General features: G+C 52.6%; 10 protein-coding genes across 12 annotated transcripts; 4 read left to right on the forward strand and 6 right to left on the reverse strand.

The window, feature by feature from the left end:
* Nucleotides 1–7,730: 7,730 nt before the first annotated feature.
* KLC4 (kinesin light chain 4) lies at nt 7,731–21,415 on the reverse strand. The gene is made up of 16 exons (XM_052649398.1): nt 21,303–21,415; nt 20,325–20,606; nt 19,132–19,362; nt 17,513–17,594; nt 16,253–16,463; nt 15,729–15,816; nt 12,216–12,317; nt 11,804–11,977; nt 11,386–11,485; nt 11,129–11,181; nt 10,876–10,946; nt 10,590–10,698; nt 9,861–10,001; nt 9,491–9,606; nt 9,083–9,146; nt 7,731–8,194 (listed from the first exon to the last, which is right to left on the reverse strand). Exons 2-16 carry the CDS (start codon nt 20,580–20,582, stop codon nt 8,144–8,146), a joined length of 1,851 nt encoding a protein of 616 aa, XP_052505358.1. The 5' UTR covers nt 20,583–20,606; nt 21,303–21,415; the 3' UTR covers nt 7,731–8,143.
* A 1,019-nt stretch (nt 21,416–22,434) lies between these two features.
* Nucleotides 22,435–27,245, forward strand: MRPL2 (mitochondrial ribosomal protein L2). The gene is made up of 7 exons (XM_052648931.1): nt 22,435–22,619; nt 24,805–24,973; nt 25,716–25,857; nt 25,967–26,082; nt 26,158–26,268; nt 26,561–26,634; nt 26,998–27,245. Exons 1-7 carry the CDS (start codon nt 22,524–22,526, stop codon nt 27,208–27,210), a joined length of 921 nt encoding a protein of 306 aa, XP_052504891.1. The 5' UTR covers nt 22,435–22,523; the 3' UTR covers nt 27,211–27,245.
* Nucleotides 27,246–27,803: 558 nt separating this feature from the next.
* CUL7 (cullin 7) lies at nt 27,804–43,317 on the forward strand. 2 transcript variants are annotated; one of them, XM_052648308.1, is made up of 26 exons: nt 27,804–27,959; nt 28,809–29,396; nt 29,828–29,979; nt 30,113–30,610; nt 31,316–31,457; nt 31,551–31,747; nt 31,986–32,214; nt 33,005–33,242; nt 33,335–33,440; nt 34,949–35,176; nt 35,448–35,544; nt 35,643–35,814; nt 35,993–36,098; nt 36,403–36,498; nt 36,635–36,810; nt 36,919–37,052; nt 37,378–37,560; nt 37,860–37,966; nt 38,051–38,233; nt 39,426–39,586; nt 39,750–39,966; nt 40,078–40,375; nt 41,068–41,213; nt 41,336–41,462; nt 41,551–41,756; nt 42,042–43,317. In XM_052648308.1, exons 2-26 carry the CDS (start codon nt 28,817–28,819, stop codon nt 42,363–42,365), a joined length of 5,103 nt encoding a protein of 1,700 aa, XP_052504268.1. In that variant the 5' UTR covers nt 27,804–27,959; nt 28,809–28,816; the 3' UTR covers nt 42,366–43,317. The 2 variants fall into 2 exon arrangements, with proteins under 2 accessions (XP_052504268.1, XP_052504269.1); XM_052648309.1 differs by having other exon boundaries at nt 35,448–35,538.
* Nucleotides 43,318–44,571: 1,254 nt separating this feature from the next.
* RRP36 (ribosomal RNA processing 36) lies at nt 44,572–49,331 on the reverse strand. Of its 2 annotated transcripts, XM_052648900.1 has the most exons (7): nt 49,231–49,331; nt 47,264–47,411; nt 47,061–47,127; nt 46,879–46,983; nt 46,523–46,597; nt 46,321–46,438; nt 44,572–45,874 (listed from the first exon to the last, which is right to left on the reverse strand). In XM_052648900.1, exons 1-7 carry the CDS (start codon nt 49,307–49,309, stop codon nt 45,738–45,740), a joined length of 729 nt encoding a protein of 242 aa, XP_052504860.1. In that variant the 5' UTR covers nt 49,310–49,331; the 3' UTR covers nt 44,572–45,737. The 2 variants fall into 2 exon arrangements, with proteins under 2 accessions (XP_052504860.1, XP_052504859.1); XM_052648899.1 differs by having other exon boundaries at nt 46,321–46,597.
* A 333-nt stretch (nt 49,332–49,664) lies between these two features.
* Nucleotides 49,665–80,737, reverse strand: PPP2R5D (protein phosphatase 2 regulatory subunit B'delta). The gene is made up of 19 exons (XM_052648898.1): nt 80,610–80,737; nt 75,593–75,670; nt 62,987–63,197; nt 62,546–62,745; nt 62,347–62,457; nt 62,130–62,222; nt 61,564–61,694; nt 61,367–61,426; nt 61,147–61,255; nt 60,933–60,986; nt 60,474–60,644; nt 60,240–60,367; nt 59,499–59,600; nt 59,333–59,405; nt 59,100–59,216; nt 58,857–58,963; nt 51,595–51,668; nt 51,392–51,470; nt 49,665–50,296 (listed from the first exon to the last, which is right to left on the reverse strand). Exons 1-19 carry the CDS (start codon nt 80,634–80,636, stop codon nt 50,230–50,232), a joined length of 1,992 nt encoding a protein of 663 aa, XP_052504858.1. The 5' UTR covers nt 80,637–80,737; the 3' UTR covers nt 49,665–50,229.
* MEA1 (male-enhanced antigen 1) lies at nt 56,153–57,907 on the forward strand. The gene is made up of 4 exons (XM_052648901.1): nt 56,153–56,250; nt 56,718–56,997; nt 57,083–57,185; nt 57,497–57,907. Exons 2-4 carry the CDS (start codon nt 56,728–56,730, stop codon nt 57,646–57,648), a joined length of 525 nt encoding a protein of 174 aa, XP_052504861.1. The 5' UTR covers nt 56,153–56,250; nt 56,718–56,727; the 3' UTR covers nt 57,649–57,907.
* A 3,932-nt stretch (nt 80,738–84,669) lies between the features above and the next one.
* Nucleotides 84,670–98,193, forward strand: PEX6 (peroxisomal biogenesis factor 6). Its single transcript, XM_052648390.1, has 17 exons — nt 84,670–85,596; nt 87,265–87,428; nt 87,888–87,971; nt 92,200–92,302; nt 92,569–92,702; nt 93,308–93,419; nt 94,212–94,420; nt 94,990–95,185; nt 95,378–95,454; nt 95,596–95,728; nt 95,808–96,013; nt 96,144–96,205; nt 96,411–96,519; nt 96,811–96,927; nt 97,044–97,121; nt 97,276–97,415; nt 97,583–98,193. The coding sequence occupies exons 1-17, from the start codon at nt 84,715–84,717 to the stop codon at nt 97,717–97,719; spliced, it is 2,943 nt and encodes a 980-aa protein (XP_052504350.1). The 5' UTR covers nt 84,670–84,714; the 3' UTR covers nt 97,720–98,193.
* Nucleotides 98,194–98,467: 274 nt separating this feature from the next.
* On the reverse strand, nt 98,468–101,861 carry GNMT (glycine N-methyltransferase). Its single transcript, XM_052648590.1, has 6 exons — nt 101,605–101,861; nt 100,009–100,136; nt 99,257–99,373; nt 98,984–99,126; nt 98,757–98,878; nt 98,468–98,660 (listed from the first exon to the last, which is right to left on the reverse strand). Exons 1-6 carry the CDS (start codon nt 101,859–101,861, stop codon nt 98,489–98,491), a joined length of 939 nt encoding a protein of 312 aa, XP_052504550.1. The 3' UTR covers nt 98,468–98,488.
* A 7,890-nt stretch (nt 101,862–109,751) lies between these two features.
* Nucleotides 109,752–118,294, reverse strand: CNPY3 (canopy FGF signaling regulator 3). The gene is made up of 6 exons (XM_052648591.1): nt 118,090–118,294; nt 114,558–114,681; nt 113,648–113,744; nt 111,047–111,169; nt 110,696–110,813; nt 109,752–110,403 (listed from the first exon to the last, which is right to left on the reverse strand). Exons 1-6 carry the CDS (start codon nt 118,256–118,258, stop codon nt 110,186–110,188), a joined length of 849 nt encoding a protein of 282 aa, XP_052504551.1. The 5' UTR covers nt 118,259–118,294; the 3' UTR covers nt 109,752–110,185.
* A 2,950-nt stretch (nt 118,295–121,244) lies between these two features.
* Nucleotides 121,245–126,187, reverse strand: PTCRA (pre T cell antigen receptor alpha). Its single transcript, XM_052649620.1, has 5 exons — nt 126,130–126,187; nt 124,156–124,188; nt 123,405–123,725; nt 122,271–122,315; nt 121,245–121,726 (listed from the first exon to the last, which is right to left on the reverse strand). Exons 1-5 carry the CDS (start codon nt 126,185–126,187, stop codon nt 121,245–121,247), a joined length of 939 nt encoding a protein of 312 aa, XP_052505580.1.
* Nucleotides 126,188–136,285: the final 10,098 nt, after the last annotated feature.

Consider the following 136,285-nt stretch of genomic DNA (forward strand, 5'->3'; position numbering starts at 1 on the left):
CTTCTCCAGGGGACCTTTCCAACCCAGGGATCGCACCTGAGTCTCTTATGTCTCCTGCACTGGCAGGCAGCAATGGGCCATGGGTGTTACTTCTCTTCCTTTACCACGTGTGATATTAGCAGAGAAGCACCCACGTTTTCAGACGCCTGATCCAATCAATGTCTTTCCATCATTCTGATCGGTCACAGCGGACTACAGCTACCAGCAAAGTCAATCCTCTCTCCTCTCTGAAGCCCTCCCACTCCCCCATTTGCTTCTGCACGGTGAACTCACCTTCCTACACACTCTGGAACATTCTTCCATCTATTGAGCACTTGACCAAGTGTTGTCTCTCATACTTCAACTGATTTTCATCATCTTGTCTCCTTCCTGCCTCCTACCCCACCTGAGACAGCTCCATAGAAGACACCCTGAAACTGAATTTGGCCCATCCTAAGCCCCTCAGCATTAATACCAACCTCTTTTTTATCACCACACCTCTACTTTATTTTGTTTTTAATATTTATTTATTTGGATGCGCCAGGTCTTAGCTGCGCGATCTTTAGTTGTGGCATTCAAACTCTTAGTTGCAGCGTGTGGGATCTAGTTCCCTAACCAAGGCCCCCAGCATCGGGAATGCAGAGTCTTAGCCACTGGACCACCACCAGGGAAGTCCCCCCACCTCCGCTTTAGACTGAAAAATTCTCCTTGTGGCTATGCACTGGTTCTCAAACTTGAGTTTAGGTAAGAATCTCCTGGAAAGCTCTTTTAAAACACAATTTCCTTTTATGGACTGGTCATTCAAAAAACACAATATAGGGGACATCGCTGTTCCCTGAAGGTCCAGTGGTTAAGACCCTGCGGTTCCAATGCAGGGGGGCATGGGTTCGATCCCTGGTCGGGAAATTAGGATTCCATATGTTGCTAAGTGTGGCCAAAATATTTTTTTTTAATGTAATCTAACAAATGAGAAAATAAACTACATGTTCTGGCTCCCCCACCACGATTCTGATGGGCAAACCTGCAGTAAGGCTCAGGCAACTCAAATTCTAACCAGTACCTCTGGTTACCTGCCCTCCCACTATATTCCCCGATGGTCTCTGGACTGCATTTTTGAGAAACACACACAAACGCCTATTTTCTTAACATGTGATTCCCAATCCCTACCCCCATGACTCAGGACCCAGTTATCAGAAGTTACGTGCACACCTAAGCCAGCAGGTGCATGTCCAGTGCATTGGGGTCTAAGCTTCTGGCAGGAGACCTGGAGCCTGCAGGTTGCAGACCTGGGACCTGGTGGACTGCATCCCACTCACCTGTGCGTTCACTAGGAGTTAACGCACACAGGGACACAAGAGCTCGGGGACTCCAAACCGAGCTGCAAGAGGGGAGAAGACACTCGCATAGGTCAGCCCTTTGGACGCGGCTTCCTCCCTGCCCCACAGCTGCCCCACAGTGTAGCATTACTGGGAGGCAAATGGCCTGAACTCCGAGAAGAAAAGAGGATGGAAAAAGTGACATACTACAGAGGGCTTCCTCAAACCACTGATTAGCTGGAGCAGCTCCTGCGCCAGCCAGCTCCACCAAAGTGCCAGGGGGCTCAGCGGGGCTGACTGTGCATTGAGCAGTGAACTCAGAGAACCCCAAGGCAGGACCTGCCCCCAGCCACCATGGCAGAAGCCCCACACCCTCAGGACAAAGGACCAGACAGCTAGGGGGCGGGGGCGTGGCACAGGACTCAAAGAGGGAGAGAGACAAACCGGCAGCTTGTGGGCGAGGCCAGCGCCCGCACCATCACGTGGCTCCACCAGGGCCACAGAGCAGAGAGGTATGTACTGAGGTTAGGGAGAGCCGAGGGAGGCTCGGGGACGCGGGCCAAGGATACCCAACCCGGTTTAATGACCCTTTCTTCCATCAGGGACTCACCAAAGACTGAAGCCCTGGTCCCACACTTCTCTTGGCTCAAATATTAGAGTCTGAACTGGCCACTCTCCTTCACAGAAGCTGCCACTGGCTTAAACACACATACACAACCCACCCAAACCCGCCTCACTCCAAAATATGAAATCCTCCAAAACTTTTAACAACTACAACTGTTACAGACTAGCAGAGACACTGCCTCCCTTTGTGAACCAAACATGTTCCTGAAAAGTCCTCTACGGACCAAACTCCTGACGAACAAATCCGATTTCTCCGCCGGCTCTCATTGTAAAATGTTACACATGCTCCTTTAGGAAAAGTTGAGGCTCCCCGAGGAACTGAACTTCACACTTAGTGTTGCAGACCCTCTGGAGTCACACCTTTAATGGACAAATGTCCTGGCAAAACCTAATTCAAACTCAACCCAAAGGGAGGTCATTCTTAAGTGTACACACTGCGCTGGAGAGTGTTCACATGAACTAAAAGTTACTTAAGGTCAGTCTTTAAATACTGTGCAAGATCTGGGGCCTGTGCTTTGTACTGTTGCAACAGGAAGGCTCTGTCCCTTGAGTTTCTACGCAAGGAGGGATGCTGAGGGTAGACTCCTAGAACCTTTGGTGCGGTCACCAGGAAGCTTGTTAAAATGCAGACTGAGGGGCTTCCCTGTGGTCCAACGGCTAAGACTCCGTGCTCCCAACGCAGGGGGCCCGGGTTCCATCCCTGGGCAGGGAACGAGATCCCACATGCTGCAACTAAGGGTTGGCTTGCTGCAAATGAAAGGCCCCACACATCACAATGAAAGTCAAAGAGTGGCCACAACTGACAGCTTGGCCCAGGTGAATATAAAATAAAATTTTTTTAAAATGCACCTTGGGACTCCAATTCACGCCCCCAGAGAATGCTAATGCCACTTCTCTGTGGACCTTGTTTCGAGTGGCAAAGGTGTAGATAACCCAAGCCCCCACCCAAGGCCCCAAGAGTAGCCTTTCCAAGGCAGGTCAGTTTCCTATGTAGAGGTGGATGCCCAAACCCAGAACTCCTAGAGAAAAATCCTGCCATCAAAACTCATAAAACTGCCACAAAGAACAGACAGCTCAGGGACAGGGAAGGAAGATCTATCAGGTGTCTTAGCTGGGTCACAGTAGAGCAGGCAACTCCTATCCAGGGAAGCGGGGAAAGGGCACAAAGACCGCCCCCCAGCACACAGCCTAGCAGGAAAAGGGGCTGCTTACCTCTGCCAATGGTCACTCTGCCCTGTACCCAAAAGCTTCATTCACTTTTTAATAAACCTAGATAAGGATTTATTATAAATAAGATATGGTAATGAATTCTACAGTAAGTAAATCCCTTCATTAAGTTAAAAACCCAAGGGGGGCAAAAATATGGAAGATGGCTTATGGGTCCAGAGGTTCTCCAAGCATCCATCTTCTAGCAGGAGAGATGGGGGGACAGCTTTGGGGAGGAAGTGGAGATGGGGATGGGCACACACCAGATAGGCCAGAGAGGAGAGAAAGGTCTGAGAACCCCCGGGTGTTTTCGGGGATGGGAAAGAGACTAGCTGGGTTGGAACGGAGAGCTCCGGTAAGTGGAAAATGCTTATTGTTGGGGGTGACTGTAAAGCTGGAAAGGTATGCTGGCAGCACACCACAGGAGAGGGAAGAACAAGAAAGGGGCCCTTTATATACTTCATTACATTTAATCCTCAGCACAACTCCAGGAAGTAAGTCCCTTCAGAGAGGAGGCAAACTGTGAGGTCAAGAAGCCTGCCAGGGCCACAGGGCCTGTCAAAGGATCCGAGCTGCCGTACTGCCAAACACTTCATCCCCACAGCCTGCGCCCTCTCCACCACTCAATCCTGCTCTAAATGCCAGGAGTCTGACTAGATCCTTTGGCAAGCGATGGGCAGAGATTACCCATGCCCGCCCACCATACATCCCAACATCTGAGAAAAGCCCGTCACTGATAAATGGCCTGAATTACAGGCTGCATAATCTCAGGACGGAACAACTCAATCTCTCCAAAGAAACAAGAGCCTGGAGGAAAGAACCCAGAGACCAGGGTGGGAACAGAGATGGGTAATGACCGCAACCGACCATTCCGATGGTGGGGAGAAGCCCAGGTTTCAAACATCAAGCCCTTTCCTCCTCCTCCACCATATTTATCACAATGGGGACCTCAAAGTTCAGAAAGTTCCTCAGCCCTTTACAGCATAATTACCCAAACTTCAAAATGGCCTAATCCACAAACCTAGCCAACCTAGGTCCCTTACTCTTACTTTATTAACAGTGGGGTCTCACTACCTCTCCAGCTAATTACACAATTTAACAATGAGATGGAAAAACCTACTGGAATCTATTTTTTTTTAAATCATTGCCCCCTGAAGTCATGCTGTCCAGGGATAGGTTGAGCCCCCTGGGTTTCACCAGAAGACAGCAGGCGCCTCAGCCTCGGCCGAAACTGTTTACAGCACACGGGCAGGTTCCACACCAAGACACATTTGGTGGAACTGATTTAAGGCTCTCATTAAAATGTTCCTTTGTTGAGCACAAGACATCTCCCCACCCCCAGAGGAGATTCCAGACCTCCAGTCCCCAGCCCGCAGCCTGCCCTAACTCCCTCCAGACCAGGACCCCTCCCTCCGCTAAACACCCGTCACCGGATTAACATTGATTAACATCAGGGTTGTCTTCTCACGGAAGGAATTTAGCATTCGTTGAACGTGAGCCCTGTCTCCACCAGAATCTCCCCCAGAACTCTAGAAACCAGCAGTGGAGGCAGCCCTATCCGGCACCACACACACCAAAACCCCAACAGCCTAGAACACCTAGGAAGCCTGTGAGCTCCGGCTGCCAGCCCATATGGCTGGGCAGCCCCCCTCCCATCCTGGCTGTGCAAAAACTTCCCTACTTCCTCTGGGAGCAGATGTGGGTTCTGCCACGAGCATGACCACCCCACACCGCAGAAGGAACATAGGGCAGCAGGAGGAACACAGGGTGGCTCAGGGAACACCTCCTACTAACTCAGGGGACTTGTTCTTACCTCTCGTTTTACAACCCGGGGTAGGGGAGATGTTAAGTCCATCAACACTAAACCCCCTCAACAGCTGGCAGGCCAGGGAGACCTCAGAAAAGGCAATTCTTTACCCACCCCCCCCCCCACCTCCAGACTCCCAGTGGCCACTCTTCAAAGGAGGAGGAAAGTGAAGCTAGGACCAAGTCTCCTGGGCACAGTCTCCCCAGAGAGGGCTGCTGGGAGGATCATCGCCAAGATTGGGGGTTTTGTGAGGGGGGACGGTGCGGGGCGGGGAGGCATACTTCCCGTCCAGAGTGTTTGGGGGTGTGCGGGTAGCTTGGCGCTTTGCTCCGAAGCACTTCAACACCTCAGTGACGACTCTCAGGTGTGACCAAGTCAGGAAATAAAGGCGGGGGTGGGGACGGGGGAGAAGCGGGTCGGGTCCATTCGGCCCTAGAGATAGGGGCCACACCCTCATCAAAAGCCTGAGGCCCTACAAGAAGCCAGAATGAACTCTTTTTTTGCCTTTCTGTCTGTAGAAAGAAAGTTTCCTTCCTTGTTGGGGAGAGAGAGAATGAGAATTCAGGAAGGAGACAGAACCAACCCCGTCCGCACCTTTGCAGGCCGGCCATGCCCGATTTTGGCAGCGGCCTTCACACATTAGTCACCGCGACAGCCCGGGACTCTCAGCTCCTAGATCCGACTCCAGCCGGGAGTGGGCTCAGGGCTCAGGCCCGGGAGCCGGAGATGGGACGGCCCCTCACTCTTCCCTTCTTCCGCCCTCACCATCCGGGCGGTCCGGGATCCAGCCTGGCCCAGGAACTTGGAGGAGGGAAGCCGGGAGCGTCGGGCCGGCGTAGGTAACAAAGCTCCGTGCGCCCCGCGCATCGCAGGTCGGTCCTGCATCCGACCCCGGGCCGGCCTCCCTCACCTAGGCTCAGCCGGCCGGGGAGACCCCGCCTCCCCCACCGCCAGCCACCGCGCTGCACCCCCTAACTGGGAGGTAGTCGTTTGTCTCCCGCAGAGAAACGCGACACTCGAGCCCGGGAGTCGGCAACTCCCGGCAGTTCCCGAGCAAACTCTCGGCTCAGGCCGGGAAAACTCTGGGGAGGCTAGAGACGCGTCCTCGCGGGCGCGGGGCAAGAGGGGCCCCGGCCGAGTGCGCGAGGGCTTCGCCGCCTCCCGGCGGCCAGGACCTCGCCTTCCCATCCCAGCGAGACCCTGACCCACACACGGTGTCTGCCCCGCCCCAGCCCACCTCCCCGGTGCCCTCTCGGCCCTCGGGGCTCCCGCGCTCCCCCAGCTCGCCGGGACTCACCGCCCAGCAGCGGCAGCAGCAAGACGCTGAGCAGAGGCAGCCGGCAGGGGTTGCTCGGGGCTCCGCGCGCGGTTCCCATCGCGGTGGGGTCGGAGAAGGGAGCGCGCGGGAGCACGGCGGGCTCGCGGTCAGCGATCCCCGGCGGGCCCAGGAGGCCGAGCGCACCGGAGCGCGGGCGCCGCTGCAGCAGCCGCAGCTGGAGCCCGAGCCCGAGCCCGAGGCGTCCTGAGCTAGAGCCGCGCGCGCCCCGTACCTCCGAGTCCTAGCGCGCCGCCGCCGCTGCCGCCGCCAAGCCCCGCCCCACGACGCCCCCTCCCCGCCTGGGCGCCGCGCGGCGCCCCGCCCCCTCGACGCCCCCTCCCCGCCGTGGTGGGGAGGAGCTCGTAGTTGGGGGAGGGGTCTGGAGATGGAGAATGGATGGAGTCGAGGAGGCCCGGGGACTGTGGGGACCTGAGCGAGGTCTGGGAGCGGATGCTGCGCCTACCACCTCGTGTGCAGGGACTCAGGGGACCTAAAGGGACTTTTGTGATTCTGTGGCTCCTGGGGAAGATGGTTGGTTCTAGGCTTTCCTGAGGGCTGTGGCCAGTAGTTCCCCCAAATTCTCTGGTGGGAGGGGAAAGGGTAGGCTCTGGCTCACTTTGCAGCAACCTGATATCTGGAGGAAGATCTAGAACAGAATGGTGTCCTTGGTGTCCCCAAGCAAGGTAACCCTGGAGCTACCGTGGAGCCCCAGGAGAGAGGTAGCCTGGGGTCCAGTGCTGGCGAGGGTCTGGTTTGGCTCTGGACCAGTCGGAACCCAAAGGTAGAGAGAGACTGGGCCCCTGAACAGCGGACTGAAGGCTGTTAAACTGACAAATTCATCCCAAGTCCATCTCCAGCGGTCTGGGCCGTGTCAGGGCATGGCCAAGTCTCCAGCTGTGGGGAGGCCCAGTACCGCCCTTGTTCCAGGAACCCCCCACCCCCCAGCGCCACCACCCCCACATTCTTTCTTTGTTGTGAAAGCAGCAAGGGGTGTAGGAGGCGGGTCAGGAGGAGTCAAGCTTTAGAAGATGGGCCCCAGCTGCTGCTGGGCCTCCAGGATCTGCTGAGAAGGGATGGATAGTAAGTGCCTCATCCCCTTCTGGCTCCGGAGGGCCCCCCAGGCCTTCTTAGACCTCCCTTCCCCCAAGCAGCTGGGAGGAGGAGGGGCCGCCACAGAGGGCCTCACAGGCCGGGAGCAGTGGCGCCAGGACTCCAGGGTCCTGCCACATGGCCGCCACATGTCCCTGACAAGCCAGTCCAGAGCACCTTCTCCTTGGGTTGTGGGCCTCCCCCTTCCCCCAGATGCCTTCCTGCAGGCCCTGCTGGAGAGGATACAAACAGGGGAACGAAGAGAGGAGAGACCCAAGAAGCAACATTCCTCCTGCTGCCCCATCCATCACTACCCTGCGCCCTTCTGTAAAGGGCCCCGACGCAACCCTTGCTTCCTGCCCTCTCCATCAGGACTCAAGTGGCTCAGTGGTTACCTGATTCCTTTATTTAAGAAAAGTGAAATACACGGACCTGAAGTGAGGCAGCAGAGGGAACGAGAGAGGCCAGGGCAAGGCAGGTGGGCTGGCCAGCCCCAAGCCCTCTGACAGAAAAGCCAGCAGGAGGCTGCATCTCTGAGGTGCGTACCCGCTTCTTACCCACTTTGGGGGCCCCAGTAGTAGAGCTAGCTACTCTAGAGGACCACAGGGTGGGGGGAGGATGTCCTGAGGGTCCTTCCTGAAGGGGATTCCTGAGGAGGGGGCTGAGACCCTAAGGGCAGCAGCAATCTTCTGGTTAACTGCTCCCCCTTCACTGTCCCACCTTGGGGCTGGAAGAGCCAGGAGCAACAGGGAATGCTGTGAGGGCTGTGGGGGGACCCAGCAGATGTGGGGCATGAGTTGAATGTCAGCTGCTTGAAGAGAGGTCCATACTGCTGGCACTGAGGCCCCGGGAGACCTGAAACAGACAACACCAAGCCATCAGCCCACAGACCCCAGGTTCCCAAAGACTGTCCCCTGGAGTCTGTCCATCTCACGGCTACGGTCTCTCTGAGGACCTAGGGTGGAATCTGGAACCTCAACCTCAAGCTCTAGGGCTTGTGCTGCCTTTGCTAGGACTTCCCAGAAGGCCAAGATCTGGTGGAGAATATACGTGGAAGAACCACATGAATACAGGGATATACTTTGAAGGTGCTGATACAGGTGGTCATCTCCCATTAAAATATCATTGCTGTGTTTTCTCAAATGGAGATGAGGTAATACTTTTTTTTCCCCCCTTTTCCCTTCTCATCTACTGCTGACTCTACAAGATGAGGAGTATAGGGGCTATAGGGTTAGAGCAGTTAGTATTCCCGAATCATTCCCTGTGTGTGTGCTTGCTCAGTCATTCAGTTGTGTCTGATTCTTTGCAACCCCTTGGACTGTAGCCTGCCAGGGCTCCTCTGTCCATGGAATTTTCCAGGCAAGAATACTGGAGTGGGTTGCCATTTCCTCCTCCAGGGGATCTTCCTGACCCAGGGATCGAACCCACATTTCCTGTGGCTCCGGAACTGCAGGTGGATTCTTTACCACTGAAGCCCCAAATCATTCCTTAATTATTCATAATTCTAAAGTACCCGTTAAGAGAATAGCAATTCCTGTTCCCCTCCTGATTAATTTATTTCTGCTATCTCTGGCCCAAAAGTATCCCTTGGGGGTCACCACCCCCAACAAGTTGTCTGCCTGATTTCTACCTGCCCACCTCCAATTCCCTGACAGAGTCTTCATCCCAGGTGACTCTCCCCTCTTCCCACTGGGGTTGTCCTTTCTTTCTCACCCACAGTGCACTGAATGAGACTGCTCTCACCTGGAGGGGCGCTGCACTGGGTTGGTTCAGATAGTTCAAGGAGGCTGCCCGTTTCATGTTGCTGCTACAAAGGAAAAGAAAGAACTGAGGCCTCTTCTCTTCCCATGGGTGGCCCTGAAGCTTGGGACGCTTGGCCACCACCACACATACTCATGTCACTGCCTCCTCACCATCTGACCTCCCCACCACACACACACACGCACGCGCACACGCACACGCACACGCACGCACACACACACACACACGTCTTCCTCAGTCACCAGCATCTGCTTAGTTATTGTCCCGGCACCGGGGCACTATTTTCCCCACCCTCTCTCCATGGCCATCCTACTGACCTCCTCCCTGTTTCCCTCCCAAGACACTTCTCCAGAGCCCTGCCTACTTTGCTGTATCCCAGTCAGTGCGTACCTGGAAGGCCGGGGCTCGGACCCCTGGAGCTTCCTCACCAGGAGTTCGCTGCTTCTACGAAGCACATCTCGGATCTTGCCCAGAGAGCCGCTCCTCTGCAGCGCCCCACTGCCATCCTGGCAGAGAGGGATGGGGAACAGAGGCTAAGGGATCCCAGGGAGATTGAGCTCTGAGTCTATGATTCCAGACGCCTGCCCCTTCCCCAGAAGCCCAGCCTGGTCAACAGCTGGCTTGCAGAGAGGCCCCCGAGAGGGACAGGCTAACTGGATTGGGATGAGGACAAGGTGTTCTCCTATCCTGTGGGCTCAGAGCCTCTCGTCACTACCAGAAGGAGAAGCAGGAGAGTTCAAGGTGCGATGATCAGACTTACCCCTGACCACTCCACCGCCACCGAGGCATCTTCACCTCCCTCGAATTTCACGCTGCCCGCCAGGCCCTCCTGGGAGGTCCTTCCACTATCACCCTCCCCAAGCAGCTCGGCCACCTTGGTCTGGCTGATTGGGTCAGTGCCCTGGAAGGAAAAGAAGGAACAGGGACTTCCCACTTCTGAACACTTCAGGGTGGGACTTTAAACTTTTTCTCACTACCAGCCACAACAAAGGAAAGAGTTTCCCTTGCAACTTCTTACTACACACATACTGGAAAGGAGACACTCACCTTTTCTTTTTGCAATGTGTTAGAGATCCACATCTATCTTTAGCCAAGGCCCACAACGAATTGATTTCAGGACCCAGTGAGTCAAGACCCGTGATTTGAGAAACTCTTGACTCAGAGCTTCCCTCACCTGCAGCCCTTTCACCCACAGTGCCCCTGCCCCTCCTCACAAGATTCTTCACATTGTCGAAAGGTGGTCTTTCCCTGTTAATACTGCCATTTAGTGAAGTGAACCTTGAACTTGGAGTCCTAACCGCAAAGGGCAGGTGAGGGGTAAGAACACACTTAAAAACAACCACAACCACAAGAGTGTCTCACCAACCTCTCCCTTCTTCCTCCTCACCCTCTCCTCTTACTCTTCAGAGACTCACAAGCAGCCTCAGTGGGCCCCGCTCCTGTCCCCAGGGCCCTACCTCTGGACCTCCTTCCCCTCCTGGTCCCTGACCTGTTTCCGGGAGCGCAGGGCACATTCCTCCAGGGTCTCAGCTGCCTCCAGCTTTCCCTGGCGCCTGTACAGAGCTCCGAGGTTTCTCAAGGTCGTGTTCACTGTGGGGCTGCGGCAGGGGGAGACCAGGGAAGGAAGAGAAGATGGACTCAGGAAACAAGCAGGAGAGAGAGGAAGCGGAGCCAAGGCTAAGGGAAGGTCCCCGGGAAACAGGGGAAGGGGCAGGAGGGGGGATCTGGGGTCGATGGAGGGTGTCGGAGCCCACACACCCATGCCAGCTTCTCACCTGCTCACTTTGCAGGCCTTGTACCAGCCTCCATACTCAGCATAGGGTGTGCTGCCCTCTCGGTGCCGGCTCTGCAGGAGGACAGAGCGGGAGGGAAAGCCAGAGGTGAATGTACAGAGATGCTGGGGTACAAGCTAGCACAGGGCTGGGGTGCAGGCTGGGTCTGGGAAGGTGCCATGCAGCTAGGGCTGGTGCAGGAATAAGTCAGAGGCCCCGAAAGTCCCCGGCTCCCCAGGCTGGGCCCCTAACTCACTTTGCTCATTTCCTCCCGCTCCTCTGCATGCATCCAGATGGGCTTGTGATCATCTGGGGGTGATACACGGGATGGGGTGGTGAGGTTAGAGAACAGAGCTGGACACTAAGTAGGGAGCCAGGACCCAGAGGCCAATAGCGCTGGACTACAGGGGTCTGGCTCCCCCTGGAACCACTGTGGTCAACCCTCCCCCACCAACCTTTGGTCTGCATTTCCCTTCCTCCCTGCAGCGCCCCACCCAGGCCCTCACCACTCACCATCCACAGAGCCAAACTCCTGCACGTGGGCACGCGTCAGGATCTCCTTGTAGAGAGTCTCAGCTTCAGCATACTTGCCTTGTTTCAGGTAACAGGAAGCCTGGGGGCGGGAAGGCAAAAACATGGGAACAAAAGGTGGAGATGAAGTCTCAGCCAGGCCTGGCATTTCCACTTCTTGGTCTCTTTATGACTTTCCGCAGAGATCTTCCTCACCCCCTCCTTGTCCAGCTGCAGGGTCCAGGGTGTTCCCACTCCACTCCTGAGAGGCTACGGAACTTCTGCCTTCCCACAGGAAGGGACCAGACCCCGCAATACCCACAGGCAGCCCCCGAGCTGGGCACAAAGGCGATGAGGCCATGTACCAGACTACGGTGCACCCCCTCCCCTCCTCCCACTGCGTCTGCCCTCCCTCCCTTACCAGGTTGTTCTTGGTCCGGGCCACGTTAGGGTTGTCTGGCCCCAGCTGCCCCTCATAGATGGCCAGTGCCCGCCGGTAATAGCGTTCCACAGCCTCATACTTGCCCTGGTTTTGGCACAACAGGGCCAGGTTGTTTAGCTGCTTTGCCACATCTGGGTGGTTGGTACCCAGGACCTGGAAGGATGCAAAGGAGACACAGATAGCTGTGACTATGCGTGTGTGTGTGTGTGTGTGTGTACGTGCACACGCACGCACACGCCCACACAGGGAGCCGGGGGTAGAGAATGAAGGAACAGGGAATAGGGAGAGACGGAGGGTGAGTCAAAAAGTGAAGGAAAAAGGGTAGATCAGAAGAGAGACGGGGGAGGAGGGGTCACCGCAACAGGGAAGAACAGGCGGAGGGCACGGGCACCTTTTCTCGAATCTCCAGTGCCCGCTGGCACAGCGGCTCCGCCTCCTTGTATTTGCCCCTCTTCCCATAGAGCACAGCCAGGTTGTTGAGTGTGGCCGCCACCTAGGAAGACAGGCCTGTCCCCATCAGACAAAGGACCTGAAACAGCAAGGTCCCATGCTGCCCAACTCCCAGACAAATGGACTCTCCCACCCGAGCCACAGGTGAGCTGGGGGAGGGGAAAGTGCTGACCCCCCCAGGCTCTGAGATTCCCCACGGGGGTGGTCTCACCCTCTAAGGAGATTTTTAGACATTTCTGAAGGTGGCGTTTCCTTTGATTGCCATAAAGACTGTGGGCACTAATACCTTTGGGGGAGCAAGTATGCTACAGATGTGGTACCTGTATGGGACAGCTCAGGCAACTTTTGATTGCCCTGCCAGACACTCAAACACTAAATATAAGCTTTGATACTTGGTGGGATATCAAGACAGGAGTTATGCTTCCTGAGACACATCATCCTTCCCTATCACATGTCATAACACAGGGAATTCTTTTCTTATTCATTTTCAAAAATACCTTATTTCTCACCTTCTTCCCTTTAACACACCTAGCATTTGTTTTATATGCTGACCCTATTTAAAGTTATTTCTCTTTCTCTTATCACAAAGAAACCTGATCTATTACTACTTAATCTAACACTAGGTTTTAATCTTATATATGCCAATATTTCTGCTCTGTCATTTTTAACTTTAAAAATTTATTTATTATTATTGTTGATACTACTATTATTACTACTTTGGCTGCACCATGCAGCTTGTGTGATCTTAGTTCCTTGAACAAGGATTGAACCCAGGCCCTTGGCAGTGAAAGCATGGAGTCCTAACCACTGGACCACCAGGGAACTCCTGCTCTGTCCTTTTCCTAGTACATCAGCTCAGTTCAGTTCAGTTGCTCAGTCGTGTCCGACTCTTTGTGACCCCATGGACTGCAGCACGCCTGACTTCCTTGTCCATCACCAACTCCCAGAGCTTGCTCAAACTCACATCCATCGAGTCGGTGATGCCATCCAACCAGCTCACCCTCTGTCATTCCCTTCTCTTCCTGCCGTCAATCCTTCCCAGCATCAGGGTCTTTTCCAGTGAGTCAGTTCTTCTCATCAGGTGGCCAAAGTATTAGAGTTTCAGCTTCAGCATCAGTCCTTCCAATGAATATTCAGGACTGATTTCCTTTAGGATTGACTGGTTGGATCTCCTTGCAGTCCATGGGACTCTCAAGAGTCTCCTCCAACTCCACAGTTCAAAAGCATCAATTCCTCAGCACTGTTTTCTTTATATTCCAACTCTCACATCCATACATGACCACTGGAAAAACCATAGCTTTGACTAGACGGACCTTTGTTGGCAAAGTAATGTCTCTATTTTTTAACATGCTATCTAGGTTGGTCACAGCTTTTCTTCCAAGGAGTAAGCATCTTTTAATTTCACGGCTGCAGACACCATCTTCAGTGATTTTGCAATCCAAGAAAATAAAGTCTCTCACTGTTTCCATTGTTTCCCTGTCTATTTGCCATGAAGTGATGGGACCAGATGCCACGATCATCGTTTTTTGAATGTTGAATTTTAAGCCAGCTTTTTCACTCTCCTCTTTCACTTTCAAGAGTCTCTTTAGTTCTTCTTCGCTTTCTGCCATAAGGGTGGTGTCATCTGCTATCTGAGGTTATTGATATTTCTCCCGGCAATCTTTTGATTTCAGCTTGTGCTTCATCCAGTCCAGCATTTTGCATGATGTACTCTGCATAGAAGTTAAATAAGCAGGGTGACAATATACAGCCTTGATGTACTCCTTTCCCAATTTGGAACCAGTCCGTTGTTCCATGTCTGGTTCTAACTGTTGCTTCTTGACCTGCATACAGATTTCTCAGGAGGCAGGTAAGGTGGTCTGGTTTTCCCATCCCTTGAAGAATTTTCCACAGTTTGTTGTGATCCACACAGTCAAAAGCTTTGGCATAGTTAATAAAGCAGAAGTAGATGTTTTTCTGGAACTCTCTTGCTTTTTCTATGATCCAGTGGATGTTGGTAATTTGATTTCTGGTTCCTCTGCCTTTTCTAAATCCAGCTTGAACATCTAGAAGTTCTCAGTTCAGATACTGTTGAAGCCTGGCTTGGAGAATTTTGAGCATTACTTTGCTAGCGTGTGAGATGAGTGCAATTGTGCAGTACTCTGAACATTCTTTGACATTGCTTTTTCTTGGGATTGGAATGAAAACTGACCTTTTCCAGTCCTGCGGCCACTGCTGAGTTTTCCAAATTTGCTGGCATATTGAGTGCAGCACTTTAACAGCATCTTCTTTTAGAATTTGAAATAGCTCAACTGGAATTCCATCACCTCCACTGGCTTTGTTCACAGTGATGCTTCCTAAGGCCCACTTGACTTTGCATTCCTGCTGCTGCTGCTGCTGCTAAGTCACTTCAGTCATGTCCGACTCTGTGTGACCCCATAGACAGCAGCCCACCAGGCTCCCCCGTCCCTGGAATTCTCCAGGCAAGAACACTGGAGTGGGTTGCCATTTCCTTCTCCAATGCATGACAGTGAAAAGTGAAAGTAAAGTCGCTCAGTCGTGTCCGACTCTTCACAACGCCATGGACTGTAGCCCACCAGGCTCCTCTGTCCATGGGATTTTCCAGGCAAGAATACTGGAGTGGGGCGCCATTGCCTGCATTCCTAGTACATACTTTTACATAAAAGATTTACTAGTTTTACTTCTTCTACATCTAAAGGGCTTCCCTTGTGGCTCAGCTGGTAAAGAATCCACCTGCAACGCGGGAGAACTGGGTTCGATCCCTGGGTTGGGAAGATCCCCTGGAGAAGGGAAAGGCTACCCACTCCAGTATTCTGGCCTGGAGAATCCCATGGACCGCATAGGCCATGGGATCACAAAGAGTCAGACACGACTGAGCAACTTTCACATCTAAAGTTTTTCATTCATTGTATATCAGACTACTATGTCTTCTAACATTGCTGTACTCAACACAACTGTTACTGTATTTTCGCTTTACTGTAAAGTATTATATATCTTATTATAAATTACTTTCCTTGTTTCTCTCTTACATTAATAGAGTATCATTCAACTTTTGAGGAAATTATATAGGTAGGTAGGTTACATTATATGAGTTAAATTTTAGGAAAATATTCATTATAAAAGGGAGTCATCACAGGGAACTCAGTTGTATATTCTGTGATGACCTAAAGGGGTGGGAAGGAGGCTCAAGAGGGAGGGGGATATATGTATACACATGGCTGATTCATGCCTTTGTACAGCAGAAACTAACAACACTGGAAAGCAATTATTTTGCCATTAAAATTTTTTTAAAAAAAGAAGATATTGGGTCTGAGAGAGCTGAGAACCACTGCGATGAGCACAGCAGGAGAAAGGAGTCCCCACGCCTCGCTCTTGAGACCCCCGGGGAGTGGGCTGAGGGCAGCAGACGGACAAGCGGAGGAAGCACAGGGCAAGGAGGGCAAGGAGTACTGACAGCGGGGTGGTCCCGGCCCAGGGTGCTCTCCCGGATGCTGAGGGCATCATTGAGCAGGAGCGCAGCTTCCTTGTACTTATTCTGGTCCCTGTAAGAGGACAAAAGCGACAAGGGGTTAGCCCAAACTCTGCCGCTCAGCATCTCCTTACTTCCTTCCCTTCGGGACAGCTAAGGTACATTTAGGGGCTGGGCCCTGCCATGACAAGACAGGAAGCCTAGTGGGAGCAGTGAGAGGGGTTCACCACCACCCCCAGAGCGTGGCCGTGCCCGGAGGAGACCAAAGGCACAGGATGCAAGAGACAGGAACAGAGAAAAAGACCCTCTCCAGAGGAGAGACAGGAGAAGCCAAAAACCTGAGGGGTGAGGATTCTGAGGTCAAGCGCTCAGGTGTAAAAGCGTGAGACAAGGAAGCCCCCTGGTGGGGGGAAGAAGAGGTGCCCTGTGGAGAGGAGGAGTGAGAGCCAGAGGCGGGTCAAGGTGGGACCACGCCTGGAGGCAGGCTCCTGAGAGGACACAGCACTCACCGATACACCAGAGCCAGGATGTTGAGCATGGTGGCCACGTCGGGGTGGCCGCGGCCGGATGTGCGCTCCAGGTCCTCCAGCGCCTGCTTGCAGAGCGGCACGGCCACCTCATAGCGACCCTGGGCTGCGTACTGGATCACCAGATTGTGCAGTGTGCGCAACCTCGCTGGGATCTCATAGCCGCTGTGCTGGGCGCCCTGGCCACGGGACACTACCCCGACGCAGAAGACGACAGAGATCCCTCAGATGACACCAGCTCTCCCTCCGCTGTCCGCTCACCCCTCCCCACTCAGGTCTTTCTCCCTGCCTGTGACCAACCCCCACCAGGCTCCCTGCCTGCCGAGAGACCTGCCTCAACTTGCTACTCTTCTTTTCTTAAAATTGTATTGGCTGCACCACAGCTTGCAGGATCTTAGTTCCCCAGCCAGGGATCAAACCTGGGCCCTCAGCAGTGAAAGCTCGGAGTCCTAGCCACTGGACCACTAGGGAAGTCCCTCAACTGCTACTCCTCTGCTCACCTCTTTGCCTCTGTGCCCATCACAATCCCATTTGTTCACTCAGTCATTCACTCATTCAACAAACTACTCAATGGACTTCCCTGGTGGTACAGTGGATGAGAATCTGGCTGCCAGTGCAGGGGACACGTGTTCAGTCCCTGGTTGGGGGAGATTCCACATGCCACAGGGAAACTAAGTCCATGCCCCACAACAACTGGGCCCTCCCTCTAAAGCCCGAGTGCGGCAACCACTGAAGACCATGTGCCTAAAGCCTGTGCCCCGCAGCAAGAGCAGCCACTGCAACGAGAAGTCCAGGCACCGCAACGAAGAGCAGCCCTGACTGGCCACAACTAGGGAAAGCCGGCGCACAGTGACAAGGACCCAGTGCAATGAAAAAAAAAAAAACCACTCAGAAATCCTGAGAAGGGCCTGCACCAGGGATACAAAGATAAGAAAGACCTGGTCCTTTCCCTTGAGGAGCTCATGCTCTTCACTCCAGGGGCACTCTCCCAGTCTCGAGTGAGCTCCTTACCGGCAAGAATCACGACCTTCTCATCTTGGACTCCCTGGTGCGCGGCACAGTGCCTGGCATGGGGTACGTGCTTAATAAATGTTGATGAATAAGGGGGAAGCTAAGGGAATCAAAGTACTGGTCCCTAGCGCATCTCCAGAGGCAGTGGAGAACCCATTCCTGGACGGTGAGCATCCTGTGTTCACCAGCCGCTGCCCCCACTTCACCCTCCAACTCCAGAGGCAGACTCACAGCCATTGCTGGGGTCCTCTTCCTCCTCGTTGGGGAAGAGGTCATCCAGGGAATCCTTGGAGGCATCACCTTCCTTCTCCTCCTGGAAGGGAAGCAGCAGTATGTCTGAGATGAGATAGCCCTGGCAGCCTCTTCAAGCCCCCTCTAAACCGTGACATCATTGACAGGTGGGGTATAGGACAAATCCCCTGTCGCTGTCCTTGCCCCTGGGAAAGTCAGCATCTGTCCTGCCAAGCCTAGGCCTCTCTTGTTCGTAGAAAAACCAAGATGGGTGTCTCTCTGATAGTCCAGTGGTTAAGACTCTGAGTTTCTGCTGGAGGGGGCGCAGGTTGATCCCCGGATGGGGAACTAAAATCCTCCAAACCATGCAGTGCAACCAAAAACAAAACAACAACAAAAAAAACACCCCAAATAAACGAGATGCTTCAGCCAAAATCTCATGACTTTCAGTTCCTTCATATCCAGAGAGTTTCCTTCCTAACTACCCTCACCCGCCATCTCTCTCTCCCTCGACTCTGGTAATTATAGTCCCGCGTTGATCCCCATGTGTTTACACTGATTACATGTCTGTTCGGTCTCCCCTGAAGGCAGGGGTGTGTCCTATCTTATTAACATGTACCCAGAGTGTCTAGCTCTGCCTGGTGTCCATCATCTGCCACCGCTTGTTCTGGACGTAATGCCCAGTTCTCACTGTCAACCTACTTTCATACCAGGCAAAAATGCTTCACCCCAACAAGTACTGTAGCCTTGTACAAACACTTCCAACTCTCCTGCCCAGCTTCACCAGGATGACCCACTATCAAATCATCCCACTGTCCCTGGGTCAGGCCACCTTTCCAGCCCTGGTGCCTTATCACGCACACACACACACATCTGGTCTAGAGAGCTCCCCCTTCTCCCTCATAGACCATCAAAATCCACCTCAATTCCTAATCCAGTTAAATAAAATAATCCAACCTAAATCTTACCCATCCCTGTACCCCGCCCTCCTCTGTGAATCCTTCAGTCCATCCCAGCCCCTATGAACCTATCTCCTTGGGACTCCTCCCACACTGCCTGAACCTCTCCTTCAGCACCGGGCACTGACTGCTTTGTGTTGTCGCATACATGTTCTCACACGTAAGCCTTGTTCCTACAGCTACATTATAAGCTCGAGAAGGCAGGAACTCTTGTTTTGTAGCTTCTCAGATCTACCTGACACACATCTTGCCTTGCCTAAGGCACAGAGAAATATAAATGCGTGTTGCATGAAGGTTAAATTCCACACATTTCAAAAGCAAATTTTAGAAGGACTTGCTCGACTGAGCTGTTTTCCCTACCTACAGCGCTTAGGATTCTGAATTGGAACTGTCCAAATGCCAAAAATCTATTATTATGGGAGCAGGAACTTTGTCCTGTTCACTGTTGCAACCCCAGCAGAGTTCGCCTGACACATAGCAGTCATTTAATCAAATGCTGACTGAACAAGTGACTGGCTTCTTCCTTGCTGTCCAGAACTGGTGTCAGGACCTGAATTCTGCCAGGTCAGGGCAGGTTGGGCAGGGCTGCTGGTCCTCAAGAGGATGACGCAGCCATGCCCTGTGCATGTGGTGATGCCCAGCTGTCCTGCGCATGCTCACCGCTGCGTGCCCGTCCTCGTCGTACTGCCGCAGCTGCCCCAGGAACTCCAGGTGCTTCTTCTCCTCCTCCAGCTGAGCCACGGCCTGTTCGCTGCGCTGGAGCCGCTGCTGGGTGCCGGCCAGCTCGTCCCGGAGCCACTGGTTCTCCTGGCAGAGCCGCCGGACCTGTGCCCGCAGCTTCTGTTTCTCCGACTCCACCGTGCTCAGGTGGTTTGCCAAAGCCAGCATCACCTAGGTGGGCACATTCTGTGAGCGTTGGGATCCGGCTAGGAGAGTTGAGGGGTAGGAGGGAGGGGAGCCAGCAAGACTCGGAGGTAGGGTGGGGTAGTGATGAGTCTACCTTCCAAATATACCCTGAATCAAATTTCTCACCACTTCCAGGGCCAGCCTGGGCCAAGCCACTATCAATTCCCACCTGGATTACGGTAATTGCCTCCTCATTGGTCTCCTTGTTTCTTCCCCTGTCCCCCTAGAGTCTGTTCTCAACCCTGCAGCCAGATGACAATCTTTTCAAAACGTTAGACCACATCACTCCTCCGGTCAACACATTCCAATAGCTTCCATCTCACTCACAGTAAAAGTCGAGTCCTTATGATGGCCTACAGTTCCACGTGATCTGGCCCCACCCCAACTGCCTCTTCATTTTCTATTTTGCTTCCCCATATTCACAGTCCAGCAGCCACGTGGGCCTTTCACTGAACTCACCAGAAAGGCTCCAGGTCGGGGCCTTTGCATGGTGCTTCGGATGTTCTTCTCCCATTTATTGTATGACTCGTTCCTTAGTCTTCAATTCTTTGCTCAAATGACACCTTTCCAGCGAGGCTCCTATTGGCCACCCTATCTAAAACTGCATCCTCTCCCCGTACACCCCAACTCCCTTCCTTGCTTGATTTTTATCCTTTTGTCCTTAATGATTATCACTCTGGCATACTGAATCATTTATTTATTTGTCTAAAGCCTGCCTCTCCCAGCTAGAATATAAGCTCCAAGATGGCCAAGATTTATGGTTGTTCTTGTTCAGTGATGTGTCTGGAGAATAGTGTCTGGCACGTGGTAGAGACTTAATACATATTTATTGGGTGAATGAATCCAAGCCGCTAGGACAAGAGGATCCCAAATGACCCCCAAGCTCCAATCAGACAACTGCTCCTCCATCTACCCGGGGCCACTTGGCACCACCTCCTCCTGCTCACCTGGGCCTCACTCAGCCCCAGCTCTATGTTTTCCATGGAACGGCGCAGCTGCCGGGCCTTCTCATGAACCAGGCCTTCTTCATGGCCACCCTGCTGCAGACACTCGATGGTCTGGGACAGGCTTTGCAGCACAGCCTGGTGTTCACTGTGGAGAGCTTCTAGCCCCTGGCTCACCAGACGGGTGCTCCCCAGGATCTCCTCTTGGCTGAGCCGGTGCCCTGCAGGCTCATCCCGCTGTCCCAACACCAGGCCTGACATCCTGGTCAGGGGACCTTGCCTGGGCTACAGAGAAACAACAGAGCTCAGCTGGGGTAAAGATCAGGAAAGAGTGTCTATGTGCCTTGATTAGAGGGCGGTAGGGATCCAAGTGAGGGGACAAGAGACCATAGCAGGGGTGGGGGTAGGGGGACCCTAAAGTTTAATTGGAGGGAGAGTGACCAGTGAGCAGACAGCCTATAACAACACTAGACACAAAGCTAAGGTTGTGGGAAAGACAGAGGGAAAGGAATTGACGTGAAAGAAGAAAAACTGTAGAAAGAACAAAGGTGCAGAGAAGTAGCAGGGATTTAGAATTAACACAATTTAAAAAAAAAAGGAGCTGGAGAAGAGAGAGTTTGGGTTAGGAAAAGGAATCAGGAAAGGAGAGACAGCACCATAGAGAACACAGCAGGTGTCTGATAGAGCTGCAAAGGGAACGGAGTTAAAGCAGGCAGAAGGTATACAGAAAATACTGCAGTGTTTTCCAAAAAGGGGAAGGAATAAGTTTCAAAGCTAAATCAAGACAGAGAGGGAGACGAAAAAGAGAGGGGCTTTCATCGCAGGACCCAGATGAGAGGGGCCTAGAGGCTCAAGGTGTTCAGGCTGAGTCACCCGCAGGGCTAAGCCCAGCATCTCCATGCCTGGTCAGCTCTGTTTCTTCCAGGCTGTCTTCCTACTTCCTCAAAAGGGCCTTGCTTCTCTTCTTTGAAGTCTTCTTACCTGTATAGAGCCCTTGGTTGTGGCGTTCAGGCAGGAGCCCGGAAGAAACTCAGTTCAAGCAGCCAGGGACTCAGAAGGATCTGCCCGGCCCAAAGTCCAGAAGTCCAGCGTTCCCACCCCTTCCCTCACCACTTCACAGCCACCCAGAGGACCTGGCATGGAGCCCCACCCAGGACAAACGCCCTCCCTCCCTTGCCTACAGGTCTTCAAAGACGACCAACGGCCTTCCTCCTTCCCCAAGCCAACCTCCCACTCCAAGCCTGGGGAGCTATTTTCTCCCAAGAAGGGAGTAAGATTTAATCTGAGACCTGCGGCAAGGGGCGTGTCTGGGAACGGGTGAGAAGGAAGACCTGGTCACTCCTAGCCCAGTCACTTCTACGGCTTTGTGTCTATTATGACCACATACTAACAGAGTCTGAGAGGAGTCACCTTAGGGTGCCTCCCAGAAGCCCGATGATGCAGGGAAAAATGGCAGGTCCGTGAGCGGCTGCGGGATCGCAGCGAAACGCGGCGCTGGGAGTTGATTTCCCGGGCCTGGGACTGCTGTGGAGAAGTGTCCCAGGCTGTCGACCTGCCCTGAGGTCCAGGGTGGGGATAGAGAGAAATGGGCCGGCAGAAGATGCGGGTGGGCGACCGAGGTCCACGCCGCGGGCAAAGACCTGGGGCCTGACAATCCTGAGGTTACTGAGTCAGTCGCTAGCACAGGGGGCGGGGCAGGCCGTCTGTCCGTCTGTCTGGATGCCGAGGGGCGGGAAGAATCGTGGGGGGCGGAGTTTTTGAGTCTGGAGTTCTGTGAGTTCAGTCGGAGGGGTTCATTTGTTCATCTTTGCGGGAGTGCAGCAAAGAGGTAGCGGGACCTCAACTCTCAGCCCCAGTGGTACCCTCAAAGACTCACCCGCAGTCTGGTCTGGCTGCCGCTCCTGCCGGTACTGCCCCTTTAAATCTATCATGGCTGCCGCTCGAGGCAATTGTTTTGACGGCTCCGAGGGGCGGGACCTGTTCCCTAGTCACGCGACCCAAGAGTTGCTCCGGGATTGGCTGTACTATGCTCTGGAAGGAAAGGAGATGTGCGTCTAGCTTTGTGTCGGGTTCTCGGCCCGCCTCTTTTTACGTCATGTTGGAGCGACGGCACGGGGACCTGTTAGTGTCATCCGGCAGCGCCCGGCGGCCAGGCTAAAGGTGATGGTGGAGTCCTGAGCACGCCCGAGTCTGGCCAAACTCATGGCCCTGCGGGCAGTGACCAGCGCTCTTGGCTCACTGAGCCTGACCCCCCGGATTGCCGCCGTCCCCGGCCCAAGCCTGCTCCCGGCCGCCCAGGTAATCCATCTTACCCGGGAATGTAGTTGTTTCCACTCCGGCTGCTGGAGAGGGGCCTCCAGGAGAATCGAGGTGGGAAATGAGAGTCTGATTTGGAGTCACATCGGCCCGTGACCTTTAATAAGTCACGCTCAGCCTCCGCTTTCTCCTTTCTAAGTGTTTCTATCTCCCAGGGTCACACAAACGAGATATTGGAGGTGAAGTGATTTGTAGACAAAAGTACAAGTTTCCGTAACTTACATTTATTGTCTTCTTATAAGCCAAGCATAATAGACGTTTTAAATAAGTGAATTCCTTTTTACCATTTGCAGTTATTATCAGTTCCAGTTTACATAGGAGAACACATCAGTAGGCAAGGTCATACACCAACCATTGGAGCTAGGCCATCTGGCTTCAAAGTCCGGACTCTTAACCACTATTATAACCATTAAGGATGAGTTACTACTGAGATTATGGAATTAAGGTCAAGGTAACCGAGAATTGGAAACTAACATGAAGATATCACCAAGTTCCTAAGGGTGTTGACTTTAAAAACGCATGGCATGAGAGTTGTTTTATTTGGGGAAATGTGAGGACTGCAGCCTAGGAGATAGCACTTCAGATCGCTCTGAGAAACTGCTCCAGAGAGGCAGAAGGGAAGGACAGTATATGTATGTGATTTTGGTAAAGGGGGAGTGGGCTGCAATCAAGCACAGTTTTTAAAAAATGTTTCTGCTGGTTTCATGAAGCTTCTGCTAGTCACAAGAAACAGTTGTCACCATGAAGAATTTTAGTGTTTTTCTTGATAAGAGATAAAAGAATTGGGCTCATAAAAATCAGCTCCCGAGAATATCTAACTATCTGAAGATCTGTCATGCCAGGTTTTTGGGAACACAGGTGCCTCATTTCTGCTCTCCATCCTGAGCTCCATCAGAGGGTGTTGGAGGTCAGCAACTGCCACAGCACGATTTAATCCTTGTAGAGGTAGATGGCAAACACCCATGGCAAGTGCCAATTTGTTGACATGGGTAACTAGTGATACAGAAAAGTTAGTCTTACCATCTCTGGACCTTTCAGACTGATGGTAGAGTTTGGCAGATGTGTACTTCAAATTCAAAACCAAACCAACCTACTGTGTAAATGCTAAGAAAACAGTAGGGAACAAGACATAAATGATCTCTCTCCTCCATTCATATTTGGAAAATTCTCAGAAACATGCAGCGAAATGGGCAGAAGGCATTGGTGCTGATGGTGGTACATAGATATATAGGAATTAACCAGCGCTGGTCCAAAATCACTGCAGATGGTGACTGCAGCCATGAAATTAAAAGACGCTTACTCCTTGGAAGAAAAGTTATGACCAACCTAGATAGCATATTCAAAAGCAGAGACATTACTTTGCTCACTAAGGTCCGTCTAATCAAGGCTATGGTTTTTCCTGTGGTCACGTATGGCTATGAGAGTTGGACTGTGAAGGCTGAGCGCCGAAGAATTGATGCTTTTGAACTGTGGTGTTGGAGAAGACTCTTGAGAGTCCCTTGGACTGCAAGGAGATCCAACCAGTCCATTCTGAAGGAGATCAGCCCTGGGATTTCTTTGGAAGGAATGATGCCAAAGCTGAAACTCCAGTACTTTGGCCACCTCATGCGAAGAGTTGACTCATTGGAGAAGACTTTGATGCTGCGAGGGATTGGGGGCAGGAGGAGAAAGGGACGACAGAGGATGAGATGGCTGGACGGCATCACTGACTCGATGGACGTGAGTCTGAGTGAACTCTGGGAGCTGGTGATGGACAGGGAGGCCTGGCATGCTGCAATTCATGGGGTCGCAAAGAGTCAGACACGACTGAGCGACTGAACTGAACTGAACTGGAGAAGGTAGTTGTTTAAGGAAGGAAAAGTTTCTTAGAGGAGAGTTTTGAGGCAAATTTGGAAGAAGATGCACCAAGGGGAGAACATTTCATTGAAGAAATACCTCAGAGGTGAGAGGATCAGATGAAGAGAGGTGATCAACACACATGCGCCTAGATAAGCATTCTGAACTGGTATTTGTGCAGGCTGTGAAGGGTAGAGTTTTGGGGTAGCTGGTCTGGGACGCTTCCAGGAGGAAGGAAGCCACAAGCTAAACTTTGTGCCCTCTCCTTTGGCTCTCTGAGGCTTCTCCTTCAATTAGCTTTCAAGTGAAAAAGATTTCTGTTTATTTCTAGGTGACGAACAATGTCCTCCTTCAGCTGCCCTCTGCGTCGATGTTGCTTCCCTGCCGCCCAGTCCTTACCTCTGTGGCCCTTAGTGCTAAGTTTGTGTCCTGGAAGAGTCGTACGAAGTATACCACTATGCCAGTAAAGATGAGGAAGTCTGGGGGCCGAAACCACACAGGTAAGAACAAGGGCAAGAAGATTTCAGCAGTAAAGAGCAAAAACATGGTAGGACCCTTGGCCTGTATTTTGATATAGGCACAGGAATCTAGTTAAAAAGCATTTATTGGACTCCTCCTGCATGTAGTATGTAAGAGTGAGAGAACAGAATATAAAACAACATAAATAGCCCGTGCTTCTAAAGATAGGTAATGGAAGAAAACTGGACATACTCAGGAAGTTCCATGATATTTTCCTGCACACCCTTCAAAAATTATTTTTGGCTGCACTGGATCTTTGTTGCTGCTCAGGATTTTTCTCTACTTGTGGCGAGCTGGGGCTACTTGGCTTTTCTTGTGGAGCACAGGCTCTAGGGCGCTCAAGCTTCAGTAGTTGAAGCATGTGGGCTCAGTAGTTGCAGTTCCCAGGCACTAGAGCACAGGCTCAATAGTTGTGGCCCACGGGCTTAGTTGCCCCATAGCATGTGGCATCTTCCCAGACCAGGGATCAAACCTCTGTCTCCTGCATTGGCAGGCAGCTTTACCACTGAGCCAGCAGGGAAGCACCCCCTGTAATTGTGTTTTTACCAAGTTCCACGTGGGTGTTCACTCCCATTTACCCCATTGTGCTATGCAATTTTTAATCATTTTCTGCTTGTGTCATAATGTTGGGAAAGCACAGCCCTCTGCCTAGGATGTGTCTGTTCCCAGTGCTGGGAACTGACTCATCTGACCTGGTCATGATCCTTGCTATCCTGACCACAGGCCGTATCCAGGTGCATGGTATTGGCGGGGGCCACAAGCAGCGTTATCGAATGATTGACTTTCTGCGGTTCCGGCCCGAGCAGGAATCCAAGCCAGGACCCTTTGAGGAGAAGGTCATGTTTGTCCGCTATGATCCCTGTAGGCAAGTTTGGGATGTGAAGTGGTTGTGTGGCTGGATGACTGCTCTGTGGCTTTTCAGGAGATGTGAGGCTACCTAGGTGGTTTGCTTACCTGTCCCTCACTCTGCACAGGTCAGCAGACATAGCTCTGGTTGCTGGGGGCAACCGGAAACGCTGGATCATTGCCACAGAAAACATGAAGGCTGGAGATACAATCCTGAACTCTGACCACATAGGCCAAATGGCAGGTGAGTGATGGCCACCAGATGTGTGTGGGCTGAGAGGCTCAAGGGTGCTGGTGCTGACGAAATTCTGTCTTTTAGTTGCTGCTCGGGAAGGGGACGCTCATCCTCTTGGGGCCTTGCCAGTGGGGACCCTCATCAACAATGTGGAGAGTGAGCCAGGCCGTGGGGCCCAGTATATCCGAGCCGCAGGTATGAAGAAAGGAACTTGTTGGGATCTTACAGTTTGAAAGGCCAGGGGGTACTTGAGGTTGCAGCTCTCTGAACCCATGGGCCCACATCTTGTCCACTGGCAGAGAAAAAGAGGGAAGAACAAGGCTGAAGAGGTGGTTGTGTTTTTGATCGAAAACCACACATGCCTCCTGCTTCACTGTTTCTGCTCCTCAAAGGGAAAGCAAGGGCAGTGTGTGGGGTGGTGGCCCTGGAAAATCTGCTCCCACCTCCTGCTCTGTGGAGGGTCGCAGCTGTTTCTTCCCTTCCCCAGGGACCTGTGGCGTGCTGCTGCGGAAGGTGAACGGGACAGCCATTATCCAGCTGCCCTCTAAGCGGCAGATGCAGGTGCGTGGTGGGGGTGGGTGGAGGGGGAGTGCAGGTGGGAGGGGTCAGTACGGGAGGAATTTTTGGAATGTACCTTAGCTGTCCGGGATAGCTCCCAGGTGTTTTATGTTGGGAAGTGCCTGGAGCTAGGTGTGTCCTTTTCTGCCCTGTGACCAGGTGTGCCTTGTCAGGCTGGCAGTAGGGAGCAGTGCCTTTCATTCTCAACTACTGTAGGATCTGCATTCGGGTTCCCTTATGTTGTATTTTCCCCGTATTTTCTCCCTTTCTCTCCTGAGTTTGAGAAGTTCCCCAGAGTCCCTGCCCTCAACGTGTCAGGCTCTTTCCCCGCATGGTGCATTCCCCTCCATTTGCTCTCTCCATCAGGTTCTGGAGACGTGCATAGCCACAGTGGGCCGAGTCTCCAACGTTGACCACAACAAACGGGTCATCGGCAAGGCTGGGCGGAATCGCTGGCTGGGAAAGAGGCCGAACAGTGGGCGATGGCACCGCAAGGGGGGCTGGGCAGGCCGAAAGATCCGGCCGCTGCCCCCCATGAAGAGTTACGTGAAGCTGCCCTCAGCTGCTGCCCAAAGCTGATATTCCTGGACTCTAATAAAATGGCTCCCATTTTTAAAAAATCTGTTTCTGGTTTTTCTGGGGAGGATAGTACATTACTGGACAGGAGTTGGAGGGGACGAAGTAAACAACCGTTGGGGGACGAGAAAGGAAAATATAGGGCGACGACTGGGGCCCGCACCCCGTCTCACTTCTAGACGCCGCCTGGCCTCGATCCCTCTATACGTCACGGAGGGGGAGTAAATGACCTCCAAAGTCGTCTGCAGTTCTGACTTTGGTTAGAGGGGCAGGTACTTCCGGTGGCAGGAGGAGGGGGACCAAAAGGAAGAGGAAAGGGCGGCGCCGGAGAGGAGGCGCCGTGCGTCGCCGAGGTGGCAGCGGCGGCTCCGCCCCGGCGCTCCCCCGGGGCCCCCAGTGTTCCGCCCTGCTCGGCGGAAATGAGCGGCGGCTCGGGGCAGGCGGGGGGCGGGGCTCCCCGAGGCGGGCGGGTGGGGGACGGGGCCCGCCCTTTCGGGCCCGGGAGGCCGCGGACCTGCGCGCGGGCGGGGCCCTGACGGCCGCCAGGCTCCCCGGGCGCTGGGGCCCGCGCGCCACGCCCCCTGCGGCCTCCAGGCCTGCGGAGACACGCCCCCTCCCGCCTGTCCGCCTCGACCCCTTCGGGGGGCCCAGGCGGAGCCCAAATCTCTGCCAGCGCCGCCGCCATCGTCTGTGCCGCGTTCCTAGCTCGGCGAAAGACAGGCCTCGCGCTGGGACCCCCATCGGCTTCTGAGGTGGCCCGACCCCCGCCGCGGCCCCCCGCCCCGAACCCGGGTTTTCTTCCGCCCACTCACCCCCAGCCCCCCACCCCCCGGTCTTCGAGTCCCCTATCCCGCTGCGCCTTGGGATTCTGGTTTCTTTGGCCTTGCCCCCTCCCCCACCCCGTCCCTTGCCGCCCGCCCCTGCCTTCTTCGGCCTTCCATCCCGGTCCCCCCAAACCGCGCGCCCCTCACCCACCAGGTCTCCTGTGCACAGTTTGGGTCCTCACGTCGCCCCCACCGACCCTGATGCTCCAGTGGCTCCAGCCTTGGGTGCCTTCAGCCCACCAGCCCCTCCTCCCAGCCCGTCGGGCCCTGTGCCCTCGCTCCTTCACCAGAGCTCGGCGTCTCTTGTTCCTACAGACTCTCCCGTGCTTCAGCCATTAGAGCTACTACCACCCCTTTGCATACACACTCTGTTCTCGATCCTCAACACCCCAAAAACACACATCCCTCTGGGCATCACATACCCTCTTCCCAGGTCCGCTGCCGCCTGTCCAGGGCCCTGGGATTCATTTTAATTCCAAGGCTTCCCTGCCTCCACTGTCCCCTCCCCACTGCTCCAAAGGAGCTCCCTCCATGCTGCACGCTGGGCCTTGGACTCGCCTTTTAGCCCGCCAATTTTGAGTTCTTTGAGAACAAACTCCCTGGTATTCCTCTGCTTAGGCCTGGCCCCACCCAGCCTAGAGCAGGCAACTTCTGGACCCTACTTCACCCGACCCAGCCTGACAGCTGTTGCCACATTTGCTGTCCCAACTCCTGGATGTCTTTGATTTTCTGACTTCTCACTCTGGCTTGCCTGTTCTCTTTCCCTTGTATTGCCAGGTGCCAAGATGGTGGGGGAACTCCGTTACAGGGAATTCAGAGTGCCCCTGGGGCCTGGCTTGCACGCTTATCCGGACGAGCTGATCCGCCAGCGAGTGGGCCATGATGGACATCCTGAGTACCAGATCCGCTGGCTCATCCTCCGGCGTGGGGATGACGGGGAAGGGGGCTCCAACCACGTGGATTGCAAGGCTGAGCACATCCTGCTATGGATGTCCAATGACGAGATCTATGCCAACTGCCACAAGATGCTGGGCGAAGATGGCCAGGTCATCGGGCCCTCCCAGGAGACAGCCGGGGAGGCTGGAGCGCTGGACAGATCCGTGCTGGGGGAGATGGAAACCGACGTGAAGTCTCTGATTCAGAGAGCGCTTCGGCAGCTGGAGGAATGTGTGGGCACCATTCCTCCCGCTCCTCTGCTCCACACTGTCCACGTGCTCAGTGCCTATGCCAGCATTGAGCCCCTCACCGGGGTCTTCAAAGACCCAAGGGTCCTGGACCTGCTCATGCACATGCTTAGCAGTCCCGATTATCAGATTCGCTGGAGTGCGGGCCGGATGATTCAAGCCCTGGCCTCCCATGATGCTGGTGAGGGGCAGTGTGGGGAGGGAAAGGGAGCTGGAGAGGGGCTGGGTCAGCTTAACATCTCACAGGGCCCTATGATAGGCGCCTCTGATCTCAGCAGCATGTAAATCATTCTGTGACCCTTCTCTTCGCATTGGAGAGAGGGAGGTGGGAAGGTGAGTGTGGGCATCTCTGCAGAAAGGGAAGACTGAATCTTCAGAAACCTCCTATTAACTGTTTTCCTAGGCAGAGGAAGAGTTTAGACTTAAATTTTTGCAGATGAGGCAATAATAAGGTAGAATAATATAGTAAGCTTTGGCTTTTGGAGCAAATCAGCAAATTATGTTATTCTGCTGTGTGTCAGCAAAAGGCGTGAACTAAGAGTAGAGGGTCCACAAGAGGGGTCTGGGAAGGATGAGGTTAGGAGCTGTTACTGATTGGAATGTGGGTTCCAGGGACCCGGACCCAGATCCTTTTCTCACTAAGCCAGCAAGAGGCCATTGAGAAACACCTGGATTTTGACAGCCGCTGTGCTCTGCTGGCACTGTTTGCACAGGCCACGCTCTCTGAACACCCGATGTCTTTTGAGGGCATTCAGCTGCCACAGGTATTCTGTGGGGAGTGTTGGGAGGGAGCTGTGGACAAAACCTGAGGGCCAGGCCTTTGCACCTGCCCTCAGAGAATAGTGTGGAGAGAAAGCTGGAACAAGGTCAGTGTAGACCAAAGTTTGTGTCCTGCAGGTCCCAGGAAGGCTGCTCTTCTCCCTGGTGAAGCGCTATTTGCATGTCACCTTCCTCCTGGATCAGTTGAATGACACTGCTGCAGAAGCAGGAGCCCCGAACTCCACTCCTGAGGAGCTGAGTGGGGAGAGGGGTCGCCTGGAGCTGGAGTTCAGCATGGCCATGGGCACGCTGATCTCAGAGCTGGTGCAGGCCATGCGCTGGGACCAGGCCTGGAGCAGACAGGGGCCCTCGGGACAGCCCTCCGGTTCCATCTTCCAGCCCCAGCCGGTGGATGAGGGCCCAGGGCTCCCACCTGCCCAGGCCTTGCCTTTCCGCAGGAGGTCAAGGAGGTTTCGACCTCGCTCTGAGTTTGCCAGTGGCAATACCTATGCCTTGTATGTGCGGGATGCGCTGCAGCCGGGCATGCGAGTACGGATGCTGGATGACTACGAGGAGATCAGCGCGGGCGATGAGGGCGAGTTCCGGCAGAGCAACAATGGCGTGCCCCCTGTGCAGGTGAGCAGGGCCACTGCTGGGGGTCTGTCTGCGTGGGGCATCACTGGGGCTTCATGCTTCATGCTGGTGCTACTCAAAGTGAAAACCCTCAGTAAGCTTGGGAGGGTAAAGGGGGGTTAGCGATTGAGAGAGGAGCCATTTGGAGGGCTGAGAAAATGTGTCTGTAGAAGACTGAGGTCAGGGAGGCTCACGCCCACGAAGAACCTGGTAACAATGAGACCGTTCCAAAGGTCAAGTTCAGCAAGACAGTGTGGTTAAGGCCAGGAGGAAGTATAAGGGCATAAGCCACCAAGAATAGGGACTTCCCTGGTGGTCAGTGATTAAGACTCCACGTTCCCAGTGCAGGGGCCCCCAATTCGATCCCTGGTCTGGGAATTAAATCCAACACTTTGCAACTAAGATCCCGCATGCTCCAATGAAGATCGAAGATCTCACATACCGAAACTAAGAACCGGGGCAGCCAAATAAATAAATACTAAAAAAAAAAAGCCACCAAGGGTAGGAGACAAGAAAGATGTTTCTGTTTAGAGAAGGCGTCCTTTACGTGCTAACGTGGCTTTCATGTGTTCTGCTCTTTGGAGGTTTCTCCAGACCTGGCCAGGTGGTCACCCTGAGGGCTGTGTGTCCACATTCATCATCAGGTCATAGCCAGTTACTAAGTAAGGTCTTGGCCCCTTCCCTCTCTGTTTTTCCCATTTCCCCCAGGTGCTGTGGGAGTCAACAGGCCGCACCTATTGGGTGCACTGGCACATGCTGGAGATTCTGGGCTTTGAGGAAGACATTGAGAACATGGTTGAGGCTGCTGATGAGTACCAGGGGGCAGCGGTCAGTGCAGCCGTGGGTACAGGTGAGCCCAGAGAGGAAGCCGGGGTCAGCTTGGAGCAGTGGTCCGGCGGGGTCGGGCAGTGACATCTCTGCACCCTGTGGCCCATTTCCACAGCCCTGCCGTCCTGGCGCTGGAAGCCCATGACCGAGCTCTATGCTGTGCCCTACGTGTTGCCTGAGGACGAGGACGCTGAGGAGAGTGAACATCTGACCCAGGCCGAGTGGTGGGAGCTTCTCTTCTTCATCAAGAAGCTAGATGGCCCCGACCATCAGGAGGTTCTCCAGATCCTTCAGGAGAACCTGGACGGGGAGGTAGAGCTGGACTGTGTTAGGGGGTGTGGAAGGCTCAGGATGGGAAGCAGAGGCCGACAGCGTAAGGGGCTGCAGGGGAGGGCTCTAGGATGTTTGGCATTGGCTACCTGTTTGGGAGGAGCCGCCTGCCACGAGAGGTTTGGGGTGGAGAAGGCGCATGCAGAGAACCCTTCCCCTGGCAAGCGCCTCTGCGGGCGGGTAGAGCCATCTGCAGCGAGAGCGTCTCCCCCGATGGCAGGTTCTGGATGACGAGGTCCTGGCTGAACTGGCCGTGCCCACGGAGTTGGCCCAAGACCTGCTGCTGGCTCTGCCACAGCGACTCGATGACAGCGCCCTCAGGGACCTGCTCAACTGCCGCGTCTACAGGAAGTACGGGCCCGAGGCCCTGGCAGGGCAGCCGGCCCACCCATCCCTGTTGGAAGCCCAGGCCCAGCCTCAGGAATCAGCTGATGCAGCCAGAGTGGAAGGTGGGGTGCCACACGGACAGCAGCTCTGCGTAGTGGCCTCTCCAAGGGTGTTAGGCCAGGAGAGACGTCTGTGCTGGGTTTTGTGCAATCCTGTCTTGAGACCGATGGCACTTTAGGAAGTCTGAAATGTTGAGATTAGCAGTGAATGGAGAAGCAGATGTTGTGCTCCCTCCAAAGAATGAAGGAGGATGTAAGGTTAGAACGTTGTGGCAATTCCCTGGTGGTCCAGTGGTTAAGACTTGGCACTTCCACTACAGTGGCCTGGATTTAACCCCTGGTCGGGGAACTAAGATCCTGCAAGGTGAGAGGCACAGCCAAACAGAACAAACATCGCAAGAGATTTGACGCCCTGAAAGCCCTCACGTTGAATTTTTTCTGCTGGAGGGAAAAACAGATTATTGCATGCTTCTGGAAAATGTTCTTCTGCTTGTGGATGGGAAGTTCTTCTGCTTTATTTTGGAGGGGGACCCTCACCTCGCAACCTTTGAGATCTTAGCTCCCTGTCCAGAGACCGAACCCAGCCCTCTACAGTGGAAGCACAGAGCTAGACTGCCAGGGGAGTCCCTCCCTTGCTGTTCTAAGAAAACAAAATAAAAACTTTTGTCATGAAGCTGTCTTACAAGTACATTAAGAGCTCTGAGATCCCCAGAACCTAACTTTTAGGGGGAACAAAAAAATCAAAAACATTTTTAGGAGAAGAGAGGAAACGAGAGTTATGAATGTGTCTCTCCTTTTCCGACCCTTCTGTCACTAACAGTGGCCAATTATTGTGACTTCCCCTCTCCTGTAGCAAAAGAAGCTCCAACTCAGGGCTCCAACTCGCCGCTGCAGCGTCTGGCAGAGGGTTTCGGTCCGGCTGGGAAAATCTTCCTGGATCTGGAGGGAGCGTTCCGCTCAGAGGGGCCCCGGCAGGGAGAGGTCAAGCCCCTCCTTCTGCAGCTGCAGCGGCAGCCCCAGCCCTTCCTTGTGCTCATGCGGAGCCTCGACACTCCTGCTGCCAACAAGCCCCTGCACCTGGCCATTCTGAGGTGAGGGGGTGCAGTGGGGCGGGGCGGGGCAGAGGGGTCTCTGAGCCTGACTGCACATCTCTCTCCTCCCGCCCTGCCCCCACGCTCCCCAGAATCCTGATGCAGCTGGTGGATTTCCCTGAGGCACTGCTGCTCCCCTGGCATGAAGCCATGGACGCCTGCATGGCCTGCCTGCGGTCCCCAAACACTGACCGAGAGGTACCCCTACCCCGCCCTGGGGAGATGCTGAGGGGGGAGGAGGCCAGGCAGCTTGTGGCAAGGCAGACACCCGCCCCCCCTGGGTGGGGCTCAGAAGGGCACCGTGGAGCCTTTGTGCTCTTGCTTTGGGTTTTGTGTTTGAAACTGAATTATATATGTATTTTAAAAAGGTCATACTGTTTACAGAGTTCACAAATAAGAGCAGTGTAACAAGGTATAAACTGCAAATTCTCACTCCCACCTGAGTCCCCTGTTTTCCCAATGCCCCCCACTGTGCCTCTTTTGGGTAACCACTTGTATTCATTTATGTATCTTTCCTGTGTTTCCTTAGATAAACAAGCCCAGAAGTGATCTTACTTGCCATCTCTTTTTGTTACATAAAATGTTATATTTATGTTACATTAAGAGCCTCAGTGGAGACTTCCTCAGGTGGTGCTTCCCCTAGAAGGGGCACTGGTCGGATCTCTGGTTAGGGAACTAAGATCCCCTATGCTGGGGCATGGCCCAAAAAAAAAAGATAAAAATGAGTGCCCCCAAAACTCCAACAAAGAATAGCCTCGGTGGCTCCTGTTTGGCTGAGCCTGTGGAGGAAAGGGGAGTGAAGGAGGCGGGGGGGGGGGGACCATCACAGCCGCCTGCCCTGGAGCACTCCTGGGTACTGAGGGCTGGGGAAGAGGTCAGAGAACTAGAGTCGTGGCGGCAGTGCATGTTTGCAACACACCCCTTTGGCTGCTCCCCAGGTTTTAGCGCTATGGTGGGCTTACTTACACACATCTGCTCCCTCTTGGCCCCCTCCTTGCCCTCAGGTCTCTCTCCTTGGGGCCTGAGCATCTCAAAGCCCAGCCCCACAGCTGGTTCTTGGGACAGCTGGGCCTGAGAAGAAACAACCAGAGATGCCCCCGGCACCTGTTGCCAGCGTAGTCAGTGGTCCACAACCCCAGGTCCAGGGCACCTCTTGGCTTTCCCATTGCAGTTTGTTTGGTTCTCCAACTTCACCAAGCCCTCACACCTCCCCATCCCTGTCTCTCTCTCTTTTTTAATGCTGAGTTTTCAAGCTGCTTATTTTCTTTTTATTAATTTGTGTATTACTTATGACCACACTGGGTCTTTGTTGCTGCGCATGGGCTCTCTCTAGTTGTGCCAAGCGAGAGCTGCTTTTCATTGTGGTGCATGGGGTTCTCATTGCGGTGACTTCTCTTGTTGTGCAACACAAGCTCTAGGTGCGTGCACTTCGGTAGTTGCAGCTCACGGGTTCTAGAGCTTGGCCTCAGTAGTTGTGGCACATGGGCTTAGCTGTCCTGAGGCATGGGGATCTTCCCGGACCAGGGGTTGAACCTGTGTCCCCTGCGTTGGCAGGCGGATTCTTTGGGAAGCCCCATCCCTATCTCTTCACTTCCTCACTCTGTGTTCACTGCAGTAGCCCCGGCACATAGTAGGTGTGTAGTCAGCACTGTTGAAGACGCCTTGTGGTCCATCCCCTTTATTCACCGCCCCCATGCCCATCCCAGGTGCTCCAGGAGCTGATCCTCTTCCTGCACCGCCTGGCCTCTGTGAGCAGGGACTATGCCGTGGTGCTCAATCAGCTGGGAGCCCGGGATGCCATCTCCAAGGCCCTAGAAAAGCACCTGGGAAAGCTGGAGCTGGCTCAGGAGCTGCGGGACATGGTGTTCAAGTGCGAGAAGCACGCCCACCTCTACCGGAAGCTCACCACCAACATCCTGGGAGGCTGTATCCAGGTCAGGGGGAAGGTCAGGGGGCGCTGGTGGGTTCATAGCTGGGTGAGTGTGAAACCCTAGCGGTGGCAGAGGAAAGGGTGTGTGTTTCTGAAGTTGGAAGGCAGGTGAGTCTAGTGAACCTGAGGGGCATTGGTTCTCGGCCTCTCTTGGCTCGCTGACCCTGCTCTGCCAGTGGCATGGAAGTGGTCCCAGAGCTGCTGGTTTTTCCTCCACGCGTGTCTCCATGTCCCTGCCCCCTCCCCGCCCTTTTCTCTCCATGTCCTGGCTGCAGATGGTGCTGGGCCAGATCGAAGACCACAGACGAACCCACCGCCCCATCAACATCCCCTTCTTCGACGTGTTCCTCAGATACCTGTGCCAGGGTTCGTGTGTGTACCCTCACCACCCCGAGTCTCCACACCTCCAAGTGTTTTCCCCCCCTGCATCTGCCAGGCTGTGACTACCACCCCTTCCCGCGTGCCCGCAGGCTCCAGCATGGAGGTGAAGGAGGACAAGTGCTGGGAGAAGGTGGAGGTGTCGTCCAACCCACACCGGGCCAGCAAGCTGACGGACCGCAACCCCAAGACCTACTGGGAGTCCAACGGCAGCGCCGGCTCCCACCGTATCACCCTGCACATGCAGCAGGGGACCCTCATCAGGTAGCGCGCCCCGGGCCTGCGCCTGACACACACCCTCGCCTTCTCGCGACTTCCCTGCTGTTGGTCTTGGGGAGGGCCCCCGTCCCCCTGAACGTGACCAGAAGGTCCCCTTGGCCGTGTCTGCGGGGACCCGACTGGATCTGGCGCTGACTGGTCCCTCTGCCCTCGCCCCTCCCAGGCAGCTGGCTCTGCTGGTGGCTAGCGAGGACTTGAGCTACATGCCGGCCAGGGTGGTGGTGTTCGGGGGCGACAGCGCCACCTCCCTTCACACGGAACTCAACTCGGTAGGGCCCCTTGTGCCGTTTGGCCACCCCTCATGGGATCCGCCCTCCTGCCCAGATCCCTAAAGGCCTGTGTTCTTCCATCTTGAGCCCCATAGAAGGTGAAGTCCGTCCGTGTGCCCCTGTGATGGCATCAGGCCCCAAGCAGTGAGGATAGCACTGGGACCCCCTCCGTCAGGACCCCATGCACCCCAGGGCTGGGGGAAGGAGGGACAGCAGGGCACAGAAGCAGATTAGGGTACCTTCAGCACTCCCATCCACACACCGGGTGGTGACCATGCTCTCTGCTTGGCCCCCACCCCGCCAGGTGAATGTGATGCCCTCCGCCAGCCGGGTGGTCCTCCTGGAGAACCTGAGCTGCGTCTGGCCTGTCATCCAGATCCGCATAAAGCGCTGCCAGCAGGTGGGGCTGGGGGACATGGGGTGCGGGGCGTGGGCCCCTCGCTCTGCACCCTGTGACTTGCAGTTCTTGGACCAGCACTCCAGCCCATCCTGAGGAGTGTGTGGGGCCGGTGGAAACGGGCCTGTGTGCGTTGCAGGGCGGCATTGACACGCGCATTCGGGGGTTGGAGGTCCTGGGCCCCAAGCCCACGTTCTGGCCGGTGTTCCGGGAGCAGCTGTGCCGCCACACACGCCTCTTCTACATGGTCCGGGCACAGGCTTGGAGCCAGGACATCGCGGAGGACCGCAGGGGGCTCCTGCACCTGAGCTCCAGGTGTGCGAGCACGTGTGCGCCTGTGTGCCTGAGGGGTAGCCTGCAGTTTCAGGCTGGCAGACTTGGGCTTGCAGCCCCCAACACCTCCCCACCCCCTCCCCTCCCCAGACTCAACGGTGCCCTACGCCACGAGCAGAACTTTGCCAGTCACTTCCTCCCTGACGAAGAGGCCGCCCAGGCACTGGGCAAGACCTGCTGGGAGGCCTTGGTCAGCCCCCTGGTGCAGAACATCACCTGCCCTGGTAACCGCCCCCGCCCCGGCCCATTCACCATCCCAGTGCTCAGTCCCACTCTCCAGTCCCTGCTTGCTCTTTCCTGGGTGACGCCTTTGGCCCATTTGGCACCTGCACTCATTCAGCCTCTCCAAGCCCCCGGCTTCTCACAGCCCAGGGGCACCTCCTTTGCATGTGTCCCGGGTGTCAGCTGACCCCACGCAGTCAGGAGGGGCCTTGCTCCCTCCCCTCCTGTGGCAGTCCACTGCTCTCCTCTGCACGCTCATCCAGGCCAGCCTCCCCGGCAGCCTCTGCACACTTGCCCTGCCTTAGCTTGTTCTTACCCCGCCTCCAGATGAAGAAGGCGTCAGCCCCCTGGGCTGGCTGTTGGACCAGTACCTGGAGTGTCGGGAGGCTGCCCACAACCCGCAGAGCCGCGCAGCAGCGTTCTCCTCCCGGGTGCGCCGCCTCACCCACCTGCTGGTGCACGTGGAGCCCTGTGAGGTGCCCCCCGCGGTGGTGGCCTCACCTCGGCCCAGTGAGTGCCGGGAGCTGGCTGGGGGGGCATCTCCTTCCTCACTGTCCCCTCCCTGCAGGCGGCCACGCCTTGGCCCAGTGAGTGCCAGGAGCTGGCTGGGGGGCGTCTCCTTCCTCACTGTCCCCTCCCTGCACGCTCAGCCTGGTGCTCGCCTCCTGGTTTGTGTCACCCCCACCGGGGAGCATCATTTCAGTGGGCAGCATGTCCAGAAAGACCCCCTGGGCTCAGCCCTGGATGGGGGACCCAGGAGCTGAGGAGCTGCCCCTACCCTTCCTCTGCCCCTCCCGCTGTGTCCACAGAGGGCAGAAACAGAAGCCATGACTGGAGCTCCCTGGCCACCCGGGGGCTTCCCAGCAGCATCATGAGAAACCTGACCCGCTGCTGGCGGGTGGTGGTGGAGCAGCAGGTGGGCCGGCCAGCCGGGCGGGCGGGCGGGGCTGTGCCCCCGGTGTGCTGGGTTGCCTTCACGCTGCCAACTCCCACCCTCCAGGTGCACAGCTTTCTGACCTCACGCTGGCGGGATGATGACTTTGTGCCCCGCTACTGCGAACACTTTAGTAATCTTCAGAAGGCGAGCTCCGAGCTGTTTGGGCCACGGGCAGCCTTTTTGCTGGCGCTGCAGAATGGCTGTGCTGGTGCCCTGCTGAAGCTACCTTTCCTCAGAGCTGCCCACGTAAGCCTCCTGTGTCCCCTGCCCTGGGACCTCTCTCCTCAAACTCTCTCTTCCCCTCCTCAGAGTTGCCTACCCCCTACATTCCCACTCAGCAAGAAGCATGTATTGCTATAGACCCATGTTATCAAAAATCTGAAAAAAAAAAAAAAAAGGGAATTCCCTGGTGGCCCAGTGGTTAGGACCCTGTACTTTCACTGCTGTGGGCCCAAATTCGGTCCCTGGGCAAGGAACTAAGATCTCTCTCACACACACACACACACACACACACACACACACAAGGATAAAAGTAAAAAATGACCTGCTTTGTGCCATTCTAATATATCTTTGCATACCTTCTTCTACTTGCATGCTTGATTTCACTTAGTTTTACCCACAAGTAGCTAAATGCTTTATTCTGTTTTTTTTTGACCCTTACATTAAAAGTCATTTTCATGTTGCTATTTGTCCTCAAATTTTTGCATAGAGCCCATCAAATGGATGTACTGTAATTTCCTCCACCGTTCCTATTATTCCAAGTGCTTAACCCACTCCAGTATTACGGCCTGCCAAATCCCATGGACAGGGGAACCTAGTGGGCTACAGTCCATGGGGTCACAAAGACTTGGGACATGACTGACCAACTAACACTTTTAACACTTAATATGTGTCAGGCACTGTGATAAGAGCTGAAGATAGATGAAGACCCTTCCCTCCAAGTTCACAAATCAAAATTTATGTGACTCACTTTATCTCAGTGGCCTTGTGTGCTTGTCTCCTTGTGTTAAATTATCATTGTTGGATTTTAGACATGCTAAATGTGAAAATCGTGTTTATCATTGTTAGTATTTTTTTAAATGTTATTTTACTGAATTTATTCGAGGGTGTCATGTCTTAGTTGTGGCATGCGGGACAAACCCGGGCCCCCAGCATCAGTAGCATAGAGTCTTAACCATTGGACCATCAGGGAAGTCCCAGTATTGTTAATGTACACAGTTGTTAATGATTTTAGGAATTTTATAAATTGTTGTTTATAATTGTTGACCAGTTGATAAGCTGCTGGCCATTCATATTTCCTTCCTCAGATGCTCCTCCTCCCTGTGCTCCCACTCACCAGCTTCATTCTCTCCTTCAGTTTCTGACTACGATCATACCACCCTGAACACACCCGATCTCACCTCCTTCACAGTTTTCCTGTGCTCTCCCCACTGCCCAGGTGAGCGAGCAGTTTGCCCGACACATCGACCAGCGGATCCAGGGCAGCCGGATCGGTGGGGCCCGGGGAATGGAGATGCTGGCCCAACTGCAACGATGCCTGGAAACCGTCCTCATCTTCTCTGGTCTGGAGATAGCCACCACTTTCGAGCATTACTACCAGTGAGTGTGGACCGAGGAAGTGGGAGGTGGGAGGAGGCAGGATGATGGGCAAGGCAAGCCCTCGGGGTCTGGGGGGCTGGGATCTGGGTAGGCTGGAGTCTTGGAGTGGGAGGCCCTGCCAGGCAGCCTCACCAAGACTCAGCCTGGGCTGTGCACGCTGCAGGCACTACATGGCGGACCGTCTCCTGGGCGTGGGCTCGAGTTGGCTGGAGGGGGCTGTGCTGGAGCAGATCGGCCCCTGCTTCCCCAACCGCCTCCCCCAGGAGATGTTGCGGAGCCTGAGCACCTCCGAGGAGCTGCAACGCCAGTTCCATGTATACCAGCTCCAGCGGCTTGATCAGGAACTCCTGAAGCTGGAGGACACAGAGAAGAAGATACAGGTGGAAGTGGGGGAGGGAACTAAACTAGCAAGAAGAGAGGAAGGCAGAGAGAGGCTCGGGACAGACCCGAGGAGCCGGCTGGCTTAGGGGCACCCTGTGTTCCGTCTTCAGGTGAGCCGTGATGCCAGCGCCAGTGGCAGGGGCCGTGAGAGAGGGACCGGGGAGGAAGCTGAGCTGGAAGCTGGGGCTGTGGCGGCAGCAGCAGCAGCCGGTGTGGCAGGGGAGGAGGAGGAGGAGGACGAGAGCGAGGATCTCTACTATGAAGGGGTGATGCCAGAAGTGTCTGTGCTCGTCCTGTCACCACGCTGCTGGCCCACCGCCTCCATCTGCCACACGCTCAACCCCAGAACCTGCCTGCCTGCCTACCTGAGGGGCACCTTGAACCGATACTCCAACTTCTACAACAAGCGTGAGCAGCTGGGCTGAGGGAACTGGGGACCTGGGAAGAGGATAGGATGCTGGGAAAGAACCTGGGCTTGGCGGTGGCCCCTGGGCCTGGCAGCCTGTAGATTTGAGAAGAAAAGACTGGAACTTAGGTTTGGAGTAGGGGTGGGGTGAAAGGGCACCAGATCCCGGGAACTGTTGCTGTTTCTATTCTTCAAATAATGACCTGGGACTCCCATTATGGTGGGGAGAATGGAGGCAGGAAGCACCTGAGGTCCACAGAAGGTGGTGGGTGTCTGGCTCCTGGTCAGTCATCGTAACCTCAGCTCCCCACTGGAGGCTGATCCTAGGCAGTGAAAAGGAGGTGGGTGATACTGAGACCTTGCCCTCAGGGAGCTTCTCCACCAGCTTCAAGACACTGTTTCCAGTTTGATGAGAGCCCCAGTCCTTTCTCACTTCGTGACTTTGTCTCCCTTAAAAAAATGGAGAACCCCTCGGAGGCACTGATCACGGGCTGCCTGGCATGGGGTGGGCTCCCAGATACCTGAGGCTGACCCAGGAGGCAGACTCAAGGAAGGCCAAGCTCTGGAAGCTCAGACCAAGAGCCAGTGTCCAGACACACTGGACCCCAGGCTCTGCAGAGGTGAGGACAAAACTCCAGCAATGGCACGTCCTTGCCAGCCCCCCGACTCCTGCCACCTCCCTGACCCTCCTCAGGTCAGAGCTACCCTGCCCTGGAGCGGGCCCCGCAAAGGCGACTGCAGTGGACATGGCTGGGCCGGGCGGAGCTGCAGTTCGGGGACCAGACACTGCACGTGTCCACCGTGCAGATGTGGCTGCTGCTGCATTTCAACGAGCTGAAGGTGGCCCAGCTCCCCCGTGCCTCCCTGTTCTCGCAACCTGTCCATCCTCTTTCTTCTCTCCACCCTCTCTCTTCCCTGCCCCCTACCCTGGGAGGCCCTGATGCTTCCCTCTTCTTCCCAAGGCGGTCTCTGTGGAGAGTCTGCTGGCGCACTCGGGGCTCCCTCCAGATGTGCTGAATCAGGCAATTGGACCTCTGACTTCGTCAAGGGGCCCCCTGGACCTTGATGAAACAAAGGACACCCCAGCAGGTCTGTACTTAGGGCACTGGGGCCTGTGTCCTCAACTGGGGCCAGTGTCCTCGGGGGACCCCTGCCAAGTGACCAGCACTTATTTCAGGGTTGCTCAAGATTCGAGACGGCAGTGAGGAACCCAGGCCTCGGAGGGGCAACGTGTGGCTCATCCCAGCTCAGACATACTTGAAAGCTGAGGATGAAGAGGGCCGGAACTTGGAGAAGAGACGGAACCTTCTCAACTGCCTCATCGTCCGAATCCTCAAAGCCCATGGGGATGAGGGGCTGCACATTGACCAGCTTGTCTGCCTGGTAGGTGGCGGTGGGTGGTGGGTGAGGGGGCTTTGCCAGTTGGAGGGCAGTCTCCAGGAGGTGGGGGCCCTGTGGGGTGGGGGCAGTCTCCAGGAGGTGGGGGCCCTGTGGGGTGGGGGCAGTCTCGAGGAGGAGGTGGATCCCCATGCGAAGTCTTGGGCTCACTGTGGACCCTGTAGGTGAGTGAGAAGTGAGGTTGGGCCTCGCTGTCCTTGGACTGGGGGCTAGAGGTGGGGTAAGCTGGGTGTCCCTGACCTCTCTTTCCCCTTCGGCCCACCACACCAGGTGCTGGAGGCTTGGCAGAAGGGCCCGTGTCCTCCCAGGGGCCTGGTCAGCAGCCTTGGCAGGGGGTCCACCTGCGGCAGTGCTGACGTTCTCTCCTGCATCCTGCACCTGCTGGGCAAGGGCACGGTGAGACGCCAGGATGACCGGCCCCAGATGCTGTCTTATGCGGTTCCCATGACTGTCATGGAGCCTCACACTGAGTCCCTGAACCCAGGCTCCTTGGGCCCCAACCCACCCCTCACCTTCCACACCCTGCAGATCCGCTCCCGGGGCGTGCCCTACGCCTCCTGCACAAGCACCCAGAGCTTCTCTACCTTCCGGTAGCCCTGGAGAGAGGGTCAGGGTTAGGTAGGGCTGGGGCTTTCCACAGAATAAAATGCAGGAGTTTGATTACTTGGCCTGTGTGGTAACTGCCAGGGATCTGCCAAGGGTGGGGACTTTCCTGGCTGAAAGGAGACAGGAGCCCTCAGCTCCGAGGCTAAATCACGCCATGCCAGGGTCCTTTGGGTGAGGATGGCAGGCTGTGTGTGACTGAGCACCCTCCTCTCAGCTGGGGGAATTAAGTGGACTCCAGGGGTGGGCCTTCTTGGAGGGTATGTGGTTAGAAGAGCTTTCACCTGGCAGGCTGGAGTCAAGCCCATCTTGCCACGAGCTGGATGGCTTGCAACTTCAGCAGATCATCAAGCAGGGATCTATTTTCCTTGTTTGTGGAATTGACTGGACACTGTGCCTTCTGGAGCTAAGGCTGACAGGGAAGGTGAGATAAAGGACCCTTGTGGCCACTGCAGGCCCCCAGGACCATGTTCCACCTGGAAGCTCTAGGATCTGGGTTAGAAGGAACTGCAGCTCCCACGGCTCTTCCTTGCCCCTGTGCGCTCCTGCACACCAGTAGCCTTCCCTGCCCATGGGACTGTCTCTGCAGGGCAAACATTCCCAGGCTGTGACTTTTGCTTCCCTGATCCTTAGAACCCTAGAGCTGGTTTGCACACCGAGGACCACATAATGATCCCGTTTATAGTCATGTCCCCCAGTCAGCCAGTCCAGAGACAGAACGTGGTTTAGTGGTTGCCTATAGTTGGGGGGATTGGGAAAAACTGAGGAGTAACTGCTACAAGGTATGGCATTTCTTTTAGGGGTGTTGAAAATGTTAAATTGTGATGGTCAATTCTGTCAATGTATTAAAAATCACTGAAAACACTTTAAATGGGTAAAGTATATGCTACGTGAATTGTATCTCAACAAAGCTGTTAATAAAAACCAAAACCAACCAAACCGACCCAAACTGGAGCTCAGAGCTTTCCTACATCTCCTCCGCCTCCTCCTCAAGGGGGAAAGTAGCAGTTTGAAAGTCTGGGGGCCAATACAGCCTTGTGGTGGACATAAATCAGTTTTCAACCAGTCTTCACCTGAACCCGCTTCTCATGCCTGGAAACACTCTACCACAAACCTAGGAAGAAGGTAGAGCTCACCTCCCACCATGTGAAACACCAGACACTTGCTTTCCCAGCATCCCCCTTGCAGGCAGGTGACTAGAGGCCTCAACTGGGAACATCTCGGTCTAGAGCAGAGGGAAGTGGAGTGAACCTTTGGCGGTGGTCCTGACATCTTCACAGTGACTCTGGCTCTGAACTAGGACCTGGAGTGCTTCTCACTGCTTTGACTTTATCACTCACTCCTTTTTGGAGCTTCTCTCCAGCCTTCTTAGTGTTTCTGTGAGCCAAGTAGTTCAGTAGTCTTTTTCTGCTTTTATCAGCCAGAATCACTGTTTTGGTATTAAACTAGGACTGATTCACGTGACAACTGGGACTCTACAGTGCTCCCTCTCTCTCTCTGGGCCAGGCCAACCATCCTGGTAGCTACAGCCTTCAACTACCAACCACTGGAGAAGCACGTTTTATGCATTTCTTCCCTCAGAATTACATCATCTCCCCCCAACCAGGAAGCATCAAGCAATGACAGTCTTAGTCTCGAACTCCACCTCGTCCTTGCAGGCTGCGTTGCTATTTTTTTTGCCTGCCCAGCAGCACAGGGGATCCTAGTTTCCAGTCCAGGGATGGAACTCATGCCCCCGGAATTGGAGTCGCTGTGTCCCTACACACTGGACCATCCGAAAGTTCCTACAGCTGCTGCTTAGATGTCAATCCTTCCCATGGCCTGTAGGTCCTGTGATTTATCTAGGTTCCCAGCCTCCACTGTCTGTGATTAACTGATCTTACTGATTCTTAGGATTTACAGGTTATCAACTATAGAAAATCACCCTCTCTTCTTCTGGAACTCTTGATTTGTGTCACACCTCCTCACTCTATCCTCCAACTTCTTTGATGTCTTTTCCCTAGTTTCCATTTCTCTGTCCCTGGGCTCCATCTGTGTGGCTTCTTCACATCTACTTCCATTTCATCTTCCTTTCTAGGTGTGCCTAACCTGCTGCTAAACCATGAAGTTTCTAATGTCAGTGTATTTTTCATTAAACAAAAAACTTTAATCAAACCAATTTTGTCCTGATACATTTTTTCATCAGTCATAGCTCTTCTTTAAACATAAATAAGACATTTTATATTTTTGTATTTTACATTTCCAACATCTCAGACTTTGCTGGTCTGATTCTGTTGCCTGTTGTTCCTAATGACTCTTGCTTATCCTTTTTTTTTTTTCCTTTTGTGCTTGTTTTCACTATAAGCTCGTATGCCTTGAAATTTTATCTGAAGGAATTCCTTGAAGCCTGGGTTTAAAGTACAATCCTCAAGAGAGAAATGCATTTTGGGAATTCCCTGGTGATCCAGGGGCTAAGACTCCACTCTCCCAAGTTCAACCTGACCAGGAAACTAGATTCTGCATATTGCAACTAAGAATCTGCACGCTGAAACAAAGACCCTGTGAACCGCAACTAAGACCCAGCACAACCAAAATAAGTAGATATTTTTAAAAAAGAGAGGAATGCATTTGCTTCTGCCAGGTATACCTGGAGGTACTCCCAACCAGAGACCACTTTAAACTGAACTGTAGCGTGAAGATACTCCAGTCCACAGGCAGTATGAATTCTCCACCCAAACAGTACTGAGAACCAGCTGCGCTTACCTATCACCAGGGATACTTTCTGTCCCCACCTCCTACCTCCCTTTGCATCTAAAACCAAACCTAAGAAGATGAGTTGTGGGATTGGGTCCCTCTTTGAATGATGGTGTCATCTGTTGGCCTGAAGGAGGAAGGGCCTCTGATCTGACCTCCCACTTTGTAGGAGGTTTAGGTTTACTGTCTACCCACATATGGTCCCTGAAACAGTAGTTCTAGGCCACCTACAAAAGCAGCACGATAAAAAGATGAGACACGGGAGTGTTTATGAACTGGTTCCTGCGTGAAGTCGCAGTCCTGGGAGCCACTCAGACTCTGGCCTTCAACCAGCCTCAAGGTTCTTTTCCTTCTGTATCAGAATCATTAAGGCAAGGATGGGAGGAGGACACGAGGACAATGACCCAGATCCAAGCAGACAAAGTGCAGCATGGCAGAAGGCTCAGCTGCTCTTCCTTTTCAGCTCTTAGGCAGTCCAAGAGGCTTCGAGTCATCTCTGGGCCAGGCGAGTTCCAAGGCAGCTGTGACCTTACCGTTGAATGGGAAAGAACAAGAACAGGCCAAGCCCAAAGGTGTCCCCACAGATGCACTTCTCACTGGGGCAGCAGCAGAGCTGAGCATGGATGCTTACTACTCTTTGCTCAAAGGGAGATGTCGTCTGTCCTTGCCTGCATTTCGGCGCCTCTTTCGACTCAAGAAGCTCCCTAGCTTCTTGCTTCGTTTCAGCTCCTTAAACTTCTCAGCCAGGACCAACTGGCGCTGCTCAGCTAGAGGGCAAGGAGAAAGAAAATCAGTAAGCAAAGGATGAAGTCTCCCTGCCTCCCCTTGCCCCAGGTCAGTAACTCTTAACCACTACGCAGAGATATGTGACTCATCAGGGGTTCACTGGTGTGTAAAAGCAAACTGACTTCCACAACTCCACCCTTTCTCAATTCAACCAACCATGAGGTCCTTCTCTGTGCCCAACCCAACATATGAGGGGGCGTGATAAAGATAAGTGACACTCTCTGCCCACAGTCTCATCAGGGATATGAGAATGGTTACAAACAATGACTCCCTATTACTACTATTTCTACTTTCCTCTAAGTTACCATGGGATCCAGCCTTCATGCCTCCCTTAGGCAGCTCCAGGAACCCCTAACACAGCATCCATCACTATGGCTACCCAATCTCTGTCCCTGTGTCTCGTGGGTCGTAGCTGTGCCCCACTCACATTTCTTCAGGAAGTATGGCCGATGGCCCTGCTGGGCCTGAGCCCGCCGCTCCTGCTTCAGGGCCAGGCGCAGCTCCTGCTGCCGCTTTCGTTCCTTCTGGGCCATTTCTTGCTGCTCCTGTGGAGCCGAGATGAGAGGAGTGAGACAGGTGAACGGCAGGGACTGTGAATCACCTCCCGCCCCATACTCTGACCTTCTCACCATTCGCTGAAGCAGGTGCTGTAGCTTCTCATGCTCCTCCCCTGAACGGCGCTTCTTCAGCTGCTTTTTCACCAGCTCCATATTGGAAAATGAGTATGATGGTTAACGTTCTGTAAATGTTACCTGAAACTTTGTGCCAAGCATCATTCTAAGAGGTTCACATACGTTAACTCACAGTAACACTATGAAATGGAACTATTAGCTTTTCGTGATAAGGAAACTGAATTGAAAAGAGGTTAAGTATTTTGCCAATGATCACACAACTAGCAATCTGATTCGCCCTGCTCCCCTCTGCTTCTCTAACCTGAGCTCTAGTCCCTCCTGGAATCCCCACAAACCAGCCTCATGCTACTCACCTCTTTCTCTCTGGCTCGGATGTCATCTAGGAATTGATATGTTTTATCGAACACCTCAGGATTATACTCCCCTGACAGATCATCAAAGCGGGGGTCCCGGGCTACCTTTGGAGAGAACAGAGAATATAAGAGAACCGTTCTGTCTCCTTTCCCTGAGAAAATGCTCACTGCCTCCGCCTCACCTTCTTACTGATGGGGACAACCTGACGCAAAAATGGCACCCGGACCTTGGCTGACATTTCCAGAGGCCTATGGAAAAAGTGAAGGACAGGTCAAGGGAACGCCAGTCTCGTTAAAGGCCTCCCACCTGCCACCCAAGAAAGCAGACACCTACTCAAGTAGGTGTCTTTCCCTCCAACCCCCCGGGAAAGGCCTTGCTCCTCACCTGTGCTTATCTGCAACACATGCTTTTTGGACAGGTGGTCTACAACTCTGCTTCTTAGTGCTGCTTCCTGTAACCAGTTGTTTGTAGGCTTTAGTCCCCACTTGGCTCTGCAGTTCCAACAGCTCCTCGAATGACATGTGAGATGTGTCTGTGAAAGGAAGCGGGGGTGGGGGGACTGCAACTCAGCTCAGCATCTGCCACTGCTGCAGATATCACCCCATTCTCTTTCCTTAGGTAAGTGACCCTTTAGACCGATCGCTGCAGGCTCCAGGCAACACAGGTTGTAATGGTGCTCCACTGACACCTAACGCCCCAACTATTCCAGCTATCTGGGGCCTCACCTTGCTAAGGAAGCTATACATGTAAGGCTGGAGATGGACTAACCCACAGTCTCTTCGTTTTCCCCTTCTCTTTTAAATTTCTCTCTCACAGGTTTTCCCACAAAGACCTCTGTCTCCGTTCGTTGCTCAGCTACCTTTATTCTGGTTCAGTTTACGCTCAGCATCTCACCTCACTTGGTGCTCTAGCCTCCTTACTGCTCGCCCAACCACCAGTCTCACTGCTTTCAAAGCTATCTCTCAACTTCAGCCTCTAGTTGTTGGTGTTCAGCCGCTAAGTCGTGTCTGACTCTTTACAACCCCATGGGTTGCAGCATGCCAGGCCTCCCTGTCTCTGTTTCTCGGAGTTTGCCCAAGTTCATGTTCACTGAACGTGGGAGAGAGGCCTAAAAGGCAAATCTGGGATTAGGGGGTAAATTGGCAGACTGGGATTGACATATATACACTATTACATAGAAAAGAGAGAGCGAATAAGGACCAACTGTATAGCACAGGGGAACGCTTGTCAGTACTCTGTAATGACCCATACAGAAAAGAATCCAGAAAAGTGGATATACGTATAACTGATTCACTTTGCTGTACCCCTAAAACTAACAGAGTATTGTAAATCAACTATACTCCAATAAAAACTGTTTTTTAAAAAAGGAAGGAAACTACTAGAGACATGAAGTTTTCACTTTGACTTCTTTAAATAATAAAGTAGCTTTCTCTTTCCAAAAAGAGAGGCAAATTGATCTTATCGCTCCCACCTCATTTCCACATACATATTTTTTAGATCATTTTCTCCAGACTCCGTACTCCCCAATGGCTTCCATTTAACTCAAGAGTAAAAGCTTTGGGTTTGTAATAGCCTGAAGATCCCATGTGACCTACTGCATTTTGTCTCTGATCTCCTCTTCTACTATCTCTTTCCTACTCCTCTCCAGTCAACTGGCCTCCAAGCGGTTCCTAAGCAAGCAAGTATATTTCCATCTCAGTTCCTCTGCACCTGACTTGGCCTCTGCCTGTAACACTTTCACCAGCTGTATTGCTTGCTCCCTTATATCCTTCGCAGGGTTTCTCAAATGCCACCACCTATTCAGTGAGGCCTTCTGTGATTACTTAACACCATAACCCCTCCCGTTTTCTCTTCAAAGCTCTTATCACCTTTCTCAAAACTGTAGAATTCACATACCATAAAACTTAGCCTTTAAAAATATGCAATTCCTTAGGTCTCCGTGCCTTTCTTTAACCCCCAAAAAGTAAGCTTCATGAGAGCAGTTTTGGGGTGCTTTACTCACTGTTGTATCTCCAGCATCTAGAACTGTGCCTGCGTACAATAGATATTCAATAGTGGCGAAATTTGTTGAATCTTCACCTGTCTTCCCCAATATTCAATGCCCTTCTGACTCTGCTTTGGAACTTAAGTTTTCCTCCTGCGAAAAACCCTCTTTGCCCTTTAAAAAAACTGCTCAAGGTGTCCTAACTCAGTAAGTATCCTCTCACTCCCCACTTTCTAGGGCGTTGGGGGGCGCTCCCGGTGTCTGCGTCTTTTAGACAACTTGGCAGTCTCGGGGTGAGCCCGCATCAGACACGGAGCCCCTCTCCCGGCCCTCAGCGCTTCCCCTCATCCCGGCACCGTGCCCTCACCATTCTGCAGGCTCCCGTCCTCCTGAGCCCTGCTGGGAGGCCCTGCAACCGCCCCTCCACGGTAGCTTGCTCTCGGCATGGCTTCAGCGGCGTATCGAAGACTAATGGCGTTACTTCCGCCACCCAGGCTTCCGCCCCGCCCCTTCCGGAAGGCTGGGTGTCAGCAGCGCAGATCCCGCCCACCCCTGGGCGGGGCCGAGCGGGTTGCTGGTGGGCGGCCGGGGTACCCTCTCTGGGCGGAAATCGGCCACCCGTCGACAGAACGTCGCCACGTTTTCGTCGCAAGGCGGTGCACTCCACACCGGAGAAACTCCGGCCAGGTCGTGATGGTATTTGGTTTCCTAATGCTCTTGCCTGAGAAGCCAGAGCCTCAGCACCCTGCCCCCACTGTAAACTCCTGCCATCTCTGTCGTATTCCACAAAAAAAGAGACCACACGTTTGGAGATTTTTAATTCATTTGTATAAAATTTGAGCTGGCTTAGTGTCAGGGTACAGCAACAGCTCAAGGAAGGATGGGATTATCTGCTGGTCCTCGCCTCCCCAGGTCAGGGAGAAGGAGATTTCATGCCAACAGCTGCAGCTCCTCTCAGCTCGCAATCAATGCCCATGGCTCAAGCAGAGGGGAACAGGTGGAAAAGGGAGTGGGGAGGGGAAGCTCCTGAGGCTCACACACTGCTTGCTTCTCCCTCCTTCCCATTCCCGTCACTTCCCAGCAGCCTGTGGCTGACCTGGGGCAGAGCAGAACCCAGGAGCAGTTGGAGGGAGGTGAATGGGACAGAGCACCAAGGGGAAGGGGCCCTCGGCCCAAGGAGGAAGGGACCTAACCCTTCCTGCTACAGCTCCCCACTAAGTTCACAGCACAGAAAACACCTCTAGTCCAACAACTCCACGCGGAGGTATACCAAGTCCAAGGTCCAAAGGGGCAGGCGGGGGAAGAGATGGGCAGGGGCAGTGAAGACAACAGCAGGCTCAGGAAGGAAGGTGGCAGAGACATCCTCCTACCCGTGGGAGGAGACGATGGGGCGACTGATATTGCTGTTGGTGGTCATGGCATTCAGCTCCCACCTGGAAGGCCAAAATTGACAGGCAGAAAGGAGAGAAGGGGGAGCCTCCGCCCCCAAATCCAGAATTGCTCAAACAGCAATGAACACACCAGTCCCTTCAGCTCTCTAAAGCTCAGCCACCCACAGCCACCTCTTCCTTACAGCCCTGTTAGGTTTAACAATCAGGTCCCACGCATCACCCACTCATCCACCTGCAAGCTCCTGTGGACTTCCTGTTTTTGTTTACATATCAATAATCTTATGCCCAACACCTGGAGAAAACCATCTGTGTATACATCTCAATGAAACTTCCCAACCTACCTTTCCTCCTCTACTCAGATCCAACCAGGAAGCCCCTCCTCCCACCAGGAATGCCGGGTTTTGTTCTCAACTCCCATCCTCTTAAATCCCCCACCCACCCACCCCACCATATTAAAATTCAGTTCCTCTCTTTTTGACAATAGTCATTCTACAAAATTTCACCAAGTACCTCCTTATACCAAGGCTGCAGTCTACTTGGTATTAAGCACTTGAGACATGTGTTACTCCTGGGCCAACCTGGGACCCACCTGTTCAGCCTGTATCCTCTATCACCTGAGTATCAATACTGAATACTGAACACACAGAACCTCAGCAAGAGGAATTAAGCTGAACTGATACAAGGAGAGGAAAGTGTCACAGAATGATCCATAAGAGTACAATTATATACAAAGTAGCTTCTTGCGCTTGATTTTAGACCTACGAATTCAAAGAAAAGTGGCTAGAAAAAACTGCCCTTATTTCTGGAATTAATGTGATCCAGAGACTCCTAACTTGTCTTTTTTCTTCGGTTCTAAGATTTAATCAAACTTTTTCAGCACATTAACAGAAATAATTGTATAAGCTCAGGTCTCAGGAAGTGATGCTTCTGAGCTTGGTTTGAAGACTGGATTTTTTTTTCCCCGCTATCATGTATCCAGTTGACAGTTTTATTGTATTTCCTTCCAGCACCCTCTCTACAAGTAGACTACAGAACAAAATCTTCTCTCTCCTCCACACTTAGACTGAGTCAATCAGGTCATGTCTGTGCTGCCTATTCATCCTCAACTAATCCCTCCCTTCCCACCATTCACTGTACCTGATGTCATGGGGCAAACAGGACTGGTCCAGGTTGTACTGAATCACAGCCAGTTTGCACAGAGTCTTCAGACTAGGGCCTTTAAAGGAGGAGTTACGGGAGAGGGAGATGGTCAAAGCCAAGGAAAGGGTCCCGTCCTGGATATCACCATCCAAAGACAGGGACCCTGATGGCAGAAGCACTTTGGGAATAAGTGTACTTACTAAAGTCCAAAATGTGTAAGTCAGAATGATCTATGAGGTCGAATTCATCTCCTAGGCCTTCCTCTGGAGATGGACTGTAGGATCAAACAGGGAAATGACGAAACTCTCTTGCTCAAATGTCTCCCGTGGGAGTCATTTGACTCCTAAGGGCTCCGGCCCTCCCTTCTCTCCTCCTGACCTGGTGCCCCCAAAGAGGACAATCTTGTCACCAACAATACAGCAGCACTGGCGCCGGCGGGGACATGGCCCCTTCCCCTTAGGTTCAATCTTCTTCCAAGTAAACGACACTGAAGAGAAGTTTAAATGGAGGTTCAGTACCTGCTCGTCCAGATATCCTCTCCACTGCACCCCTCACCTACTCAGAATTATGCTTTCCTTTTACATCCCACCTCCATGGCACCCTGTTCCTTCCCTCTTAAAGGCAGTGCTCTTTACCAGGGTTAAACTTCCAGAGGTCATGGAAGTGCCGGTTCAGCCTTGCGTTATAGCCACCAAAAATGTACAGCTCCCCGTTGTAGCCAACTGGAAGCAGAGAGGTGTGTCAATAGTGTGGGAACGATGCAGGGGAACAGGGACTCAGCAGAGACCTAACAGACACTCACAGGCTGAGTGGCTCCGGCGCCCCTCAGGTAGCACTGGGGTGGGTGGACAGTCCAGCCAGGCCTCGGTCCTCGTGTCAAACACACGAATGCGGTTGCAGTAAATCTCATTGTTGGAATGGAATGGCCCGAAACGGTCGGCCCGGCCCCCAAAGACATACATGTGACTGCCCAGCATTGTGGCCGAGTGGAAGTCCCTCCAGCGTGCAGGGTTGCCCTGGGCAGGAGCAAAGATGGCATGGAGAGAGGGTCAGCTTTCAGTCTGAGCTCCCTATGGTTTCTTAAATTGAGGATGGGTGTCTGGAAGAGAGGAAAATGGGCAGACCTTTGTACAGATCAGGGTCCATGTCATGGTGCTGGTATCCAGTTTGTGGATGTCATTGGAAAAGCAGTCGGCCTGACAGGGACAAAAAAGGAAGTGAAGGAAAGAATAAAAGAGAGGGGCAGGGGTCACTCCCCAACCCTCCTAGCCCCTCACCTCAGAACCTGCAAGCAAACCAAAGCCTCCCATTCCACCACCTTCAATTCCCCTTCTTCCTCCTCATTCCCACCCTAAACCTCTGATTGCTTCCAGACCTACCAGCTGCTCGTAGCCCCCAAAAATGTACATGGTCTTGCCCAGGACACAAGCCGAATGTCCATCCCGGGCCCCAGGAACCGTTCCTGACACTCGGGGTGTTGACCACTTGTGAGTATCTGAAGAGGGCAGAGGGCGGGCCCAGTAAGCAAGCTGACACTCCCTCCTAGACTCCGGGGCACCTTACTCCCACCCCCTCAGCACACACCCTTCCCAGGCCCCCCGAGGCACCATCTGGCAGAACACAGCCACTGAGACCCATACTCACTGACGTCAAAGGCATAGAGCACATTGCAGGCCCCTTCGGTGTCATTCCGCCCGCCCCAAAGGAAGACTGTGTCATCGATGAGGACGGTTGAGTGTCCATACCGCATGTAGGGTACCACGGGAGCCTGCCCGCGGGCGGCGGGCCTCACCGGGGGCAGCTTCGTCCAACGTAAGGACACTGTGGGCACAGCTCTGCTCAGCCCTGGGCACCTCCCTTCAGGCCATCCACCTTTTCCCCAACCACGTTGGTTTCCCCCACCCTCTTTGGCCATGGGGACCACAATCAAACCTCACTCAGCCACCCACTGCCCACTGCCCTCCCTGATGCAGGTACCCAGGGACAGTCCCCGAATTCGCTTACCTGCGTTGAAAATGTGCACATCAATCTGACGCAGCGTCTCATAGTCTTCGCCTGAGCAGTAACCCCCGAAGGAGTACACCCGGTGCCCCACGGCCACTGCAGCATGGTTCACCCTGCGGGGCCCGCCCTCCAGGTGCACTGTCCACCGTAACATCCCCTGGGCCTCTGGTTACAGCAACATGCCCCCCCGGCACGGCCTGCTGCCTCTGCTACCTGCACACAAGTTGGGGCCACGGGCTCCTCAGGCGGGGCCTTTGCCTGGCTCACCGTGACTCTGCCCCGGACTAGCCCTTGCCTGTAAGTGTCACCCTGGTGGCCCTCCCACACCACCCCTCTGCAGCTCAGGTGGCTGGCTCTGCCCCAGGGGAGCCGCCGAGGTCAGGGAGCTAGCCCTGGCCCTGTGTTCTCCAACAGCAAAGGGTGGGGCCACTCTGACCTGCCTACCAGCTCAGACTGCTGAACTAGGGCTCAGTATGGTCAACCCCTCCCCACAGAGGCTGTACCCTGTCCCTGGCTGGCCCAAGCTCCAAGCCCCCTTCCCAGGTCAGTGAGTTCTCTTGTCTCTCTGGCCCTGCTCTGCTTACTGCCACCTCTCTAAGAATCTCTGTGCTCTCTGAGGTGGGGAGAGAGATCTCAAAATACTCAGAGTTATTAATAGCCCAGCCAGCCCCAGACTGTCCATTGAAAGCTGGCACGAGTGCCTCCACGCAGAAAAGCTTTTAGGCTTTTAGAGTGGAATGGTCCCTCGATCCAGGATGGGGTGGGATCGATCCAGGACAGGGACCTCCATGGATGGCTAGCCCCTCTTTGGGGGCGCTTGTCAAGCTAAGCAGTTGTCATCGGGGTCACCCGGGGCCCCTCATGGGCACGAGGAGTCCCTTTGACAGCTGTACCTGGTATCCTGCCAAGAACTTAAGCCAGAAAGGTATGTGTCTGCTGGAGACTGAGGCGTGGGGGTGGGGAGGAGGCATTTTCTCCTCTTGCCGTTTGCCCAACCTGCCCACTGGATAAAGAACAAGCTGTTTTCCAGCAGTTCTTCTCCTACTCAGGTCCCTGAAAGGGGAGATGGGTAGGGGTGTGCAATGGAAAGGGAAAGGAAAGCAAAAATGCCCTTGGCCAGGACAAGAAAAAGACCCAGGCATGAGAGGTCATGGTCTCTTAAAGACAACCCGCCAACCTAGTGATAATGGGTATATTTGAAGGCTCTATCAGGCAGGTCTCCTATTGCCAGTACTGCCTTCATTGGCAGGCACCTGATAGGTTTGGGTGGACCATCTCTCCCTGTTCAAGAAGCCCTGGCAGAGAGAAGCGCCAGGCAGAACCTCAGGCACACAAAAAGCTCAAGTATGGCGGCCCCTCATAAGAAAGACATATGGGCTTCAGCTGGCTTGCCAGTCCTCCACCCCTACCCAACCTCCCTCAAACCCCAACCCCATGCTTTAAATAGCTACTCTGCCAAACCTGAAATAGCCCCAGCAGGAAACCACTCTCACTTCATTACTCCTGTCCTCAATCCAAAAGCTCTTGGATCTGAGCTTATAGGGACACATAGGAAGGAGGTTGACAGGGCTTAAGAATGGGAGACCTTCATCTTCCCTTATAGACTCCACCTTCCCCTTCAGCTAGATCAAGGTAGAGCATTCAGAGGGCAAGAGAGAAGCAATTCCGTGCAAAGGTGGAGGTTTTTCCCCATGGCTTCTCCTCCAAAAAAACAACTCAAGCTCAGGGAGAACAAGCCCCCAGGGTCTCAGAGGCTCCTCTTATTCCCGGTCTCTCCCATCCTCCATCACTGCCGCATTCTCAAGCATCTTCAATCGCCTCATGAACCTGCCCCCTCCCCCTGCCTATTCTCGTGCAGTTTTCATTCCCAGTTTCTGGCCCTTCTTGATCTCCTGAGAGCTCTGCCTTTTTCCCCTTCTTCCTTCCCCCACAGCTCCAAGCTCCACCGTGACAGCCCTTCATTTTTGCTCTTCCACTAAGGGGGGGAAAAAAAAGCCAATATTCACTGACCCCTTTCCGCCTGAGATATTCCTCCCTGTATATGACGCTATCCCTGTCGCCTTCCAGTCATCCCAACCTCCCCTCCCCCACAACGCCAGACACCCCCGCCCTTTTCTTCCATTATCCTCAGCCTCCCTGTTCCCTTCATAACCCGATCTTCTTCCAATTTCCTTCAGGGCCTCTTCCAGCTACCAGGTATCCCCATCCGGTTCCTCACCACCCTCCCCGAGCCCTTCTCTCCCCATTAACACTTTCCTTTCCCGTCATCCCCCAGCTCGCTCCCAGCCCCCACCGCAGCACTCAGGCCCCTCCCTCAAGACCCCAGCGCTAGATGGGGGCGTCTCCAGCCCCTACAAATTTCTTTGTCCCTCAGCCCACCCCGGGCTACCTGCCAGGCCGGGCCGGGGCGGGGCCGCGGGTCCTCGCGCTGCCTGCAGCCTAGAACCCGTTGCGCGCCAACCGACGACTCCGTCCCCAACGAGATAAACACAGCCAGGCTGTGTCCTTCCGGCGGGCAGCTGGATGCGCACGTGCAGTCCGAGCTGAGTGCTCGAAGCGTACCGGGACTTGTAGTCCACGGGATTCCGGTGGGCCTGGAGCTGCCGAAGAATGGGCAGGGGCCGGAGGAGATGCTGCGCAATACGTGTCAAAGATCCCGGGCTTTACTGGGTAATGTAGTCCTGGGTCTGGGAGAAGGTGGTGGAGGCGGAGCAAGGGGCGGGCTCTTCGTCCAAGTTCCCGTCAATCACGAGCGTGGGGCGGGGCTGGAGGTATGGGCACCCTCCCCGCCCCCCCGCACGTCCTGCCTCGCCGGAAGTGAAGGTGCGGGTTGGGTCGCGGGCTCTGAGCGGGTAAGGCGCGCGGAAACACCCCTGCGGAGAATCGGTGGGGCGGGTGGGGAACTCCGCAACTCGGGCCATTTGAAGGGACCCCCAGGGGCCCGAAGGGCGTTTGTCAGGCGGTACAGAGGGAAGCCCTTGGAGGGGAGAGAGGGGGCGGGTATCTTGTTTGGAGACTTGTTCCTAAGTGGATTGGGGCGAGGGGGGTTCTCGAAGGGGTGTCTTTTGAGAGGTGGCATGGCCTCCGGTTGGGCTGCTATTTAAGAATTGGCAGAGAAAGGCAGGTGGGCCTCGATTAGGAATAAGAGTGGTTTTAAGAGGTGAGGGGCCAGGACAGGCTGGGTGGTATGGAGTGCAGGAAACTCGAGGCTTTTAAATGTTTGTCGACTTTAGCAGGAGACCACCAGGAGCTGGTTGAGAGGCTGAAGGTGGATTTAATTTCATCCGATCCGTGTTCTCCTGCCTCCCTGTTCTTGCAGCCCCTGCCCGATGGCAGCAGTAGTTCTAGGGGGCGACACCATGGGTCCTGAACGTATCTTCCCCAATCAGACTGAGGAACTCGGGCCACATCAGGGCCCCACGGAAGGCACTGGGGATTGGAGCAGTGAGGAACCAGAGGAAGAACAAGAGGAAACAGGGGCAGGACCAGCTGGCTACTCCTACCAGCCTCTGAACCAAGATCCTGAACAAGAGGAGGTGGAACTGGCACCAGTGGGGGATGGAGAAGATGTAGTTGCTGATATCCAGGATCGGATCCAGGTATGTGGGGGAGGCATTGTTTCTGAGCAAATGGAGCAGGAGTCCCTGAAGAACTGACCCTGAACTGTCTTCTCGGATTCTGCAGGCCCTGGGGCTTCATTTGCCGGACCCACCACTAGAAAGTGAGGACGAAGATGAGCAGGGAGCTACAGCATTGAACAACCACAGCTCTATTCCCATGGACCCAGGTAAGAGAGATCATTCTTTTACTCTGGCATAATTATGGAAGAAGGGGACTGGTTAATGCCAATAGAGGGAAGTCCCAGAGGAACATCCTGCTCCTAAAAGAATAGTTTGTAATCTTAAGATTTTGCAGACTGCAGAATCCAGGTGAAATGCTATTCTTTCTAGACTGGCAGGATGGGCAGGCTTCCTTAGGAATAACTGGACAGATTGAGTGACCTTACTAGTCCAGAATCTCTGAGTTAATTCAACGAATGGGGAGGGGAGCTGGTCCCATCGTTCCTACCCACTAACGGGTCTCTGCCTGTGATTTCAGAACATGTAGAGCTGGTGAAAAGGACGATGGCTGGCATAAGCCTGCCTGCGCCAGGGGTTCCTGCCTGGGCTCGCGAGATATCAGATGCCCAGTGGGAAGATGTGGTACAGAAGGCCCTCCAAGCCCGGCAGGCTGCCCCTGCCTGGAAGTGACCACCCTGAGAGCTGCTGTAACTCCTTGCATTCCAGGCCAGAACCAGCACAGGACTGAACATACCCTGGTTGTCACATCCATCTCCATCCTCCCCAGCCCTCCTCCACATCAAGGCAAATCAGACTTCTTCTCAGAGACCCACTTTATTCAGTTCTGTACATATGGGGACATCAGCCCAAGCCCAACCCACCTTAGCATGTATCATTCTGTGGAGAATAAAGCACCCTATGTACACAGCCAAAAGCTGCACTGCCTGTGCCCTTGGAACCTGGGTCTGGCCCTCCCCAGCCCCTCACCCCTCCAAGGTACCTGAAAGGGACAAATGAGGACCTGCCCAGCATCAACATAAACAAGGAAATAAATAGGTGTTGGGGGGAGCCATGCTTGGAGCACTGCTCCCTGCTTCCTTCTTCTTGGCTTTGGGGACCAACAGCACAAGAAAGCAGTCAGCCCCGGGGTGGTCCCTTCCATGTCAGTGATCCCAGGGTCGCTGCTCACCGGAGAGGGGCCATAGGGTTGGGCATCTGTTCATCCCCTTCTCTCAGTCCCTTTGGGCCTTCTATTCATCAGCTGTGGTCCAGAGCCTATGCTTTTCTCCTTTTGCCCTCCCATGTTGTCTTGGTCAGGCAAGGGGTAAGAGGAAATAATGCAGCCCCATCAGCCTGCACACCTCTGGGACTGGGGGCCTATTTGGGCCGTTGGGGGTTGGCTCCCCTCTGGCTAATTCACTCCAGGGGCCAGTGGGGCTTGACAGAACTTTGGTGAGAATCGTCTCCTGCTGCCCCCTACAGGCTTGCAGGGGAGGGAGACGAGGAGGGGGCACCTGGGGCCGAAGGGGAGAGGAGCGTGTTATTTCTGTGTGTATTTCTCAGAGCAGCCTCAGGTAGCTGTGGGGTGAGGAGCAGTAGGGGGCCAGGCATCCCCACGTCACTGTCAGGGTGCAGAGCACCGCCGTGCCCAGCCTGTCTGAACTAGGCGCAGGGAGGCATGAACACCTCTGGGGGAGAAGAGGGGCCACTCTCTGGGTGCCCCTGCTTCTAGGGCTGCATCCCCCCCTCCCCAGAGCAGAGAGGCCCTGCCTTGCCCCAAGTCAGCCAGTGGGGAGCAGAGGGTGGAGGGCTGGGGCAGTGTCCCAGGGCCGAGTGGGCCATTGCCCTGCGGCAGGAGGCGAGGAGGTCAGAGGGCCTCCTGGCTGGCAGTTAGGAACTCTTCGGCCCGCTTGTGCGCCTCCAGCGCCTTGATGGTGTACACATCCTGGGGCAGCTCGGACTTCCGCCGGAGCAGCACTTTCTCCTTCTTGATGTCCTTCAGCATCTGTGTGTGCATGTGCAGAGGGCGGGGGGTGACGACCGAGTCCCCCCACCATCTTCCTCCCCTTAGTCCCCAGCTCTGCAGCTCCGGCCTCCTCTCCCTCCCAGGGCTGTCTTGTCTTTGTGCTCCCTGCTCCTACCTGCACGGCCTCTGTCTCCACTGTCCTCTTCAGAAGCTGGATGTCCTCTGCCGTGGGGGTCTCGGTCTCCATTGAGTACACGGGAGGCAGAGGGGGAGGTGCTCGGAACATGGGATACTGGGAGGAAAGGAGGCGGACAAGTGGTCAGAGCCACCCGGGTGGTGTGTGGCCCTGTCCCTCCCCCACCCCCAGCGGGGACCTCTCGGTGCAGAGCGATGGCAGAACCAGCTCACCTGGGGATTAAGTCGGGCCAGCTCCTCAATCTTTTGCCACATCTCTTCTCTCTCCTTCATGCGAAACCTGCCCCTAGAGAGGGAGCAAAGACAGGATTTGGATGGGCTTGAGAGAGAAGCACGGGGGCTGGTGTGGAAGATGAACACCCCCCAAGGAGAGACTCACTTCTGCTTCTCAGCCTTGTACTGTTGTGTACAGTCATCAAACAGCTTCTGATTCATCTCCATAAACAGCTTCAGGGCATTGTAGATCAGCCCGTGGATTGTCCTGCGGCCAGGAAGAAAGATGAGGTAGATTAGAGAAGGCACTACCATTACTGTGCCAGGGCCTCAGTTCATTCTCCCACGAGGCATCTCTGCTGAGAGCTTTCCAGCAGACTCCTCCCATCCCATCAGCCTCTGCAGCTATAAGCTCATTGCTCTGGACAGATCATGTGACTTGAGACTGGCATTCAGGCCCTTTACAAATATGGGTCTGCCTGTCCATCCTTGCCTGAACCCCACACTCCAAGAGCCCACTCTTTCCCATTACTTCTCATTCTTCCACCCAGCACTAGTGGCCTCCCAGCACACTTGCTTTTAGCAGGAAAGCTTTTTTACAACGCTGGGATTTAATACATTCTAAGAGGATCACATCAGCTTCTCACAACATAGAATTAACTCTCCAAAGCTGCAGAATATCTGACCTCAAGAAGAGATGTGATAGAGGCCACTAATCTGGTGCTGGGTGGCACAGATCTCCCATGTGGGTATCTTTTCTCCCCCGTCAGTCCCTCAAGGCCCTGTTAATATACAGTGGGCACCAGCCCTGGCTTGCTGAGGGACCAGGTGAGACCACTGGCTCTTGAGTCCATCCCCATATTCCAAAACCAGATCCTCACTGCCCAGCGCCACCCCAGTTCCCTACTTGTTCCAGTGGCTCTTGGAGTTCCTGTAGAGTGCAGGGAACATGATGGGGAGGACTCGGGCGGCGTTGTCACTTATCAGGCTCATGATGTATTCATTGTTCCAGTAATAGAGGGCACGCTCCGCCACCTGGTGGGGACCGGTGGGACTCAGTCGCGACATGGCTCACTAGGCTGAAGCCCTGCCTCCGTTTTCTGGGAGGCCAGGGCTGGGATTTTCTGGGCCTGGGTCTCACCTGGAAATGGGGGCTGGAGACACACTTGGCAAGCTGGCGGAAGAGAGGCTCCATCACTTTGCTGAACTCTGAAGGCTCAATGACGTCCAGGATCTCCTCTAGCTCATTCAGAAACATCACTTCCTTGGGGCTGTGGGTCTTGGGCCAGAACTTGAGGAGGCCTACAATCACCTGCGAGGAGAGGAGGACTTGGAATAAAACTCTCCCTCAACCCCTGCCTGCTTCTCCAGGAAGCCTTCCTGCCCTCTCCCCACCGACCCTGGTGGGCACAGCTTGGGTGGCCTTGGCTGAGTGCTGCTATTTCTCCAGCTTGGATCTGGGTGCTCCTTCAGAGAGGAAACCATGTCCCCTGTTGGGTTACACCCCTCCTGGGAACCTGCTTCTGGCGCTGCTCAAAAGGTACCCACTGGCAAGGACTGATGACGGGGAGAGGTAGACCTGGGCCTAAGGGGTAGTTACCGGCTCAGTGAGGCTGCTCTCCTTCTCTAGGAACTGCACCACGCAGTATGCCAGCTGTGGGAGGTTGAGGGAGAAAGGAGATGACGTCAGGGCTCAGAAGGTCACAGAGGTCGGTAACAGAGACCAGACCTCAGGACAGAAGGGGAGGCATGAGTCCCCCTCCCTCTTTTCTCTGCCCCCAGAGCCAGCAAACCCCAGGAGGAAGGCAGCTTACCTGAGGGTGGTAGACACTCAGGGACTTGACCTTGTGAAGGGGAAGAAGGACCCGGATCAGGAACATTTTGTGCTCTTCCTTCAGGGGCAAGGCAAAGCCATTGATGATGCTGGGAGGGAAAGGAGGGTTGTTAGGACCAAAGGGCCATGTCCAATCTTAAGGCACCTGTTACCCCTGCCCGACCTTGTCCAGACCTGTGTGCCCCCGCCCCACCTCTCACCTGCCCAGAATCTCCAGGAGCTCGGCAATCCCATTGTGATGCTCCGTCTCGTAGATGAACCTGAGGGAGGAACAGAGGCTCTCTTGATAACCCCCGATACCCCTCCGCCCTTCTGCAAGTCCCGCCTACCGCCCTTCTCCCACTTCCACCTTAGTGGGGGGCTTGCTTTGCTCCTGAGCCCCGGCTCCTGGCCTCACCTGTAGAAGATGTGGTTGATCTGCCTACGGATATAAGCCCGGAGCCCCAAAAACTTGCCATAGATGCGATGCAAGATGGTCTTGAGGAAGTCCCGCTCTCGAGGGTCCTCACTGTCAAACAGGTCCAGGAGCTGGGAGCAGGCAGGAGGAGAGACGGCAGTGAGGCCGGAGCTGGGGGAAGGCCGGGGCTGGGGTGACCTGGGTACTGGCCAGGGGAAGCCCAGAGGTTCTGAGGTAAAAGAGGGCACGTGGGGCCAAGCCCCTGGGCACAGTGATTCTATGCTACTGCTCTCCCCCCGGTGATGTCTGGGTATGCACCCTGCATACCCCATTGGGGGATGGGGGGGGGCAGTGAGCAGTAACTCTGCTGCTTTTGTGTTTTCTTCCATTATGCTGGAAGCTTCTATGAACACAGGTTTGTTTAGACCCCCGAGTCAGTTTGCAGTAGACACAGCTGAACCCTAATACAGTACCGATATTCAGCAGGAGCAGCTGGGATGAGTCGGGACGAGGGGCTAGAGTTCATGGACTGGAGGGAGGGGAAGGCAGGAACCTCAAGGACTCACAGCAAGGACAAACTTTTGGTCAATGTATTTCTTGGCTATGTTTGGCTGGAAGTCAGGAGACTCGAGGAAACGTAAGAAAAACTCATAGACGAGCTGCGGGGGGGAAAGGAATATCACTTAGGGGCATTCCCCCAGGACTGGGAGCGCCCCCTTGCTGCGGGGCTCAGAGCACCCCACTGCCCACAGCTAGGCCCCGGCCCCCTCCTTGCCCTGGTACCTGGAGATGCGGCCAGGCGGCCTCCAGGGTGGGCTCATCTTCCTCAGGGTCAAACTCAGCCCCGGTGGGATTCGATGAAGGTGGCAGCGTCCGAAAGAGGTTCACTGAAAACTGAGGGGTAGAGAGGGCCCAGGTGAGAGCTCCGTCTGGCTCCTCCGGGGCCCCTGCCCCGCCTGCCTTCCCCTTCCCCAGTGCCCACCATGGTGACGGCCTCAGGGTAAATGGCCTCAGTGACGACATCGCGGCTGTGGGTGATGTACTCCACCATTTCGTTCAGTCCTGCCCGCTTCACCTCCTTGAATTTGAGGTCACTGAGTGGGTCTGACACGAAGTCGAAGAGGACGCAGCACTGGCGCAGCTTCTGGATAAACAGCTCCTCCCGCTCCTGGGTGGGCGAGTCTGGGGCGGGGAGGGGGCCACAGTCAGGTCTCCTCCATGGTCCTTCACTGACCTGCCCTGCTCGCCTCGCAGGGCCTTCCCCTCCGTCTTCCTGCTGCCACCCTGCTCCCCTGGCACCCCAGCACAACCCCCCTCACATTCTCTAGAATGTCCACCCCCCAAATACCCGCAAACTGCCATTCTGCCGATGCCCACTGTCCCCTTGGCCTGATCCCCAGCCCCCCTGACCTTCCCCGAGTACCTTTCAGGGCAGGAAGCTTCTGCAGCTCCCGGTTCTTGCTGAGGTTGAAGCGGGAGGAGCTCTGTCTTCGCTCCTTCTTGACAATCTGGGGGCCCCCTGAGTACTTGATCTTGCTAAGCTGCGTCGGGGGCGGCGTGCTGTTGCTGGGACGTTTGTTGGATGATGGCGGCTGGGGTTGTGGCTGGGGCTGGGGCTGCGGCTGTGGCTGGGCCTGGTCAAACAAGCATTTCACTGAAGTCCACCCGCCAAGCTCTGCTTCCCACCCCTGGCCTGGTCCATTGCCCCGCCTCCACCCACCTCTACAATAAACCCCCCGGCCCCAGGTCCATTTATGCCTCTACAGGCCTGAGCAACAAACAGCTGCCTACTGCCCCAAAGGAGCCAAGGCCAGAGTCACAGGTAACTTTGGATTGTGGCCCTGGAAGGGAGTGAGTGGCCTAGAAGCCATGTCACCCAAAGTGATGCCCTGCCTGTGCACGAAGAGCCTTCAGAACACTCACTTGTGTTCTTCAAGAGCCAGAGCTAACTGACAGACTGATGGTGACAGAAGTGAGACCCATGGCTCTTCTGCCAGGGCGGAGATGCCAGTGGTGTGTGCACGCTGGGGAGGGGAGGGAGATGCGGGAAGTGACTGAGAAGGTGCATGAGGAACCTTTTGACTAATGGAAACATTCTGTATCTTGACTGGATCAGGGAGGTGGTTCGTAGCACAAACATAGGTAAAAATTCATCAAGCAGTATGCTGGAAATTACTGTATTTTATCATTTACCAAATGTGTGACATTCTCTAGTTAAAAGAAAGAAATTCCTTCTCATGTCTCAGCAGTTTGAACTTCTAGAAATGCAGTTTAAGAAAAATTCTAAATAGGGACTTCCCTGGTGGTCCAGTGGCTACGACTGCACACTCCTAATGCAGGGGGCCTGGGGTCTATCCCTGGTCAGGGAACTAAATCCCACAAGGCACAACTAAGCGCAGCCACATAAATAAGTAAAAAAAATTTTAAGGGGGTGGGAATTTTATAAAGTGAAAAATCCTAAAAGGTTTAGTGTGAAAACATTTTTTATGGTCATATAATGGCAAATACATAAATGAATACTTAGAAATCATAGAGTTAAAATTATGTTTATGAAAACTATGTACTCAGTGTAATCATATGTGGTTCAGCTGTGAAAAATATTTACACAGTCATAGTAATTTACCCAAAATGGATGGTAAGTATTTTGAGAGGAGGGGAAAATTGGGCACAGAGGTATAAGACCCTTGGGCCTTAACTTTCCACATTAGGAAGTCAAGAGATATCTGAACCTCAAAAACTTTTTTTAAAAAGCAATAAAAAAGTTATTTGGAGTAGAAAAGTCAACCTCCAAGGAACGAGTTAGGAGTTGAATGTGGCTGTCACAACAGGACAAGAAGAACCAGGGACAGGGCTGCCCTGCTCATTATAAGCCCAAGAGCACTATCTGGGACTTCTTGGCAGTCCAGTGGTTAAGACACTGGGCTTCCAATGCAGGGGGTGCAAGTTCAAACCCTAGTCAGGGAACTAAGATCCCACATGCCACGCAACATGGCCAGAAAATTTTTTTCAATTAAAAATATATATACATATATAAAGAGTATACTATCTGGCTTTCTGAACCATTACCATATTGATAAAAATTAAAAATAAAACAAAAAGCCTAAAACTATAGAATGAGAGAAAACTGCTCCCTGCTGCTCGCTATACTAAATAAGCAGAATGCAAATCTGTATATACAAAATGAGCTCACCTACTTGAGAACACATGCACAGAACCCAAAACCCAGTTAAGAAAGAGAAAGAACAAGTGCCCTGTGTTCATGACTATCTCCTGTGATGGCAGAATGAGAGATGACTTTTTCCTACTCTTTTTTTTTTTAACAGGCTGACACTGCTTTTATAAGACAGCTAATTTCCTAAAGCTATTTCTTTACTTCCTCCTGGACACGGGAATCAGAGCCCCATGAAGCCCATTTTTCAGAAGCACGCACCCAGGTGGTCTGCAGGGCTGTTCACCCACAGGTGAACCCCCTGCTGGGAGAGGGGAGACTCAGCCACAGGACAGCCCCTGCCCCCACCAGAGAAGAGACTGTGGGGGGGACCATGGGCATGAGGTCACGTCCAGGTGGGGACCCACTCCACAGGAAAGCTGTGCTCCTGCCCCACACCTGCCATCCCTGCCTCCTCTGCAGCCCCCTCCACAAATTCGCACTTCATTAAATAAGAATGGGGGGAATTCCCTGGTGGTCCGGTGGTCAGGACTCCAAGCTTCCTGCCCTTCCACTGCAGGGGCCACGGGTTCGATCCCTGGTTGGGGAACTAAGATCCCACATGTAGCACAGCCAAAAAACAAATGAACAAAAAAATTTGTTTTTAATTATACTTAAAAAAAAAAAAGAACAGGAGAATATGAAATTTTCTGCAATAAGGGGCAAGGAGGAAGACACACACTATGCTTTGTGTGCTCTTGAATTGTTTATAGAAACAATTATCTCAAGCTTGTGATCTATCTCGGGATCAGAGGCAGAAGACGAGTGCTGGGTCCAGCCTGGGGCAGGCAGTTAGTCCAGTGTAGCTCACAACCACTTCAGCCATCTGGCCCTCTCCTCCGCCTGAAATGAACCCCAGACACCAATCTGACCAGGGGAACCCAAAGAACTGGGGCAAGAGTGGCCACCAAATACCTCGCTTGCCAGGACTACACCGAGCCAGCGTGATTTTGGTTAGAGAGTGCAAGGCACCCTGGAGTCTGGGGTCTCTCTTCCTGTGCGTGGAGGACAGATCACACCTCGGTGGAGGATGGGGGAGAGATGCAGAAGGTCAGCAGGGCCAGAGCCTGGTGTGCCTCGGACTTTCCCCGCTTCAGGCCTCCGTTTCGCTGTTGCAGGAACATCCAAATCCTTATCTGCGAAGCTTGACGGTCAAGAGCACAGACTTGGGTCTGACCCCTGATTGTACTGTTTATTAGCTGGGTAATCTTCAGGACCATCACAGACGATCAATACTGAAATCAGACTGATTATATTCTTTGCAGCTGAAGGTGAAGCAGCTCTATACAGTCAGCAAAACAAGACCTGCAACTGACTGTGGCTCAGATCATGAACTCCGAATTGCAAAATTCAGGGTTAAACTGAAGAAAGTAAGGGAAACAACTAGACCATTCAGATATGACCTAAATCAAATCCCTTACCATTATACAGTAGAGGTGAGGAATAGATTCAGTGGATGATATCTGGTAGACAGAGTGCCTGAAAAACTATGAATGGAGGTTTGTAACATGGTACAGGAGGTGGTGACCAAACCATCTCAAGAAAAATAAATGCAAGCAGGCAAAGTGGTTGTCTGAGGAGGCCTTACAAATAGCTGAGAAAAGAAGAGAAGGCAAAGGCAAAGGAGAAAGGGAAAGATACACCCAACTGAGTGCAGAGTTTCAGAGAACAGCAAGGAGAAATAAGAAAGCCTTCTTAAGTGAATAATGCAAAGAAATAGAGGAAAACAAGAGAATGGGAAAGACTAGAGATATCTTCAAGAAAACTGGAGATACCAAGGGAACATTTCATGCAAAGATGAGCACAATAAAGGACAGAACTATAAGGACTGAACAGAAGCAGAAGAGACTGAGAAGAGGTGGCAAGAATACATAGAAGAACTATACAAAAAAGGTCTTAATGACCCAGATAACCAAGATGGTGTGGCCATTCACTTAGAGCTGGACATCCTGGAGTGTGAAGTCAAGTGGGCCTTAGGAAGCGTTAGTACAAACAAAGCAAGTGGAGGTGACGGAATTCCAGCTGATGTATTTCAAATCCTAAAAGATGATGCTGTGAAAGTACTGCAATCAATATGCCAGTAAATTTGGAAAACTCAGCAGTGGCCACAGGACTGGAAAAGGTCAGTTCTCATTCCAATCTCAAAGAAAGGCAATGTCAAAGAATGTTCAAACTACCATACAATTACACTCATTTCACATGCTAGGAAGGTTAATGCTCAAAATACTTCAAGCTGGGATTTAACAGTACATGAACCAAGAACTTCCAGATGTTCAAGCTGGATTTAGAAAAGGCAGGGGAACCAGGGATAAAATTGCCAACATTTATTGGATCGTATAAAAAGCAAGGGAATTCAAAACACAATATCTACTTCTGCCTCGTTGACTACACTAAAGCCTTTGACTGTGTGCATGCATACACGCTCAGTCACATCTGACTCTTTAAGACCCTATGGATTGTAGCCTCCTCAGTCCACAGGATTCTCCAGGCAAGAATACTAGTTTGGGCTGCCATGCCCTTTTCCAGGGGATCTTTCTGACCCAGGGACAGAACCCATGTCTCAGTACGGCAGGTAGAGTCTTTACCGACTGAAGCACCAAGGAAGCCCTTGACTGTGTGGATCACAACAAACTGTGGAAAATTCTTAAAGAGATGGGAGGGACTTTCCTGGTAGTCCAGTGGCTAAAGACTCCATGTTCCCAGCACAGGGGGCCTGGGTTCAATCCCTGGTCAGGGAACTTGATCCCACATGCCGCAACTAAGAGCTCAAATGTCAAAACTCGCAGGGCAGCCAAATAAATAAGTACTCTTTAAAAAAATAATAATAATAAAATAAAGAGATGGGAATACCAGATCACCTTACCTGCCTCCTGAGAAACCTGTATGGAGGTCAAGAAGCAACAGTTAGAACTGGACATGGAACAACGGACTGGCTCCAAATTGGGAAAGGAGTACATCAGGGCTCTATATTATCACCCTGCTTATTTAACTTATATGCAGAGTACATCATGTGAAATGCCTGGCTAGATGACTCACAAGCTGGAATCAAGACTGCCAGGAGAAATATCAACAATCTCAGACATGCAGACGATAACACTCTAATGACAGAAAGCAAGGAGGAACTAAAGAACCTCTCGATGTTGGTGAAAGATGAAAGTAAAAAAGCTGGTTTAAAACTCAGCATTCAAAAAACTAATTTCATGGCATCTGGTCCCACCACTTCATGGCAAATAGATGAGGAAACACTGGAAACAGTGACAGATTTTATTTTCTTGGGCTCCAAAATCACTGCAGATGGATTGCAGCCATGAAATTAAAAGACACTTACTCTTTGGAAGAAAAGCTATGACAAACCTAGACTGCCCATTAAAAAGCAGAGACATCATTTTGCTGACAAAGGTCCATCTAGTCAAAGCTATGGTCTTCCCAGTAGTCATGTATGGATGTGAGAGTTGGATCATAAAGAAGGCTGAGCACCGACAAACTCATGCTTTCAAACTGTTGTGCTGGAGAAGACTCTTGAGAGTCCCCTGGACTGCAAGGAGATCAAACCAGTCAATCCTAAAGGAAATCAACCCTGAATATTCATTGGAAGGACTGATGTTGAAGCTGAAGCTCTAATACTTTGGCCACCTGATGCAAAGAGCTGACTCACTGGAAAAGATCCTGATGCTGGGAAAGATTGAGGGCAGGAGGAGAAGGGGATGACAGAGAATGAGATAGTTGGATGGCATCACTGACACAATGGACATGAATTTGAGCAAACTCTGGGAGGTGGTGAAGGACAGGGAAGCCTAGCATGCTGCAGTTCAGAGGCTCTCAAGAGAGCTGAACACAATTTAACGACTGCACAATAATACCACCTCCAAGAGGTCACAGCCTCTCTGTGCCTCATTTGTAAAGCGGGGATAGCGACAGGACTGACCTCACAGGGCTGTAATGAACAGTACAAGGCACATGGAAGTGTCCTATAAGTAGCATCTTCTCTATTAATACTCTTATCATTTCCCATCCTTGGAAATCTCTGAGACGAGCACCTCAAACGTTCCTTAGAGGGACTTCCCTGTTGGTCCAGTGGCTAAGACTCCATGCTCTCAATACAGGGGGCCACGGTTCAATCCTTGGCCAACGGACTAGATTCCACATGCCACAACTAAAGATCCCGAGAGCTGCAACTAAGACCTGGTGCAGCCAAATATTTGAAAAGACCCAACTTCTTCCAAAAAGCCTTCTCCAATCACTCTAGGCCTTGCTTGTCCCTGCTCCACCCCCGACCTCCCAACACTGCTTGCCTGTTCCACTGGCTCTGTGATCATTCCCAGTGACACCACTTGCTCACTCTGTATATATGTCATCCCCTCACTAGAGAGCAAGCCCCTTTAAAGCCAGGACCCTGGTTTGTACACCTCTGGATCTCCTCAGCACTGGCACCTAGCAGGCATTCAGCAGATCACTGGTTGTTTGATAGATGGAGGGGCCAAGGGCAGGCCCATCTCCACAGGCCCCTCTTGTGCCCACCGGGGACCCTCCAAACAAAGCCCTGCACAGTGGTTGGGGCACAGCAGGAGGGAGAAACACTGAGGAGATGACAGTGATGGGCTCGGCGGCAGCTGAGGAGTGAGACTCAGGAATAAGACGTCTCTCTCCGTCCGCCCAGGTAAGATGCAGAAACCCGCATCTGCATGAACTTCTGACTGAGGGGGACATCCAGAGAAAGGAGGCATTCTTCCCAAAAAGGGAAAAGCAAGACCTCAATTTTCTGTGCTAACGAGCAGAGGGTTGGACTAGATCAGCAGTTTGCCAAACATTCTCCAAGTAAGGTTTTAAGAAAACAGACATTGCATGGCTGAAAATCATAGTTTTAAAAAAACCACCCAATGAGTTGATGCCTAAGGTCCCTTCCCCAGCAGGGACTGAAGGCTCGGGTGGCCAGAGAGCCGCTGAGCCAGCTTGGCCTGCCCTGCCCTGTCCCCACCCCACTGGGCCACCCTGGTTTTATAAGGACCATCGGCTCCCAGGCCCCAGATACAAGGAGCAGCTGAGAGACAGCTGGTCTGGCCAGCAAAGTCCTGGTCTAGGAAACATACTTGTCAGAGGGAGTATGGGTGTGTGCCCGGAACTCATTAATGTTCAACCCTTTCTCCTTAAGGCTCCATCTAGCATCCAATGTCTCCTTCACTGACCTGGGCTGGAGATGAGAGGCAGGGGCATCTCCAGGAGAGCCTTCTGCAGACATCAAAGTATGGGTGGACACTGCCCAAGGGCAAGCTGGTGACCTGCCCGCTACCCTCTCCTGTGTCCTGCCTGCTCCCACTTCTGAGGCTCCGTAGTGGCTGTCACCTCTGCCTGACGAGCCTTCCTTTCCATTTCTTTTCTTTTTAATATTTATTTATTTCACAGCGTCGGATCTTGTTGCAGGTCACGGACTCTTGTCGTGGCACATGGGTGGGCAGCAGGCTTAATTGTCCCACGGCATGTGGGATCTTAGTTCCCCTACCAGGGTCCAACCTGCGGCTCCTCCATCGCAAGGCAGATTCATAACCAGTAGGTCACCTGGTGGCTCAGACAGTAAAGCCTCTGCCTATAATGCGGGAGACCCAGGTTCGATCCCTGGGTTGGGAAGATCCCCTGGAAAAGGCAATGGCAACCCACTCCAGTACTCTTGCCCGGAAAATTCCATGGATGGAAGAGCCTGGTAGGCTACAGTCCATGAGGTTGTAAAGAATCGGACACAACTGAGCAACTGCACTGGTCTGTAGCCCACCAGGGAAGTCCCCTCCTCTCACTTCTAAACTCACAACAGGATTCAAGCTCCAAGAAGCCTTCCTGGATGCAAGCCTCCAGCAATCCAGTGGGGACGTGAATTGACGCATCATACCCATACTCAGGAGAGACTACAACCATACTTGCCCACTCTGAACCAATCTCATTTCAAGCTGATCCTAACGCAGGCACCAGTAATCATTAAACCCATATATTTAAACATAAACTGGCACGTAGAGATATAATTTAAGCACTATAGAAGGTATTATAGGAAAAAGATGAAAGATAAAATTATCAGTGAAAAATGAAAGATTAATGTTATAACTTTTGCACAGTGAATTAACTGGCTGAATGAAGATCATTGTAGTTTAAAACTCTGGAAATCAGAGAGGCATTCTCTCCTGTACTGACACCAACAGCTAGCTCTACCCACCTATGCTTAATGCAGTCCTTCCTTCATTTATTCACAAATCACGCTATGCATTAGAGATGAAAAGGTGAATAAAGTAGGGCCCTTGCCCTCAAAGCGCTCACAGTTCAGTTGGCAAGACAGACACGAAAGCAATCATTAGTACATGGGCAATACAAAACCAGAGAGTGGCAAAAGATTTGGGAACACAGAGGACTGAGTGACAAATGCTGCCTAAAGAACTAGGGGAGCCATCCCTGAAGAGGTGACTTTTGCTTTGGCTCTTAAAGGATAAACACAGGTTTAGGCAGAGAATGAAAGGAAAGGGGACTTTCCTGGTGGTCCAGTGGCTAAGGCTCTGCACTCCCAACGAGGGAGTCTGGGTTTGATCCCTGGTCAGGAAACTAGATCCTGCAAGCCACAATTAAGACCCAGCGCAGTCAAATAAATAAATAAAATAAAAATTTTTTAAATAAAAAGAATGAAAGGAGAGGAAAAAAAAAAAAAACAGTCCAGGCTAATGTGCATGTTAATTGCTCGGTCGTGTCCAACTCTTGGCAACCCCATGGACTGTAGCCCACCAGGCTCCTCTGTCCATGGAATTTTCTAGGTAAGAATACTGGCGTGGACAGCCATGCCCTCCTCCAGGGGATCTTCCCCACCCAGGGACTGAACCTAGGTCTCCAGCATTGCATTGCAGGCAGATTCCTTACCATCTGAGCCACCAGGGAAGCCCCCAGACTAATGGGATGGCATCAATAAGAGCCACGAGCCATTAAAGGCTCATAGGATTGAAAGGTGGGAGGTCTAGTGGCGTTGGAAGACAGGGCAGGGCCAGCCCACGAGGGCTGAGGGTGGGAATTTGAATTTGCGAGCAATGAGATGACAACAGGAGTTTTTCAGTAAAAGGCCTGATAGGACCAAAAATGTTTTTAGGGTAACAACTCTGTCTACAGGGGTGTCAGGCTGAAGTGGAGGAGACTCAGATTACTTCCTCCTCCCTTTGTCCCTGCTCCCAGAACTCAAGACAGGGCACAGCACATAGCAGAGTCCACAGCAACGAACTGCTCTCTCCAAAGACAGACCAGGAAAGACCCCCGGCTTGCAGCAGGTCTGACCTGATCTCTCAAGACTCCTCTCCATTCTAAGATTCTTCACCAGCCTATCAGGTCATTAAGAACACGGGAGGCCTGGCTCCCAAGCCACACAGGCCTGGGTTGCATTCCAGCTCTGCTGTTTTATTGCAGAGTACAAGCTACTTAATATCACTCAGCCTCAGTTTTGTCTGTAAAATGGAGCTTAGGATGATAGCAGATGCCCTCAGGGGAGTGCTGTAAAGATTAAATGAGAAGATTATAAGATCAAGTGCATGCAAAGTAATTAGCACCCTGCCTGGGTCAGAGTGTGCTGGGTCCCCCCAAAATTCACATCAACATCTGTGAATGTGACCTTATTTGGCAACAGGATCTTTGCAGATGTAATCAAGTTAAAATGAGGTCACACTGGATTACGGTGGGCCCTAAATCCAACATGACTGGTGTCCTATTAAAAGGGAAAGTTGGACACAGACATAGAAGCACAAGGAGCTTCCCTGGTGGTTCAGTGGTAACAATCTGCCTGCCAATGCAGGAGATGCGGGCTCAATCCCTGGGTCGGGAAGATACACTGGAGAAGGAAATGGCAATCCACTCCAGTATTCTTGTCTGGGAAATCCCATGGACAGAGGAGTCCGGCAGGCTACAGTCCATGGGGTCAAAAAGAGTCAGACGTGACTTAGCGACTCAACAGAGGCACAGGGGAGAACGGTGAGTGAAGGCCGAGTTAGAGATTGATGCACCTACAAGCCAAGGGCTTCCCAGGTGCCTCAGTGGTAATGAATCTGCCTCCAATGCAGGAGATGCAAGAGGTGCGGGTTTGATCCCTGGGTCGGGAAGATCCCCTGGAGGAGGAAATGGCAACCCACTCCAGTATTCTTGTCTGGGAAATCCCATGGACAGAGGAACCTGATGGGCCACAGCTCCTGGGAGAGAGCAGAGAGTCGGACACGACTGAGTACATGAGCTGAGGAACACCACGGATGGAAGAAAGCCACCAAAAGCTAGGAGAGAAGCACGCAAGAGAGTCTTCCCTAGACCCTCAGAGGAGCATGGCCTGCTGACACCTTGATTCCAGACTTTGGCCTCCAGAGCTGTGAAACAGTAAACGTCTGTTAGTTTAAGCCACCCAGTTGGTGGTAACTAGTTATGGCTGCCCTAGGAAGCTATACACAAGTACCTGCTCAACACAATACACATTGGCCGCTAGAACTATTATTAGGATTAACTGGAAAGACTGGCAAATGTTGGACACAGGGTAAGTTTGACTGTAAGAGCCCAAAGTTCAGGATTAGAAAAAGGGCAAGAGAAGGACTGTGCCTGGCAACTCCCCAGTGGTCCAGTGGTTAGGATTCTGCTCTCTCACTGCTGAGGGCCTGGGTTCAATCCCTGGTTGGTGAACTAAAATCTCATAAGTTGGGCAGCACAGCCAAAAAAAAAAGAGAGAGAGAGAGAAGGACTATGTCAAACAGCTTCTGATGTCCTGGGCCTCATGGCCTGGTCCCCAACCATTCCACCATCCCTTCCCCTAGGGCTACCCTTGTGCATTTCTGCAAATTCACAAAGCAGAATTCCTGCAGCTGCCTCAGACACGTGAGGCTCCGTTTCACAAAATAGAGGCTGAGGTAAAGACAACACTCTCCTTTTCCAAAGGGCAGCAGAGGAATCACAGCAGCTTGTCTCAGCTCTTTTCTTAACTTGCTTGGACCTTCATTTGCCTACCTATGAAAGAAGACGGTTAACCTCTCAGGCTCCTTCCAGGTCTAACTTGAAGCTGGTTTGCTTGCTCACTCACTCATGAATGTGTTCAAATGCTGGTGCCTCTCGTGTGCCAGGCCCTTCGGCGTGAACAAGAGCCTCTTGGAGCTCACGGGCTAACCCAGGAGACAGCTGATACACAATGAATTCCCAGGAACTGTTTCGTTACCGCTGTGGTTAAGCGCTGCCATGGAGTGATATAGAAGCCCTGATGCCCTGGGCATGGGGATGGGGGCGGGTGGTCCAGGAGGGCTGCTTCCAGAAAACGATGGCCAATCTGTCCAGTAACTGAACGAGCAGGAGTGGGTCAGGCAGAAGGTGGGAGCTGCCCCTGAGCTACTCCATTCTGTCCCTTTTAATCCTATTTCTGGGACTTCCCTGTAATCCAGTGACTAAGACTCCTTGCTCTCAAAGCAGGGGGCCTGGGTTCCATCCCTAGTCAGGGAATTAGATCCCGCATGCTGCAACCAAGAGTTCACATGTTGCCACTAAAGATTCTGCATGCTGCAACTAAGACCCAGTGCAGCCAAATAAATATGTATTTTAATCCTGTTTCTAAGTCTCTCATGCCATTTTGGAATCAGTTGCTGGCTCTGACCACCTTCCCTGCAGGTCCCACAGGTTCATGGCTCCTGAAGGGGAGACTGAGCCTGGAGAGGGAGTGCCGCCGCAGAAGCATCTCCAGGTGACCTCCTGTGAACCGAGGGCACCAGCACACAGAGGAGGAAGCCAGCTGGGGACAAGCCACTGCTTGTCCAGCACTGGGTGACAAGGAAAAGCCGAGACACGTGTCTGGACGCTAGGGTAAGTGCACAGGAAGGAGAATTCCTCCTCTGTGGTCCTCAACTACCACCTCTGTAAGGTGGGGAAAACCTCCCCAGCTGCTTCCCGCCACTTGAGTGAAGCGAAAAATGATGGTCGCAGGTGTAAAAAGTGCTTGGCCCTCTTTGGAAGTGACAAGGACCAGGAGTATCCAGAAGAATCAAGGGCCGCAGTTAACCCCAACCAAACACTTTTTAGTCCATCTCCTCTCCACTCGCCACCCCAACCCCTAAGACCTGCCTGGAATTAGGGAGTTCCATTTCCTTTTCATGTCATCCTCTGAACAGCTTAGCACAGGAGGTGGGAAGCATAGTAACAAGGATCGGCAGCTTCTGGGTAACACAGACATCTGCTGAGGATGCTCCCAGGACCGTTCAGCATCTGAGCATCCCACTGAGCACACTTCCCAAACTTGCACGGACACACTCCAGACTTCCTTAAGTCCCTCCCCCGTTCTGTGCACGCACAGCTTGCCATTTATTACTTTATGGCCCTAGATTACCAGGCTGCGCTGACCTCTGCTCATGACTGTCGTTCAGCAGCTCCCATCTGATCTGCACCAAGGGCAGCAGGCCCAGCCCTGCCCAACTCAGGGACACTAGCCACTCCCCACCCCGGTCCCACCCAGAGCCACGCAGAAGTCACTTGCCGCCCCACTGAGCACCTGCGCACTTTCCCCTCCTCCCCAGGACCCAAGATCCCCCGAGCTTTTTGCCCTAAAAGAAAAGGAATTCTCAACCCTTTGGTAGACAGAGAACTGACTTTCACAGGAATGGCTGGGGAGTCGGGAAAACTGGAGGGGGTCTTTGGTCCACAGCAGCCAAACGAAATGCTGCCTGAAGACAGTCTGGCCAGCCCCTCCTTCCCTTCTGCCCGATAACCTCCATCCCCTCCAGGGACCCCTCATCCCACTGGCCATCACACAGCTGGAGCTGCTGCCTGCAGCATAACTAGGGCAGTGCCCACGTTCATTACCTCCTCCGTGCCCTCGCCTCCACCATCCTTGCTCGAGCTGCTGGGCTTGGCCGTGCCTTTGGCAAGCTTGGGGGGCTCCTGAGAGGAGGAGATGGAGAGTTAGCAGTTGATGAGGCAGGGGGAAGCCCTATCCACATCCCTTCGGTCTTATCCAATTACCCAATTGAATCAATCAGTCAGGACCCGTGAGCACGTACCTTAAACCTGGGGGAGTAGGGTGGGGTTTGGGGTACACCAAGGGAGATTGGTCCCTCAAGGGCACCAATGAGTTTAGAATCTGGTTAGAAGGACAACTCCAACACACAATAGTACAGCATGATCATGCTTCTTCACCTCACAGGACTGGTGTATGAGTCAGGGCCTCTGTCAAGTAAGAACCAGGGCGAGGAAGCTCAAGGGAAACGCATCCTGGAATAAGCTGCTCAGACTGGCTTCTGGCTAAAGTGGGCAGAGCGGGCCTAAGGCTCTCAGGCTAGAGGGAAGGGTCATCACTCTACTTCCGAGGCTATCTGGGAAGACCGGGAAGCATTTTCTGGATATCACAAACAGCACCAGACTAGCAACTGCTACTGGCATAATCAGTGGGGCCCAAGGATGCTGACAGGTATGGGGGTTGTCCCAAGAAGGCCTTGGTGGACAAGCACAAGGACAGGGATGGGGGTAAGGCCCTGAAGGGCTGCGAAGAGCGAGCACTAGTCTGAAGTCTCCCTGGGGAACCTGGCTGCGGGCTCAGAGCCCTGGCCTGCCCAGCATCTCTTCCTATGCTTCAGGCCAAAAAAACCAACTGCCCAGGGAACAGGATGGGGAAAACGGGGCAAAGACCTGAGGATTTCGGTCTGACTGCAAGCTCAACACAAATCATCCACGTGCTGTGCCTGCCACGGCAGCTCATGTGACCTGCCGTCTGGTTAGCAGACCTGTGCGGCGTGCCTGTCCTTGGCACTGATGGAGGCTCTAGTTCAATCGGGAGCCTCAGACTTTGGGAGGGACAAAGACAAATGCTAGGTTTTGTTCAGGAGGGAAATACAACCCATACTGGGAGTATATTCAAGAGCATGTCCTGAGAGCAACAGCTGCAGGAACTGGGATAGTTAACAATGGGAGGGAGGAGCCCTGGCGGGTGGGGGAGCTAGAGGGATCCTTACAAATAAATGAAGGGCTGCCATGTGGACTAAAGATGCAACTTGTTCTATGTGGATCCAGAAGCCCTATGAGCCACGGGCTAAGGCGGCAGGAAGACAGGCTGAGACTACAAACGAGGAAGACTTTTCTCCTGGAGCAGCTGCACAGAAACCTGCTGCCTAGGGAGGCGGCAGCTCCCCACCTGACAGCACGCAGGCGGAGGTGCACTGGGGCCTCTCCCAGGCACAACGCAAAAGGGGCCCGAGCCTTAAAGGCAGGTGGGTTTGGGGGACCTTGGAAATCACTTCCAGCTCTGAGATCCTGCGACTCCTGAGCACCTGAGCCCCTTCAGTGAGAACTGTTAAACCCAGTGATTATGCTGATGGGGGCTAAAGGATTTCAGGGAGAAGCGAGCGCTGTGTGGGCTGGAGCAGGGGGAAGGCTTCCTGGGGGCGGGGAGGCAGGGAGCTGTTTCTAGGCGTGGAGCAGCTCCAGTCATGAAGGAGCCATGCGTGTGCTCTAGGCAGCTGAGCGCCTTCCCCGTGGCCCCTGACCAGGCTGGGCACCCTCACCCCTTGCCAAGGGGCCAGGAAGGGGCACAGAGCATGGGGCGGAGAGGAAAAGGATCAGGGGGGTGCCTGCAGGATGCAACACTGGGGTGACTGTCTGCACACACCCGTCGTGGGCTTCTGGGACACAGCTGGCCCATGTGCACACACGTCTCACTTCTCTCCTTGACCGTGGGCTCCTCGTTCCTTTCTGTACCCCTCCACCCACCCTGCAGTGCTCAGACATCTTTCTCAGGGAATGTGCCAAACAGAGACCCCAGCTGCTTGCGGGGGGGTGTGCTGACGGGTTGTGGGCAGTGGGAACCAGGCCTCCACCCTTGCTCCCTGGCTCCCGCAGGACAACAGGCAAAGTACCCATGCTTCAGCCCAGCCCAGCCGTCCAGGGCCACACGGCACTGTGGTTTACAGACAACCGTGTGTTCCAGCCCAGCTCTTTCTAGCTACACAATCATGGGCTAGTTAACTAACCTCGCTGAGCCTGTTTCCTCCTCTATTCAGTGCCGACAATCAAAGTACCTGCACTTCTGCTTATTTAATGTTTTTACTCTTTAATTTTTTGGCTGCACCGCATGGCATGCAGGATCTTAGTTCCCGGACCAGGGATTGAACCCACACCCCCTGCAGTGGAAGCCTGCAGTCTTCACCACCGGACCACCAAGAAGTCCCCCTAGATCCCTTTAGCCCAGTGTCTGGCACATGAAAAACGAAATGTTAGTCAATGTTATTACTATTATTATGAACAAGAAAATGGAAGGGAGCGGGGACACCTCCACCCAGCAACCAAAAAGACAGAAGTCCTAGATCAGAATGTGAGGGAGGAGAAGGGATGCAAACTCCCCAAGGGTTGACTCACCGCTCATACACTGAGCGCCTAAGGTATACAAGGGAGACACCAAACCAAAATGGAGCTTAGTTATTTTCTCAGGGGGAAGAAAAGACATGTCCACAGTTCCAGTCCAAGGGAACACGAAAAGGCCCTAAGTAACCTACCAAGTGTTCTGCAAATCCAGGGGAGGAGGGCTCACCCCCAACTAAGGGTTTGCAATGGGCTTTAGGAAAGAGGCCATGAGGTTTGGCCAAGAACGGGACCAGCAGAGATAAAGGAGAAAGGGGAGAAACCACAGATGAGCAATACAGATCCTCCATCCCCCCCCTCCTCTGTCCCCACCCCACTTCGGCAAACCCCAGTCACACTGTCAGGACTTGTCAACCATAGAAGGAGGCCAAATGCAACTGGAAATCAAAAGTAAAAAGTGCCTACTTTCAGAGGTGCCTGGCCCCACGCACCCCGATCCTTCTCATACTCTTTCCCAACCAAACACTTACACCTGTGGTCCTAGAAAGTCTTAAGAAATTTTCTTCTCAGTCCTCTAGTAGATAAAGGCTTTCTGTGGATGAGACAGTATCTCTTCCATCAGACTAAAAACTACAAATCACGGATGTCTCTGGCAGTCCAGTGGTTAACACTCCATGCTTCCAGTGCAAAAGGCTCAGGTTTGATCCCTGATAGGATAACTAAGATCCCACAGGCTGGGCAGTATGACTAAAAAGTAAAAATTAAAAAAACAAACTACAGATCGGCAGGGAACTCATCAGCTTCCTCTGAATTTCATCCCTCTCCACACTCCTCATAGAAGCCCTTCAGCCCCTGGTGTGGCTGACTTGTGTGTGTATCACCTACAGCTAAGCTGCCCAAACCACCTCAGCATGCCCGCTTCCCAAGGGCACGGGGCCTGGGTGGGGCACCCAAAACTGCCCAGCTCAGCTCCCTAGGAGGTACAGTGCCTTCTATACTATTACTAACCCAACGTTCAGAATCTCAGGCCCTGAGAGGTTATGGGGACAATCCAGAATCAGAGCCGCCTGGCAAATCTCCATCGGCCCCAGGATAAGGAGTCTAATTGATAAGGTCAGAGATGGCACAAGCAGCAACCCAGCCAATCAGAGGGCAAAGGAAAACAAGACACCTCTGGGGTCATAAAGTGGGTAAAGAGAACACCAGGCCAGAGCTGGCGCCCACTGCGAGGGGCCAGCCCCGGGGAAGAGAAGAAGCTGGGGGAGGCTGGAACTGGTATCCTAGCATCCTCTGTGTGAGTCTGTACCTCAAAGGAACCACACCTCTGAGTCAGACCTCAGCAACAGCAGGAAATAGAGGGTACAAAAAGACAGGAATGAAGAAGATGGGAAGGCAGTTCGGAGGTAGAGGAGGAAGGTGAAAGAAGGTAACATCAAGAAATGGCCTGTCAGGACACCAGACAAAAAGCAAGGGTGTCCAGGGGTGGCTCGCCTGTGGGCTAAGAAGAAAAGCTATATCTATCTGTGAGGGCAGATTCCCAATTTAAGGATAGTATGGCCCTGGAAAGACAGAAACCCAGCACTGGTACAAAAAAGGAAAAATGTAAAGGTTATTCTCAATTAGGAATAAGGGGAGGGGCCTGCCCAGATGATGAAAGGTGACTGGTTTAGGATGAACCTGGGAGCGGGGTGATGCCTGTTAGCAAGGCTTTGGTACAGAGGAGGCCTTTAAGTCAGGAGACCTGATATTACAGATGGGCCTCCAGGAGGCTGTGTGACCTTGGCCCAGTCCCTTCCCCTGCCCCCCCAGATCGAGGCCTCAGTCTCCTCATCTGTATCATGAGGGATTGCACTGAATGCGCTCAGACACCTTGACTTCCAAGGTTCCATCAGCAGAAGGAAGGATTCGGTCCTGGTTTACAAGTTTGTGTGTGAAGGAAGAACTAGAGGGAGGGGCCTAGGCCAGATTCGGTGGAGGAGAGAGAAAAGCAGAGAGAGCTGTTCTAGGTCAAGGAGCTTGGCGGGGAGGGAGAAGGTTGCTGTAAGGGACGGTGGAGAAGGCAGGCCCAGGCCCAGGCCCAGACGGGTGAGAAGAGGAGGGCAGAGAAGGGGCTGCGCGGGGCTAAAGAGGGGGGGCTAGTTCTGGAGGGAGGTGCTGTCTCAAATAAGCGCCTGTCCCAAACGGCAAACGGGTGGGGGATGGGGAGGTGATGGGGGAAGAAAAAGCAGGAGAGTGACCTGGGAGCGAAGCAGGATCTGGAGGGAGGAGGTTACCCTGGGCCGGGGGTCGGTAGAGAGGAAGGGAGGTGCATGCGGGGCGGACTCTATCCCGGACAAGGGTGGGAGCTTTCTCAGCTGCGGCAAAGGCTGGGGGTGCGACGGGCAGCGGGGATGGAGGGCTGGCCCCGGGGAGTCCTGCGGGGGCCGGACGGGAGGGTCTGTCTGGGGCTGTCCCGGGCCTGGCTCGGGCCCCTCCCAGAGTTCCGCGCAGGCCCCCGAGGCGAAGGCGCGGGGAAAAGGACCACGCTCACCTTCTCCTTCTTCAGTTTATAGGGCATCTCGGCCCGTCCGGACCCTGCCCGGCTCCTGCGGCCCCGCTCCGGCTCCGGCTTTGCTCGGCCGCACTCGGCCCGCTCGGCGTCTCTTCGCCACCGCCTGCGCGCTGCGCCCGGGTCGAGCGATGTCTGTGTTCCAATTGGCCCGAACTCTTACAAACCTGCCTGACAACCAGGCGCCGCCTCCTCCGATTGGTCGCTGGAAGCAAGCGGCTTCTTTTTTTTCTCATTGGAAAGGAAGAGTACAAACCGCCAGGGTTCGACTCCCAGAATTGGCTGAAGTGGGAGGTCCCGCCCTAAAGGGGGTCGAGCTTAGCGTGAGAGGCGGGGGTCAAGGGAAGCCCGGGCTTTGCACCGAGTGCCGCACTTCGGCGTCTGGTGTGCGTTGTCTTCGGCCATTCTTCGCAGCTCGTTCCGCTCTAAAGTGGCTCTCACTCTTTCCCCACTGCGACTCCGCCCAGTCCGAATTGAAGGAAAGAAGCCTTAAAATGAAGGGTACCTTTCTTCATCAGGGTAACGTGACACTGATTGCCTACGTAAAATTGTAGAGCGCTCCCAGGAGTCCTCGAGGGCCTGTTTCCTAGAGGAGGCTTGAGGAGGATCAAAGAGGAGGCCTGGCAGGAAGGGACCGGGGTGAAATGAGATGAGAATCCAGGATTTGTTCCAGCTTTGGGAATAGGATCCCCATTCCTACTGCAGCTGTCCTAGGGTTGGGGAACCAGCTGGACACGAGCATTTGGGAACGCAGTGGACATGCTACCTCATTCTTGAGCGTCTCGGGAAATATATCCCTTACTCTGGTTAAGCCAGTGTCCTAAAGGATAAGATCAGTTCCTGCCCCCAAGGAGTTCACAGCATGGTGGAGTTCACAGCCTTGTATAAACCTATGATTAAGATACAATGTAATAAATTACACCAAACTAGAAGTGGCTAGAGGAATGTTTCAGAAAGTCAACTTCCAGCAGCAAGTTGACTACATGAAGACACTGAGGAAGGCTCAAGAATAAGCCTGTGGTCCTTGCCCAAGAGAGCAGTGTTATAAGGCAGTATAGGCATAGAGAAGAAATGACAACATTGGGAAACGTGTAGAACTAACAGGATTTGGTGAGTAATCCGATTGCAAAGAGAGTGGTAAAGGAAAAGGAAGAGCTCAGGATGACTTCTGAAAGCCATCGAAGATGTGAGAGGAAACTGTGTGTCATAGTGACAAAGGAAGTATAAGAGGATTGGTCAGTAATGTCAAATTCTAGAGAAAAGTTGCTCAAGATCGAACAGCATAAAAAAAAAAAAAGACCGAATAGCATCAGGGCTTCTCTGTGGTTAAAAATCCCCCTGCCAGTGTGGGGGACACAAGTGCAATCCCTGGTCTGAGAAGATTCCACATGCCACGGGGCAACTAAGCCCACAACTACTGAGCCCACACTCTTAACGCCGGTGAGCTGCAACTACTGAAACCCACACCCTAGAGCCCATGCTCCACAGCTCGCAGTAAAAGAAGCCACCTCAATAAGCCTGCACACTCTCAACCAGCGAGTAGCCCCTACTTGCCTCAATTAGAGAAAACCCACACAGCAACAACCCAGCACAGCCAAAGATAAATAAAATTATTTTAAAAAAGGTTACAGATTATCTTTGCAGGAAAGTTTCAGAAGAATGGAAGGAAGGTTATAGTGGGTTAAAGAGTGAGCAAGAGGTATGGAAGTAAAGGCCACAAATCTAGGCTGCTAGCTGTCTTACAGAAGTAATTATTTGACTTTCATTGACTAATGATGATTTCAAGACAATGCAGAGTGGACGACATGCTAACCATTATTTGCTCAAGGAAAAACCTATGAGAAAAGCACGTTTATCTGTGAATAGATATTTGCATCTATATGGATGCCAACTCAGGCAGGGTACCAGATATATTTACCCATTTGCAAGACCTCAAGGAACACCATAGCTGGCCTTATTCTGTGTAAAGGAGGCATATTCTCTTTGGAATCACTCCACCATCCTCTCAGTCCTTGGATCTCTGTCTTGGGGACAGAGCCACGTAACAGTTTCAAAGTGAAGTCGCTCAATTGTGTCTGACTTTGCGACCCCATGGACTGTAGCCTGCCAGGCTCCACCAGTCCATGGGATTTTCCAGGCAAGAATACTGGAGTGGGTTGCCATTTCCTTTCTCCAGGGGATCTTCCTGATCCAGGGATCAAACCTGGGTCTCCCGCATTACAGGGACTCTTTACTGTCTGAGCTACCAGGAAAACCGCTAAGAAAGTGTGAAAGTGTTAGTCACTCAGTCATGTCCGACTATGCAACCCCATGAACTGTAGCCTGCCAGGCTCCTCTGTCCGTGAAATGGGAACGTTCATCCTTGTGAATTCAGGTACCTAGTACATTCTTGAAAGTGAAAGTGAAAGTCGCTTAGTTTAGTCCGAATATTTGTGGCCCCATAGACTAAATAGTCCATCGAATTCTCCAGACCAGAATACCGGAGTGGGCAGCCTTTCCCTTCTCCAGAGGATCTTCCTTACTCAGGGATCGAACCCAGGTCTCGCACATTGCAGGTGTATTCTTTACCAGCTGAGCCACAAGGGAAGCCCAAGAATACTGAGTGAGTAGCCTGTCCCTTCTTCAGCGGATCTTCCCGACCCAGGAATCAAACTGGGGTCTTCTGCATTGCAGGTGGATTCTTTACCAACTGAGCTATCAGGGAAGCATGCAGTTTTAAAGATGTACAACTTGGCAATTTTAGTTTTAGGACTAGAGGTACATCTAGTCCTATGTCAAACATTAAATTTTTTTTCTTGTCTTTCTAGGGATAGAAATACCTTACAATACGTAAATCTTATAGTAACCTCCCAGATTTTCAGGAAATTTTCAGGAATGCAAAATGTACAAAGTAGAGGACTGCCTCAAGATGAAGGAAAGGAGAAAGTTGGGCAGAGAAGGCAAGAAAGAGAATGCAAGGTCCAGAAAGAGGATATTGCCACCAACCAATCCATTGATTCTTTTTAGTTTTCAGTCACACTGAGCAGCATGTGTGATCTTAGTTTCCTAGCCAGGGATCAAACCTGTGACCCCTGCAATGGAAGCACTCAGTCCTAACCCCTGGACCGCCAGGGAATCCTCCAAGCCATTGATTCTAAATGCAAGTATACTGTTAATAACTGGGAGTGTGGCCAGCTAGTGTTCAGGTGTCTATACAGAGCAGTGGAGGTGTGGACAAGGAAGGACTGTTAAGTAACAGCCCAGATGAGAAACAAGCTGTTGGTCTGGTACTCAATGACTGAAGCCTTGAATTTCTCCTGCTTCATCTGCTGTTCATTCCTCTCTACGGTGGAAATGGGAATGGATCTCCAGTCTACAAGGAATGAGGAGAGAGAACATCTAGTTTTGGAGAGATGAGAAAGGGAAGCTGCTTTGTCTTTGTTTCAAGTTTGGTGGGAATAGAATGAACAGGACAATAAGCAGGACAAGAAACACTAGAACGTGGGTTTTGTGTAGAATGTGTTGGAACAGGTGTGGCAGCACCAAGCACTACACGGCTACATGAAATCATTTGCAGTAATTCAGCCAGCAGCCGCTCCACATCCAAATGCCTGTCTGAGACATATAACCCTACCACTCCCTCCTGCAACCTTCCCGCAAACCTCCAAACCTCAATGCCTATAGTTCCACGAGTGGACACCTTCCTAAACACTATACCCACAGCTCCCAGCAGTGGGCCAAGTTTGGTCCAGGGCACAATGATCGTTCACTGATCATTCAATAAATTGTTGAGGACATGCCCGTGGGGAGGTTAGTTGGAAGACGTTACTCCCCAGGCGGGCCCGGAAGGTAAATCCCTGTACACACGTCTCACAGGCGGTGTGCGTGGACTACCCGACCACAGTGACTGACTGCCACCGAGGCACCTTTCGGATCGATCCAAGGCGCAGCTCACCCTCCTGGAGCACGCCCTTGCACCCGCCGCCCCGCCCACTTCCCTAGGGCCGCCCCTGCCGGAAGCGGAAGCGGCGTGTGATCCTCCTGGACGTCTAGCTCTCAGGCTCAGGAAGGCGCCCTTCTTCGCTGTGCTCTTTGGTCTCCTGTCACCATGGCGCTGGCAGTCTTGCGAGTCCTGGAGCCCTTCCCGACCGAGACACCCCCTTTGGCGGTGCTGCTGCCGCCCGGGGGCCCGTGGCCTGCTGCAGGGCTGGGCCTAGTGCTGGCGCTGAGGCCTGCAGGGGAGAGCCCGGCAGGGCCGGCGCTGCTGGTGGCTGCCCTGGAGGGACCCGGCGCGGACACCGAAGAGCAGGGTCCGGGGCCCCCGCAGCTGCTGGTTAGCCGCGCTCTGCTGCAGCTCCTGGCTCTGGGCTCCGGGGCGTGGGTGCGGGCGCGGCCGGTGCGGCGGCCCCCGTCGCTGGGCTGGGCGCTGCTTGGCACTTCATCTGGGCCTGGACTCGGACCGAGAGTCGGGCCGTTGCTGGTGAGGCGCGGAGAGACCCTGCCCGTGCCCGGACCGCGGGTGCTGGAGACGCGGCCGGCGTTGCAAGGGTTGCTGGGTCCAGGGACGCGGCTAGCTGTGACTGAGCTCCATGGGCGGGCCAAACTGGGTCCAGAGGCTGAGAACAGCAGCCGGCTCCCTCTCCCGCCGGTGGTGTCCTCCTTCGCGGCCTCTGGCACAGTCCGGCGACTAAGGGGCGTTCTGGGAGGGACTGGAGATGCACTAGGGGTGAGCCGGAGCTGTCTCCGCAGCCTCGGCCTCTTCCAGGGCGAATGGGTGTGGGTGACCCGGGCTGGAGAGTCATCGAACACTTCTCAGCCACATCTGGCCACAGTCCAAGTCCTAGAGCCTCGCTGGAACCTCTCTGAAAGACTGGGACCCGGCTCTGGGCAGCCGGGAGAGCCTCTCGCTGATGGACTGGCCCTTGTGCCTGCCACTCTGGCTTTTAATCTCGGCTGTGATCCCCTGGACGTGGGAGAGCTCAAAATCCAGGTAGGATACAGGACTGAGATCAGGAATGCTTCCTCCTCTTTTTCTCTTCTTTGCCTTAACTGAATTGGAAGATGAGAGCTGTAAAATTTAGATCCTTTACTCCTTAGAGCTTGGACTTTTCCCTTAACACCTCTTAGCCTTATTTATCCATTCTCTACAATTAAAACATGTTGGTTCATGGAAGGGCTTTCACTGTTCAGGTGAAAGGTAAGAATTACAGCCAAATTACCATGCGTCTGAATGTACTAAATCTAGTCAGTTATTTGTTAAATTGTTGCAATGTATCCAGTATTGTGGGCTTCCCAAGTAGGCGGAAATCCACCTGCCAATGCAGGAGGTGTGAGTTTGATCCCTAGATCAGGAAGATCCCTTGGAGGAGGAAATAGCTACCCACTCCAGTATTCTTGCTTGTAAAATCCAATGGACAGAGGAGCCTGGTGGAAGTTGGACATGACTGAGAAGGCGCACACACACATCCAGTATTGTATTGGGTAGTATGGAAAATCATACCCCCATCTTTTGCTCATGCTGTCCTTGACTTCAAGTTCCCTTCTATTCTGCTAACCTCCTCCTCCTTCAAGGCCCTTCTCCAGACACCACCTGCTTCTTAAAGCCTTGCAAAATCTTACACCACAAATTTAACATTACTTTTTCCTATAGCATTTAGTACCTTTCCAAGAGCTTTTATTTTATAGTTTTGTTATGATCACGTACTCTAATTCTCAATTGTATATTTGTCCTTGAAGGGACGGGCTTTTTATTATCCTTAGTGCTTGGTGTTTAATTTTAATATTAGATTAAATACATCCAAGAGGAGTTTTTGCTTTCTACCTTTAAGGAACTTACTTCCAGAAGATAATTGTGTTCAGGGGGACAAATATAGTCTACTGTTTAATTAAGCACCTGGATGTATGATTTAGGCCTACACTGACCAGTACAAAAGCTGCTAGCCCCTGGCTGGTTCTTTAAATCAACTGAAAGTAAGTAAAGTAAAAAATTCAGTTATTTGATTGCTTTAGTCACATGTTGTGTTCAGTAGCCACATGTAAATATAGAATTTTTCTATCACTGTAGAAAGTTATATTAGATAATGCTGGCATAGCCAGTTAGTGCTGTGGAATGTCAAGAAGAGATAAAAGATGTGCATGAATGGGAGTCAGGTGTGGCTTTCCTTCTAAATGGAGGAAAAATACTGGAGCACTCAGACAGGAGCTCATTCACCTGACCCCGCCCTTTCGGCTTCAGTGTGATCATGTCCTTTACCTGGAGCCTGAATTCAGTGTCCTCACTAATGTCCAATTAATGTTCCCAGTGGCTGCCTGGTGTCACTCAAATGACTTGTGGGAGTTAAATGTCTTTACCATTTCACTGGCTCTGGGCCAGTATAAAGGTGTCACAGAGTGGTTATCATCACTGGTGAACTCTTTGGAGCTAGAGTCAGGAAAATCAGAGTCAGAAGTCTCTTCCGGGTGCCCATTAGAAGGAGAGGTTTCTGTTTTCTAAGGAAGATATAGGTCTTCAGCTCTCCTCTCGTAGGTCTCCCGTCTCACAACCCTTGTGGTTATGGGAAGGATAAAGGATGAAAGTAGAAGTGTTGGTTGCTAAGAGACTGGGCAGAGCCTGAGTCCTCGGGAGAAGGTTCTAAGGTGGTGATTATTTCTCTCATAGAGGTATTTGGAGGGCTCCAGCACCCCTGAAGACAAAGGAAGCTGCTCAGTGCTGCCTGGGCCTCTGTTTGCCAAAGAGTTACACATCGAAATTGTGTCGTCTCCTCACTACAGCACTAATGGAAACTATGACCATGTCCTTTACCGGCACTTTCAGACACCCAGGTTAGCCGCTTCCCCCTTGCAGGAGGGTAGCACACCACCCTCAATGAACTCCTCCTATCCCAGACCTGAGATTCAGATACCAGAAAGCCTCTGATTTTAAAAAGCCACAGTTTAAGGCAGTACATGGCTAGAAGCCTCCTGGTGTGTCAGATAGTCAAGAGAAATCTGGGCCAGGAGGGTAAATCCAGACATTCTAGATTGAGAAACCACTTTGATTTGAGGAGGCCCCCCAAAAAGCCAGGATCCTGCTTTGCCCCTCTCTCTGTTCTCTGATCCCCTCTCTGCCGTATCCCAAAGCTCTTTCTAGGTCTGGCTTGTTCTCTGGACAACTGCTTGGGATCTCTGGGTGGGCAGTAGGCCCCTGAGAAACAGTCTGCAGGTTGAGGGCATGTGGGGATATGTCAGGCGCCTGCTATTTACTCCCATTGTGAGCTGACCAGGGCTACCGCTGTGTTACAGGGCAGTCCAGGAAGGGGATGTCCTGTGTGTGCCAACAGTTGGGCAAGTAGAGATCCTGGAAGGAAGCCCAGAGAAACTGCCCAGGTATGGAGCTGCCTCCTCTCCTGCAGCTGGTATTCTTAACCTGCGTGCAGGAGTCCTCAAGTTGAATGGAATAATTCTGTGCATAAGAACATTTTGTTGTTGTCATGCATGATTTTTGGGAGAGAAGGTACCTACTCTCATGTTCTCAAATAGGCGTGTGACTGAAAAGAGAATTAAGAGCCACTGCCTGCTGGCTTTGGGAGGTGTTTATCCTCAAATTGATTGGTGGTCCTAGGTATAGTAAAGCACTAAGAATGGTTCAATGGCCTAGTCCAAGGTGGGATTCCTCACTTTCTTTTTTTTTTTTTGGCTGCACCTCGTGGCATGAGGAACTCCCCCAACCAGGAATTGAACTCACAGCCCCTGCAGTGGAAGCTCAGAGTTTTAACCCCTGAATCTCCAGGGAAGTCCCCCCTGCTTTCCATTCTTTTTAAAATAATTTTTTATTTGTTTGTGTGTTTATTTTGTTTTTTGGCTGTGCTGGGTCTTCATTACTGTGTGGACTTTTCTCGAGTTGCAGAAAGCGGGGGCTACTCTCAAGTGGTGGTGCGCTAACTTCTCATTGCAGTGGCTTCTCTTGTTGCAGAGCACACGCCCTGGGCATGTAGACTTCAGTAGTTGTGGCTCCCCAGCTGTGGAGCACAAGCTCAATAGTTGTGGCACACGGGCTTAGTTGCTCCACGGCATATGGGAGCTTCCCTCACCAGGGATCAGATGCGTGTCTCCTGCGTTGGCAGGTGGATTGTTTACCGCTGAGCCATCAGGGAAGCCCTGCTTTCCATTCTCAACCAGTGCTGTTTGGGCCACACCTCCCATACACTGAGCCAGAGGAGCCCCAGTACCATCATGATTTCTGCTCTAATGGATGGAATGTGGACATGCTGCTTTGCAGTGTTGTCTCCCAAGACAGGAGAGGAAGGGATTTGCCCTTGAGAAACCTGCTGTCTTTCCTTATCCTCAACAGAGAGTGAGAAAGAGAGCGTAACTGAGCCAGGGACCTAAAACAAGGAGGCCAACCTTTCTCCTCCCCCTGTTGATTCTTACTGCAGAGACTGCATATGAAATGGTAAGGCAAGGACTTCCTGTGGCTAAGACTGCACTCCCAATGCAGGGGGAGCAGGTTCAATCCCTGATGGAGGAACTAAGATCCTACATACCACATGGCGCAGCCAAAAAAAATTCAGAATTCAGAGACTGCTTGGCTTTATGTGAAGGGGGAAAATGTATAGCTTCCTACCCCCAGATGGATTTCCTATAAGGATTTATTAGAAGAAGAAGACACTAGCCCAACTTTCCAGGAAATCCCAGTGAGGTGGTGGGACCACCCTGCAGAAACTTGGGCACAAGAGCCATCATACCCAGGGTCTCAGGCCGAGCCAGCCTGGGTCCTCTGCTAAGAGAGCAGTGCCTTGTTTGGAGTACCTAATTCAGCTTTGGTCAACATTCAGAGCTTGGTTCTGGCCAGTGCTCAATCTCTCCAGTTTCAGGGCTGTGGTACCCAGAGGAGGGGCCTGTGGTGCCATGTGTAATTCCATTTGGTGCTCCAGGGTGCTTCTTTGAGCTTTCCCATCAGATTTACAACTGGAGCCTGGTGGAGAATGCCCGGCTGCTCTCCATCACTTCCAACTTCTGTTATCCATCTTGTGTGTGTGCGTGCTCAGTCGTGTCCGGCTCTTGGTGACCCGTGGACTGTAGCCCACCAGGCTCCTTTGTCCATGGAATTTTCCAGGCAAGAATACTGGAGTAGGTTGCCATTTCCTGCTCCAGGGGATTTCCTGACCCAAAGATTGAACCCATGTCTCTTGCATCTCTTGCATTGGCAGGCGAATTCTTTACCACTCTGCCACCTGGGAAGTCCATCTTAAATAGAGCAACTGTCTGTGAGCTAGCTCTCTGCAGGAAAGCTGCAGAATGCCCACTTTTTGTACTTTGAAAGGAAAACAGGCACTCGACCCTCCTGAGACAGACCAGTAAGCCAGTCCTGTTCCTGGACCTCCACCATACCAGCACCTTGGAGGCCTGCCTCCGTCCTCTGGGTGCTGAGCATGTAGTTCTGAAACCTCTGGGTGGGTTTGGAAAAGTAGAGCCAGGTGGGCAGACAGGTTCAAGGACAGAGATGAGTGCTGTACCCCCTACTCCTTGGACCTGGTAAGAGGCTCCCTGGATGGAGGTTCCCCTGATCCCTGGCACAGAAGTCCACTGGCCGTGGTGCAGCTGGTCCTACTCCCCGTGCTCCACCTCCCACACCAGGCTGGGGGGGCGGAGATCGAGCTCCACTGTCTGCTGTCTGGCTCTCAGGAATGCAACCCCGTGTTCCCCAGCAGTGTCCAGATATGTTCCAGAGGTCTGGCCAACCTCAAAGAGGTGGCCCCATCCACTCTCCTTGGATGGAGAGTGGGGGCGGAGAGGAGCGGGGATTGTGAGGGGGAGAGGTGGGCGTGTCTCCCTGCCCCCTCCCTGCCCCAGGGCTCTTCCTCCTTGGATTCCATTGGCTGCTAGATGCATCTGACTGAGGTGGTTCAGCTTGATCGAGAGTCTAGGTTGTAGACTCACCCATCACTTATTTATGGGCTTCCCTGGTGGCTCAAACAGTAAAGAATCTGCCTGCAATGTGGGAAACCTGGGTTCTATTCCTGGGTTGGGAAGATCCCTTGGAGATGGGAATGGCAACCCACTCCAGTATTGCTGCCTGGAGAATCCATGGACAGAGGAGCCTGGCAAGCTACAGTCCATGGGGTCCCAATGAGTGAGACAGGCCTGAGCAACTAACACAACACTAATTTATAATGAATAGCAGTAGGACAGGGAATTACCTGGCCGTCCAGTGGTACAGACTCAGTGTTTTCATTGCCAGGGCTGGGTTCAGTCCTTGGTTGGGGAACTAAAACGCCACCAACCGCACAGTGCAGCCGACCAAACAAACAGAAAAAAACAGTGGGACAGCTTTCCTTATGTTCCAGCTCTTTCACAGCCTCTGGTGGTAGTCCCTAACCTAGTATGCCTCCCCTTCCACCCGAAGGCGTTCCCACCCCCACACCTCTCTGCTGCCAGAGCGAGCAGCTGTGTGACTGTGGGATACTAAGCAAAGGAATTTGTACCCCAATTAGACCTGAAAGAGGCCCGGGCTCTGCCATTGCCGTGCTGCCTGAGGATTAAAGACGGGAGTAGTTCGTCTCTGTATCTGGAAAACTGGACTAGTAATTGCTGTCTGCTACCCTCACCCTCTTGGTAGGCTGAGTAAGCCTAACTCATTCTTAGACTAGCCAGTGACTGCACAGCCCTGGTTATGGTTGGGAGCTTTTGAAAAATAAAAATGCCTGAGCCCCTCCCCAGACCTATTAGAGCAGAATCAGGGTTAGGCTAGAGCCTCTGCAGTCTTTTTATTTATTTTTTTCCCAAAGGAAGGAAAATGTTAATTGTAAAATTCAGATATAATTCACATACCATAAAATTCACACTTTTAAAGTATATAAGTCAGTGGCTTTTAATATATTCGCAAGGTTGTGCCATCAACATCACTAATTCCAAAACATTTTCCTCAGCCCAGAAAGAAACCCCCACCCACCAACAGTCACTCCCGTTCCCTCCTTCCCTCAGCTTTTGGCAACCACTCCTCTACTGAATGGAATCACAGAATGTGAGAGATGTTGGTTTTTTTTTTTTTAAGTTTCACAGATAATTCTAATGTACAGCCAAAATAGAGAAACATTAATCACTAAATGTCATTATGAAGGAATCTGCTTGCAGTTAGATCTTGTGGGTGACTGAGGAAGAGCTGAAGGACTCTTTCTTTTGAGGTTTTAGGTGGCCTTGGTGGGTACATTTTTTTTTTTTTGGTGGATGCATATTTGAGGGAGAGTCTGTGTTCTCAAGCTAGTGAAGACGGTCCTGGTCACTGCTTGGTGCGGCAGTGTCTTCTCCCATCGGAGTGAGTGGGCAGGAGAAACACACCCTCAGGTGATGTTGGTATGAGGGGTGCCAAGGACAGGCACAGCTCCTGGTCTTAAAACACGTATGATCCCGTCAGAGAGACAAGAAAAACCACCTGCTCTCCTTTACCACCACGTCCCCCGCTTCCTCCGCACCTCCGCCACATCTGGGGGCATTTCTTTGCGCTGCTCTTCTGTTTGTCCCTGCATCGGACCTCTGATTGAGACAGCGCCTTGCCCTGAAGGAGGAGTAGATGTGAGCTCTGGATCTGGGGTTCATTGGGCCTCTTTCCCTGCAGGTGGCAAGAGATGTTTTTTAAAGTGAAGAAAACAGTTGGGGACGCTCCAGACGGGCAAGCCAGAGCCTACTTAGCCGACACCGCCCATACCTCCTTGTACTTGGTGAGGCCCTGGCAGTGGGGGTTGACCTGGGGAAAGGAGCAGAAAGAACTTCTATAGAACGGACTGGTGGCTGCCAAGGGGGAAGGAGTTGGGGAAGGCATGGAGTGGGAGTTCGGGATTAGTAGATGCAGACTTTTCTATCCGTGTTTAACTGAATCACTATGCCGTATGGTGGAAAGTAACACCACATTGTAAATCAACCATACTTCAATAAAGTAAATTCAAAAGAACGTCTAGAAACTAAAGCTTCCTCCCACCTTTCACAGGTGGGTTCTACCCTGAGCCTGGTTCCAAGGCTTCCTTCAGGGGACTCCACTCCCTGGAGCAGCTTGTCTCCTCCAGGCCTGGAGGCCTTGGTGACCGAGCTCTGTGCCGCCCTGAAGCCTCGCCTCCAGCCAGGGTGAGTGAGGAGGCTGCCCGGAGCATCCCCGGAGGAGCAGCAGGCCAGACAGCAGTGTCTGATGCCCTGGCCGTGGTGGGATTGGGTGGGCCTTCCTCCAGCCATTGGGCCCAGGCCCCTAGCCCATGTCCCATCCGTAAGCAAATTCCCAGACTTCTTTTTGGGAGTAACCTCTACCCTCCAAGGTCAGCTGTGTAGGGAGACTCTCCCCCGGGGTCATTTGTCTCTGAGGCTTCCCTTCCCTTGGGGAGCCCACTAGTCATCCCACCCTTCACCACCTGGGCCCTTAAAGACGAGGTCCTCATACCACTGGCCCATGTGTAGCTACAGACCCCTCCCTAATTCCCTCCATACAATCCAGACCAGACAGAACAGCCAAGGTTTCACTGATGACAAAAAGAAGTTAATCCCCTGGATATGCCCCAGGCCCCTGCCAGAATTCCACTGATGGTATGGGAAATACGGCCTCACTATGTGGTGATGACCCTGGCAGGGAGGGGTGCCTCAAGGAGAGTGTCTGCTTTCTGGATCTGAGGGGGCCTGTGTCACTGGGAACTGCCTTCTGGGCAAGATAGAGGAAGCAAATGTCTGTTCTCTGGTTGCAGGGGTGCCCTGCTGACAGGGACTGGCAGTGTCCTTCTACGGGGTCCCCCGGGCAGTGGGAAGACCACTGCAGTTGCCGCTGCCTGCAGCCGCCTTGGACTCCACTTATTGAAGGTGAGGGTCCCTAGAAAGTAGACCCCCAACTCCATCTCCTCCGCAGCCCAGATTCTCCCTCTCCCCTCTGACCACCGGGCCCACTGGGCCAGTGGATCAGTCATAGTCCCGTGATGCTGAGCTACTGAGAGATGCTCTCAAGAAGGAAGACACTCCGGGACTTCCTTGGTGGTCCAGTGGTTAAGAATCTGTCTGCCAGTGAAGGGGACACAGGTTTGATCCCTGATCCAGGAAGATCCCACGTGCTGCAGAGCAGCTAAACCCATGCACCACACTACCTAAACCCACATACCCTAGAGCCCATGCTCTGCAACAGAAGAAGCCACCGCAATGAGTAGCCCCCACTCACTGCAAAGAAAGCCCATACACAGCAAGGAAGATCCAGTGCAGCCAAAAGTAAAATTAATTATTTTGAAAAGAGAATACTGGGACTTCCCTGGTGGTCCAGTGGCTAAGACTCAGAGCTCCGAATGCAGAGGGGCCTGGGTTCAATCCCTGGTCAGGAAACTAGATCCCACGTGCTATGACTAAAACCTGGCACAGTCAAATAAATAAAATTAAAAATAAATAAATGAAAAGAGGATACTGCCAAGCTTTTGGTGGGCAGTCCAGGGAACGTGGTTAGGGAAAAGCAGAGTTAGGGCTTGGCCAGTGTTGCCTTCCTCCCCCATCCCCATCCTCCAAAAAGACAGCTTGCCCCTTCTGAGCCCTCCCTCCCCCAACCCCGTTCTCCTATCCTGGTTGTGCCTGCCCCTTCCCTTACTCACAGGCCCGTTGGGACCCCCTCCCCAGGTGCCCTGCTCCAGCCTCTGTGCAGACAGTAGCGCCGCTGTGGAGACAAAGCTGCAGGCCGCTTTCTCCCGGGCCCGGCGCTGCCGGCCTGTGGTTCTTTTGCTGACAGCCATGGACCTACTGGGCAGGGACCGTGATGGACTGGGCGAGGACTCCCGGGTGGTGGCCACGCTGCGGCACCTCCTCCTGGATGAAGACCCGCTCGCCAGGTAGCATCCAGTGCTGAGCGGGGAAAGTAGTGGGGCCAGCCCTCTCTCCCCAACCCCCGAAGTGGCTTTCAGACGTCCCACCTGGCTACTCTCCAGGCAGCCCTGAGCTGAGCGGGTGGGGGTGCCCACAGGGTGGAGGGTGCGGGCCCTGCTATTTCTTGTATGTGCTTAGTTGCTCAGTCGTGTCCGACTCTGCGACCCCATAGACTGTAGCCCACCAGGCTCCTCTGTCTATGGGATTTCCGAGGCAAGAATACTGGAGTGGGTTGTCATTCCCTTCTCCAGGGGATCTTCCCAACCCAGGGATTGCACCCCTGTTTCTTGCATTGTAGGCAGATTCTTTACTGACTGAGCCATGGCCCGTTTCTTTGTGAATGCTAAAGCACAGCCTCTGCTCTCACTGAGCTCCCTGTGTGTGGAGGGATGCCCCATCTGGGCAGCTTTGGGGCTTCCATCTCCCTCTCGCATCCTGGCCCCGCAGCCACCCTCCTGCACCAGCCTCGGGACGAGGCTGCACTCAGGGGCTGCTGGCCACCTTCCTGCCGTCAGTACCCACTCCCCGTCCACAGCTGCCCTCCCCTGATGGTCGTGGCCACCACCAGCCGGGCCCAGGACCTGCCCGCGGACGTGCAGACGGCGTTTCCTCACGAGCTGGAGGTGCCCGTGCTAGCGGAGGCGCAGCGGCTCAGCGTCCTCCGGGCTCTCACTGCCCACCTACCCCTGGGCCAAGAGGTGAACCTGGCACAGCTGGCGCGGCGCTGTGCGGTGAGTGCCTGGCAGGGCGCCGGCCTCCTCGTGCACTCTGGTTGCGGGGCAGTCTTGCTGCGCGCAAGTGAGGGTGGAGAACCCGAGGCCTCAGTGCTGGGCCCGTGCATCAGCCAGGGGACTGCCCCTCCCTCCCCGCATGGAGGCCTGCCTGCTGTGCCTGCTCACATGTCCTCTCCTGTGCTTCCCCAGGGCTTTGTGGTGGGGGATCTCTACGCCCTTTTGACCCACAGCAGCCGGGCAGCCTGCACCAGGATCAAGAACTCAGGGTAAGGAAGCTGGGTGTGGGAGGGACAAGAGGCAATCTGGGCGGGCAGGGGCTGGAGAGGAAGGGAGGAAGGTGAGGGCGCCAGTGGGAAGGAGGCCTCAGAGCTGGTCCTCCACAGGCTTCCCTGGGTTTCTCTTTGCAGCTGGGCCGGCGGCTTGAGTGAGGAGGATGAGGGGGAGCTGTGTGCGGCGGGCTTCCCTCTCCTGGCTGAGGACTTCGGGCAGGCCCTGGAGCAGCTGCAGGCTGCTCACTCCCAAGCCATCGGAGCCCCCAGGGTAGACACGAGGCCCATGGGGATGGGACTGGAGTGCCCTGCACCAGCCGGTGTCCACCCACACCCTTCCCGTCTCCTAGATCCCCTCAGTGTCCTGGCACGACGTGGGTGGGCTGCAGGAGGTGAAGAAGGAGATTCTGGAGACGATTCAGCTTCCTCTGGAGCACCCTGAGCTGCTCAGCCTAGGCCTGAGGCGCTCCGGCCTTCTGCTTCACGGGCCCCCTGGCACGGGCAAGACCCTCCTGGCCAAGGCGGTGGCCACAGAGTGCAGCCTCACCTTCCTCAGGTGGCAATTGGGCCTGGCCGGGAGGGCAGGTGGACTGGGGGCTGCCGCTAGCTGGGGAGCAGAAGGGGGTGGCCAGGTCAGCTGTTTCTGTGTCTTGAGGAGTCTGACCCTCTCCTATCACCTCCCTCAGCGTGAAAGGGCCCGAGCTCATCAACATGTACGTGGGCCAAAGCGAGGAGAATGTACGGGAAGGTGAGTGAGTGGGGGCAGAGGGAGAGCCCTCAGGCTGCTAGCCATCACTGCCAGTCTTCCTCTCCCCAGGTCAGGTTCCTGCCTGGAGGGCCCTTTACCTGAAGTGCTAGTGATCAGCTGTCAACCTGGGTTGCCCTCCCCACCTCCTGACATCTAACCCCCACCCTGCCGGGCTTCCCCATCCTATGGGCCCCTCTCTCCTCAGTGTTTGCCCGGGCCAGGGCTGCAGCTCCCTGCATCATCTTCTTTGATGAACTGGACTCCTTGGCCCCAAACCGGGGGCGAAGTGGAGACTCTGGAGGTGTGATGGACAGGTGGGGGTCTGAGCCAGATTCTGGGGTCCAAGACAGGTTGTGAGACAGGTTGTACTAGTCTTTGCAGCCTAAAGGGTTCCTGCCCTTCTGGTTCTGTGATCATGTAGCAGAAGCTAAAAGGGGCCGTGGAATTGGGTTTGGGGCTTTGAAGAGATGGGAGCCACGGTGGGAGGGTCCACAGGGCACGACCGGCCAGGGGTCCCTGCGGAGACAGCCTGCAGAGGCGCACCCTGTGGAGGCGAGAGGGTGAAGATGCACCATGCACTCTCATTTTCACCTCCTCCTTCGCAGGGTGGTGTCTCAGCTCCTGGCTGAGCTGGACGGGCTTCACAGCACCCAGGATGTGTTTGTGATCGGAGCCACCAACAGACCAGACCTGCTGGACCCTGCCCTTCTGCGGCCTGGCAGGTGTGCGCCCTGTCCCTCTCACCTCCACCACGCCCCTCTGGACTTGTCCCTCAACCCCTATCTGTGCCTCTCCACCCTCATGCTGGGCTCCCTGACACCCACCTATCTCCCTAAAGGTTTGACAAGCTGGTGTTTGTGGGGGTGAATGAGGACCGCGCCTCCCAGCTCCGTGTTCTGAGTGCCATCACACGCAAGTATGCCCCATTAGAGGGAGGAGCGCCCCCACCCCAGGGGCTTGGGCCTGGGGATGCCTAGGAGATGAGTGCAAAGTCCACGATAAGCTGGTCAGGGATGCCTTCCAATGGAGTCGGGGAAGCCAGTAAGACTCTTCCTGTGTCCCTACAACAGGTTCAGGCTGGAGCCCTCTGTGAGCCTGGTGGACGTCCTAGACCACTGCCCGCCCCAGCTGACGGGCGCAGACCTCTACTCCCTGTGCTCCGATGCCATGACGGCTGCCCTCAAACGCCAAGTGCGGGACCTGGAGGAAGGTGAGCCGCTCCCCCGGCCCAGAGGTCCACCAGAAACTGGTGGGCACCAGGCCTGGTTCTGGACTTCAGAAGAGGGTCTGTTGACCCCCTGGGGGCCTCCAGGCAAGAAGGTGCCTACCTGGGGCGCTGCTCAGGCAGAGACCACAGCCTCCTCTTGTCACCCATAGGCCTGGAGCCCGGGAGCTCGGCCCTACTGCTCACCATGGAGGACCTGCTGCAGGCCGCGGCCCGGCTGCAGCCCTCGGTCAGCGAGCACGAGCTGCTCCGGTACAAGCGCATCCAACGCAAGTTTGCCGCCTGCTAGGAGCCCCCTGCTGCCTGGGACCTGCCCACAGGGGCTCACGGAGGCCTGAGACCAAAAGCCGCCGTCCGCCCACCTCCGGGCGACCCCCTGGGTGCCAAGTGCCATCAGGCGCCCCAGGAGAGCTCAGGACGCACCCTCTTTGGACCTGTCTGCCTTCCAGGCCAGCTCCAACGCTCAGGCCCCTCTGCTCAGGAGGAGGTGTCTGGTCCTGAGGGAAGCCCCGGTGGGAAGCATGGCAGTCACTCAGATGTGTCTGACTCTGCGACCCCATGGACTGTAGACTGCCGGGCTCCTCTGTCCATTTAATTCTCCAGGCAAGAATACTGGAGTGGGTAGCCGTTCCCTCCTCCAGGGGACCTTCCCAACCCAGGGATCAAAACCCAAATCTCCCGCATTGTAGGCAGATTCTTCACCATCTGAGCCATCAGGGAAGCCCCGTCTGGGGCTGAAAATAAAGTGTATGCTGCCCCCTGCTGGAGTTGCGGTCAGAAAGGTTGGTGTGGGGACGAGCAGGGCTGCGGAGGCGCAAACCCCCAGAGCCTCATCCTTCTGACAGGAACACAAGGGGAACAGGACCTGAAAAGGCACAGACTGTATTGTTCAGCCTTCCGTCCTCCCGAGCGCAGCGGAAGTCTGCCCCTCCCCACACCCCCAGGATCCCCCCTGAGGAGCCACACTGTGGAGCCACCGGTCCCCTCCTCCCGAGGTCCCCTCCTCCCCAGACAGAGCCTGGCAGCCCCGGGGCAGAGGGTGGGAGCCAAGGCCTCGCTCAGGCCATCTTCTTGAGCACGTGGATGAAATAGCAAGGAACGTAGGCCTGGCCCGGCTTGTAAGGTTTGAAGTCGCCCAGGACGCTGTGCTGGCACTTGCCCCCGAAGGCTGTTCGAAGCAACTCCGTAAAGGATGCCAGGCAGTGAGGGTAGTAGGAGAGCCGGAACTTACTGCAGCAGAGCCCCGGACCTGCCGTGAGGACTGGTGGTCTTGGCACCCTCCCCCACGCCCACCCCAGCCCCGCCCCCGCCTCGCCAAGTCAGTACCTCAAGCCAGGAGACCCGCTCTGGCCAGCCCCGGGCACCTGCACCGTGTAATCCAGAGTCACCATGTGGGCCTTGTTGTTCACGGTCAGCACTGACGTCGTGATGTCCTTGGTCAGGTCACTCTGCGGGCAGGGTTGCCAGCTGTGTCAACCTCTGCAACTACCATGAGGCCAGGACCCCAGGACCACACCTCCTGCCCTGGGCCTGCCCTCCCCAGGGGGCCCCACCTTATAGTAGATGTTTTTCCCTGGGGGTGCGCACCCCGTGCGGAGGATGTGGTCGTAGTTGCGATGATCAATGACCAGCACGCCCCCCGACCGCACCATGCTTGCGATGTTCCTCAGGGCCAGCCGGTGCTCACTCTGGTCTCCTGAACCAGGCGGGGACAGAGAGGCTGCGTCTGCTCAGGGCCCCCAGCGCCAGTCTCTGTCCCGTCTTTCTCCTCTGGAAAGGGTACAGTTCAAGGCAGGTTCCACTCCCCAGGCCACACCCTCTCTCACCTTTGCAGTCTGGCAAGTGGGCAAAACTGTTTCCAAGGCAGATGACAGCATCGAAGCCACCCCCTGGTGGTTGGGGCACGTCTTTGTCCAGAGTCATCCAGTTAGCTTCTTCAATGACTGGGGGCCAGGGAGGGGAAGAGGGATCAGGGTGGCACCCACCTCCATCAAGGGCAGTCCTGCCTCAGTTTCCCCTTCAAGACACACATAGGGACTCCCCATCCAGTCAGGGGAGGGCATCATTATGGACATGGAGGGTGAAGGGGACCAGGGGCCCGGGGAGGAGGAAACCATGGTTGGGAAGGAGGGCTCTGTGTTCATGGGTTTTTACTGGGGGGCACAGGACACTGCCCACCATCCAGGACAAGCCCCCTGTCCAAGATGGGCTTCCTGGTGGCCCAGTCGGTAAAAAAAATCTGCCACTAATGTGGAAAACCTGGGTTCTATCCCAGGGTTGGGAAGATCCCCTGGAGAAGGGAATGGCTACCCACACCAGTATTCTGGCCTGGAGAATTCCATGGACTGTATAGTCCATGGGGTCGCAAACAGTCAAACACGACTGAGTGACTTTCACAGGACACTATAAACATAATTAAAACTAGCTCCTCATTCTCAGTACCTCCTTCTGGTGTGTAAGCCTCCCTTTTCAGGGAAATGACAGTGATTTCCTCCTTTGAGGAAAACAGCTCCCCACCACAACTGATAAAGGAGCCCAGGGTAGAGAGAAGTGAGGGCACCTGGCTGGACCCACGTACCCCACTTGTCAAAGGCAGGGTCGTGCCTCCGGTTCCAGCGCTCCTTGAGAGCATACTTCAGCATCTTGTCACTGGCATCCACGCTTGTCACGTTGAAGCCCTCTTCCACCAGCATGATGGAGTCCACCCTGGGCAGGACCAGGAATGACAGTCAGAGAGGGGCACTCAGGGAGGCCTGGAGAGGCAAAGAGGAGGCCCTGTGCCGAACACTCCTGTCTCCTCCACTCTTCAGAGTCCGCCCCTCTGTTTCCTGTCCCCAGGCTCTCTCCGCTGACCTCAAGTGACCTGGCAAATCTGTTTCTTATCACCCGGTGGTACCTTTTCTTTTTTGTTTCTCAGCACCACGTCAGGTATTGTACAAATGGGCGTTAATCCTTACGGCAATCCAGGGACTTCCCTGGTGCTTCAGTGGCTAAGACTCTGCACTCCCAATGCAGGGGGCCCAGGTTGGATCCCTGGTAGGGAAACTAAGATCCCACATACTGCAGCAAGAGAAGTCTGTGCCCCACAATGAAGACTTGGTACATACAGCAAAAATAAGTAAGTAAAACTCACGGCAATCCAGTAAGGTAGGTGGTGGTATCCTATTTGAGAGGTGGGGCAAACTGAAGCTCCTGCAAGTTAAGTAACTTGAGCACAGGAGGTGGTGTTGCATAGTGGGTTTTTTCCTTTTGTTTTTGGCAGTCCCATGAGGCTTGCAGGATCTCAGTTCTCCCACCAGCTATTGAACCCAGGGCCCTGGGCAGTGAAACCTCAGAATCCTAACCATTAGACCACCAGGGAACTGCCAGATGGTGGTTCAGAGCACAAGCCAGACCTTAACCAACCTCGTTCCACCTTTACCTCTCTGAGGCCAAATTTCTGCAACCATAAATAGCTATCACTACTCTTGTAGCTCAGCCCGTAAAGAATCTGCCTGCAGTGCAGGAGACCTGGGTTCAATCCCTGGGCTGGGAAGATTCCCTGGAGAAGGAAATGGCAACCCACTCCAGTGTCCTTGGCCTGGAAAATCTCATGGACAGAGGAGCCTGGTGGGCTGCAGTTCATGGGGTCGCAAAGAGTCGGGCACGACTGAGCGAGTAACACACACACACACACACACACACACACACACACACTTACCTCATGAGGTTTCGTAAGGATTTTAAAAACTGATGTGTCAGAAACACCTGGCACAATGCTTTGGCAGAGGCACATCACGTTGAACAAGTGTTAAGTGTGAACGCTGCCGCTGGAGCGGGATTCAACCTTATGTGAGGCTAGTCCCAAAACCCGGGCCTTGGGCCGCCGCCCTGGCGAACCCGCCTTCCCCATCCGCTGTGCCCACACCCTCACTCTCATCCTGGGTCTCCTCGGCCCCGTCCTGCCCGTTCTGCCTGGGCAAACACACATTCCCCGCCCTGGCGTCGCGCCCCAGCCCCGGCTCCCGGGTCGGCGGAGGAGGCTGCCCCGACGTGCCCGCCCGTGGTCCACAGCCCGGCTGCCTGGGCCAAGCCGACCCCATCCGCTCGGTGCCCCGGTTTTCCGCTCACCCGGGTCCCCTGCTCGCCCCCCGCTCGCGCTCACTGCGGTCCCCGGGGCCCCTCCCGCGCTCACCCGGTGCCGCAGGCCACGTCGAGCACCCGCTGGCAGCCGTGCTGGCGCAGCAGCCCGAGCAGCCAGGCCTTGTACTCCGCGGTGCGGCTGCTGGTGTCCCCGATGTAGAGCTGCCACACGCGCGCCGCCTCTCCGTCCGCGTACTGGTCCGGGAGCCCTTCAGCCGCCACCCCCAGGGAGCGGGTCCGGTACACGCTGTCCACCATCCTGCGACGCGCCTGGCCCCGCCGCCGCGGCCCCCGGCTCCGGCTCCGCATTTATAATGCGGCCCCTGCCAGAGCGCCGGCCGCCCCACCTGCCCAATGGCAGGTGAGCGCGCGGACACGCCCCTGCCGGCTCCCGGCCCCGGGCCGCCGGGAGGGCGCGGCCTGGCAATCCTGGACTGGCCCTACCTGCCTGCCAGAAGATCCGGCCCTCCGGACCATCCCTCGGCGGGAAAGGACCCTCCCAAGGCCCCGGCCCACTCAACCCACGTCGCTGGAGGGCCAGGGAAGCGGGGCAGGAGAAGGGCAGCAGTGAGAATGCCCGCTCCACCCCCGCCCCAGGCTGGAAAGAAATTTGAGTCGGCAGAGAGGAGCGCCCAGGGCTGAACCGTTCGTAGCAGGGCGGGAGAAAGGTATTAGCGTATCTAAAGAAGAACTGTCCAGCTGAATGAGGGCCTAGTCAGCTAGGGAAGGAAGGAAGGGGGGTAATGCTGGCTTGGCCATTCAAGTCCAGGAGCGGCTCTGGCTCAGTTCCACCCAGCTGGGGGCAGGTGCTCCTCTATCCTGTAGCTGAGGCATCAAGCCTTTTTAAAGGCCTCAGATGCAGTTTGGTTCAAATTCCTCTCCAACCACGCGCTCTTCTAAAGACCAACTACTTTCCATGGAGGTGCCCACAGAGTGGTAAGTCCAGGGTCAAGGCTGGGAGTGTCCAGTCCTCTTGCTATCACGTTGTTCACTGTCATTTCATAAATTGGTCTTTTGCCTTGATTAGTGTACATCCACCCTTCCTTCCCAAAGCAGGTCTCTTCCTGGGACAAGACCCTGCACTGAGATGGATGGTGCCCAGAAAAATGATGCTACCCAGGGAACCCCAAGACAGCAAGAACAGCCTTCCCTACCTGTCTTCATTCTGGCTTCAGAAAGAGCCAGGATGGGGCTTCTAACCCTAGTGATTAAGTATCCACCTTGCAATGCAAGGGACACTGGTTCAATCTCTGATCTGAGAAGACCCCACATGCCTCAAGGCAGCTAAGCCCTGGGCCATGTTGTAGCCACCTGTTCCGCATTCCGGGAAACAAACTCAGAAGGACAATGCAGAGAGTGGTGAGTGAGTTAAAGTTGTTCAGTCGTGTCCGACTCTCTGCAACCCTGTAGACTGTACAGTCCATGGAATTCTCCAGGCCAGAATACTGGAGTGGGTAGCCAGCCTTTCCCTTCTCCAGGGGATCTTCCCAACCCAGGGATCGAACCCAGGTCTCCCGCATTGCAGGCAGATTCTTTACCAGCTGAGCTATCAGGGAAGCCCGCAGAGAGTGGAGTGCAGTTTATTACACCGGCAGGGCCAAGGCAGAGTCTCCTCTTAGTCAAGGAACCCAACTAGTTTTTGTGAAAACCTTATATACCGTAAGCGTACCCATGCCCAAACCCACCTCCCCAAAATTTCCTGAAACTAGTCTGAACAAAGGAAAAAGAAAGATACAATCAAAGTTAACCCACATTCATAAGCCTTAAGCCTAGGTAGTTAACAGTGGACAATTATCAATAGGCTTGTGGTCATACCCCAATAAGCATAATAGAATGTATGATTCTATTCTGTTACACAGATCATTAAGGTATTCTTTTAGGCTATGGAGAGCCCTGGGACTCTTCCTTCTGGGGGCCTGGTTTTCCAGTTGGTATGTCGTTTCCATAGATACTGGGCATATAGCTCAAAGTCCACAGTCTGGCCTGAGATGGAGTCCTGCTTTCCAGATGGAGCCTGTTCTGTTTCCCCCTTCAGCCATCACTACTGAGCCCACTAACCTAGAGCCTGTGCTCTGCAGTAAGGGAAGCTGCCACAGTGAGAAGCTCGCACACCGCAACTAGAGAGTAGCCCACCCACAGCAAGGAAATGAAGAGCCAAGATACGGAATTTAGAACAAGGATCTTCCACTCCCCTCCCACTTCTACCATCTATAGAATCCTGGAGCTGGAGGAACCCCACAGATTTGTAATCATTCTTACCTTTCCTTAGAAAGTATTAGCTCACAAAGGACCTCAAATGGGCCTGCCCACTCCCAGGCAGTGGACTCTTGTGTTCACATCGCTACAGATGAATCTTTGGCCACATGCTTAGAAAGACATTGTACTGGGGAGTTTATAATAGGATTTAAAAAAAAATAATATGAATGCTGATAGTAAATTTGGATTTTAAAAACATGTAGTTTCTTTTTTATTAAAAATTATAGCTTCTAAATATACTTTTCATTTCAAAGACAAGATTTTTGTCCTGAAGTTAGTAATTATTTTATTTCTTTCTCATTCAGAGGCATTAAAAAAAAGTCAAGATCAGAGTACATATAAAATTTCATGGACCTTTTTTCTTTCTTTTTACTTTTAACTATCAAAACATACTTTCTTCTCTTGACCATAAATTACTTGGCCTTGAGCATCATTTCTGGCTACACTGAGAGGATGTGCTGTGACTTGTTCAGTCACTCCCCATATTATGAACATTTAAAATGTGCCCATAATTTTTCAAAAGAGTGAACATGTAGATGGTTATGATGGAATCATTTTCCAAATGGAATTTTTCTATTAATTGATACTGTCACCCAAAACAAATGTTTGTTTCAATGCTTCTCTACATGAAGATATTATTCATGGATATCTCACTGGGTCGAAAATTATATCTAATTGTAATCTTCTTTAATTACCACCAAAAGTTACCAAGTAATTGCAGTCCTTCATTGCTAAATTATTTGTCCATGTCCTCTGCCCACCGAAATATAAAAACTGCCTTTTATTTTACTTGGTTAGTCACTGTGAGTTTTGGATAACCCAAATCTGAGGCCCTGGGCCGAGGAAGGGAAAGTCATAGAATATAAATCAATTTATAGTTTGACTCAGCTGAAAATAAGAATGGGATTCTCCAGGCAAGAATACTGGAGTGGGTTGCCATTTCCTCCTCCAGAGATCTTCCCGACCCAGGGATCAAACCTGCACCTCTTGAGGCTCTTGTGTTGACAGGTGAATTCTTTACCACTGAGCCACCTGGGAATCCCCCCAAAATGTATAATATGTTTTAAAAGAAGAGATTCTAGGTTGGGAATATGGCTGCAACGGAACAAATTCTAAGACTAAACCTATTTAAGGACACATTAAAATCTTAGAATTGGAATTATATACAGTAACTACGAATGGAAGACATTCTGGATGTCTTTGTTTTGATTCAGAATAGGTAGAAATTCATTGTTCAGAGGAGGGATGCCAATTTCCAAGCTCTAGTTCAAGCTGCTGAAAAAAAGTCTTCTCTGCTGACTACCCAGGTTGACCACTGGGATGCCCACGTGAAGTCTACTGGATTTTTATCACGGTGGATCCTTTCTTAGCCTTTTCAATATATGATGTGAGACTCAGTCTGCTTTAATAAAGTCCCATCAAATAAGTGTAAAATTGGTCCCTATATCAGTGGGTGGTAACGCTAATTGATGGCGGCTACATTACTATTAAGCTTAGTGCATCTATTAGTATTTCATCAATGTGCTAACCTCCAGTAAAATCTCTTGTGAATATATTGACCTTACTGATCTGGGTGTTTTTTTTTTAAATTATTATTTGTTTATTTTGTTGTTTAGTTTTTTGCACCTTGGGACCTTAGTTCTCCAACCAGGGATTGAACCCGGGCCCTAGGCAGTGGCAGCTCAGAGTCCTAACTATGGACCACCAGGGAATTCACTGAGCTGTTCTCCCGTGTCAAAATGACACACCGGTTGAGCCCTGGTAACATACTGCTCACTGAAACAGGTGACTTGGCACATGCTGTCACATGTTGATGAAAGGAATAATAAAACACCAAGACCAACTTTGGCGAGCAATTCTAACAAAATAACACCTGGCGACTTCTCTGGGCCCCCAGTGGTTGAGAATCTGCCTGCCAATTCATGGGATATGGGTTCGATCCCTGGTCCAGGAATAGTCCACATGCTGCTGGGCAGTTAAGCCAGTTCATCACAGCTACTGAAGCCTACACACCTTAGAGCCCATGCTCTGAAACGAGAAACCACCACAGTGAGGAGCCCGAGCACCGCACCTAGAGAAGGCCCACATGCAGCAGCGAAGACCCAGTGCAGCCAAAAACAAGTAAATAAATTTAAAAACTGACACCTGGCTTTTGAGTGTCTTGCTTTGTTTCGGACAGAGAACATTTTCTACTTTAGAAAAGTGATGACGTTAGGAGATATTACCACCCCTGGAGCTGGTGATGCAGTTGGTCAACTCCTCCCATCTCCAGGTGTACCTACATCTCCCAGTAGAGAATCACAACCATTTTAGTGGAAGTTTAATAGGTGGAAAATACACTTTTAAAGAATGAGTAAAATTGGATTCCTTTTAAAGAAATTGTAAGAAGCCAGCCCTTAAGGGCAGCGATAAGGGTCAAGCTGCCTTTTTAAAAAAATATTTACTTTTGGCTGCACTGGCTCTTTGTTGCTGGCTTTTCTCCAGTTGCAGCGCAGGGGGTTCGCACTGCGGTGGTTTCTCTCGTTCTGGAGCACTGACTCCAGCAGACTCAGGCTTCAGCAGTTGCATTACGAGGGCTCAGTAGTTGCGGCTCCTGAGCTCTGGAGCACAGGCTCAATAGGTGTGGTGCACAGGCTTAGCTGCTCCACAGCATGTGGGATCTTCCCAGATCAGGAATCAACCTGTCTCCCCAGCATATGCAGGGGGATTCTTTACCACTGAGCCACCAGGGAAGCCCCCAAGCTGCCTTTAAGCTATACACACAGCTAAATTTTGAACAGGGAGAAAGGCTTGAAGGTTAATTCAAGTCTTTTAACTGCATGTCTAGCCTTAAACTCTGAAGACGTAAATAGACTACTGGACAGCAACTGGTCTGCCTTCTGGAGAACCAGGTAGGGGGAGGAAGGTGGACAAGCCAACCAGCTGTGGCTGCAAAGCTCTATGTCAGAGGCTGCGCCACAAGACACTGAAACCATTCTTTCTGGGTTCATAACCTGGTTGGCTCACCTCCTAAATGTGTGGTCTTGGCAAGTTATTTGACCTTTCTGTGCTCCACTCATTCAACAGATATTTATTAAGTAGCTACTCTGGGAACTCTCCAGCGGTCCAGTGGTTAGGACTCTGAGCTTTCACTGCCGAGGGCTTGGGTTCAATCCCTGGTGGAGGAACTAAGATCCCATGAGCCCTGCAGTGCGGCAGGGAGCTGGGGGGAAGCAGCTACTCTGTGCCAGCAGCTGTATTAATCACTGGGGATCGAGCAGTGAACAAAGTACACCAAATCCCTGTTCTTTTTGTAGAATGTGTGGGGTGGGAGTGGTGGTAATAGTGTTTTGTGATCTTCATGCTGGTTGATTTTGGTATCCAGTTCATAAAAATTCATTGAACTGTACATTTATATGTACTTTGTGTATTTTATTACTCAATAATGTGTTTAAAACTTCATGTCCTTGCATAGATCACAGCTGTATTAAATGAATTATGTAAAAGCATGTAGAGCAGTCCTTGCCGTGATAACATGCATTCAAAAACCAGTGGCTACTATTTATTGTTCCAGTGAAATTCCTTAATAGCACAAACTAGGCCATCAGGGGATGGTCAAGATGGATTCTGCTGGCTTTGCCGCTAGGATTAGTACACAGAGTCCTTCTTTAAACCAGTTAGGCATGGACTGTGCATCTGTCAGGAAAAGAAAGATGTGCTTTTCTTTCGGGATCAAAGCATAAGAAGAGGAATTTTGTTTGTACGTGTGAACTAAAGTGATTTACGGCTGCTCTGACGTGTGGACAAGCTGTGAACTGCACAAAGTTTCCACATTTAAGGGGTTTCCAGTCCAACTCCAAGCCTCAGGGGCTTGTCTATTTATCATTTTCTGGCAGGAATTCTGGTGGTCAAGTGTCTAACAAAACTTATTAAAACAACTGTCTGACAGTGCGGGGTCAAAGGTGTGAAAAGCACCGCTAAGTTGCAAAAAGATGTTGCAGGGAACCACCACCCAGGAACTTGGAGATAAAGAGAGGAGCCTGCCTCCTAGGAGCTGTGCCTTCAAAGAAATACACAGGGGCCCTGACGCAGCCACCTCTGAGCCTACAGAGCCCCAACCCCTGAGACCTGACTGTCGCTGAACTTCAACAAGCTGGACTTGTGGCTAGTCCTTTGAGGTTCTGGATGACGAAGGTCTTCAACAGAGACATCCTCTCTGAGGTGCTGACAATTCACGTTTCTGAGGACAAGACTTCCTCCCAGGGTGGCTTCACTGAGGTCCCAGCCCCTTGTAACACAACATCCAAACTTCTCCCGGTGAAGTGGGTTCTAGCCAACCTCCTCCTAAGAGCCAGGCCGACTCCTAGATCCCCAGACTGGCAAGTCTGAGCGGCACCCAGACATCTGTCTGGCTGACAAGCATCCAAGTGACTCGAGTCCACGTGAGGGTGGAAGACACCATTCTGATTGGGCTTCTCCTGAGGGGGCTGAGATCAGGTTCACTCGCGCTCAGCCAGACCCCTCACCTAGGAGAGAAGGGGTGTGGGAAAGCGGGAGGCTATAGTCAAGCTCAGAAAGGCTGGTATGTGCAGTGGCGAGAGGGAAAGGAAAAGCTGGGAAGTGGATCCTGCCCTTTCCTAGGCTGGGCCAGGGAGAAGCTGCCTGCTGGGGCGGGTGCGTGGAGAGCTAGAGTGCAACATGCCTGGCCTTGTGGGGACCGGGGGGTGGGGTGCGGGGTGCGGGTGCGGGCGCTCATCCTCCAGCAGCCACAGGTCAAAGGGCAGAGCAGTCACCGCGCTGCCCTCCCTCTGGTGCAGGCCTAGGCCTGGGCCTGGACTCCTGGTTTTCGTCTCATCCTATTCACAGGACAACGAAGCTCTGGGGACAGAATTAAGCCAAGCACTGAAGAGCTGTGGAACAGTGACAGAAAGGGAGAGTCAGAGACTGGCCACCGAACTGTAGACAGTCCAGGGGGCTGCAGATGGTTCCCAAGCCCTGAGTTCCAATGCCTGACCCCTCCCCAGTCATCTCTTATGCTCAGAACAGAGTCCAGGCTGGGACCAGAGTCGAGAGTGACTTCTCTGCCCACAGCCCCTCCAACATGCAGACAGTCTCCACACTGCAGTCAGAGAGCGGGGCAGTAGACCACGAAGAATCACCCTCTCAGGGCCTGCTCCAAGCCTTGTGACTCAGGGCGGCAGCAGCTTCCAGTCTGCTCCACTCTCTGTGGCCTCTGTCCCCAGCCCTGGGGAGGGGACCTCAAGAGCATTTTTGCCAGAAGCTGGAGTCTGGGGCACCTCTAGGGTTAAAGCATGGACTACCCGCAGCCGTCACCACTGTTGCTTCTGACGCCACCACCGATCTCTGCCCTCAGGACGGCCCGGGAGGTGCCTCCCACCCCTTCTCCTCAGAGGCCAGCCTTGCTGTTCATCCCCTGCTCTCAGAGAACACAGTGTAACCAGTGTTGCTGGGGGCTTGGCTGTCCTCCCCTGTGGGTTCCTGGCACAAGAGCTAGGGAGCGCAGAGTGGTCAGGTGTGGTCATCACGGAACAAGGGTCAAGACCAAGAGGCCAGAAGCCAAGAGGCAGGACACGGAGGGGGGGGGCTGGGGCTGGTGGGGTCACCGTGCACACTTTACACAACCAACAGGAAGGACTTGGTGGGGAGGCGGGAGGTGGGAGGCCGGGAAGGAGTGAGGATGGCTCTCCCGGCCTGAGCAGCTCAGGGAGGCCAGACAGCTGGGGGGCAGGGCCGGAGCTCTGTGCCCACCCCATACCCAAGGCCCAGCCCTCACCCCAGAGCCCCAGGGCCCTCCCTGTGCCTGCTTTCCCCACAGCGGGCAGGCTTACAGGAACAGCCTCCCATCCTCAGCCCCCAAGGCGGGAACAGTGGGGCAGGAAAGAGTGGCAGGGGGCTCCGGCCCCTCTAAGGAGCTGAAGGGGACTCAGAAATCTGAATGAAAAAGGCCGAAAGGTTTTACTCTGTGAGCCCCAGGGGAGGGCCAGGCAGAGCACAAGGTGTCCACAGGAAGAGGGGGTGCGGAGAGGAGGAGCTGGTGCTGCAGGAGCGAGGGGGTGGGGGGCTCTGGAGCCCCAGTCCTGGGTCCAGCTCAACACCTGCCCACTGGAGTTCACACCGGAGTCCTGGGCAGTCCTGAGATCACGGCGCCTGCCTGAAGTCTGGGTCAGGAGAGGAATGCTGGGCAGAGGGAAGAGGCCGGCCTGGGCTGCCCACAGCTGATCCGAGTTCCCCCGGGGCTGGAGTTTCCACGGCAGGAGGCGGCACCAGCCAGGCAGACACCACTGGGACCCCGCACTGCTCCATCTGCGGGAGCCGGGGGCCCAGACCCTTGGGCTCCCAGCTCAGGCTCTCGGTCAGCAGGAGCTGCTGGGTTAGGCTCAGAGCTCGTCAGGGGGGCTGTGTGTGAGCGGGGAAGCCTTCTGGATGCCCTCGTCCTCCTCGGGGCTGGGGTCTCCATCGAGGTCGCCCAGCTCCTTCCTCTGTTTGCTGCCACCGCTGCCCAAGGCCTTGGCCCGGCCACTCTTCTTCTTGGATTTCTTGCCTCCCAGGGAGGCTGTGTCCCCCTTCTTGCCAGACCACTGCTCTGCCAGGCAGCCTGCAGGAAGGAGAGACACCGTCAACAGGCTGGCTGGCTGGGTGAGGAGCTCAGGCTGCAGAGCCACCGGGGGTGGTGACGGGATCTGGCCCCAGCTCTGCTTTGCTGGGGCCCTCCCGGCCCATCTGGGGTGCATCTGAGGCACCAGGCCCTGACCCCGCCCTGTACCATCCAGCTCCTTGAGGATGGAGGCTCCAACGCCACCATTTCTTCTTTCTTTTGCATCCTCTCCTCACCCACCTCCCCTGAGTGGAGAGTATGGAGGGCCCAGCCCTGCCGCCCTGGGACTCACTGGCGTCCTTGCCCTTCAGCACGTGGTTGGCGCAGAGGAACTGAGTCAGGTCCTCCTCCTGGTGGTTCCTGTACCAGTCCTCGATCACCTCCTCGAACTCCTCCACCAGGACGTCGCACTGTTAACCACAAGGCCTCATGTTGGCAATGCCTGGGCCTGACCTCTCCCGGAGGAGCCGGGCGAGCCTAAGCCTTGTCTCACCACCCACCCAGCTGGTGGCTGTGACTCCCCCGAGGAGGCCGCAGCCAGAGGTGGGGTGAGACGGCTTGACCACAGTCCCCCAGCTCCCGATGGCCCTCGTCAACTGAGGACCCACCCTCACCGAGCCCAGAGTTGGGGCGGGGCCCCTACCTGCTTCTTGAGGTCGGCCACCTCTGCCGAGGTCTCGTTCCACAGCTCGTAGGGGATGTCCATCACCACTTTGACCCCTTTGTGCACCAGGTTGTGCAGCGTCTCAAAGGTCTCTGACATGCCCTGGAAGACGCGACGGGATGTGAGAGGCAGAGACCCTTCCCCTCCCTGCCCTGCTCCTCTCCTGGTGCGGGTGGAGATCCAGGGACCCCACCAAGGTCAAGACCCTCTCCAGCTTCTCATTCTCATCCTCACCTTCTCCTCCCCTCTTTGAGGCCTGTGTCCCACAGCCCCTCCCCACACCTCCTCCTTTCAGAAAGGTTGCTCTCAGGACCCTTTGAGCAAATACTCCTTTCCAGGATAATAAACTGGTCCTGTCTCTTTCCCCTCACTGTGGCCTCCCCCGTGGCCAGCCTACTCCCTGCTTCTGGTTCTTCCCACAACTTGTATGTTTCCTTGCTGGGAAGAAGCACAGGCAAGGAAGGGAAGACTCTTGGTTCTGTACAAACTTATTTCTGCCAGCCACCTAGGTCTTCTCCAGAGACAACACACTACCTGTTTCTTCTGTCTCCCAGAGACCACGCATGCGGATGCAACCCACTACGCACACAAAAATAGCCTCTCCTCCACCCCCACTAAGCAGCTCAATGTATGTATCATACACAATATTCTGCACCGTGCGTTTTTTTACTTAATAATATCCTTTGGAGAGGGCTTCCTGGGTGGCTCAGTGGTAAAGAATGTGCCTGCCAATGCAGGAAACTCAGGTTCCATCCCTGGGTCAGGAAGATCCCCTGGAGAAGGAAATGGCTACCCACTCCACTATTCCTGCCTGGGAAACCTCATGGACAGAGGAGCCTGGAAGGCTACAGTCCATAGGGTGGCAAAAGAGTTGGTTATAACTTAGTGACTGAACAACTATACTCTGGAGGTGATTTTAGTTCAACTCATAAAGAACTACATCATTCTTCATTGTACAGTTTGTCTAAGAGTCCAATGAACGGCCAATTTATTTAACCACTCCCCTACTAGTGAATGGTCAGGCTGCTTCTAGTTTTTTCACTATAGAAAATAAAATTAAACATTATTACATTAAACATGGGTTTATTACCAAGTACAATGTTAATACAAATTATAAAGATAAAACCTAGGACTTTTGTGGCTTAGAAGTATTCCTCTAGGTTTCCCAAGGGTTTCTGAAGGATCTCCTTTGCTAGAAGGGTACTTAGGTGGAGGAACGTGGGAGACAGCTCTTCTACCAGGCATAGAAGATGCAGAGATAAAGAAACATGGGCCCTTGTAGGAGTGACAGGAGACACATGAGCCTCCAGACCCCGCTCCCCAACCCCCTCTGGACCCTTTTGGAAAGACACATGGCAACAGGTATATGGGGAGGGGTATGGAGATAGGTGGGTAGGATGACATCTTATCAATGTCCAGGAGTCCTGGCATCATTAAGCCACAGAAGAGTTTATTATCAGTTTATTGTCAAGCCACTCCCTGGAATTGCGTGGTTGGTAGATTCTGTGTATGAGAGTGGTGCGCTCACATACGTGTACTGACTTCTGAGCCGTGTGACACAGTCTTCAAGCAGAATGTGTGAGATGAGGCAAGAGCAAAAGAAGAGGAAAGGGAAGACATCCAGTTTTCGATGGGACTTTATTTTTTTTTTTGATAGCTAAGAAATGTATTTATTCAGAAAGAAACAACACTCCATAGCGAGCAGGCCATCGCAGAGGGTGAGTGTTGTGGTCTTGAAACATGATGTAGTTACCTTTTATGGGTTGGGTAATTTCATGTGCTAATGTGTTAGTCGTGTCTCTTTGCGACTCCATGGACTGTAGCCTGCCAGGCTAGTCTGTCCATGGGATTCTCCAGCAAGAATACTGGAGTGGGTTGCCATTTCCTACTCCAGGGTCGATGGGACTTTAAAACCCTGGGCCAGAGCAAGATTGCTGTTGTACGGATCTGTTTTCCCATCACACACCTCATTCTGGATCAGAACTTAAACTGATTCGCTTTATTTATTTTCTCACACACTCATGCACCCGTCTTTTGTGGATAGAAAAATAAATAGCACAAGGGAAAATTTTAAAAAAAGGAAACATGGGCCTTGCTGCAAGGAAGCTCATTCTCCAGTGAAAGAAGCATTCATGTACATGGTGAGTGCAATAAATGTCATAAAGGCATCATGAGCGAGATCCAGGTGGGGCCCCATGGGCCCAGAGAAGGGACATGGCAGTCATCACGCCCTCCCCAAGAGTTTTCTGACATCTCTAAACTCCCACAGTTCTGCGCATCCTGAGTTCTCCCCCGCACAAAGTGCTCTGGCCCCCAGGGGGCTGCCACCTAGGAGCATTTCTGTCCTAGGCTGAGGCAGGACCCCAGGGGGCAGGCCCAGACATCAGCAATGTGCCCACCTGCACTGAAAAGTCAGGCCGCTCAGGATGGGAGGAATGCAAATGGCAATGGATAAAGAACAGGAAGCTGCCAAGGAGGGAAGCTCCCAGGGCATGATCTTCTGATGGCACTCAGACCAGGCGACACACTGAGACCCGAAGCCCGGCCCCAGTGGGGAGGAAGGGCATATACAAAGCCAACCTTAGCAAATCGGTTGCTGCCGGTCCTCTCCTTGTGCAGGCTGTAGTCCAGGAGCCGCTTGCAAATGGTCTCCGTGACTTCAATTAACCTTAAGTCCCTGCCGAGACAGCAGCACAAGACAGTCCCTGCCTGAGCTCCCCTCCTCGACCCTGCGGGTTAGGGGTCCAGCCCTCCAGCCCTGCTACCCCAGCACCTGCAAGGCTCACCAATGGGAAGGCAGAGCTGGGAGGGAGATAGGTCATCAGGGGGGCTCTGAAATGCTGGAACACAGACCAGAGAGACACAATTTTAACAGTTCTATGGGAAGAAAGTTGTTGTTGTTGTCTTAAATATAAAGTTAAATGATTAGCTAGATTTTTAAAAAATAAAGCAACATGTATGGATATTTGATGTCGAGATAGTGTTTCATTTGGAAAGGATGATCATATTTGATGGAAATGCTTTTTGGTTTGTTTTCAATATTTATACCTGGCAAGATTAAAAGCTGGTGAGCCTGTTTTTTCTGGCTGCACTGAGCAGCTTGCAGGATCTTAGTTCCCCGACCAGGGATTGAACCTGGGCCATGGCAATGAAAAATGTCCAGCCCTAACCACTGGACCACCAGGGAATTTCCCAGCAATCCTATATTTTTAAAGATTGGTCCATAAATTCCAATCACTGGGAGTTACTGGTGAGGTCCAATAGTCTTGCTTTTACAGATGAAGGATGTGAAGCCCAGAGGTACTTGGGGATTTAGGAAGGCCATACAATCAGTTCAGGGTAGAATCAGTGGGCAAACCTGGGTCTCAGTTAGAGCTGCCTCCTTTTGGTGGGTCTGCCTAGCAGGAAGGGAGAAGAGAACTTCAAGATGCTGATGCCTCAAGGAACAAAGCAGGGCAGGTTGGTGCCCCGCTCCCTCCCCTCTACTTACGACTTGGTATATTTGACGCCTGAGGCCTTCCGGTCCAGGATGCCATAGCCTGTGTCGATCACCTCCTTGGTCTTGCCAGTTTCCTCAAAGGCTGACTTCAGCTCCACAGCGACATATTTACACACTGGGGAAAGCAGACACAGCACCACCTACTGAGTTCATATGAGTCTTTGCTGGGAGCTGGCTGCCAGCAAAAGAGACCCAAGCGGACACCTCTCCGGGACTGGGCTGAGCTGATGCTTGGGGCAGAGAAAGGAGTCAGCACCAGACCAGCAATAGAGTTCAGCGGGTGAAAGTCGGCGCCAAGATCCACTGGCCCCTGTCCTCTCTGGGCCCTTTTCCTACTGCCTCCATTTCTCCCAGCTCCTTCCTGTCCCCTACCCCCACAATCATTTATGTCACTGAAAAGAATTCCAAACATACAGAAAAGCTGAAAGAGTACAATAACTATATACCTTATACTCACAGTCAAGAATTGTTAGTAAAAAAGAAAATAAATAAATTAAAAAAGAAAGAAAAAACAACAAAAAGAGCTGTTAGTAAAAAAAAATACACAACAGTGATTTACCACTATTTCCGATTTATAATATAAAGCAATGTGATAATAATAGATGTCAAAATATATGCACTGTTTTTGCTAAACCATTTTGAAAATAAGCTGCAAGACATCATGATCTTTGCTCCTAAACAAGTCATCGAGCACTTCCTGAGAACAAGGACCTTCCCCTACTAATCATAAAACCACCACCATGCTTGAAGATTTAACAATTCCTATCTCATCTAATACTCAGTCCATGTTCAAATTCCCCAATTGTTCCCAAGATGTCTTTTATGGCTTTTTATTTCTTGATTTCATATGTTATTTCAACACCACTTCTCTATTCCTACCAAGTTAATTCGCTCCATTTCCCCCCACAGGCCTGTTTCTACTGTTTCTGTACATTTATTTTCTCATTTCCTCTTATTCTTCTTCAAATAGTTATTAAGCAACTCCTATGTGTCAGGCACTGCCTGGGGATACAGAGAGGAAAACAAGGTCTCTCCCTCCCAGATACTCAGTCTAATGGAGCAGAAAGAAGTGTAAACAAATAATTACCATTGCATAACACTGCTACCACTGAAAGTGTGCAGTGCTTGGGGCCTTAGGGAAGTGCTTCAGGGCTTGTCTGTCCTTTCTCTCCACTTCATCTTAAAAGCCTGGTCCCCCAAGAAGCCCTTCTGGATGAGTCCCACCTGCTCTTGATTTCATCCTGAGACACTGTAGGACCCATGCTCTCACCAAGGGCCTTGATCATCTCATGTGACTCTCCAATTAGACTACAAGGGCACTCGAAGTGAGGCTCATGGGCTGGATTTCTTCTTTATTCCCCTATTTTGGGACTTGGTATGTACTGGATACTTGATAAATACTGCCTAGAGAGACTGTGCGTCTGATCGAGCAGCTTCGGATGTCTCTGAATGGAATATGATCTGCAGGCTAAATGTCAACAGCATTGTTTTAACAACATCAGCAGAGTTGGATAGAAAACCAATTTACCACCGAAACAAACAAACCCCCTGAAGGCCTGCTTGGTGAAATTTTATAACATATGCATTAATAGATGGCTTGGAGAACTTGGAACACATGAAGATTCCAAAACGTCAGCCACTGATCTCAGAGTCCAGGATGAACTGAGGGTGTCTCACCTCCCTGGCTCTCCATCCAGGGCCACTGAGGCTCCCGCCCTCTTCTGTCCTGTACTCTGTGCAAGCTTATCATTTTTCTGACTCCTGTGCTCCCCTCTCCCAGGTGCTCAATATGTAGTATGCCAGGCCCAGGGGGTGGGAACCCATCAATCCATTTCTCTTATATCCATCAAGTACAACCTTGCCTCTCAACTCTCCCAAACCTTACCTCTTCAAGACTCCCTCTGGGGATCCCACCCAGAACCAGACTTGGAGGAGACTCATGGCATAGACCCTACATCCCCGTGAACATCCACCCACTTCTTTCTGGACAGGTTCTCTTTCCTCTGTGCCAAGGCCTCTTCTACTCAGGCTACTAAGCCAGAGGCAGGCTTTGTGGGCCAGTCAGCACTTAATAACTAAGGTGTCACAGTGATAAATAAAAGCAAATATACACTTAGGTTAAGCCATCCCATGACTGAAAATCCCTTTTATTCTTTACCAATTACCTACAAAATCAGGTTGGATTAGAATGATCTAAAGATTTTTGCCAGCTCTATGCTTTTATGAGTCTCCTATGGAGAAGAAGTGTGAGCTTCTTAGGCTGTGAGAACAACAAGAGAAACCATAAGGGCCCTTTGGCATCAGAATAAGATAGAAAATGAGAAGGGGAAGTGAAATCCCCAAAGGACCTTAGCTGTGGCCAAGAGAGTGAAAGGAAGGCATTATAACCCTGTGACTGTCTGTTCACGAGAGTGAGGGAGAAAGTACAGGCTAGAACCCATACTGGAAGGCTGACCAGTGAGGTCAGCTCATCTCTGAAGCAACTCACCTTTAATCTCTCAAATGAAAGGATTATGCCTCCCAAACCACCCACACTTCCCAGTGCTCAGGAAATATCTGGGTGGCTACAGGCTTTGAATTAGGATGCAACCGGTTTATAGCCAGCTTTCAGGGGTGAGGGGCTGGGGTTAGAGAGGTGAGAACGTAGGAGTGTGTGTAAAAGTCTGAGGACAAAACTGAGAAATGGAGAGGAGGGGAAAAAAGATAGGCCCTTGGCTGGTGTGTGTGCTGGCATGCTTCTCTCTCTCCCTCCCTATCTCTGTTTCTCTCTCACACACACAAGTGCCACACTTCCACCTCTCTGTCTTTGGGATTCACTCTCTTCCCATATCCCTAAAATCTCCCTCTCTCACCAAGTTCCCTCAGGTTCTATTTTTCTCCTAAAGTGACCCCTTAGGTCTCAGACCCTCTTCCTTCCTCCACACACACCCACAGCACCCCAGCTTCACCCACGTTCACTCATGCCTGTATGTGAACAGCTACCTAGACAAGGGCGCTTGCCCTGGAGGAGCTCACGGCTGGTGGAGGAGACGGCCGGTGACACACAGCCGGTTGTGGTCAGGGCACAAGGGGAGCGTCTCAAGTTCTTCCCCCAAGACCGGTCATGTGAATCTTTTCAGTTCTTCAAATTTGCCCTTTGCCTGTAGGCCTCAGCATCTTGTGACTTCGCTTCTCTTCACTCCACTAACTCCTAACCGCTCAGGGCTTCCAGGAGGAAGCCTTTCCCCGCATCTGGGGTCTAGATTTAGATGCTCCTCACCCAGCCCCCAAAGCCTGGCGCCTCCTCTCTCGTGGCATCTACCCACCCCCATTGTAACTGCTTGTTTTCACCGATTTCTGAGCTCCAGGTGCACCGAGACCCGATCTCTCGGCCGCCCCTGCGTTCCCAGCGTCCAGCAGTGTCAGGCACAGAGTAGGTTCCAGGAACGGAGACCCGCTCAGAGCCCGGGACGGCTCAGAGCCCCAACCCTCTCCGCAAGCCCCGCCCCCCAGCAGGATACTCCCCACGGGCCCGCCCCCTCACCTTCGCATTTGCTGGGCAGTCGAACCCAGTCGGTGTCCTCGGCTCGGGCCTGCCTGGGGCCCAGCTCCGGGGCCGGCAGTAGCAGCAGCAGCAGCAATAGCAGGGAAAGAAGCATAAGACGGTGGGGCCTGGGTCGGGGCCCGGACGCGGGCTCAGGTAACGGCTCCATGGCCCAGCCGGACCCGACCCGAGCGGACCGGGGCTGTGCTTCCTCCGGCTGCGCGCGCTGGGCAGCTTCCCGGAGCCGCTTCCGGGACTGCACACGTGCCTCGGCGTAACCAGGGCAACGGCGAGCCCCCCCCCCCCGCCCCCCGCAACACGCCGGCTCCCCTCCAGCTACCTCGGCCCGCCCCCAGAACGACGGAGGCCCGCGGACTCGGCAGCCAATGGGCTTTTCGGGGTTTGCCTTCTAGCGAATGGGAGGACGTTCTTTTTTAGGCTTCGGCCAATGAGAGAACGAATGGTGTCCTCAGTGACCTATGGCAACATCTTTTCCCACCTCCTAACGGAGGCTCTGGGAGGGACTCGAGGACCAGAATTAGGGGAGAGGGAGCAACCCTCCGGTCCTGAAAGGTATGGGAAAGACAGTTTTCACTGCCTTCTCCGCCTTCTTGCACGCCACTTACCCCTGGGATCATAGGGCAGCCAGCCCTGTCTTTTTATTATTATTATTGCGTTTGTTGTTACTGTCACTCGAGTAGGCGCTGTGGATGAGATTTGGACGATTCAGAGTCCCCTGCCTTCAAGCAGCTTTCTTTGTGCCCAGTAACCCTAGGCTTCCCCGACAGCTCAAACGGTGAAGAATCCGCCTGCAATGCAGGAGGCACAGGAGACACAGACTCTATCCCTGGATGGGGAAGATGCCCTTGAGGAGGAAATAGCAACCCACTGCACTATTCTTTACTGCAGAATCCCCTGAACAGAGGGACCTGGCAGGCTAAACCCCATAGGGTCGCGGACACAACTGAGTACGCACACGCCTGTCGCATAAAGCCCTAAGTTTATCCCGCTGGTAACTAGAATAAATCGTTTCCTCTCTGAGCCTCAGTTTTTATCTGATGGCAAAGTGATCCTCCTAGCTGCTGTTCAAGGCTTACCTGTTCCTGGGAAGCTCGAACGGGTTAATAGAATTAAAACTTACCGAGAGGATTGTAAAAAGTTCATGCATTAACTTTCATATTAGTGTGTGAACTCAGTTCCTTTTCTGGCCTATTATTTGTATCTTTGGATTCTGAGCTCCCACAGGCAGGGACTTGACTAATGAACGATTGATTTCCCGTCTACATCCCCGGCATCAGGGCGCTTGGCACAAGGAGTTACTCAGTGAAACCTCCTTATGCTGTGTCATCAGGAAGAGGACTCTCTGGGTTTTGGGGGATGGCTTCATTCTGCCCCTGAGCTCAGTGGTCTATGGACACACAGAGTAAGGCTGCTTCTCTGGGAGATTGCCTGCAAATTCCATTTTTTGCCCATAAATCCCTGTTTCCAGTGCCTCCTGTTTCCTTCCTGGAGGTTGGATATTTATGGTATTTTATAAAGACTTTAAAGGACTGATGCTCAAGTCTATTGAGTTGTCATTTCCTGATCTTAGCTTCTTGCTCCCAACAATTCCGTGGCTGACAAGGCACTCTTGGATAGGCAGGAGCTGTGGTGTGTAGAATTCCACAATGTAGAGGATCAGATCACTGTCCTGAGGTCCTCCATGCTCTCTAGTCTTCAGAAGACTTGGGGAGGCTCAAAGTCTGGCCAGGAGCCCTCCTAGGAAATGATGTTAAGCCAGCCACAGTGGGGATTCAGAGTCTGGGGCAGGGCAGGATTGGGGGAAGGCGGGCAAGACGGAGAGAAGCACTGAAGCTCAGGGAGGTTTGCTTCCAGAATAAACAAAAGGGCCTCTGAGAGCACACTTACTGAGACATAAATTAGTTTGGTGGGAGCTCTGGGTTCAACATGTGGGCTGAGAGCTGGGAAGGGACAGTGACTGTAGAAAGTCTGCATTCGCCCTTTCCCCCACCCAGCCGCCCCCTCCCTCAGTCTGTGTGGTAGGGAAGGAGAAGACCCTGTGGGGCTGGTGAACAGACTGACCCCCAGAAGCTGTGTCCTCTGCCTCGGAGAATCCAAAACAGAGGTGGGAGAACCTCCTTACAGGCTGGTGAGAGAGAACCAGTGAGGAGAGGTGAGGGTTTTCATGGAACAGCAGCTAAGAGGGCTTAGAGGCTCTGGGAAGCTGCGAGTGTCATTGACACCTTGTGTGTGGGTGGAGGTGGGTGGGGGGGTGGGCAGTGTTAGAATGGAGTGTGCCACTGCCTCTTTGGGAGAAGGAAAACTACAGTAGGGCCAGTGATCCAGGTAACTCTCCTGTCCTGCCCTGGGGGGACATCTGGATTCACATGTAAGTGTCCAGATTCTTGGGGTGATGACTGGAGAGAAAACCCTGCGTTTCCTGCCAGCACTGGATAAACAGGGGACACACAGGTTATGCTCCATTGTGGGAACCTCATATTCTATCAGTGCAAGAGCCCTGTTGAAGAAACAAAACAAAAACCTCTCTAGTGCCTGGCTCAGAGTTGATGCTCAGTGAATATTTGTCAAGTGAATAATGATCTTATTTGATTAATGACGTATACTTTGGAATTACTGTCTGTGCTCTTGCCCTTGGATATGATCCTATTACTCTGGAATCCTGGCCCTGTTCTTTTCCCTCCAGTCTATACAAGCCTTCACATCAGGTCCAGCACACCCTCTTCCTCAGTTCCCAGGCCCCTCCCCCTGACCTCTCAGAAAGTTTGGGCAAGTGTGAGGAGACAGAGAGGGGGCCTACCCAGTGCCTGGTGATGGGGAAAGGAGACAGAGGTGGGCCCCGCATTCTCCCCAACCCCCAGCCCCACTCCCCAGGCTGTCACCCTCCGGAAGCCTTCCCAGATTTCTGCCTCCTCTAAATATGCCAAATACCCTTCTCCCAGAGCAGATATGAATTAAAATACTTTTTGTTTGCTTGTGTTATATGTAAGTTCTCCTTTAATTGTTGTCAACTATCTGCACCTCAGATGTCCCGGTGCCTGGGTGGATCACCACCCTCAAGGGGCTTCCAATCTAATAGGAGAGACAAAGCTTTTTTTAGCTCAGAAAGAACCTCAGTCTTGAGGGGGAGACCGAGCCTAGCCCCCGGGGAAGCTCGGGTCAGCTGAAGGAGGTAGATTACAGAGAAATGCTCCAAGGCTTGAAGTGGGAAGCCTGAAGGAGGGTCCCGAGCTCCAGGCCCTGAGCACCGGCGGCCCCTCCTCCCAGACTGGGCTTCTGGGATCCCGACCCGGACGGCGGGTGTGATCCGGGCGGCGGCGGTCCTGGGGCTCCAGCGGCGGCGAGGCGGACACGCTGAGACCTCGGCCTGTGGTGCCCCCATGATTGCGGCGAATCCGGTCGGCGGGGCCTGCGGACGATCCTCGGGGCGCCGGAAGCAGCGGCAGGAGGCGGCTATCCGCCCGGGGGACCTCGGGGGGCGCGGGGAGACTGGCGGCCCCAGAGCCAGGCGCGGCGGGCGGGGGGCGGAGGCGGCTGCAGGTCAGCAGCACGTCCAACAGCAGCAGCTTGAAGAGCAGCAGCCGTAGCGCCCCGAGCCGCAGCACCAGGGCCCGCGTCCCTGCGGGAGAGGAGGAGCCGGTGAGCGGCCTGGAGGCTGGCGCGGCCCCACCCGCAATGGAGCGTTCCCCAGAGGAGGGGAACCAGGGGACGGGCTTCCTGGTGTCTAACCTCAGCTCTGACTAATGGGAATAATAACAGACACCTTCCTAGCCTTCATGTTATTTCACCCCCCAACAACCAAGGGGATGTAGGCCAGGCAGGAGGCAGAGCCTGGCTGTGAACACCACTCTATGTCCAGCCCATGTCCGGTCTCCTGAGGCTCCCTAGACTCCCAAGAGTCTCCCAAGACCCTCATGCTGGGGCCAACCCTCTGGGCTGCCCAAGGACCCTTTTCTCAACCTGGTGTCAAGTAAGGATGCTGGGGTCAGAGGATCTCCCTCCTTATGACCCAGATGTAGACAGAGGCCCAGGCTAGCCAGTGCCCCAACGCAGGGAGGCAACCTCTTCAGGCGATACCCACCAACCTGCACTGCCCACCCCCCCAAGGGAGTATATTAGCCTAGAGTCGGGCGGGGGCTGAGGTCCTGGGTCCCAGTACTCACCCCGGAGAGGCTCCCAGAGGCAGGTCCTGGCCGAGGAAGCGGCTCCTGGCAGCCAAGGAAAAGGGAGTGAGTCCTTGGGATGGGCTGTGCTCTCCACCCCAGGGCTATGCCCCAGCCCTGCTCAGGGCAGCTCTTCATGGTGTGTTGGATAAATGGACAAATGAACCAGCAGTGGGAACCCTGAGCCCATCTGTGGCAAGTCCTGTCAGGGGCCCAGATCTCCTTGTCTCCTGACTGTTCCCTGTTCTGTGCCCTTAGAGATGCCTCAGCACGTTTAGACAAGGAATCAGTTTTCTTAGCAGTCTTCTTTGGAAGGCAGGACATTTATTCAACAAATGTTCCTATTTGGAGGATGAGAAAACTAACATAATCCAAAAAAAAAACCGAAATAAGTCATCAGGTCAGTAATAATAATAGCTGGCTTTGGACACGTTACTTGACCTCTCTGTGCCTATAAAATGAGAAGACTAGCATGACCTACTTGTAATACGGTAATATGACCTAAATGTAAAGCATTTACAACAGTCCCTGGCACAGAGCAAACAATAAGTAAGTGATAGCAATTTACTATTTAACTCTTGTTTGGTTCTAATAGGTAGGGTGTCACAGTTAGGGTGATATAGATATTAACCCTGGGTATACATAGAGAGGGGCTTCCTTGGTGGCTCAGATGGTAAAGAAAAGTCCGCCTGCAATGTGGGAGACCTGGGTTCGATCCCTGGGTTGAGAAGATCCCCTGGAGGAGGGCATGGCAACCTGCTCCAGTATTCTTGCCTGGAGAATCCCATGGACAGAGGAGCCTGGCGGGCTATAGTCCGTGGGGTCACAAAGAGTCGGACACGACTGAGCGACTAAGCACAGCAGAGCGCAGCATACATAGAAAGGTAGTGACCTCAGGATGGAGGAGCCATTATTACCTCTCAGAAGTCACACATCAGAGCTTGGATCTGAATGAGATATCACAGTTGCAAATCCCAGGACCCAGGGGCCCTGAGGCCACCCTGCTCTGAGCCCAGGCATCATCTCACCTAGATGTTTGGTCTGTAACATGCACGCCCTCCCACCACATCCTGATTCCAGAGTGTGTGAAACGGGGCAGGGAGCAACCCCCAGGGGCCCAGGCCCTGTCCCCACCTGACAGCTGTAGAGGCTGTGTGCTCTGGCTGTGGTCCCCAGCCCCAGGCCCGGTGTGGCAGACCAAGGTGTCCCAGGCTGCCAGCTCCTCGGAGTGCAGGGAGAGCTGAGCCAAGCGAGTCCAGGTGCCATCCTCCGCCGGGGAAGGGCCATAGGTGAAGGCATCCAGTGAGCTGCCATTGCCAGCTGAGAACCAGATGGGACTCTCAAAGCCAGGGGGTGCAACGTCAAGGACCAGGCAGACCACCAGCGTCTGCTGCTTCCCGTCCACCAGCAGTGTGATTGGTGGGGCCAGGGAGGGGAAGGGTGTGCTGCCCACACCTGCAAGAGAGCACACACTTGTAGGGGGCCTAGAACTGTCCATGCCCTCCCAGGTCTGCGTCTCATATCCTTCCATCTGGGTTTCTCTTCCATCAGTCCTTCCACCAACCATCAATCTATCCTACCCAGGCATCCATCCTTCTCTCCTTGCATTTACCTACCTAACCACCTTCCTTCCCTCCATCCTTTCTACTATCATCTGTCTTCCCTACATCTCTTCTTTCTACTTTCAATCTCTATATATCCATCCATCCATTTATCCATCTTCCCTTCCTTCATTCATCCATCCATCCTTCTGTCATCTGTCTGTCACATCTGAATCTCTCTGTGCCAGGCACTGGGGATACAACATCATTAAAATATTGTCCCTGCTCTCAGTGATTTCAATCCCATGAGAAAGGCCCCAGATGCAAACAAATACTTATAGTACCTTGTTGTGCCCGCCTCAGGAGAGTGGTTACCTCTGGGGAGGAAAGGAAGGAGGTAGGATATGGAATGAGATCAAAGAGACCTCAAATGCTCTGCACCTTTTTGTTTCTTTTTAAAAAATATTAGATTCAAATGTGGCAACATTTTAACCATCTGCTAATCTGAGTAGCCTATGCTTGGGTGCTTGTTGTATTAGTCTCAGGGTTGTTGTTGTTTTTTTTTTCTGTTAAGTCCGTAGCATTTTTAACAGCTTTGTTTAGATTTAATTTACATGCCACACAATTCACCTGTTTAAAGTGTATGTCTGTATTATTTTATAATTTTTAAAAAGCAAAAATAAGTCATGTAAGTACTGCAGACATTTGTCCTGTATTTTTCAGAATAGTCCTGATTTTCCACAAATTTATTCTTTGCAATAAAGATGACTCATTTAATATATAACAAAATGCTATTTTTGAATGGGTGGCTGTCTTTTCATATAAACAGAATCTCAAAAGTTAAAACCTACAAATAAACTCACACCATGAGTTAAGCGCAGCCAAGCTAAAGAAATGCCCCAGGGTTCAGGGAAGGCACTAGAGAATCTTGTGGGGACCTAGAGGTAGGGGGTGCTCACAAAAGTTTTTTTTTGGCTGTACCATGTAGCATGTGGGATCTTAGTTCTCTGGCCAAGGATCGAACCTGTGCCCCCTACAGTGGGACTGTGCATTCTCAACCACTGGACCGCGAGGGAAGTCCACAAAAGATTTCTTGAAGGTCAGATAACTGACCTAGAAGCAGGCAGATGGTAAGTAGTCACTCAGGGTTTGGATTCAGACCTCTGTGACTCCCAATTTCACAGGCCAACCCACTTGGAAAGATGACCAAGATTTTCCTACATATCACATAGGACCAAGCCTGGGACATGGCCTCAGACAGAGTTGGTTTGACTTTTGACTCATCCACTTAATTTACTGAGTCTTAATTTTCCCATCAATACAATGGGGTTAATAACACCAACACAGGGAAACTGTGGTGGATAATAAAGATCATGCACATAAAACACCTGGCAGATAAGGATTAGTATCATCAATACTAGTATTAATAAGGCATCAAGATCAAAGGGAGGAGGAAAGGCTGAGAATGGGTTCCAGGAGCCTCAGCCTCCTGAGCCTTTCCAGCTGTACATAGAGAAACACTCCTCAAGTTGAGTTCAGCATCTGCCTCTTCCACGAAGCCTCCCAGAATTGCTCCTTCTCACCCTGGCTGCTTCCTTCTCAGAGCTCAGGTCTCCCACCACGGGCTCTTCCTACTCCACGTGGGTGTGATTTATCTCCCTAGCAAGGGAGTGCTGGTGACATACTGGGGGGCAGCTTTAGAAAAAGTAGATGTCCTGATTCAAAGGTCAAGGACCTTTCCCCACCACAAACATATGAACATGCACATGCTACTAGATGAACCTGGAATTCTCAAAAGTTCAGTACTACGTCTCCAGCCCCCATCTTTGTAGGGGCGGGGTCAGGGGTCAATACACCTGGAAAGTCACTGAGGCCTTGAGAGTTCTACACACCTATTGGTAGGGGGAGTTGGGAGCGAACATGAGATACCCTGAGCCCTGAGGGCAGGAGTCTGGACAGGAAGGAGCAGGGGACTCACCGTGTTGCCCATGTCCTGTGGCCCCGTATAGCCCACCACAGCCAGGCTACCCCACCCCCACCCATCACACCTGTCCAGCTCACTCCAAGAGGTCAGCACCCTCCCTCCCAACACGGTGGACTCCAGGGGAGCAGGACTTGGGGGCCCCAGAGCAAGGTGGCTGGGAGATGGAGTACAATGGGGAAGGGGATAATGGGCTTCTGGCAAGACCCTCCTCAGGGGACCCCAAATATCTCTGTCCTGCCTCCCTGCATCCCTCCCACACCAGGGATGCCCAGAGTGAGGGCGTGGGCTTGGGCCCACTAGAGGGGCACAGAGAAGAGTGCAGGGGTTTGCTCACCTGTGGGCAGGGCTGGACACCCGAGGGCCAGGAGAAGCAGCAACCAAGACTCGGCCATGGCCCACCTGAGAGGAGGCAGGACCCAGCTGCAGACCTGCGTGTGGGCTGGGGGAGGAGGCAGCCACAAGACGGCCTCGCAGGCCACAGGCACAGCTGCATCTCAGCTGCTCCACCACGGAGCCGTTTCCCCGGTGAGGAGCCTCCCACCCCTACCCTGGCCCCCAAACCCAGCCTTCTCTCACCGGTCCAGGGAACTCAGAGCACCACACTCCCTCCCATCTGAAGAGCACTCCACAGCGTGCAAGGCCTTTTCCCAGCCACTGCCCCTGTCAGTTACAGGATCTAGAGCACTTGACGGTATGTCAGGGGCTTAACATCCAACACTTCATTCCATCACCCAACTGCTGTGAGTTCCATTTCACAGGCAAGGCAACCGAGGCTCTGAGAGATTGAGGGACCTGCCCAAGGCCACCCAGCTGGCCAGTCAGTGGCAGAGCCAGGGCTTGAACTGTTTTCTGATGGCTAGCCTTACTATAGCCAAAAAGCCCAATAAGCTTATTTCCATGTAGTTAAATATAATCCTTTTAAATAGAATTTGTTTTCTAGATCAGTTTCAGGTTAACAGCAAAAGTGATTTCCCATATACTCCCTGCCCCATTGCATCAAGCTACCTCCCCCGCTTTAAAAAAAATTACTTTTGGCTGTGCTGGGTCCGTGTTGCTGTGTGGGGGTAGCTGTGGCAAGCGGGGCTACCCTTGGTTGGTGCTTGGGCTTCGCACCGCAGTGTCTCACCGTTGCGGAGCACAGGCTCTAGAGCGAGTAGTCTTCAGTAGTTGTGGCGTATAGGCTCAGCAGTTCCGGCTCACGGGCTCAGTAGTTGTGATGCACAGGCTTAGTTGCTCTGTAGCTTGTGGAGTCATCCCTGACCAGAGATGGAACCCATGTCTCCTGCATTGGCAGGCAGATTCTTAACCACGGTACCACTGTAGAAGTCCTCAAGCCCCCTTTTAAAAGTAGACTTTTAAAAATGCCATTTTCAGTGACTCCCCTAAATTTTAGCTGTAACTATCAATTTGACCCTGATACTTCACATCCAGATATATATCCTGATGGAATAAGAGATTCAATCACTGTAAGACAAAGATTTGTGCACAAAAACGTTCTTTCAAGTATTATATTAGAAACAAAGAGAGGGAATTCCCTGGTGGCCCCGTGGTTAGGACTTCGTACTGCCAAGGGCTGAGGTTCAATCCCTGGTGGGGGAATTAAGATCCTGCAAGCCGCAGTGTGCAGCCAAAAAAAACCCCCAAAACAACGACAAAATCAAACCAAGAAAAATAACTACCTATGTTCAATGCTTGGAGAAGAGTTGAATGAACTAATGCTTGGTGTATTTATGTTAGTAAATGTTATGCAGCAGCTTTTTTTTTTGCCATGCCTGGCCACTTGGGGGAATCTTAGTTCCTGATAAGGGATGGCAGTGATGAGTGATGAGAAAGTGATGAGTCCTAACCACTGGACCACCAGGGAATTCCTGTATGCAGTACCTTTTAAAATCATGTTTTTAAAAGAATATTTAATGACTTGGGATATAGACTAGAGTTTGGTTCAGTGTGTGGGCTGTGAAGCCAGAACACCTGGCTTTCAATCCTGACTATATCATTCAGAAGTTGTGTGATTTACACCAAATTACTTACTTCTCTAAATCTCAATTTCCTCGTCTGTACAATGGGAATGATAATACCTCAGCTTAAACAGATCACCCATGAAATGGGTCTAGCATTATTCTCTCTATGTAGTAAGAAGTCAATAAATGTTCTCTTTCTGTATATATGTGTATGCTAAATTACATATATAGAAAACTGAAACAAACAGGATTCAAATTTAAAAGGAAAATATACACCCAATTTTGCATAAGAAATATACAATTATTCCTAGAAGGAAGCAGAACAAATGTTAACAGTGGCTATCTCTGCATGTGAGGATATTGAATAGTTTTTCTTTTCATGTTTATAATTGTTTATTTCTTCAATTTTCTATGATAAACCTGTAAAAGTCAGGATAATAAACATTATTAAAACATAAAACTACAGACATACTAGAGCTTATTTAGCCATTCCTTTACTTGTAGATATTTGGGTTTTCCAGTTTGGGGCAACAGTTATCTTTATTCATAAAGTATTTTCCAAATTCATACTTACTTCCTTAAGATTAGCTTAAAGGCCTCAATGATTTTGAGGGCTTCTGTTTAAGTTAAAAGTTTTAAAAATTGTAGTAAAGTGCTGCTGGTGGTGGTTTAGTCGTTAAGTGATCTCTGACTCTTGCGATCCCCTGGACTGTAGCCCACCAGACTCCTCTGTCCATGGGATTCTCCAGGCAAGAATACTGAAATGAGTTGCCATTTCAGTCTCTAGGGATCTTCCCAACCCAGGGATCGAACTCAGGTCTCCTGCATTGACGGTGGATTCTTTACTACACAGTAAAGTACACATAACATAAAATCTACCATTTTAAGATCAGTGATATTAAGTACATTCACATTATTGTACATCTCTCACTGGATATCCCTCAATGGTTGCTTCTCTGTTATAACTATTGTAAACATGGGTGTACAAACCTCTCTTCAAGACCTTACTCTTAGTTCTTTTGTGTGTATACCAGAAGTGGAATTGCTGCATCATACAGTAATTTAATTCTAACTTTAATTTTGATAGTGGCCATTGGAATGGGTGTGAAGTGTTATCTTATGGTGGTTTCAATTTGTATTTCCCTAATGATTAGTGAAATTAAAAGACACTTACTCCTTGGAAGAAAAGTTATGACCAACCTAGATAGCATATTCAAAAGCAGAGACATTACTTTGCCGACTAAGGTCCGTCTAGTCAAGGCTATGGTTTTTCCTGTGGTCATGTATGGATGTGAGAGTTGGACTGTGAAGAAGCCTGAGCACCGAAGAATTGATGCTTTTGAACTGTGGTGTTGGAGAAGACTCTTGAGAGTCCCTTGGACTGCAAGGAGATCCAACCAGTCCATTCTGAAGGAGATCAGCCCTGGGATTTCTTTGGAAGGAATGATGCTAAAACTGAAACTCCAGTACTTTGGCCACCTCATGCAAAGAGTTGACTCATTGGAAAAGACTCTGATGCTGGGAGGGATTGGGGTCAGGAGGAGAAGGGGACGACTGAGGATGAGATGGCTGGATGGCATCATCGACTCGATGGACGTGAATCTGAGTGAACTCCGGGAGTTGGTGATGGACAGGGAGGCCTAGCGTGCTGTGATTCATGGGGTTGCAAAGAGTCGGACACGACTGAGCGACTGAACTGAACTGAATGATTAGTGATGTTGCGCATCTGAGGCCTCTGTGTTTTAAGTCTCTCTGATACACCTGTTATACTAATTTTGTGCTTGTGGTCGGTCACTCAGTCATGCCCCACTCTTTTCGGTCCCATGAACTGTAGCCCTCCAGGCTCCTCTGTCCATGGGATTTTCCAGGCAAGAATAATGGAGCAGGTTGCCATTTCCTTTTCCAGGGGATCTTCCCAACCAAGGGATCAAACTCATGTCTCTTGTGTCTCCTGCATTGGCAGGCAAATTCTTTACCACTGCACCACCTGGGAAGCCCCTTATGATTTGTGTTGGTATAAAACCACCACAATGTACGAAAGGCCCACATCACTCCTACCAGAGCTTTGCTGCTGTTGTTCAGTTTCTCGGTTGTGTCCGACTCTTTGCAACCCCATGGACGACAGCACTCCAGGCTTCCGTGCCCTTCACCATCTCCCAGAGCTTGGTCAAACTCATGTCTGTTGAGTCAGTGATGCCATCCAACCATCTCGTCTCCTGTCATCCCCTTCTCCTCCTGCCTTCCATCTTGGGCATTTCATTAAAAAATAAAGTAAAAAATTTAAAAAATCCTACTTTAATCAGTTAATGGCATCTCATTCCCCTGATGACAGTATTTTCCCATTTTAGTTGTTTCCTTTACTGTGCTATCTATAGTCCTCTTTTAGTCCTAGTGTCTAATTAATTTTATAAGGGCTTTAACATATTAAAGATATCAACTCTTTGTATAATGCACTTTCGTCATTGTTGTTTCAGTCGATAAGTTGTGTCTGACTCTTTGTGACCCCATGGACTATGGCCAGCCAGGCTCCTTTGTCCTTGGGATTTCCCAGACAAGAATACTGGAGAAGGTTGCCATTTCCTTCTCCAGGGCATCTTCCTGAGCCAGAGATGAAATCCGAGTCTCCTCATTGCAGGCGGGCTCTTTAGCACTTAGCCACCTGGGAAGACCTATAATACACTTGGCTGGAGCCTTTTCCCAATTCACTGACTACTTCTAATTTCACTTTTTTAAAAAAACCTGCAGTTGTTTGTTTTGTATGAACCAACATATCCATCTTCCCTATTGGGATTTATCTCGTACCTTTAAAGCCTAGAAAATCCTCTCCTCTCTAAAGGATGGATACATTCCCACTTGTCTTTTTGTGCAAGTGTTGTTTAATCCCCACCTCCAATTTAGCGCCATCAGGAACCAAATTAATTTCGGTATGTTGTAGAAGATGTGCCTCTAAATTTCATTTTTTACCCCCAAAGAACAAATCAATTATCCCAGGATTATTCATAGATAATCCTTCCTGTCCTCACTATTTGCAAAATGTTCTTTATTACATGTTAATATCTTTTACATTGGCGGGTTTATTTCTTCCTGGCTCCCTGATTTCTTTATCCTGGTACCATCTTCACTCGTTTCTGCCTGGATGGTTATTTTAAGAATCTCGTCGATGGCACTCTCCGGTGACCTGAGGGACCCCCGAAGCCCAGGTTGAGTTCCCACCCCTTTCCCATGGGGCCGCCTGGCGGCTTTGGGTGCCACGGCTTTGGGTGCCACGTGTTCCCAGGCGCCACCCTGGCCCAGGTGCTCGCAGTCTTGCAGTCTCAGTGGGTTCCCGCCGGGAGGGGGAGGGAGAGAGGCAGGTGTCCTTAACGACTCTCCTGCCTTCCAGCCGGTGGAGGTGCTGGCTTGGGCTCAGTTACCACAATACAGATGGGGAAGAGCCCTTTGGCTTGCTTTGTTTTTGAGTTTCAAGATCTTCCCAGAATAAAAAGGCTGAAGACCCCCACCCCCATCCGTGCCATCAGCAGCCTGCTTCACCTGCTGTCTGCTTGGGCCACCTCGAGTTGGGACAACTACCCTTCTACTGGCCCATTCCCAGCTCCCTGACACAGCTTGGCCTGGAAGATTTCTTTGCCTGCTCTTACATTGGTTCCCTCCTTCCAGCAGCCCCAGGAATCTCCCCCAACCCCGACCTCACAGCCTGGCAGGTTCTAAAGATGCCCTCCCCCCAGGATGGTGAGGATGCTGATTTTAGATCCCAGAAATGAATCCCTTCCCTGAGCTCCTCACTTGGGACAGAACCTGCCATTTGCAGATCCACAACTTAGAGCCGGAGGGTGTTAACAGACATCTCATTAATCCTCAGTTCAGCCTCTCAGATCACGTGATATCCCAATTTTGCAGTCGAGGAAACTGAGGCTCTGAAAAACGCAGTTACATCGCAGAGGATTCTCTGGTAGGCATGTGAAGTTGGCCATTCATTCCAGGTATGTGTTCATAGGTCTGTCTCTCTCCAAAGCTTTTTTCACAAGGTTGTGGGGAGAATTCAACTTAATACGAGGACCCACCTGACTGCTGGGTGCACAGCGGATTATCCTTCTCCCCTCTGTTTTCACAGGCACAGGTAGAAAACCCAGGGCTGTTGTTTAACTGAGATGAGCCACATAGAATGTGAAAAAGAAAGTTTAGGAAAAGTAGCAATGCTTATTAGAGAAGATTGCTGATGCTACCAGTAATTACGGAGTGTGAATCTGACCTACCTGATTCAACCGTAACCAGAGGGGCAAACAGGGAGTCAGCGTGTGTGTCTACTGAAATATCCAGTAGAAGTTTCTTTCAGTAATACTGATGGGAGACTTCCCTGATGGTCCAGTGGCTAAGACTCTGAGCTCCCAATGCAGGGGGCCCCAGTCCCATCCCTGGTCAGGAAACTAGATCCCACATCCTGCAAACTAAGACCCAGTGCAGCCTTTAAAAAAGTACTGACAGGGATACCTGTTCCATTGATCAACTTAAAATCCTACAGTAATTTTTATTTATTTATTTATTTTTGGCCACACTGGCAACATTCAGGATCTTTGTTCCCTTACCAGGGATCAAACCCTCACACCCCACAGTAGAAGGGTGGAGTCTTAACCACTGGGCCACCAAGGATATCCCCCCTACAATAATATTTAAAATGAAAAATTAAAATCCCCTCAATGTTCAAAAATAAAATAAAATAAAATCACCTCAATGTTCAATATTAAGGTAATAACTGAATAAACTAGAATAAGTCTACATGATGAAATATTATGCAGGCCTTAAAATGTCCTTTCATTCAGACCCATTTACTGGTCTGTTTTATGCCAAAGATTGGGGCTGGACATAAAAAGACAAAAAGAGAAATTCCTTGTGGTCATGGAAGGAGACGGGCTCATAAACAGATCAGGGACTTGGAGTATGACATGTCTGTGTATGTGTGTATGTTTAGGGGTAGAGAATGGGGTACTAGAAGAGGGAGATTATTCTTCTAGAGCTGGAGTGAGAATCAGGAAAATTCTTTAGAAGATGATGCTTGGGCCAAGTCTTGATTCTTTCTAAAAAGCTTGTAATGCCACGGATGTGAACTTGGGCAAACTTCGGGAGATGTAAGGGACAGAGTGGACTGGTATGCTGCAGTCCATGGGGTTGCCAAGAGTCGGACGTGACTGGGCGACTGAACAATGACAAATGTCACGGAAAACTTTCATGATGATGTTCAAGGATTAAAAAAAAGAATATGTAGTATGGTCTGAGGTTCATGGAGACACCACACCAGTGTGGGTTGTTTAGCACCAAGTTTAATTTACATAAAAAAGACGTAAATTTTAGTCTGTGTACACTATTGTTATTTTAGGGTTTCTGTTGCTCATTGCCAAACTAATCCTAATTAAAATACATGTTATATGTGCCAGGGTCCTAGCAGAAACACTGATGGGTAATTTGAAGAGAGTTTAATAAAGGGATTGTTTGTAAAGGTGTGGGCAGGGTATAAAGAAATCGCTAAGGCTGTTGCAGCACCCCATGGCTAGTAATAGTGGGGTGTCAGCCCCTGAGGCCAGAAGAGGGGAGGGGAGCAGTTACAGGAACCCAGAGCCAGAGACAGCTATGTGGAGAGGGTCCTTGACAACAGCTGTGACCTCCCAATGATGGAGGTGCTGCTGATCTGGCAGGGAGGGAAGCAGGAGAATAAAGGACCTGACGTTGCCATCTTCCCAGCCTTAGACCTCTGGCTGGTCCCCCACTGACAAGTAGGGGGTATGAGAGTCCTCTGAGGCTTTCCAGGGCACAGGGCTGGTGGGATGGGAAGTGGGAGAAAGAGTCTGGAAGATCACAGAGAAGCTCCTCTTAATCTTTGTGCAGATGAAAAATCCATGTCCCCGGCACAGAGAACACGCAGGGACCCATCGACTACTGTATCATTGGGAAGTGACGTCGTATGTCAACTGAAACCTAAAATATTACCTCCCATCAGTGTTGTTCACATAAGGTAGCAGGGGACAATGGGGTTAGGAGAACTAAGTTCATATTCACAGCTGCCTCCTTTGCCCTTCAATGATGTATTCTTTTTATCCTTTGCCAGCACCTTGGCTGGACTGTGTTCTTTACCTGGTGGTGACTCAGACCTTTATTCCTATGGGGTCTGAGTCCTTGAGAATCTTGACATAGTGGGTTGCTGAAATTTTCTGTTAACGAGGACAATTGAGCAGAGAATTCTTTTTTAGGGAACTGATTCTTTTTTTAAAAAAACATTTATTTATTTGACTGCACTGGGTCTTAGTTGCGGCATTGAGCAGTGAATTAAGAGGGACTTAGTAAATCCCCAGGGTTCCAGATCTAGCACCTACTTCTAGAGTGTGGTAGCAAGCAAAATTTTCTCTGGTAATTGAGATTAGTCAACCCAGATATTACACTAACCTCTTTCTTTGCCTGCTGGTTCAGTAGCATGAGAAACCAAAATGGCCAGGGGTTATCTCAGCTTTTCTAAATAATCAGTACTAGGATCATTCCACAGTGCAAGTGTTTCTCCCTTGAATGCTAGAAATGCCAGACTCCCTGAGGTCAAGGTTATGGGGATGGGTAGCAAAAGCTCTTTCAGTAGATCCCAAACTTGAGCTATAATAGGGAAAAGCCTGCAGCTACCCCCACCTCTTGGCTGTATATATGTGTGCGGGCTCAGTTGCTTCGGTTGTGTCCGACTCTTTGCGACCCTATGGACTATAGCCTGCAGACTCTGCTGTCCATGGGGAGTCTCCAGGCAAGAATACTGGAGTGGGTTCCATTCCCTTCTCCAGGGGATCTTCCCAACCCAGGAATCAAACTCACGTCTCCGGCATCTCCTGTATTATAGGCAGATTCTTTACTTACTGAGCCACCAGGGAAATCCCAGTGTATTGGGACACACAATTCTGGTTTGGGCTTAAAGGATACACTGTATCCTACAGGATAGAACGTCCACCTTGTAGGCTGTAGTTTCTCTGCTCTAACTGAGCCTAGAGCGGGCGCGTCCTCCATTCTATCAAGCCAGCCGCCCCTGGGTCATGGGGCACCTGGTAAGACCGGTGAATGCCTTGGGTGTGAGCTCATCTGTATGCATTCTTGGCCATAATACATGTGCCCATGTTGCAGGCGATGTTATGTGGCGTGCCATGGTGATGGATAAGGTATTCTTTAAGTCCATAAATAGTGGTGATGACACAAGCACTGGAGGCAACAGTGAAGTCATATCTGGAACACGTGTTCTCTTGAAGATAAAGCACAGCCCATCCTTTCTAGGGGGGCCAAATCAAGTCAAAATGAGAATGGTGCTCTGTCAGGCCGTAAGTAGGGTGGTCACTCAGCACTGGCCACAGCCAGACTAGCCTTAGGGACCACGGGAAGTCCTCAGGGAAGACCATGTTATTAAGCCAAAGCAATAGCTTCCATGCCTGCTACCACGGGTCCACCGAACAAGCCCTGGAGTGCCTGGGGAAAAGGCTGACAGTGGTCCACAGCCTGTCATTTTTGCCCACTTGCTGACCATTCTTTCCCATGCTTTATTCTGGGTCATTCTTTGGTTGTTAACCATCACCACCTGCTGTTTACCCCACTAGGATATCATTATTCTCATCAAGATCAGGGAATTAAGTTTCACTACCTGATATCCCTCATTAGCATCTCCAGCCTACAGAGGATGGCCATCAGAGCTAGTCTAGGAGCTGGTGGCCCTCACCCAGGCATTTTTTTAATTTTTAGATTTTATTTATTTACTTATTTTTGGCTATGCTGGGTCTTTGTTGCTGAGTGCGGGCTTTCTCTAGTTGTGGCGAGTGGGGGCTACTCTCTAGTTGTGGTGTGGGGGCTTCTCATTGTTGCAAATCACAGGCTGTAGAGCTTGCAGGCTTCAGTATTGTGGCACACGGGCTCTAGAGTGAGCTCACAGCTCAATGACTCCAGAGCGCCAGCTCAGCAGTTTCGCTGCACGGGCTGCCTTGTAGCATGTAGAATCCTCCCAGACCATGGATCAAACCCATGTCCCCTACACCGAAAGGGGATTCTTAACCACTAGACCACGAGGGAAGTCCACCAATGCATTTCTTAATCCTTTGGTGAAAGAGAGTGTTTTCCAGACAGCCTTAAAATACATGGCTAGGAGTAGTTAAGCAGATTGCACATAATAAATCCAATCCAGCATTCCCATCTCTCTGAGGTTTTGGATTCCTTCCTCTATAGCATGCCAGGGAAATTCTGGCATTTCAAGTTTATTAACTCTAGGCTACCATTAAGTCCAGGCTTTAATTAAGCATCTTAGCAGACTATTAATTCCTCTCCCAGGTGCTTGAGCCAACACATAAAATCCCAAATCCTGTACGAGCATCCATGGCCATGAGTTTGGCCAAACTGTATCTTATCTTGGCCAAACTGCATCCACCCTCCCGGGTCTATTTCTCTTAGAACTTCCCCCACACACGCTCCCACGGCTCCTGCCAAGGCAGTTTGGCAAGGGCCTGTGACTCTGTCTGCGCATCCTTTTCT

Source organism: Budorcas taxicolor, chromosome 11 (assembly GCF_023091745.1).
Source record: "Budorcas taxicolor isolate Tak-1 chromosome 11, Takin1.1, whole genome shotgun sequence".
NCBI classification, from domain to species: Eukaryota; Metazoa; Chordata; class Mammalia; order Artiodactyla; family Bovidae; genus Budorcas; species Budorcas taxicolor.

Bases quoted from the DNA above. Each gene is read 5' to 3' on its own strand.
- PEX6 (XM_052648390.1), top strand. From the start codon at position 84,715: ATGGCGCTGGCAGTCTTGCGAGTCCTGGAGCCCTTCCCGACCGAGACA. The intron at 96,014-96,143 runs GTGGCAATTGGG...CACCTCCCTCAG, and splicing joins TGCAGCCTCACCTTCCTCAG to CGTGAAAGGGCCCGAGCTCA. The intron at 97,416-97,582 runs GTGAGCCGCTCC...TGTCACCCATAG, and splicing joins AGTGCGGGACCTGGAGGAAG to GCCTGGAGCCCGGGAGCTCG.
- KLC4 (XM_052649398.1), bottom strand. From the start codon at position 20,582: ATGTCAGGCCTGGTGTTGGGACAGCGGGATGAGCCTGCAGGGCACCGG. The intron at 12,318-15,728 runs GTCAGTACTCCT...CTGTCTTCCTAG, and splicing joins TGGGCCGGGACCACCCCGCT to GTGGCGGCCACACTCAACAA. The intron at 11,182-11,385 runs GTGAGTGGTGAG...TATCACCCCCAG, and splicing joins GGAGTTTGGCTCTGTGGATG to ATGATCACAAGCCCATCTGG.
- MEA1 (XM_052648901.1), top strand. From the start codon at position 56,728: ATGGCAGCAGTAGTTCTAGGGGGCGACACCATGGGTCCTGAACGTATC. The intron at 56,998-57,082 runs GTATGTGGGGGA...CGGATTCTGCAG, and splicing joins ATATCCAGGATCGGATCCAG to GCCCTGGGGCTTCATTTGCC. The intron at 57,186-57,496 runs GTAAGAGAGATC...CTGTGATTTCAG, and splicing joins CTCTATTCCCATGGACCCAG to AACATGTAGAGCTGGTGAAA.
- PPP2R5D (XM_052648898.1), bottom strand. From the start codon at position 80,636: ATGCCCTATAAACTGAAGAAGGAGAAG. The intron at 75,671-80,609 runs GTGAGCGTGGTC...TCCTCCTCTCAG, and splicing joins ATAAACTGAAGAAGGAGAAG to GAGCCCCCCAAGCTTGCCAA. The intron at 63,198-75,592 runs GTAATGAACGTG...TTGTTTGACCAG, and splicing joins GAGGCGAGGGCACGGAGGAG to GCCCAGCCACAGCCGCAGCC.
- GNMT (XM_052648590.1), bottom strand. From the start codon at position 101,861: ATGCGGAGCCGGAGCCGGGGGCCGCGGCGGCGGGGCCAGGCGCGTCGC. The intron at 99,127-99,256 runs GTGAGAGAGGGT...CGCCTGGTTCAG, and splicing joins CCACTTGCCAGACTGCAAAG to GAGACCAGAGTGAGCACCGG. The intron at 98,661-98,756 runs GTACTGACTTGG...GCTCTGCTGCAG, and splicing joins AGCGGGTCTCCTGGCTTGAG to TAAGTTCCGGCTCTCCTACT.
- PTCRA (XM_052649620.1), bottom strand. From the start codon at position 126,187: ATGGCCGAGTCTTGGTTGCTGCTTCTCCTGGCCCTCGGGTGTCCAGCC. The intron at 124,189-126,129 runs GTGAGCAAACCC...TTTCCTCCCCAG, and splicing joins GTGTCCAGCCCTGCCCACAG to AGGTAACCACTCTCCTGAGG. The intron at 122,316-123,404 runs GTGGGGACAGGG...CTTGGCTGCCAG, and splicing joins ACAGCCTCTACAGCTGTCAG to GAGCCGCTTCCTCGGCCAGG.
- CUL7 (XM_052648308.1), top strand. From the start codon at position 28,817: ATGGTGGGGGAACTCCGTTACAGGGAATTCAGAGTGCCCCTGGGGCCT. The intron at 33,441-34,948 runs GTACCCCTACCC...TGCCCATCCCAG, and splicing joins CCCCAAACACTGACCGAGAG to GTGCTCCAGGAGCTGATCCT. The intron at 35,545-35,642 runs GTGTGTACCCTC...GCGTGCCCGCAG, and splicing joins ATACCTGTGCCAGGGTTCGT to GCTCCAGCATGGAGGTGAAG.
- CNPY3 (XM_052648591.1), bottom strand. From the start codon at position 118,258: ATGGAGCCGTTACCTGAGCCCGCGTCCGGGCCCCGACCCAGGCCCCAC. The intron at 114,682-118,089 runs GTGAGGGGGCGG...TGCTTTCCCCAG, and splicing joins ACTGCCCAGCAAATGCGAAG to TGTGTAAATATGTCGCTGTG. The intron at 113,745-114,557 runs GTAAGTAGAGGG...CTGTCTCGGCAG, and splicing joins GGCGTCAAATATACCAAGTC to GGACTTAAGGTTAATTGAAG.
- RRP36 (XM_052648899.1), bottom strand. From the start codon at position 49,309: ATGCCGAGAGCAAGCTACCGTGGAGGGGCGGTTGCAGGGCCTCCCAGC. The intron at 47,412-49,230 runs GTGAGGGCACGG...TTCCTTTCACAG, and splicing joins GGACGGGAGCCTGCAGAATG to ACACATCTCACATGTCATTC. The intron at 46,984-47,060 runs GTGAGGCGGAGG...TTCTCTCCAAAG, and splicing joins TTGTCCCCATCAGTAAGAAG to GTAGCCCGGGACCCCCGCTT.
- MRPL2 (XM_052648931.1), top strand. From the start codon at position 22,524: ATGGCCCTGCGGGCAGTGACCAGCGCTCTTGGCTCACTGAGCCTGACC. The intron at 24,974-25,715 runs GTAAGAACAAGG...TCCTGACCACAG, and splicing joins TGGGGGCCGAAACCACACAG to GCCGTATCCAGGTGCATGGT. The intron at 26,083-26,157 runs GTGAGTGATGGC...TCTGTCTTTTAG, and splicing joins CCACATAGGCCAAATGGCAG to TTGCTGCTCGGGAAGGGGAC.